The sequence below is a fragment of the Cryptomeria japonica genome, chromosome 9 (assembly GCF_030272615.1).
Source record: "Cryptomeria japonica chromosome 9, Sugi_1.0, whole genome shotgun sequence".
In the NCBI taxonomy this organism is placed as follows: Eukaryota; Viridiplantae; Streptophyta; class Pinopsida; order Cupressales; family Cupressaceae; genus Cryptomeria; species Cryptomeria japonica.
Window position 1 is genome coordinate 94,477,798 of NC_081413.1, and position 144,179 is coordinate 94,621,976.

The 144,179-nt window shown below is 37.0% G+C and overlaps 1 protein-coding gene across 1 annotated transcript; it reads right to left on the reverse strand.

Moving 5' to 3' along the window:
* Positions 1–28,866: 28,866 nt before the first annotated feature.
* Positions 28,867–101,184, reverse strand: LOC131077920 (ADP-ribosylation factor 1). Its single transcript, XM_058015507.2, has 8 exons — positions 100,818–101,184; positions 99,526–99,564; positions 98,717–98,779; positions 67,980–67,998; positions 57,522–57,633; positions 56,302–56,349; positions 29,423–29,553; positions 28,867–29,275 (listed from the first exon to the last, which is right to left on the reverse strand). Exons 1-8 carry the CDS (start codon positions 100,918–100,920, stop codon positions 29,242–29,244), a joined length of 549 nt encoding a protein of 182 aa, XP_057871490.1. The 5' UTR covers positions 100,921–101,184; the 3' UTR covers positions 28,867–29,241.
* Positions 101,185–144,179: the final 42,995 nt, after the last annotated feature.

The window sequence follows — 144,179 nt, forward strand, 5'->3', positions numbered from 1 at the left end:
AAATCAACCAAGTATTTGATAGCTTAACATAATTTTCTTGTCAAAGAAAACGTCACTTTTTGTCTTTGTTTTGCTAAGGAAGGATGCATCCTTGTTGAAGACAGTTTTTGAGTGTTGATGTGGATTGTGTGGTCGATTGGTAAATGGTCATCGTGTGAGTATTTTGTCAATGCTTGTTTTGGTATCTGCATGGATGAGTATGTACAAGGTGTTGCCATGTTTTTGTGTGATTTTCGATGTTTTCTGATGTTTTTGGATTTTGTGAGACATTTTGAATGTTTTTGGATTTTTGCGAGATATTTTTGAATGTTTTTGGATTTTTGATGATTGCTTGAATGAAGAACTCAATGAATCATAAGACAATGTAGAATCCACTTCCATCAATAGGTTAAAGGCATTGCCCCCAGTTTTAGACATGACTATGAAAAAGCGGGATGCAAGATGTATGGAGTACTATCATAATTGCGGAGGAATAACAAGCCATGGTTTTGGATGGATGGATGTATGTATGAAGTAGATGTGATTGCAACAAGTCTGAAAGACAATGGAGCCATAGCCTTTACGAGTGGCACCTGTTTGCCAGGTTTTCACCATCATACTTACCCAAGGTGCCACCAGAGTGGTTGTTCACCGTTTGGATGCATGATTTTTCTTTTTTTGAATGTTTTTGTATTTCTTCAGGACATTTTTCTGAATGTTTTTGGTATTTTCTAGTATGTAGGGGAGCCTGATGCTCTGTACACCTTAGGTATAAAACCATTTTAGGTGCATGTTGTTGATTGGATCAGCAAGTGGTTCTCCTTCTGATGTAGCCAACTGATATGCCCCAGACCCGAACACAGCAGTGACAACATATGGGCCCAGCCAGTTTGATTCAAACTTGCCCTGATGTTCTCTGTTTGGTTGGTTGCAAGGATTCTCTCGTTCACCTACCTCAAATGTACAAGGTCTAACTTGGTGATTGTAGCTTCTGCTCATGCGCTGCTGATAGGCTTTGAGATGATTATACGTAGCTTGTCGCTTCTCATCAAGTAACTCTAAGTCCTGAAGATGGGATACTCTATATGCTTTGTCATCTATCAGATTATGCAAGGAAACCCGTAAGGATGGTATCTTGACCTCAATATGCAAGATAGCTTCTGTACCATAGACCAATGAATAAGGAGTTGCACTGGTAGGGGTTCGAATGCTAGTTCGATATGCCCATAGCGCTGGATTTAGTTGAACATGCCAATCACGGTCAGCATCATTGACTGTCTTCTTTAAGATTCTCAATATGTTTTTATTGGATGCTTCGGCCTGACCATTGCCTTGTGGGTAATAGGGAGTGGAAAAGCGATGTTGGATATGAAATTTTTCACAAAGTTCACGGACATCCTGATTTTTGAAAGGAAGACCGTTATCTGTGATGATGGACATGGGCACACCATACCAGCAGATGATGTAATTAAGGATGAATGAGGCGATCTGCTTGTCAATGACTTGGGTAAGTGGAACAGCTTCGATCCACTTTGTGAAATATTCGGTGGCTGTAATAATGAATTTGTGGCCGTTGGATGAAGAGGGTTGGATTTTACCCACAAGGTCAAGACCCCATTGAAAAAAAGGCCATGGTGTTGTGATTGGTTGTAGTTTCTAGGCTGGTGCATGTATCAAGTCGCCATGAACTTGACATTTCTTGCATTTTCTGACAAAGTAGTAGGAATCTTTTTCCATAGATGGCCAATAGTATCAATTGCGCAGGAGTTTCTTGGCTAGTGACGGACCACTTGAGTGAGTCCCGCAAATTCCTTCATGGACTTCTTCCAAAGCCTTTGTTATCTCACCTTGTTCTAGACATCGAAGGAGAGTACCATCAAGACTGCGTCGGTATAGGGTTTCAGCAATAATGGTATATCGAGCGGTTTGGCGAATGAAGGTTTTTCGTTGGTTATTGGATTGGTTGGGAGGAAGGGTGTGATCACGAAGATATGTGTAAAATTCACCATACCATGGGGATTCAGAACCGACAAGACGACATATCATTTCGGATTCAGGGATATCATAAGCGAGAATCCAAAGCTATTCGACCAAGAACTCGTAGCGTGTTGAATTTTGTGGAAGATCTAAGAGAGATGCGATGGTATCCATAGCATCAGCAGCTCGATTCTGATCTCTTGGTATCTGCTCAAAAGTGATAGTAGTAAATGATGTCTTTAGGTTGTCCACCATTTGCTTATATGGCATGAGTTTATCATCCTTGGTCTGATATTCATCTGTTGCTTGTCGAATGACCAGTTGTGAGTCGCCATATACTTGTAGTTCTTGTAATTTCCATTGTACAGCTAGCCTGAGTCCTGTGATCAAGGCCTCATACTCCGCTATGTTGTTAGTGCATGGAAATGTGAGCCTGTAAGACTTCAGGATGCTATCACCTTGAGGTGTGATAAACAGAATGCCTGCCCCCGAGCCATGCCTAGTGTACGAACCATCAAAGTATAATTTCCATGATTGTGTTGTTGTGATCATGAATATCTCTTCATCTAGAAAATTGGAAATGAGAGGATGATCCCCTATGAGTGGTGCATCGGCCAACTGATCTGCAATAACTTTCCCTTTGATAGCTTTATGGTCTACATACTCGATGTCAAATTCACTTAAAATCATCACCAATTTGGCTAAGCGACCTGTCAATGCTGCGTTGCTAAGTAAATACTTGAGTGGATCAATCTTTGCAATGAGTTGTACCTTGTGTGTTAACAGATAGTGCCTTAGTTTAGTAGCTGCTAAGATTACTGCTAAGAAAGCTCGCTCAATAGGGGTGTAATTGAGTTCATATCCCACCAGTGTGCGAGAGATGTAGTAAACAGCACACTCTTTTCCCTTTGTATTATGTTGTGCTAGTAGTACACCCAATGTTGTACTTGTTGCTGAGATATAGAGTAACAACGATCTACTTGGATCTGGTGGCATCAGCAATGGTGGATTCATGAGATAGTCTTTAAGCGTCTGAAATGCTTGTTGGCATCGGGCATCCCATTGAAAGTGGATGTTCTTGTGTAGCAGGTGTGTAAATGGGTGACACTTATCAGCCAGTTGTGCAATGAATCTTCGGATGGATTGGAGTCGCCCTTGTAATGTCCTTAGCTGACTGATATTCTTTGGTGATGGCATGTCCATGATTGCCTTAACCTTTGCTGGATCGACCTCAATAACTTTGCTTGAGACAATGTATCCTAGAAGTTTCCCAGAGGTTACTCCAAAGACACATTTCTTTGGGTTGAGTCGAACACGGTATTGTTCCAGTCTATCAAAGATTTTATCTAAGATGTGGAGATGCTCTTCTCTGGTGAGTGATTTTGCTAGTAAGTCATCAACATAATCTTCCATCATAGTATGCATCATGTCATGGAAGATGGTGGTCATTGCCCTTTGATAGGTCGCTCCTGCATTCTTGAGACCGAAAGGCATTACATTGCAGCAATATGTGCCCCATGGACAAGTGAAGGTTGTCTTATGTTGATCGTCTGGTGCGATCTTTATTTGATTGTATCCTGAAAAGCCATCCATAAGTGAAAGCATGGCATGTCCTGCTGTCAGATCCACTATGATGTCGATATTTGGAAGGGGGAAGTCATCCTTAGGACAAGCCTTATTCAGATCTCTGAAATCAGTACAAATGTGGATGCCCCCTTTTGGTTGCCGACAGGCACAATATTGGAGATCCATTCTGCATAATCAATTGGTCTAATGAAACCAACATCTAGGAGTTTCTTGAGTTTGGTTTTGACTAGTACTATAATCTGGGGATGCATCTTACGGAGCTTCTGCTTGACAGGTTTGGCTCCTTCTGCGACGGTGAGGTGATGCATGACTAAATCCGGATCAAGCTCAGGCATGTCTGCATATAACCATGCAAAGTTGATCTAACGCTTCTGGAAGAACTCTATAAACTTAGGCTGTTCCTCTGGAGTGAGAAGGGATGCCAGATGTATGAGATGAGAATTTTCAAGAGTCCCTACATTGAATTCTTTGGTTTCCACGATGAGAATCGTTGATCGTTCCTGTTGTGTACTATTAGGGAGAATGTCAAACCCTTCATCCTCAGACGCCTCAGAGAGGTTTTCACCATTGGATACGCTCTTTCTTTTTACTTTTGTTGGATCAAACAGTGCCACAGTGTGGTTTTCACTGGAGGATCCCTGTTTTATTGTTATATTTTTGCAGCTGAAAGGTTTGGCATCCGCCCCGAAGTATGTTGCGCTATTAAGTTCAATGGCGAATCCATCTTTGTGATCCCCGCTTGGTAGGTTATCCCTTAACTCCAAAAAGTCAAGGATGGCCTCATCGTTTTGGAAGAGGTCAAGACATGGGGGATTTGGTTGGTTCCATTCGATGAGTTCAGGGTGGATAATGGGCATTACTTCATCGATTAGGTTAAGTGTGTTAGATGTATCAGTGAGGGTTAAGATGTTATGGTGAAGGTCGTTGATGGTACTCTCCTTGTCAGAATCAGGCGTAGGATGAGACGTAGGGTCTGTGGAAGATGTTTCCAGTTCAGGAACCCAAGTGGTCTTTATCTGTGCTTCTCCATAAATCGAGATGTCTTTGTGTGGCGGAGGTGGGGATGTGTCTTCCTCATCTGAAGTGTTAAGCTATATAGAATCAAATTCCCACTCATGTGAGTCAGTCTCTGAGTCACTTTCTAGCATCGGATTACTATACCATACTGGGATGTCTTTTGAGTTAAATACTGCAGGTGTGATTGGTTGATGTACCTTTGTAGTGATTGGTGTTGCAGGAAGGTTGATGGGGATTAAAGGATCTGGTATGGGGAGTATCGGTAATGTTGACTCAGTTGCTTCTGCTGGAACTATTGGTGCCATAGATGCTGCTGCGAGCTTTGATACAGTTGCTGCTGCTAATGGTGCTGCTGATGGGATTACGAGTGTGTTTGGTGGGATGATTGGCATTGGTGATGGTTGTGTTGGGATTCTTAGCCTCGGTGGGGCAGTGGGGATGGTGCTTGATGCTTCTTTGATAATGAAAGGTGTCCTTTTTGCTGTAGGTGGACAAAATGGTTCGCTGGGTTTTCCTTTGAATTTTAGTTTAGGAAAAATCTCTTTTTCAAAGCCTAGGCCTGTATTACCTTTGGGCTTTAATTCTGGTAGCAGAGGTTCATGTCGTCCTTGTTTGCAATAGCCCAAATCGCTCTGACCATCATATCCCATTCTTTGCATAATGAGGAGGCCTTTGCCATACTGATCTGTATGAAGTTTAACTCGCGGTATATCAGTGGTGATGGGATCTTTATAGATCCAGTCCGCTAAGTCCTCATCTTGGGTTTCATTTTAAGCTTTTCTTGCTTCGGTATAGTGGTGTTTGAACTGGCAAGAGAGGCGGGATTTATATATGATGTGGAGGAAATGGCTTCTCTATTATTAGGAACGGTAATCTCTGGTTGATGGTTGATATTATGATAGTATGCAAAGGGATTTGCATCGCCCAAGATTGTGATCTCTACACCGTTATGTGGGAATTTGATACATTGATGGTAGGTAGATGGAACGGCTTGCATGGCATGTATTCAAGGTCTTCCTAATAATAAATTGTATGGCAGAGAAAGGTCCAAAACCTGACAAATGATATACTTTACCACAAGGCCTACTCGGATTGGTAGTACCACAGCTCCTTTGGATGACTGCTCTACATCATCATAGGCTTTGATTGTGATCTTCTTACGAGGATCCACTGATTCTACCGCATATCCCAATGTTGTGACCAATTGTAGTGTACAAATATTTAGGCCTGCTCCATTATCGATCAAGACTTGCTTGATCCTATGCTGGTTAATAAATCCTTCAATGTGGAGTGAGGCGTTATGAGGTTGCTGGAAGGAAGAGTTGTCACTTTCAAAAAAAGTGAGACAAGGTGATGACTTTAAACTTCCAACCATGGCTTGAAATTGGTCTGTATTCAGATTTGCAGGGATTGACGCCTCTTGGAGTGCTTGATCCAAGATAGTTTTATGAGAGGGCGATAGGCGCAATAGCTCTAAAATGGATATAAGCACAGGGGTTTTGTCTAATTGTTCCACAAGATTGTACTGCTTTGGGATGGAGGTGGTGCCTTGTGGAGCTGCCTTTATGGTGACCTTGCCACGACGTGTAACAACATTGCAAATTGAGTTGGGATTTTGAAGTTTATTGTTGCAACTTGTTCATTGGCATCATACAGATGATTGACAGTGTAATTATACGCAACCTGTGTATAATCAGTGGTATCAGTGCCTCTCCTGGAAGTGGAAGGACCCCTTTGATCTTGTGATGGAAGTGGATTTTTGAACATCAAATGATCATTATTGGTTGTTTTTGGGTCATGTCCTTCAATTTCAATTTCTCCTCGGTCAATAAGATCCTGAATAAGATCTTTCAAGCGGTGACAATTACTTGTCTTGTGTCCCCTCCCTTGATGGAATTCACAGTGTTCAGTATCTCGCCACCATGCTGGTTTGACCTAAGGCTCATAGTTTGATAGCTTAGGTAGAGTGACCAAATTTTGAGAAATGAGTTGTCGCAATACTGTTTCAATGGGTTCCCTTAAGGGAGTGTATGTTCATTTTTGTTTTTGCTGACGAGGTCTTGGTTCATCGTGAGATGTGATGCGACTTTGATTTGAAGGAACATTTGTGTTATTCTGAGGTGGAGGATTCTGTCCTGCAAATCGAACCATAGGTTGTGCATTTTGGATAGTCCGGGCATCCACAACCCCATCATTGACGATATTCTTGTTTTTATTCCAGAAGTTTGGTTTATCGCTATTGAAGTGTGGGCGAGGACCATCTTTTGGTTCATTATAGATTTTGATGAGTCCTTTCCTGATGAGTGCCCTTTCACATTTCAAACCCTTGGTGATCATATCATTAAAAGAGTCTGTGTCTTTGACATCCAGGTGAAATTCCATTTCTTCGTTTAAGTTGGAAATGAATATTTCCACTAGTTCTCGTTCAGGTAACTGAAGAGAACGTCTACTAGACATTTGGCGCCATCATTGCAAGAATACTGAGAATAGTTCACCTGGTTTTTGTTTGGTGTTGCACAGATCAACCATGGTGATGTCGCATTCAATTTTATGAGAGTAATGAGCTAGGAATTTCTGGATGAGTTCCTCAAATGTTCTAATGCCACCTAATAGTCGGGAAAACCATGATGTGGTTGTTCCTCCCAAGCTTTGGGGAAAAAGGCGCATTAGGTAGGTGTCTTCATATACCACTTCGAGGCAAGCGGAATGAAATTCTCTGACATGATCACGAGGATCTCCCTTTCCTCTATATTTTTCAAATTTGGGTGTTTTGAATCCTCGTGGAAAGGGTGGCATATAAAGATTCCTATCAAAAGGATAGGGACATATGTCATTGAGTGAGAATTGGTTAGTCTTGACACCGCGATGAAGTTGTTGGGCGAGATTCTTGACTTGTTGCCGCAACATCTCCATTTCATTTGGAGGAGGAGGTGGTGGGTTACCTCGAGGAATGTTATATCTGATGGGATCTCTACCTCTTTCCTCTTCATGGCGACTTTGTCTTTCTGATGCTTGTCTTAATTGGGCAAGATCAAAGTCAGAGGGGAGTTTGGCTCCTTCTTGAGTGAGTTTTAAGAAGTGAGCATTCGCATTGCTCCTGAGTATTTCATCAAACAGTCTGTTAAAGAGAGGGTTATGCTGAGCCCTTTCTATTGTTGCAGGAGTGGGAGTACTTGGGTTTTCATCATTCGCATTTCCTCCAAGTGCTTCTTGAAATTCATTGAGATTTTCCTCTTCTTCTTCTTCTATTTCTATTTCTTGTTGCCTTGACTGTGATCGGGTTTGAGCCATTTTGTTTATGAGTCTTTGTTGAAGTTGAGTGAAAATGATGATGAGTTTTTGATGAAATGAGAGATTGATGATTGGTGAATTGTGTTACATGTGGATCTCTAGCACTTTTAAGGTAGATGTAACCGAAATTCCTTCTTTGAATTGCTTGTTTGTTTTGATAAGATTTGATGTGATAAGGTGTAGAGAAATCTGAGATGTGTTACAGATTTAACTACCTAGTAATGAGAGGATTCACTCATGAACTAGTTTTAACCTGCGTAGATGTGTTTCTTAGGATGAGCTTATCCTAGATGTAGAAACAATCTAAAAAGTGATGTGAGGTGTTTGATTCAAGCAATATCGAAAAAGAGAACTTAGGACAAGAACCTCCTAATGTTTTGAGAGTTTGGAATGGATTAATGATGAAATGATGATGTATGAGCAAGATGATGGATGAAATGTTTTCAACTTTAATAAAAGCTTTGAGTTACAAATGGGACAAACTCTACCTCTTCCCTTTCAGGTGTTGGAGGTATTTCTCGAGCTATGTTGTAGGTGATACAGACGTTTGGGAAAAAGTTGGGATTAATCTTACCTCCTTGGTTTTTGTGATAACTTAGAGCTCTATATTGCATAAAAGCTCTGCGGTTCAATGATTCTGAATCAAATTCGTTTGTTTTGCCTTGAAGGTAGACACGCATGTGATGCAGAAAGACTCTATGTGAGACAAAGATTTGTCTATTGATATAGAAGAATTTGCTCCTTTTGATCAAAGACTTGGAGCTTAATGGTCTTCTTTTCAAGTTGATATTCTGATGACGCTTCCTCTTTCACAAGATGTGAAGAATGGTCATAAAATTTTGACTCTTTGTTGTTTGTACCTTGTTTTTGATGTTTTTGGTTGTTTTGACAGATGTTTGGTTGGATGAATACTTTGTTTTTGGGAAGTGATTTTCTGATTTTTCTTTGACAAGAAAACAAAGCAAGCACACAAACACAAGAATGTTGCCCCAAAGGCACAAATGAGTATGGGTCTAGATCAACCCAATCCTTGGACTTTTATATAACACTTCCTTTAGGTGTATTTTAAGGTGTATTTCCAAAGCCTGAAGTCGGCTCAATTTGCACTTGGTCTTTAAAACGAACACACTTCAAACACTTTTTATCCCTAAGGTCAAATGGCCAGTTGTGATAAATTTAGCCCACATCTTGATATTTCTTCGACTTTGGTACTACATACCTTATGAATCCCGTTGTGGCAGGTAAGGATGTGATATACTAAGTCTTGCACAAGCATAACAAATAGATGATCCCTATGATGGGGGAGTCACCACTTTTATCAAGCCACAAGTGAATTTTCAAAAAGCTATGTTTCTACTCAAGGAAATATGTATGGTGAGTATCTTGGGAGCAAAACCATCTATGCTCTTGCACTAAATTATATTGCAAATATCCTCAATCAATAGAACAAGTGGGATACTACTTAAAGGTGTTTAGTCATGTTCGATGTTTTTGGACATAAGTTCATTCTGCAGTGACTCACTTAAGAGCCTTGTAACTGGTGGTGGGGCCCATTTGTCCTTTCGGCCAGTTACACTGTAGGAACAGCTATACCCAAGGCTACAGCTTTTGCTCTCACCTGATTTCTATAGCGGCTCGAAGGATTTACAGCACGAGGTCGTGCCCAAGAGTGATGTGTCTCTTGGCAGGCCTCTCTTAAAAAGATAAAAAAAATTTGAGTGTTACTAACACTTTTCTCTTGCACCTAGGACCACGAGAGCCAAGGGAGAGGATAGTGTGTGTTAGAGGTAGGACCACTCAACCGACTTTTTGCACAAGTGTGCCAAGCACGAAAGACACTTGTTCTTTTTAATCCATCATTTCAAAATGTGGTCTAACTATTTGGAGATGTTGCTCCAACAGCCATGGTGTTCATTTTAACTTCAAAGGCAATGTGTTTTGTAATCTAGAATTTGGAAATCCTAGTCAACTTAATGAAAATACACGTTTGCTTGAAGTAAAATTTGTTTGTAAAAAAATCAAAACAAATGGATTGTGTATTTTATGTGCACCAAAATTGGAAGTGTGGATTGTAAATCTCTTTAGTTTGATGCAAGGAAATCAAATTTGCTTGTTGATTTTAAGCACCAAAAGACAAATGATCCTAACTAGAAAGCATGAAAATTTTCTTTGTTTCAAGTTTTTTAATGCACCAAAGGAAAATTTGTGATTTTTAGTGGTAAGTTTTAAACCTGCACAAATAATAAATAGTTAGTAAAATCTATGTCCAAGGGGGGACTTCCACAAGCCTAAGATTTTCAATTTTTCGGTTACAAGGTGAGTTTTACAACATTCTGTTGCAATAGCGCTAGTCTGTGTTTAAACAGAAGTGTTAGTTCACACAGAAGCGCTGAAAGAAGGGTAAAGCCAGAGAGGCAAAAGCGCTAAAAGATTTTCAATAGCACCAAAAGAACAACAAACGCGCCAAAACAAATCCAAAAGCGTTGAAAGTTGGACAATAGCGCTATTGTAAGAACAATAGTGCTAAAAGAGAAAGTGTCGGTAGCGCTAGAACATGTTCAATAGCGCCAAAGCGCAACCTGTGTGACAAATTCAACATTCAAAAATGTTAGTTTTCTAAAAAGATGATATTTTTTTGGTGTTTTGATTCACGTCAGGTTCACCAAATGATGCCCTACAAAATGGACAAGGTTAGTCTAAGATAAACAACACAAAACACACAAGAAACCGTTAGTGATAGTCAATCAAAAACTAATCTAAATAGGCATATCAAGAGAGACACTAAAATCATGATAATATCTCTAACTAATGAAACAAAGATAATGAGACATCTCCAAATGCCTCTTAGCATGCTCTTAGCTCCTTCTCCCTTGTTCCTCTCCTCTCCAAGTTCCAAAATAGTGTAGCTCTCAGCAGCTTTTTGCACTATGGATGCTTATGGAGGATTGAGATTGAAATATTGCTCTAAATGTTAATAAAGAAGCTAATATTAAGCTATTGATACTAAAATGATTGATTTTATCCAAAATAACAAGATATTAGTTAATTATGCTAAAATGCTCTCTTAAAAGGCCTATAGCTTAAATGCATACAAGTTTTCAGGATCTGGATTATGAAGAAATGGGCTCTATTTATAGGGAAAATGGAGCAATGGATGGTTGAGATTGAGCAATCTCAACAAGGGTCAGGATTGAATGACTTCAAATCCATGTGAGGGCTTTCAACCCAATCCCAGGATGACAAGTGTCAATGTGAGATAGGTTGAGAGGAGAGGGCATAAGCATTAAATGCTTGACATGACTTTGGGAGTTAAAGTCAAGGTTAGTTGAATGAATAAACTCTTTATTCAAAGAATAAAGCTTTTATCCAATGGATAAACTCTTGTGCAAATGTGAAATGGAGGAATATGGTCAAAACAATAAATGTTTGGGGAGACAAGTTTGAAATAACCATAAATGGTTATGTAAGAGCCATAAATGGTCATGTAAGAGCCATTAGTGGTCTTGGAAGACTTTGGGGGTTAATTTGTTGAACACACAAAGCATTAAATGCTTTTTAAAGACTTTGGAGTCTTTGAGAAGTGACTCCATTTTGCTTAGGAATGTGACAATAATTAGGGGATGGATTAGGCTAATTAGGAATGGGTTAGAAGAATCTAGAAGGGGATTAGATTTTGCAAGTGGATTTGGTGGGTGAGGGAAAATAGGATTTTGTTTAAAATAAAAATTCATTTATTTTAATAAATGTGTGCAAGTTGCATTTGTAGAAAAATGCAAGTGGGGGGGGGATAATGATTTAAATAAATATTTTATTTAATTTATTTAAAAGAGGAAAAAGGGGATTTAATTAAATAAATAGATTTTATTTATTTAATTGATTTGGAATTTGATTTAATGAATTAATTAAAATAAATTGAATAATTTATTTAATTAATAGAAGAATGTTTGGAGATGAATTAATTAAATATTAATTTAATTAACTGATGGCTAGTGGATTTTTAATCAAATAAATACAAAATATTCATTTAATTAAAATGGACAGATTTGTGTGACTACACAAATCATGACAAAAATTATTTATCGGAAGTACCAGTAGTCAAAAAGCACACTCAAAAAAAGACACAAGGGAACTAGTGAACAAGCGAGACTATCCATGGAGTCACCTTTTGGAAGAGCTTGTCTCACCCTGTTGTTCAGGTAGCTTGGGCTTCTTAACCACTTATTCAATGGAAGTATCATTAGCACTGGAGTGTTGACCATGGCAGGAAAGGAAATGGCATAGTGCTTTTCTTTTAGCAATTGTATCTTGCTTGCATCCAGAGCCTTACGATGTGCTTGAATAGCACTGAGCAGAATCCAAGGATCTTCATTATGTAGAGCTTTAACAAATGAATCAAATATTGCACCGACACTTTCACCTTTCACATCCCACCGAGGAAGAATTCCCAAAATGTAACTAGAACCAGAGCCAAGATCTTGTTGTTGAACACATTTAAGCAACTCTCCTTGCTTGAGGAAACCTCGATTTACAGAGTCCTTGAGGGAATTCCCAAGCTCTAGGTTGTACCGGCACCCTTAGGTTTTGTTGATAGTATGACATACCCAGAACAAGGTTGATGTAAACAAGGCACAAATAACTGCAACCCCCAAATGCAGATAATTGCAAAAAGAATGGGCAGATACACCGAAAACCCAAATACAAAATCAAGAAGAAACTTGAATAGAACACACAAAGCTTTACCCAGGAATGCTAGGAGAGATTTTGAAAAATGGGATGGAGTACCCCATCCAATTCAACCAATGATCATGAACGGCAATGTCTATCCAGCACCTATATTGTATCATTGACCATATTTAATAATTAATTGAAAAATAAACATCTGTTTTATTTTAATTATTAATTAATTAAAAAACATGGTCAATGGTACAATATGGGTGTTGTGTAGACAGAGGTATCACGAACAGTTTACAATTCAACTAGTTGAAAAGTCAAAGTTGAGTCGTACATATCAGACACGTCAAAAGCGGTGTGAGAATAGTATGATACAATTAAAATATTCATTTAAAGTCACTATTAATTCTAAAGAAAACAAAACATTATTTATTTCTAGAAAAAATATACATCCATTAAAAAATTATTTCATCCTTACCACTCTATGTATTAGATCCATTGTACTCTAGCTTTCTACTTTACTCAAATCTTTCATCCACCACCATCTTGAATGCTCACTTGATAAAATCAAACTTCCACCTAACTAGTCAAATTAGAAACAACCAAATCTATGTTCTCACTAACTAGTTCAAAAACCCCTTTCCAAAACTATACACATCTACTTTACCATAATTAGATTAATTTCAAACCAATCTAACACCAACTATTTGTATGTCATTTGATAAAATCAAGAATTAAAAATTGAAATTTAAAAATTCAAACCAAATTTCCTTATAAACACATCTATTACACCTCATAAAAATATTATAATCAATATTTTTTTTAAATTATTGTGATATTCCTAAATAGTCTTTATTTGTAAGTAAGAGTTTTATACAACGTAGACTTTTAAATTAAAAATATTATGTGTTCCATTAATGTTTGTACTATAAATCTGTACGACTATCATGTGGTACGCAACTGAGACTAGTCATGTGTGAAGTTGTGAACAGTGAACCAAAATATAAAAAGAAATGCACGCCCCGTATTTTGGGGATTAATATTTAAATAAATATCAATTATTTAGCCGGCCTTGGTTGACTTTCATAAATATTTAAAAATAATAATTAATGTGAATCGAGCAAAAAAGGCAAAAAAATGAAGATATGAATAATCCAAGTCCAACTAGCCTATATTGAGATATGTTTACGCTACTCTCGGATAGAATTCAAACAGTTAACTTTTGATGGAGTTAAAAAAAAGTTAATTTTTTAATACGTTTTAGGGTTTTCTGGGGCAGTTAACAATCCATATAGATGTCATAACATGTGGGCTTTTCCCCTAAAACCATTTAGACCTTGTACTTAGATTTCATTAAGGTATATTTGTAAAGTTAAAAAACTTTTTTAATTGGACTATAAATTAATTAATTTAGATAATTGAATATAATAAAGAATGATAGATTGGATCAGTGTATTTGTTTTAAATTGGAAAGTAAATAAGAAGATAGGAGTGTTTAGTTTGATTATTAAAAAAAATGAGTTAAATAAATAAGATTTGAAATTTAAGTGGTGTCTAATTTAGAAAGAATGTTGTTTTTTCAAAAGAATATTTTGATATTTATGTTAGATTTGTGTTTTATTAAAGAGATTTAAGATAAATTTATTATTGTGAATTAACACGGTCAAATTCGTAGGTTTAATTAATAATTTTTAAGAAGTTGGTAGTGTATTTAGACATACTTTAAAGGTTATTTGATTCATTACAAGGAAACAAATTCACTAGATCAACCTTTAAAAATTCAGCAAAACAAAAAAAATTTAAAACAAGTGTCATAATATATAGATTTTTTACTACTTTATTACACCAAATCAGAATGTGTTTCTATTGATTGATCTAATCTTATAAAAGTAGTTATTTTGAATGATGTGTTGGATGACCTTGATAATAGTTATTATGAATGTCTTTAAAGACTAGCATCAAATTGCTCCAAACATTTGTTTAGTTGATCAAATGTGAGAGAATGAATGGGATCGATTGGCTATTTTTGAATTTTGAATTTCAAAATTAAAGAGGGCAAAATTTTCATGACTATGAGCTCACCTCTATGACTACAAAAGTGTCCCAATGTGGACAAACACTCAAATCTAAGTGGCTAATGAATAAATGGTAATAGGTGCATAGGTGAATGTGATAACTATGTGAACAAGGCTAATTCATATATGTATGTTTATATAAAATTAGGATAAGGCTAAATGTATAGAGATATGTGTATGAATGGATAAAGATTAAAAAATGAACCCAACTTCCTATAAATCATATCATTTGTCATTATATACATATATTTCAATATATTTTTTTCAAAATAAACATACGAATTTCATCATTATAATATTACATTAAAATAATGAATAAAAATTAAACTTATTTTTAAAATATTATTATTATTTTATTTTATTAATGTTTAGACACAAGAAAAAAAAATGGATAAAAGAATTGCAAGTAAAAACAAAAAAAGGAAGAACATATTCTATAGATAATTTTAAAAGACTTTCATAAAACTCATGAAAATGGAGATGTAAAAGAATATATGATGGACCATGATTTTAATCTACCATATGCACTTGGTCTGTAAAGCTTTTTTATAATAAGTTATTTATCACATTTTTAAACTAAAAAGATAATAATATAAAGTGAATGATCTAAAAACACACCTTCAGAATGACAATGGAGCCAAACCCAAACAAGTATTTATTCTATCTGTAATGCTGAAATATAAGTATAGCCTTTTATTCTATCTGTAAACATGAAAAAACCCATTTACTTCTATTCCTTTAGATAATCTTTTGTTGCCATTGCTTCACACTTCAAACTCTGTAGATGTTTTTAGCCTGTCTGATAAATACAGATAAATCAGAGTTTCCCTTTCCCCACAAGCTTCCAAGTTACCCTCACTCCATTAAAAAATTATTTGAACTACAACAGTAAAATAATGTATTTATGATTTCCATTGCACTCCATCATTTTTATTTTTTTAAATTCATTAGTGGGACATGTGGATGATGCTGTCACCCCATAAGCAGCTTATCATTTTTAGTTGACTCTCAAATTTCTCTCTCTTATACTGTTCAAATGCAATTTGGAGGCCGTACAGAGCTCCTCACCCACCTAGCTAAGCTCTCCTTTTCATATATATATATATATATCCATCTTCTCCATTTCCTGTGCATCCAAAAGCATCTTTCCTCCATTGGAAGAGCAAGATCAAAGGACAATATTTCTTAGAAGATGGCATTATATGTGAAAGGTCTTAAACTTGTTTTCACAGTGATTGCAATCAGTGCTATTCTTCTTCTTCAACAGATTGAGGGTCATGAGGGCCATCACCATGCTCCTGCTTCTGCTCCTGGCCTTTCAAGCCATGGTTAGTAATTGAAATCACCACCACTATAATCCATCTCCCTGCAATCTATCTTTTAATCATGAACATGTTTCACAATTAATGTGTTATGTTTCTGGATTCAACTGTATAGAATTTATTTGCATCAACGGATCATTCTCATTTTAATGATGGATCATGGAGTGTGATCCGAAACGTTGATTCTACAACTCTCTCATTTTAATGATGGATCATTTTCTTTCTACAGCTCTCTCATCTTAATGAGGGATCATGGAGTGTGATCCGTTGATGCAAATAAATTCTACACAATTGAATCCAGAAACATAACACAATAATCATCATTGATTGTAAAAATTTATTGTCACAAAAACTTATGCTTTCTTCTGACTTGTTGCAGCTGTGGGGATTAAGCAGAGCATGACTGGCTATGCTTTTGTACTGGTGGGGATGATCTTTGCTATACTTGTCTAGCCACTCCAAGAATTTTCGTTTTCCTGCTTCTGAAATTTGAAGGTCTTGATGTAGATTTCTATATTGTCAATAATTCATGCATTGGGTGGGATTTGAATGGAAGGCTGCGCTTGTAGAAATGAAAATAAGAGTCATATGGATTTGTTTTGATTATCAGAATATGTTTTGGGTTTGCAGATGAGAAACTGTTATTGGACTGGATTGTTTTTCTTTGATTTCTTCATTAATAATACAATCCAGCTTGTTAAATTATTCTCTCCATATTAATGCTGTTGTGTTTTACATTTACTATTTATTACTTCAAATTTATGTAAGTTTTGGGAAATCATTGAGATTGAGAAAGCAGTCTAAGATGGGCATTATAGAACCTTCTGAAATGGGATTTATAGCCGTCGAAAGGAACAATAGACTACCCTCTTTTGAATTTTTTTTAAATTTAGGAATATATAAAGAATTGTTTTTTAGATCATGGGCAAATGTTGTTGTTTGGAGTTGTGAATTGGAAAAATGATTATTATATATAAATTAAATTTTAGATTAATACAAATGGGTTGAATCAAGTATAAGATACGAATATTTTCAATTGAAAAGAGTAGGGTTAGCAACATTTTAGTTCTTCTAAATAGACTTGAAGTGTTGTTGTATAATATCAGTTTCAACATATGTTTTTTTCAAAGACGTATTCCATCTTTTCAAATTTATGATAATGTCCAAAGTTTATGGTATGGAAACTATGAACATGTTTGTCTATCATCTATTCTAAATTATGTTTGTTTCACTTCAATAATAGTGTGTTAGGTCAAATAGTGAACTTAAGAACACCTTTGAAATCTTAATGTGTTAGGGTTGAAATACTTCACTTCCTTTAGTCTTAGCCAAGATCGTGTGTAATTGTTGTAGACAATGAGCAATGATAAGATAAGTAGATTCAAAATGGATGATGTTTGAGTGCAAGGATGTTCTTGTTCTTAAGATGATCTTTAACTCTTATTAATACTCTAATTTCAAATTGTGTTCTAAGATGTGATGGTGGATCATAGACTACCTTAGGAGTTGTCTTTAATTAGGCATTCCTATGTGTTCAATTCAACATTTTTGGATTCAAGTTGATTAAAAATTGTCACTTTTTGGATTGGCTTTTGCTCAAGGTATGTAAATTTAGGCAAAAATTAAGGTAGATGAGATTGTACCATAGATAGGTTTAAGGCTAGGTTATGTCAACTTATACATGATAACTCTAACATTAGAAATTAAGATGGCATATTTATTGATAGGGTTAAAATTGAGTGTAACACAAGAGTGAAAAGTGTGAAGTGTGCGCTTTTATTTGCTCTATATTTTTCCCTAATGTTTACTATGCATATATATCTACCATTAAACATGCATATACTAAAGTAAAATATAGCAATGAATAAAGTAAAACACATTTACCAGATACAAGTTAGAGAATGGCCCTTCATTTTCTTCATATAAATCTACCATGAAACATTCATGTGCTAAAGTAAAATATAGCAATGAGTAAAGTAAAACACATTTATGAAATACAAGTTGGAGAATGGCCCTTGATTTTCTTCATATTTGTCCATGAGGCTACCTCTACCAAATTGTACACGTGGTCACAAAAAACATTATCTTATCACTCACTAACACGATCATAAATAAATATTGATATCTTTCATTTACATGAGCCAAATTATTATCACAATAGTATCAAAACAACAAAGTGAATGGAACCATGGAGTTATGATTGAGATGGACCCACATGAAACCATGGCAAAATGTTTCAAAAAAAAGGCATCAAATTATTAGGGTTGTCAAGGTATTGCAACTAAGTTGGCCTCCTCAATCTATATAAAGTTTGACATATTTTTAAGGTTTTCAATGAGTTAGAACTAGTGGCATCCCCTCAATCTATACAACACAAATTCATGTAAAATATAAAAAAAGTGATTTCTCCATGTGTAAGGTTGTCAAGGGCTTGCAACCAATGTATCCCACTTATTGTGTATGGAAGATTCAATGAAATTGCAATGCTTGTTATACTTTGCTCCTCTCAAATTATATAATTGCATCATAATAAATATGATTTGAGAGGCGAAACTATAAAAGATAGCCACCATAATAATTTTTGTGTCCTAAGTACATGTAAAGATGTGCATGAAGCACGTGGAAAAAGAGACAATTCCTTGAAGGCTCGAACAACGTTGTATTAGTAGTGGTTTATGGAATAAGGATGCCACCATTAGACAAGATGTTTCTAATAAATAATGGGGTGTTTAGTGAGTTGTAGAGGTCGTTTTAATCAATCTACTATAAAACAAGGCAAAAAGAAAAGAAAATATTTTTAAAGGTTTGAAGTTCTTGAAGCAAGCCATGGGACTAGTGGTATAGGTCGGCTAGGTACGTTCATCTTAAAAAGATCTAATGGAATTTTTACAATATAGACTTACACTTTTTTTTGTGCATAATAGATTCAAAGCTTGATTCTCGGTAAAGAATTGAACACAAGATGGTGCCATGCCATGGATCAAAGGGACAATAAACTAAGCCTTAATTCATACATCTAAGAATTAATGAAAATAGTCACTACAAAGAGAACCATGAAATTTCTAACGGTACTGAGCTCTACCCATCATTTAAGTAGAAAGATTTTATCTATGCCAAGGTAGGAAAATCAAATGATGATAAGTAATGTGTTTTCCAATATATTGACAAGACCTTCCCTCAAAATATAAACTATTATTAATCCTAGGAAAATTAATGGGTAAACTTATGCATCTAGTTGGTACCCAAAATAGACGATCTTTATGGTAAGCATAACAAAGAAAAGGTTGAAGAGTGTATTTAAGATGCAAAGTGACTTACTCCTTCATGTAGCGCAGTGGATGCTAGAGGAGGAATCTATGGTTAATGACCATTAGTATAGAGTAAGCATAGATGTCTCATCCATGTTTTAATAGTGTTAGCTCTTAGAGAAGCTAAAGAATTAATCAAAAAAATGGTCAATACTTTGACTAAGAGCCAATTCCTTGAAGGCTTGGACAACGTTGTATTAGTAGTTGTATATGGAATAAGGATGCCACCATTAGACAAGATGTTTCTAGTAAATAATGGGCTGGTTAGTGGGTAGTATAGGCCGTTTTACTCAATCTACTATAAAACAAGGCAAAAAGAAAAGAAAATATTTTGAAAGGTTTGAAGTTCTTAGAAGCAAGCCATGGGAGTTAGGAATTGGTAAGTAACTATGAAGATTATCTCTTGGAATATTAGGGGACTCAATAATCCCCATAAACATGATATCATTAGGAATATGATAAGGGATAGTAAACCTGATGTTTTCCTAATTCAAGAAACTAAAATGAGTAGAGAAAAAGTTGAATCTCTGAAGTTTTTCAAAAATGGCAATGTCAGTGGTAGTAGCTTAGAAGGTGCCTCAAGAGGCATAGCTACCATCTGGAACCTTAATACTGTCAAAGGTCATGTTCTTATTCTTGAAAATAACTTCTCTTGTATTAAATTTGAGCACTTAAAAGATGGTACCTCTTGGGTCCTCACTAACATTTATGCTCCTAATACTTTGAAAGCTAGAAATTCATTCTGGAAGAAACTTATAGAAGCTAGGGACAGTTTCAGAAATCTTAGCTGGTTGGTCATGGGAGACTTCAATACTCCTTTGACAGAGGAGGAAAAATTTGGAGGAAGCCCTTCTCACATTGATGGACTTTATTAATACTCAGGCTCTCAATGATTTGGAAATACAGGGATGCAATTACACTTGGACTAACAGGAGAACTGGTAATGATCTTATCCAAGTTCGTGTTGATAGGACTCTCATTTATGATGATTAGTACAGTAATTATTTTTGTTCTCTGTCGACCCACATTCAAGCTGGGTCAGATCATTTTCCGATCACTTTCATTGTTGGCTCAATTAATAGAAGGAGACACTTTCCCTTCAGATTTGAAAAAATGTTGACCCTTCATCCAGATATCAAAAGTAATATTCAAAAATGGTGGAATATCCAAGTTGAGGGAACTGCTATGTATAGAGTTGTTAAGAAGCTTAAAAGTGTGAAGGATAACATAAGACCCTAGAATAAATCCAATTTTGGGAATATCTTTGAGGCTAAAGGTAAAGTCCAAAAAGATCTTACAAAAATACATGCCCAAATTCAAAAGGATGGTTTCAGCACTGTGTCCATTGCTGATGAAAATGAGATTCTTAAAAATTACCATGAAATCATTGCTAAAGAGGAAACTTTCTGGAAGCAGAGATCAAGATGCATTTGGCTTAAGGAAGGAGACAGGAACACAAGATTCTTTCATATGTCGATGATCAAGCATAAAGTAGCTAATAGGATAACCAAACTTCTTGTGGATAATGGGGAGTTGGTCAAGGAGGAAGAAATAAGAAATGAAGCCAAAAGGTATTTTCTGGAACTGCTCAAGAGGGATCACAGGTTGGATGTTGAAGCTCAATCTTCTTTCCTTCAAAACATCCCTTGTCTCATTGATGATCAAATGAACGTTTCCCTCTCTTCCATTCCTTCTTCCCTGGAAATCAAAAATGTTGTTTTTTTCTTTTGATGGTAACAAAGCGCCTGGCCCAGATGGTTTCCCTATGTTCTTTTTCCAAGATTTATGGGACATTGTCGAGAAAGATGTCTCCAATAGGGTCAAGGAATTTTTCGGGGCTAGAAAACTATTGAAAGAAATCAATGGTACTTTCATTGCTCTCATCCCCAAAACCCAAGGTGCAGACTCTATGGACAAGTTTAGACCTATCAGTCTTTGCAATTCTTTTTATAAGATTATTTCCAAGGTTCTTACTACCAAAATTTTGTCTGTCTTTCCTATTTTGATAAACCATCAAGAAAATGGTTTTGTCCCTAGAAGACAAATCCTTGACTCTATTATATTTGTCCATGAGAAAATTCATTCTCTTGTTAGAGCTAAGAAGCAGGGTCTCATCCTCAATCTTGATCTCTCCAAGGCCTATGACAGGGTTGACTGGCCTTTCCTTGTGAAGGTTCTTATGGCTTATGGTTTCTCCACTAGAGTTATCGACCTCTTCAGTCAGCTTATCACCTCTGCCTCTTTTGTTGTTCTTGTCAATGGTTCTCCATCCCCCTTTTTTCAAGCTTCCGGAGGTTTAAGGCAAGGGGATCCCATTTCCCTCATGCTCTTCATCATTATGGCAGAATGTTTTGGAAGGTCAATGGAAAAAATGGTTATGCAAGGTTCCTTTAAGGGACTCCAACCTTCCTCTGCTAACCTCATTTGCTCCCACCAACAGTTTGTGGATGATACTATTTATCATGGGAGAATATAGTATCTCTGAAGCTAAAATCCTAAAGAGTACCCTTTGTAAGTTTGCCTCAGCTTCTGGTCACCTTATTAATTGGCTCAAAAGCGAAGTTTTTTTCATCAATACTCTTGCGAAAAGACAACAGAGAATCAGCAGAATCCTAGATTGTAGGATTGTTGATCTTCCTGTGACCTACCTTGGCCTCCCTACGGGCATTGCACCTCCTGATCCTTTTTGGAGCTCTCTAGTTGATAAATTTCATAAAAAAACTAGCTGGTTGGAAAGGAGCCCTTTTAAGTCAGGTTGGAAAGCTCCAACTACTTAAAGCTTCTCTTCAAAGTATTCCGATCTATGCCCTAAGTCTTTTCAGAATTCCAGTCAAGTATGTTGACGCAATTGAGAAAATTCAAAGAAAATTCCTATGGTCTGGAGTTGAAGACAAGAAAAGAATGTCTCTGGTGGCTTGGGATTAGGTTTGTAGACCAAAAAGTAAAGGAGGTTTGGGCCTAAGAAGAATCTGAACCTTAAATGAAGCTCTCTTGTCCAAACAAGTCTAGAGAATGTTCCATTCAGACACTGAATGGTGTAAAATCTGGCGAAGTAATTACTCTCTTTTGTCCTCCTCTCTTTCTTCTTTTATCAATTCAGAAATCAGTATTAATGGGTCCCATATATGGAATCATGCCTCTAAGTGCAAAGAAAGCATTGCTAAAGGAGTGATCTGGAAAGTAGGAAATGGCAGGAAAGTTAAATTATGGGAGGACCCCTGGCTTTTTGATAAACCCTTGACTGAAATCAATGAATGGGCCCTCCATGCTCCCTCCTGTATCAGAACTTTTGGCTCCTTAGTTGCAGAGTATTGGTCTGGTAACAAATGGCAGAACATTGAAAGTATCCACCCTAGCCTTTCTAAGCTCAAGATCCATCTGTCTTCGGTCTAGTTGAATAAAGAGGAAGACTCCCTTATTTGGAAACATGAACCCGATGGTATTTTAACTGTTTTCTCTATGTATTGTGTCATTTCCCCCACCCCTCCTAGTAATCCTTTCTGGTCTAAAACCTAGATTAAGGGTCTGACCCCCAAAATCATTTTTTTCTACTGGACCATCCTTCAAAATAAGATCTTGACCCTAGACAACCTAAAGGGCAGAAGCTTTGCCTTCCCTAATAGATGTGCTATATGTCTTCAGGAGGAAGAGTCTGTGGACCACCTGGCCATCCACTGTTCCTATTCTACCTCATTCTGGGAAAGATTTCTTAAAAAATTTAGCATTGATTGGGTGTTTCCTAACACTATTGGTGAACTATTTTCCTCCTGGAATTTTCATTGGACTAACTCCTTTTTGAGATCTTTGTGGCAGCTATCTCTTCCTCACATCCTATGGGGATTATGGAAAGAAATAAACAATCGTATCTTCAGGGACTTATCCCTCAATCAGGATATTGTGTTCCAGAAAATTCAATGGGCGATTGTGGAAAATATTGGGATCATTGAGGGTCCCTGTTTCTCGAACAACCCCCTAGAATCAAATATTTTAAGCTCATGGAATTTTAAGATTGTTGACAGTTCTGACCCCAACCAAAATAAAAGACTTGAAGCTAGGTGGCAAACCCCCCCTCATGGTTGGTTCAAAGTCAATTTTGATGGTGCTGCAAAAGGTAACCTGGGCCCTGCAGGTTGTGGAGCTATTCTTAGAGATAATAAAGGTATTTGCAAGGAAATGGTTGACGTCCCAATTAGGAGCCAAACAAACCATAAAGCTCAAGCAATGGCAGCTCTCCAAGGTATTCTCCTTGCTAAAAAATGGAATTGCCCCTACTTATGGATTGAAGGGGACTCAAACAATATCATCAAATGTCTTAAGGGGACCTCAAAGCCTTCATGGTCGATCAATAATATCATTAAAGCCGCTAGAGACCTTATCGGCACTTTTTTTAAAATTACATATCCCACATTTACCGTGAGGCCAGTGGCTCTGCTAATTGGGCTGCCAACGCAACGGTTAACAAAGATGAGATGATTACGTGGACGGGAGAACAAGGACTCCTTGAAAATGTCAGACTAATCATTTTTAAGGACCAATATAGAAGCACTCCAAAGATTTTTGATGGACAGAATAATAATGAAAAGGACTAAATGGAGTACTTTGAGTTATTATAATAATGTGAGCCTCATTTATTATAATACTTATTCCATCACTTCCCATGCTTTTTGGGTTAAATTGAAAGTTCCAACAAACTTTCTGGCTAAAACTTTCTGCAAGTTTCAAAATTCGGCTCTAAACAGCAAAAATATGGGTGGTAACAAGCGGCGATACGAACCAAGCAGCTACAAAGAATGGAAACAGAAGGAGGAGGTCTGGAGCATCCTGCAAAAGGGTGGTTTTTCGAAATTCATGGAGAGACTCCACAGACGGGATGGCATGGTTACCAATTTTTTCTGCAAAAACGGAAGAAAGGGTATGCTGAAAATGGGAGACCAAACTGTTGAAATTGATGAAGACCTTATTGCCCAAGCCACGAGCCTCAGAAGGGAAGGATGCAACTTCTACAGAGACAGAAAAGTCAGTAAGGAGGCCATTGACAGATATCCGGAAACCAAGAAGGAGAAAAACGCCCGATGAAGTTAAGTAAAACTTACTACCCCCCTAGGGCTTTTGTTAAACCTTGGCAGGAGGTCCTCTTTGTTTTAATGCGCTACATTACATTAGATGGTAGGTTTACAAAAGTTTATGACTACCATTTCGTCTTGCTGAATCATTTTAGGCATGATGAGAAGGTTAATTTTCCTTATTTTCTGTTTTGCTCGATGAATGTCACTATTAAGGCCTACAAAGAGAACCCTATGGGGGACACTGCCATGCATCAAGGCTTAATGGTCCTTATTTACGACCATCTCAAGGCCAATCAAATAGCCCACCTACAGCCCTCTATAGAGTCTGAGGAGGATGGGTCTGACTTTGTCTTTTCAGTGGATGAGGAGTCTGATAGTGACCCATCGAGTGATTCTGAAAAGAGCTTGGATGTTTCGGATTATGAAACTGGTAAGAAGAGGAAATACATTAAAACAAGAGCTTCTTCCTCTAAGGGTAAAAAACCTAAAGGCAGAATCCTCCAGATTAGCCCTTCATCGGAGGTCTCTGAAGACTCGGAAAAAGAGAACCCTCAAGGTTCGCTGAAAAAAAAAACCAAAGTTCACACCCAGACTAGAAATAAGCACAAGAGGAAGGAGGAGAATGTGAAGGAGTTGGAGGTTTATAAGCAAGAAAAGACCTCAGAAGCCGAACAGAACCTGGAGAAGGTGACCACGGGCGAGGCTCTTAGGGTTGAAGACAACAACTATTCAGGACACCCCAAAAAAGGAACAGGATATCCCTGGTAAGGTTGATCCTCCCCCTAACCCTCCTCCATAGGGTATGCAAGGTTTCATGGATAGTATGAAGTGACTAATAACTGGTTACAAGAAAGCTATGGATGACAACAAAAAACTCAGCAACAGAATTCAGATTTTGGAAACCATCAGCACTGGGGAAGGGAAGACTATGGCTGATTACATTGAGGCCCTGAAAAATACCATTGCAAAAGCTGAAAACATAAGAGACTCCTTCAACCCCAGATTTGAGAAAATAGAGAAAGATCTACTGGAAAGGAAAAATCTTGCTAACGCTAATGATCAAACTATCTCGAGTACCGCCAGTGAAGTCAGCAAAATTGAGGAGTGCCTGAAGAGTATTGTTAAACAGAGTTTAAGCATCCTGAAGATTTCTGCTAGCAACACTAATACCCCCATCAGCAAACTGGACGAAGAGAAGGAGATCCTGAATATTGACCCGGACACTGAAGGCACAGGGGACGCTCAAGGACCCAGAACCCGAACCAGAGGCAAAAAGAAAGAAAAGAAACCTAACAAGGACCTGGAAGATCTCAAAACTGTTGGGGCCACCTATGACCAGTTGGTGAAAAAGGCGGAAGACCTGCTGAAAACTATAGCTGTGTAGTGCTTTCCCTGTTTCTTTGTTGTTTTTATTTTTAGCTGTCTTTTTGGTTTGCTGGTTTTTTTGCCAATCGTTTTGTAAACGGTTTATAAGCTCTGGACTTTTTATTGTCTTATCTTAATCTCCTTTGTTAAAGGTTTCGGAACCTGAAAACCTGTTTTTCTTAATTAATCAGAACATATAAGAAAGACAAAATAATTTCAAAACAACAAGGGTTTTTGTTAGTACTCCCTTGTTTCTACATAAAACTTTGGGTTATTTTAATTGAAAAATTAATCTTACTTTTTAATAATAATGTAATAAACCATAAAAATCAACCCTAATTTTTCAAAGTTAAAATCAAAATATGTTATTTTCTTCAACTTTTGCTTCTACATTTTTTTTATTTTCTAGACAAATATCATCTTTAATATCTACATAATTAAAAAGTATAATAAAAGTATAATATTTAGCACACTTCTAAAAAGTAAAAACAAAATAAAAGAATAACCAAAAATAATGAATGATTGACTTTTTCAAAAAGTAAAATTAAAAATTACATAAGAAAGTAAAACATGTGTATTACCAAAAAATAAAGTAAACAATGTATACCCAAAAAGAAATGAAGTAAACAATGTAGCTACAATAATTATAGCTGTTTATTTATGTAGTAAATAAAATAACTCATGAATAAATGAGTTTTTAGTATACATATATTTAATACTAGTGTAAGTTTAATTTTAATTTCCTAGTAGGTCTCCTCAAACTAACGTGTATATATAATCTATGATGAAAATTGTAGCAAGGCAGTGTAAGATTGTCAGTAAATGATAATTTTGAAAAACAAAATTGATAAATTGCAATATACTAGGACTCAATCAAAGGTGCAATGTTTTATCTAGATTTATATTAAGACTCCAAAATAACACTACATACAATATGTGATGAAAATTGTAGCAAAACAATTCTTTCACACTAATCAACAATTCTTTCACACTAATCAACAATTCTTTAAAGAACAAATTGATAAATCACAATCTACTAAGGCTCTAATTAAAGATAATTGATTTCTCTGAAACACAATCGTAGAGATTGGGGTTTTATGGAACCAAAGGAAATGCAAACAAAGATAACCATGCGTAAAAGTAAATCTTATTTTAAAATGATGAAAAAAATTAAATAAATAGTGAAATAAAATCATTACTAAAACTTCAGCGAGTCATACTCTCACAGTTTTAATAGGTATAATTGAAAATTACTAGATTTACTTGAAATGATTATTTGTATTTTTATTTTGTTGGACATTCATGGTATCCATGTAACTATTCGACGACAAAATCTATCAATGCACGGTTGTTCTATTTCAGTTATTACAATAGAGACCTAACAAAGTTTGCATTGTTTGGTTTGTCCCAGATCCTATGGTACTGGTTCTAATTGCCTGAAGGCTGATATGTTGTACAAGGGCCCAGACCCTTTTAAAACCCACTTTTATCAATATAAAAAACATGTGCATGGTTTGTTTAAGCTTAAAGGGGCTTTTACAAGAACTGTATTATGAGATCTTAAATATTGCTTTTACAAGAACTGTATTATGAGATCTTAAATATTGCTTTTACAAGAACTGTATTATGAGATCTTAAATATTGCAGCTGAGTCACGACTGGTACTTAACATTTTGATTCAGCACCCCTTTCAACTAAGTTTTATCATCTCGATACTCCTCTTATAACCCTATGTAGTAGAAACTTTCTCCCTCAACCGTAATATATGAAACAGAAATTTCCTATCTATTAACCATACGTAACAAATTCGTACCCATTAACCATAACATGTAGAAAATTTTCTATCCATTAATATTTAATTTTGACACTAAGTTGTTTAAAATAATCTGTAGGGACCTGGCTATCATTTAAAATTATGGCTCATCTCATCTGAATTTTTCTTTGCAACTCAATGCAACATGAGAGACAACTACAAAGAAAACATAACCAAAAACAATTAGCCATATCAGATTTACAGGTTCGCAAAAGATATTCACAACATTACGGATTTACAAAGAGCATACTATATAAGCTTGCATCATTTAGAAAAATATAAATTTTACTGGAATATACACAATCATCTGTCAAGAACTTAGAATGGTCGAATTGCATGTCAAATACATTATAATATAGGCACAAGGCACAAATCATTTACATGTAAATTTTATTGGTATTAGATGAATGATTTAGAATGATAAGCAACTGCATAAAGCATCCACAACTGAATCTTAAACGACAGAAAATTGTCACATATTCCGGTATATCCTACCTTTTAATTAAATTTTGCAGTGACTGCAATTTATAGAGTAGTTAAATTAATAGCTTATAGTAGTGATTGGCATTAAAAAGGTGACCTACCCTCAATTTGTTTTTCAGAAAAATGTTGTACTTTTCATGTCGTGCACCTGGATAGAACTGTGTTCAAAGTTCAAACCCCCCTTTTCTTTAGACTTACCTTCTAGACCTCTTGTCATATATATATGTATATGAAGGAAAGTTTAAAAATATGGCTCACATGACTAGAATCTATCTCCTTTCAAGCAGTGACATTAGACTAAATAATGGAAGATCAAGAGTAACCCCTTTGAATTCCATTTTAGATATCACATCCATACTAAGAGACAACAATGGAGTTCATGAATCAAAGCTTTTCCATTTTAGAAATCACATCCATTCTAAGAGCCAACAATGGAGTTCATGAGTCACAGCTTCAAGTTCCACATGAAATGTAAATTTAGGGATTTGAACTTAGGCGTCCACAATGAGAACCCAATGCTTTAACCAAAATTGAGCTCAACCCCTTTTGACTCGTTAAGGACATTTTGATCAACTAGATTGCCCTGACTCTTTAAACATCCCTCTACATTGAATGATACACATATCCCTGGAAAAGGGCCTAGAAGTAGACCCAAACTGTAAGAAGAAAGAGTTTTAAACTCAGGTAATCCAGATAATGACTTGAAATGTTAAAATGTGGAAATCTCAAAGCATTAATTATAGTAGTTTGTTCTTATAAGTCTAGGAAAGCAGTTTAAAGATGACAACCTGCAATTGATTTGTCACCAATCAGTATCTAACGTAAGTTCCATTAAAAATTAAATATTTCTCTTTGAACTTGTCTAAATCCGGACAATGTATTTCCCAACCTATAAAAAGAAAACATAGCTGATGCTACGAAAGACACTTAGCATTATTAAAACCATTTAAATTTTCTCCCAAATGTTGTACTACTAATATTACAGAAATTGCTCCTGATAGCTCAGAATGGAACACAAGAGTACAACATGATCCAATTGAACCAGATATCTGTGTGTTTATTGTGATATAAATTTCTCTTCAGCATCAGGGCACATTGTCAAAATCTTCAACAACAATGATATCATATAACTTCCCTTTGAAACGAAAAATTTTGAATTAAAACTAGAAACTCTCCACCTGGCCAATCCAGTTAATCACTAATGGTGCAACTGCATATAATGCTCATGTCTTGGGACACAAATTTGCACATAATCACTTCCACAATCCAGAAAATTGCTGTTACAAATTATCGGCCCCCTGATTTAAGTGTATCGCTTAACCTATACACAATCATGAAATCAGAACATACAGGGTATCTGGAGCCAACTATTTAATTACACCTAATCATTAATGTAAGCATAGTAACTCTAATTACCAAATTCAAATAATAAATGTGCCAATGTGAGCATAAAGGTGGAGACATTTACCAGTCCAATCCTTCAAATAAACCTTCACCCTTTAATGCAGAAGTCTTAAATATAGCCCACTGACGATTTTTTATTTTGTGCAATTCAAGAGACTCGGTAACTGCAGCTTCATCAAGGGCGCCTGGAAGATCCTGAGTAGAAGAAGGAAAAAGGGGAAACCTTTAAAAAGAAAAAAGAATCTCCATACTCAAGTATGAGAATGGATAGATGAATCTCTATGTTATGATTTTCACATTTGCCCATGGACAAAGGTAAGGTAATATCTTTAAAATAATCAAACAAAAGAATATTTAGTTCATGGTATGAGCTGCAAAACAACATGCCTCCATTGTTTATAAATCAACATTTGTTTCCCACTCATTTGAACGCTAAAAGTATGTTCTTTGCCATCATAGGGGCTTGTTCTTACTTCTTACGATGTGGCATTTCAAAGTAGACAAGGAAACAAAGTGATAATGGCTCAAAATGGTTATTCACAAAAAAAGTCAGTACAAAGAAAAGTCAGTGCAAATTATCAGTCACTGGACAACATTCCTCCATCATTTGAAATTCAACATTTACTTCCTACTCATTTGAATTCTAAAAGCATATTCTTTACAACAAACGAAACTAAAGCATTAGCTTGTCCTTATGAGGTTGCAACCCAAACTAGACAAATGGGCAAGGAATAATAGCTCAAAATATTGGCATGTAACATTGATAGATAATAGACAATGTTTATCCAAATCGAAACAAACCAATTTTGTTATCTCATATAATAGTATCTATCCTTTCTAAGCTCAAACCATTTCTAATTATTCTTTGCCAACTTGTCTTTATACAAGAGAAAGCAATGAAGATTTGTATTTACACAAATGGCAGGTCTCTACAAATTGAGGTAAGAAGATTTGAAAATCATTTGCAGGGTGCTACTGGCTGAACCAGCTCCATTCCTCTCTCATGCCCTTTATCTCTTTCCTCGAATGATAACTAAGAAACCTACAACTAAACTGTTCTTTGAAGCAAGCACAAGGACAGTAGGGGGTTCATGTCTCAGACATTCCTTCGTTGTATCAGCACCATCTTGAAAAAAGAAATTCCTCCAACACTACTAGAACCAAAACTCAAAACTAAGCTCTGATACCAAATAAAGAGAAATACAAAACAATATCCATCCTTAATCCTACGAGAAAAGATGTCATAAATAATCCAATCTATACAAATTCTAGTAGCATTCTGACATGTCAACACAAAAGAAAATGGAAGGAAGAAAAGAACAACCATACAAAAGAGAAACACTGATATACTCTAGAAGAACCCTTCCAGAAAAAGTTTACTTCCAAAGCACTGAAACCATTGTATACTTGGCAACTACATTAGAATATTAGTATAATACTGTACTAATATTGTATGTTTACACTCTTATGTAATAAGTTAGTTAGTAATCTTTAATAAAAAAATTGTAACAGCAATCCTTCGTAAGGATTATAAGTGCCTCCTATTTTTAGACCATAAATATTTTCAATTTATAGCATATGTTCAATAACAGAAACAGGTGCTCTCAACTTGACAAGAGATGCCAATTTCTCTCAATCTCATTTCTTCAGTTTTTACCAACATTGGTATCAAAACCAAATCGTGTTGAGGAAACCCTAGTTAGTCGGTTACAACATCAATCATATAGAGTTCAACAGGAATGTAAGGCGCAAAGCATGATTAGCACAATTAATTCAAGTGGTGGTTTGTCACGACTCACAACATTTGCAAGCACCAGTAAAATCATTAGGGCACAATTATCATTTGCTATCCAGCCAGGAAGATGTTTAAAGAAATTTCATTAAAGCTTTCAAAGGTCACAGTAAAAATATTAGTATGTCCCTTCCTTGAGCATGACCAATCTGTGGACAAGTAGCCTATTTTCTGAGTTTTACCATAGGCTAATTGGTAAGGGAGAACTCCAAAGTTCTTGGAAAGCACAGAATAAGTCTTGCAGAGTTGTTGGCAATGAGCTGAATTCAAAATCGGTATTGGTGAGCCTTATGATGCTTTCAGAATTGATTTCAACTTTTGGGAGCTTTCCAGACTTCTTGGAGAAGTTTGCTATTTTTAGAAAGTCACCCAGTTGACCAAATCATTGTCCCAAGACTTCAGGATCACTTTGTTATGGTTAGAAACTTAGAACTGCATAGTTGTGTTAATTTGATACTTTCTGCAACTTGGGTAAATTATTGAGTTATTAAACAATTATATTTAAATTGTCTAATAGTGAAAATTAAAAAAGACAACTTAGTGTAATTATTTATTAATAAAGTGTTAAGGTGTGCATCGATTGGGACACCTGGGCAAGGGGGTCTGTTTACAGCTTGGATTATAATTTATTTTCAAAAAGAAACTATTTGGAAGAAAAATGAATTATTATTTATTATTAAAGATATTTTTCCTCCAGAGAAGTTATAGAAAAAGAATGAGAGCTCATTTGAAAGGTTAGACATGAATTGATATTTGCTTATATGCTAAGAGAACCTGTGTTCTTCTTCAAATTTCTTAAGGACGAAAAACCTCTTGAAATTACCGGTTTCAGGGACAAAAACCCCTTGGCTAGTTTGGGTAGTTTCAAACAAAGGCCACAGCTACACTTGCAAGTGAAGGTATTTTCTGAGTTTTTTCCAAGATGAAGATTTCTGTTGTGTTTTGAGTTGCAAGGTTTTGATATTGTTTGCCTAATGTTTCAGAGGTTTTTGAATGGTTTTAAAGTGATTTTGGAGGTTCCTTTGGCTGGCCATACCATTTATTTGTCGCAGGCTGTACCACTTATTTTTTTAAGAAATTCCAATATCTTCATGTGATATTCAATTTTGGCAAGTGTAGTGATTGTTTTTCTGCAAACAGTACACTTTCTTCAAGGATTTTAATGCTGTTTCAGTCTGATCTTTACCATATCTGGGTTGTACCATATGCTAATGTGTGCCTTTGAATGAGGCATGATGGTTAGGGAGCAAAATGCAGCGCTTTGCTGCTGTTTTCTGATATTTTTGGTGGCGCCTAGGCTCCCCACATCTCTGTCACTCCTTTATGCAATAATGAAATCAATGTTGGACAAGTTTATGATGGTTTTAGGAGGTTGTACAGCCACTATACCTACACAAAGTCTTGTTACCAGACCTACACATGTCTGAATTTTAATTACCAGTTTGAGATATTCTTCTTCCAGTATGTTCCAGTGAAGTTTGGGTGTGTTTGGGTAATATTGTATTTACTCACCCCATTAAATAAGTGGAAAGTGCTAAATTTGCTTGCCCACTGAATAATTGAAAATTTGTAATTGCACTCTGCTGAGTAAGCAAGAAGTGCTTGTGCTCTATAATTGCACTCCATTAATAAGTGTGAAGCTTGTGTTCTTATTGTACCGTACACTCCACTAAATAATCATGAAGTGTAGCTTCTTTCCTTTCAAGTTGCATAGCACTCCACTAAAGAAGCGAGTTGGCCAGCTTGCTGCCTAGTGCATTTTCTTTCTAGTTGTTGCATTCTAGATACTATGTGGTCATATTCCCTGTATGCTCTCACCTTGCCCATCTAAGGAACTGGGTGATCAGAAAAAAACTTTGGATATTGCATTGTATTTAATTTCCAATTGAAAACAAATTCAAAACATTAGGGGTGATTAGTGCAGTAGTGGTCATATGGGAGAAAATTTCCAGCAAAATTGTGAGGAAATCACCCATTTCCATCTCAGTTTTTGTTCAATGGTACAGCCATGTAGGCAGAGAAAAATACAAAATTGTAGATCTGAATCTCAGGTAAAAAAGAGGCCTCTAGTTGCAAAAAATTTCCATTTAACAATCACAGCTAGGGCATTTTTACCCATTGCAAGGAAACATGAGTATCAATAACTCAAAGTATTTCTCTTCTAAATTTCCCTACAAAGTCTTCTGATTTAAAATCCTTAAAGTATGAAAATTAAAAAGGCTTTGAAAATTTTGCAAATTTTGGAATAATATGTGGAGTTTGCAATCAAAGATTTCTGGATTTGGAGTATTTTTCAGAAGTTTGCAGTAATTGCTCTATGAAATTTGTGAGGTTGGCATTCAAATTTTCTGGGACTACATATTTAAAAAATTTAGGATCAAGGTTAAGAATTTACAGGTTTGAAAACTTTTGGGATTTCATTTTTCTAATACTGAGAAAAGTTTATTTTCTAGGATCATTAGGTAAATGCCCTATATTTAAAATCTAACATTGCCGAAGGCACAGAAACTCATCAGAAATAAAATAATATCTGGATTCACAAGAAACTAGCTATTGTTGAGTATCAAGAATGTCACAAAATTCAACTAGGCACAATTTCTAAACCTATTAATCACCTAGGTCACTTTGACAAATGTCATAGGGAACCGAAGACCTATTGACTCTGAAGTTGTCAGTCTCAAATGATTTAACCTCTAAAGTCTAAAGTGCCACCTCGACGCATACCTTGTGGTATACCTTATCAAGTTTCCAAAAAAAGTAGGGTCGTGTATCTCGAAAACTTATTGTTTTCTATCAAATTGATTAAGGGATCTTTGTCTGAACATCTCTTAAGAATCAAAGATAAATAAAGATCAACCTGTTGCCATCAACAAATCAATCAACAAGGACAACATGGTTGCACTGGCCATTAACAATTTCTTACCTTCTTTTGAGACATTTGTAGTCTTTGAGTCTATAACTGAAACTCAAAACCTAACTTTTTATAGGGTCAGAACAAGAGCAAATGAGTGAAACTTATTCTAAGTGTTCAGAAAGTGCACTTCCTATAAAGCCTCAAGATATAAACCACAATTCTACTCCACTGCACAATCATGATGAAAGGTACAGTGCTTCTATTGCAAAAATGTAGGCATGTTAAAAATGATTGCAAGAAAAGTCAATATGATCTATACCCCAAACAACAGAATGAAGCTAACCTAGTAAATACTACTAAAGAAGGCCATGACGAGGAGTTTGTATTGATGACACTTCCAAACAATGCTAAAAGCGATTGCTATTTCTTTAATTCAAGTGCATCCAAACACTTAAACTATCAAAAGGACTATTATGTCAAGTTTACTACTGAGGATAGTCACAGAGTTTTGGTTTCACATGGTGATGGCAAGTCACGTGCAGTTCAAGGGATAATTGATGTTAGAATTAAACTTCATGACAGACTTTTAATCCTAAATTTTAGGTATGTTATAGATGTAAACAAAAAATTACTCTCTATTGGTCAAATTAGAGAAAATCCTAACATTTAAGTTAAATTTTGTGGAAAAGAGTTCATTATTTGTGATTTAAACTAGAATAAGGTCATTGCTCGAAGTGTTAGGCCAAGTGAGATGTACAAATTTGTTGATCATGTTTTGCATGCTACACCAACGAAACCATGGTCCAATCAAAAATCTAAGGAGGTCATGTATGCTAGTGTTGCGGCACCATTGATAGACGTACATTTCACTTCATGGGGTGTCCCTATGTGTCAACCTTTGTGTGGTTCTTCTCCAACTGTATATTGGGTGGTTGTTCTCCAACTGTGTATCAGCAATGTAGAATTGAAGGTGTCTCCATTCCTACTAAGATTCATCCCATATAGAGTTTGTCTCTATTCAGGACTTTGTCTACACAACATTCATGTCTTATGCATCAAAGGCTGCTGTGATATTTGAAGATGAACATAATGATGACTTCAACAAATTACATGTGACACCTCAAAAGACAAGCAAACCAATTGATAACTCCACAGCAAAGCATGTTCATTATATTATTTTTTATTATCTTCCTCATGCATAATATCATAAAATTTACACATACGGATAGTTCTCCCCGTTTGTACACATCTAGTAATTAATGACTAGACCTCCAAATCCTTATAGTTTAGTCATTGGAAGGGTATTAGAATATCAGTATAATATTAGAATGAAATGTACATTTACACATGTAAGTAATAAGTTAGTTGCTAGTGGTAGTTGGTAGTCTTCAATAAAATTATTGTAATAGCAATCCTCTATAAGGACTGTAATTGTTGTCTATTTTTAGCCTGTAACTACTTTTTATTTTTAGCATATGTGCAATAGATAATGCAATGTTCTCAATCTAAGAAACCACACCAATTTCTCTCAATCTCATTTCTTCAATTTTTAATAACAAACAAAACAAGCACAATAATATATCAGGCGTTGCGCCTTCACATGGAGATCAACACTCCCAATCCATGAAACAACATTAAGGCTATGGCCTTCTTCAGTAGCATTGAGCAACCGTTATTGCATGTCTCCTAGATGGATCCAAGAAAAAATAAGATCCACACATCCCACTCCATGCTTCTTAGGATCTCCTCAAGAAACATCTCAACCCTACAAGCACTTGCACCAAGCTTCACTCACAAAATGAATGTACAATTTATGTCTAATCTCCATACAATTTATAGACCAATAAGTAACAAGAAAGGAATTTTTTCTTGCAATCACTATCCAATCACCAAGCACCAATAATCGACACACCCAAGTACATTTGCAAGGTGGGCACCCAAGATGGCTTGCTACATGTGACCCAATCATTAAATGTACACATTCCTCCAATGCATCTAATAACCATGTGCTCACTAAACCATGACCCTCCAAATAGTAAATGCATTTTCCCCAATGTGCCATGGACACTAAATGCATTTGTAATGTTACACGACTACCGCAAAAAGCATTGAGTTTCGACAAAGTGGGGCACCCAATTTTGTGGACCACAATTTCACAAAATATCAAATATTTCTATGCAAGGTGTACAAAACCTTATCCCAGCATTCTTGCACTTGTTGTCTACATTGCAAGGGTTAAATATAGACAAAAAAAACTTGTTGCAAAGAGAAGTCATCCCTATAGCCCTCATGCAACATTTGAACCCCTTGTGCTTGTGGGCTGCATCAAAACAACTGCAACATCTAGAAACTACACATCCATGTACTTTGTCCACATGTGAAAATCAAGAATCTATGGAATCGCACTAAATTCTACTTCAACCTAATATTCAGTTCTCTACAAGACCCAAATCATTTTTGCATCTCTATTATTGTAACTCGGCCTTTTCCTTTGCATTAGTGAGAATTACCAGTTTTTCCCCCTTCTCGCCTTTGAATATGTTGTGCAAATATCTCTTGCCTTCTTTATATTTTCTATGTTGATATGCTGTGTTAATTATGTTTTTTAAGTGCTGATTATGATATTTCCTTTCCTTTCTGCATACTATCAGATCCTAACCTCCATATCTAACTCTAGAAACTAGTAAAATAAAGAACTGTGTAAGTTGTTCTAGTTGTTTCATTGATGCATTGTGCTCTCCTGGACAGGAAGAAACACATGCTAATCTTGGTGTATCACCTCCCTTTCATGTTCTACATTCCTTCTTACCCTTCCCTCCTGCAAGCTGGTAGAATAGGATTAGAGTAGGGTTTCCAAGTGTTCAGTTGGATCAGCACTTATGCATCTAGACTGGAAAGGAAGCCGGCCTTCTCTAGAAATTCAACCTCATTGGCAAAGGTCTCACACCTTAAAGTTGTTTCCTTTGTGTCATTGGAATGCTGGACCCAGTACAGCAAGGTGCAATTTCATGTGACAACAGTAACACCATCTCAAAGAGAGACAAAATGTAGACACCCAAATTTGACCACATCATTTGGTCAATTTATCTCTATTTCATTAATTATCCATCATTTATATTAATTGAATAATATTCCATTATTTAATTAATATTCCTTATTTTCCTCTAATTTTTCAAAGCCCTAAGGAACTTAATTTATTTAATTATCTACCATACTTATTCTATCTTATCACCTTCTACTACTAAATTAAATAAATATTGTTATTCATTTAACTAACCCTTTTTATCTTATTTTCCTCCAAAATGAATTAAATAGCGTCATTTAATCAACCAACTTTCTCCCTCCACACGTCTAGTCCTCCAACTCTCCCACTTTGTAATGTCCCCACTTTGAAATACAATTTAATTATAAATGATAATAATAAAATTAAAATTAAAATATAAAAGAATATAATTAAATATAATTAAATTTAATTAAGTTAATGAATGGTCAAAGGAATGAAACGAAAAGTTGTGACTCCCTCAAACATGAGATATAAAAAGGAGAAGAAAACCTAATTTGAGGGGGATAATTTGAGAATCAGAAGTGCAGATCTGATTTAAATAAGGAATGCAGATCTGATTATGAAAGGTTGTGTCCCGTTCCAAGGGCAGAAGTAATTAAGAGTTGCACTCTTTCAAAGGGTGCCAATGGTGAAAGGGTGTCTCTTGCCAAAGGGCATCCATAATGAAGAGGTGTGACCTCTCCCTCACATTGAGAGATACAAAGAAAAGGAACCACCAAAAGCATCCAGTGAAGAGACCATCGATCAGATCAGATCAGAACTATTATTTAGTTATAGGAATTGGCAGCTTCCTACAGATATAAAAGTAGAACAATTTCCCCAAGGTAGGGCATCAAAGAAGGAATTGAATCAGATCAGACACCTAAATGTAGAAGAAGGATTTTACAAATCAGAGCAGGCCTATTACATCCAACATATAACTATATTAATACAGCAGATTATAAGCATTCCTTTGAATATCATATCTACTCAAGGTATAATAAACAGACCCTAAAGCAGATCTAAGGAATATTTATGAGCAGATATGTGTGAAGACTATCAGCAGATTATTTCAGACTTCATGAGAAGTTAATTTCAGCCTTTATGAGCAGCAAGATATTGAACAGGGGCAGATCTGATATAATCAAATTCAGGCATGCAGATATTAGTATTACAACTGTGATTTGATGTGAAATAATAATTCTTGTCAATCTCAACTTGGATTTGTGATTTTAGGGCAAAAACTAGGGCATATAGAAAAAGGGAAATTACACACTTGTCCTAATCCCTCTTCTTAATCTAATCATAATCTACCCCCTAATCGTTTGCACACAGTCAATCCTTGATTAAGTGAGGTCAACCCATACCCATCACATCATACACATGGGACCTTGTATATGTGACATGGCCTTCGTACCTTGTCACATGGATCTTGTCCCCTCATGCACTTCAAAGGAATTTTTATTTCCTTTATTCCTCTCATTCCTTCTCCTTTGGAGTGTGAAGACAAACTTGCCTTTGTAACAAAATCTCCTCCCACACTCCAAAATACCAATCTATCTCTCAACTCACTTCATGGTGCCACTTGGCACCATCCCATGAGGTGAGAGATCCTATTCAATCTCCACTCTTGATTTCATGATCTAAGCCTAGCCATCCATCTCATCTCCCCTCAATCTATACATCCGATCCTTAACCATTTTTATCTCTCTCACTCATTTTATGTTGGAGCATCAGTATGCTGCTGAAATTTTTAGTGAGCACACATCCAAATCAACCATCATGGTCAAATCTACTTAATGGGAGATTTGACAGTTTAATTTCATCCACTTCTATGTTGTTCGAGTCTCTCATGCCCAATCTGAATGTTTGCTTGATTTTTGTGTTCGTTTGGTTTAAATATCTAGACCATTCGCATTTGACACAAATTTCACACACACAGTTGTAGCACATAGGCCACAAGGAAGGTGCGAGAAAAATACAAACGCAGTACATATAAGATTCCAAAACCATCAAGAGAAACTAAGTGCCTATAAATCAAGTGCAAGAAAAATAAATGTTGGAGTGGTAGTAGAGACTTCACTAAAGAAAACAGAAATCTTCAAGGACACAGCAAGCCTAAAAACAATCAAAAACAAATAACTGGATATGCAGCAGCAACTCGGAAACAACTCACTTTTCCACTCCAAAGTAAAGGATAAGGTTAGAACAAGAGCAGAAACAAAGTATAAGGTTGAAGGCAACCTAGGGAGACACACTAAAAGAGATGCTAAACTAAGCAACACTTAAAATGACAAGTAGCGGCAAACCAAGAATCACAGAGCATGTATTTGTATCATTTATATATTAAATCCCCTTCCATGAAAACCAAAGAAAGTGATATTTTATCCATGTGCTTTTGCGAGACTAAATGACTCTCAGTAAGGGGAGATATTATCAGAAGTTTATCCACATAATTATTCACCAAGACAAGGCATAATTCCACTCAGGTTTAAGCATGGTGTTGCAAGGTACAACCAAGACAGCGCTAGAACTAAGTGGTCTTCTTAGGAAGATAGAAGATATTACCTAATCTTTTCAATTTGTGTTGTGGAACCACAAGCCTCCTGAAATGGGGAGGTATGAACAGAAGTTTATTAACATAATTTTTTATTAAGTGATTATTCCACTAAGGTATGGCATACTACAACCAAGGAGTAGCTGCATCTTATAAAATTGCTCAATGCTGTTGAAACTTAATATTGATTTGGAGTGAGGCCAGGATCTTAATTTATTGTTTTTTGTGAATGTTTAGGGTATGGGTGGGATCCATAAAGCATTTGGGTTTAGGGTTAGGATTAATGGCCAAAATATTAAAAAAAATTGCTTGGTTTTCTTTTAAAAAAATCATTTTTTAGCTATTTGACGCAGGGGATGGTTGCAAGTTTCTAGTGCATTGGAGGGATGCTGACAAGTCCCCTGAGGATCCCTGAGACATCCTCACATTTCCTGAAGTCTCTAAATCAGGGGAACACCCCAGAAATGTCCCCTATCTACAATGTCATTCCCCTGAACGCAATTGCAGCCACAACAGCAATCATGACAGTACTTCATGTTTAAGACCAACAACTATAAATAAAGGTGGCCGACTTTCTCAAGATTACACAGCAATTTAATGAACAGGGAAGTGATTATATCGACAAGACAACGCTCCCATAAAGTGACTTATGTTAAAACTAAAAACAACGATTAAACCTTGAGGAGACGCAACTTTGTAATAGTATGTTAAGATATGTTAACATTGCATAAGTTAAAGGGTGTGACCTGTCTTTGGGTTATGATCATTAATGAAAAGAGACGACTCTAAAGAAATCATCCCTTTGGAGAAATATAAGATTATTATGGAGAGTTGAATGAGAGGGTATTAAAGAGATCAGAATCGGATATTAATAATAAATTCAGGCATACAACAGTTGATATTTGGTATGGGTTTTCTTGTGATATACATAGCATAGTGGATCTTGATTATGATTGTTCACTTCTAAATAATGCAAATACAATCTAGGAATCTGATATTAATAAATGATTTACTGCCAAACCTTGGACTGACTTACTGCCAAGTTGGGGATAGGAAGGGGCAAGCTGAGGCGAGACTAGTCCTCTAGGGATGTACGCAGTCGCAAGCCACGTGCATCGGGGAACCCGAGCCTCAGAACCAAAGACCAATGCGGAGCAAGCCCACGGCCCAGGCCAACTCCACTACTCGTGCGGGCTATATATATACCATCATGTGAAATTATTTATATGTTTGTTTAAATGATACAATCAACCATGACAGGGGTAGTAAGGGATTACAAGGAGGGGGAAAAACGGTGAGGTCCTCTCCTAAGTATGCCACCTCACATGGTGGTGACCGAATGGTCCCATGAGGCCAAGGGGGCACAAGGAGTGTTACCCTTGGGCTTAGGAGGGAAGGATTCTTAGAACACCCTACTGTAGTCGTCCCGACTTCCCTATCATGATTGACCATGGGACTAAGGAATTCAGATCATAGGGCAGAAGATAAAAGAAGGATGATGCGGGGATCAGCTATGGGAATCCTCAATAGGTACACCACCTCATTGTGGTGACCGAATGGTCCCATGAGGCCAAGAGGGATTGAATATCTGCTCTTGAGCCTATGGTATAGGAACATTCAAGCACCCTAACATACCCTTTATCTTAGCCTCCCTATGTTTGAGATCCATCATTAAGTTATGTTTGACCGAATGTTCCCATGAGGCCAAGAGGGATTGAATATCCACTCTTTAGCCTATGATAGAGGAACAATCAGGCACCCTAACATACCCTTTATCTTAGCCTCCCTATGGTTGAGATCCATCATTAAGTTATGTCTATCTTATAATCAAGTTAATGTTCCTAAACCCTAGGAACAAGATCTATGTTTGCTTACTATTTCTAACAAGGATTTGTTAAATTATGTTTTCAATGATTATCTAATATGTTTGCAGGGCCTCAATTTGGGTGATCTAGGTTGGTACGTAACCCTATTCCATTCCTACTTCCTTGGAAATTTGATTTTAGGGCAAAACTAGGATTTAATAAAAAGGGACATTACATACAAGCAGTGGTGGTGGCACAGCAGGGGGACGTTTCCCACAGTCCCTGTATCCTGGACATGCCCCTGTCCCAAAAATGGCAAGAATTTGGTGGGGAAAGGGGGTAGACACATCCCAGTGGAACACTGCTTGCAACAGAAATTTCCATTATCAATGATCCATTTTTATCCATATCAATTATTTGTTCACCCTATGTGTTATGTACCTCAGCATATGAAATTAATAAATTATGAAGTGATGGAGACGCCAACATGTGGCTAACATCCTCTTAGTTATGTTGGATCATATGGATAACGTGTGTAATCGATTATATAGGGTAATGAGTTGTCCAATGTTGACATTAGAGGTTTACCACTCCATTATTATTAGCGAGGGGTATATTTATAGGAAATGAATGTCATTAGAATAGGAGGAAAGCATATTTGGTTGGAATCTAAAGTTGGGGATATAGCTTGGAGTGGCTTCTTCCCTAAGGAGTATTGTATGGCGTTGCCAGTACATGAGGATTTATTCATTTTGTTGGGTAAGTTGTATTAGAATATTTAATTATATTTTAGTCACCTATATTTAGTTCCTTGTTTAATGGTCATTTAGCTTTTTAGTTAATTAGCTTTTAAGCTTTATTTAGCGTTTAGCTTTTTCTTTTTAGTTAATTAGCTTTTAAGCTTTATTTAACGTTTAGCTTTTTAGTAGTTCACTTTAAACGACTTGTTCTTAATTTAGAACGTGTTGCGACCTTTTCACACATCGCCCCATTGCAAATGGAGACCCCCTACTTTTTAGGCCCTCCTAGTTGTTCGGTTTTGTTTTTTGGGGTCTTTTGGTGGCAGTCCCATCAGTGTCTCTGCTTTGCAAGTGTTCGGGGGTCAAATCGAATAAGTTTGTTTTTCGTTTGGGTGAATTTGATGAAGTCCGGGGCATGTTTTGTCGAATTTAGGGTTTCTAACCTTAGTCCTAGATTTTAGGGGTTTTTGTTAAGGTTTTGGAAAAACTGAATATATAATTGGAATCAAGACCCTTCAAGGAACCTCCTAGTAAAATTTGAGCCAAAACGGAGCAACTTTCTTTTTTAGAAAATTCATATTTTTAGGGATTAACTGAGTCCCAAAATGTCGTCATTTTGCCAAAAATCAAACTTACTATTTTTAGTAATTTCTATTTTTAGTAAGTGCTTTCTTGACCTGTTTTGTCCAAACCCTAACATTTTGAAACACTTACTATTTGGGAAAATCTAATTTGGCAGGTTCATCCTTGAAGACCCTCAAGACTGAACGTTCTTGAAGATCATTTCTGAATCCGGAAGAGTTGGAAGGCAGACAAGTTGGAACTCCTATTCCAGAAGTGGAAAGCATGCAAAATCATCTAAGTCTGGAAATTCACATCAATCCACAAATGTCATCCTGATCAGGAAATGGCCTGAAATTTGACTAAGTCTGAAGATTTAAGAGATCTTCTAAAACCTAGAATTTGCATTATAATTCCTAGAGATCTGAAACCACTCTCAAACATCCTGCCAATATATATGAAATATAACTTAAAGTATAAGCTTAAATGTTATATTTGATATATATATTCTGATAACGAAAGATTCCTCCATGGTCAAAATTCCTTCCTCCTAGCAAAAATCCACCCAAAACATTTGCATGGCGCCAAAGTAAGGTCAAAGTGGAAAATGGAAAATATTGTGAATTCCATGACAAGGTCAAAAATCCGCCCAAGAAGGTCATAGGGTGCCAGAATGAGGTGACCTTGGAATTCATTGAAATGCATTGGATCCTTGGCAAGCACAAAATTCGGCCCTACTCCTTAGGAGGGCGCCAAATAGAGCGAGTCACGGAAGAATGGAAAAGGTTCAAAATTCCTCCTTCAATGAAGAATTGCGCCTATGAGTGTGAGTAATGGAGGTTGCCAAATAGAGGGAGTCAGGGAGGGTGAAGAGATTTGATGAATTCCTCCTCTGAGTCAAAATTCCATCCATTCTAGAGGCAAGATTCCAAGAATCAAAGGCCAAGGATGAAATGATGAATTCCTTCACAAAGTGAATTCCACGCCTAAGTTGGAAAATTAAACAATTTGTCTAAGGCATGAAAATCCAAGGGTCAAGGAGGAATGAAAAGCAGAAATCCCCTTGGGAAATTTTTTTTGAAAAATCTATTTTTAGACACCAAATCTTATTAGAATCTGGAAATTTTTGCAGATTTGGAATCGTGAGAGATTTCTCTCTCTATTGGACTCGGGTCCTAAATTTTTGGGAAATCACTAAAAAAATAGGTGTGAAAAAATTGGTCAAAAGCTCCCTGCGGGCATGATGAATTCAAAGAACACAAAAAATTCCTTCCTCAAGGAACAAATTTCCAAAATTTCTTCTCTAGTTCCAAAATGTGCCCAAGGTTGGAAGCAAGACGTAAAAAAATCAAGGTTCAGGAAGAAAAGTTCAAAATTCAAAAAATTCCTTCCTCAGGGAAGAATTGCGCCCAAGAAGAAGAATTTCCAGGAAAGGTGAAAATTTGGCTAAGTAATGGAAATTCCTTCCTTCAAGACAAAATTCCAGGAAAGTGGAAAAATTGACTAAGTGATGGAAATTCCTTCCTTCATGACAGAATTCCAAGAAATGTGAAAATTTGGCTAAGTGTTGGAAATTTCTTCCTTCAAAACAAAATTCCAGGAAAGGTGAAAAATTGACCAAGTGTTGGAAATTCCTTCCCTCATGACAGAATTCTTGGAAAAGGTGAAAATTTGGCTAAGTAATGGAAATTCCTTCCTTCACGACAAAATTCCAGGAAAAGGTGAAAATTTGGCGCTGTGTTGGAAATTCCTTCCTTCAGCATAGAATTCCAGGAAAGTGGAAAAATTGACTAAGCGTTGGAAATTCCTTCCTTCATGACAAAATTCTTGGAAAAGGTGGAAATTTGGTAAGTGTTGGAAATTCCTTCCTTCGGGACAGAATTCCAAGCAAGGAAGAAATCACACCCAAGAATGAATTGAAGATAAAATTTCTTGGCAAGGAAGGAATCGGGGATGAACTAAACAAGAAATTTCCCTCGAGAAAAATTTTGAAAAACCCATTCTCGGGCATCAAATCACATCCAAAATTCAAAATTTTTACAGATTTGGATTCGTAGAATTCTCTCCCTCCTGGACTTGAAACCCTAATTTGTGGAAAATTCTTATAAAATAGGAGATGGTGAAAATTGATGGAAAACCTTCTCCAAGCAAGGAAAGTTGAAGAGACTTCAAGAAAATTCTTCCTGAATCAAATTTTCTCTCCAGCAATTCTAGATGTGCAGGAGCGGATATACGACGACGAGGTCCACTTGCATGGCGAGGATCGATTGAACGCATGGCAGTATGGTGGCGCATTCATTGTCAGAATATTTGACCAAATAGCGACCCGATCATTGCATGTTGAATTTATGGCAGATTCTTTTTGCATGCAACCGCCGCATGTGGAAATGATGGAGCATTTATGACATAATGGGGTGATTTTTGCATGGATGAATATTCGACGCATGTTGGGCGAATTTGAAAGAGGTGGTGCATTTAATGCACAATGGATGTTATTTTGGCTATTTGGAATTAATTGTATATGGGCTTAATGGGTGTTAAATGCTGATTCCCAGCTTGTTGCATCTTGAGCGAAGAATCTTTTAGGGAAAGCCCTAATTAAGGTTTGCATGTTATCATGGCTTGAGGCCTATATAAAGGGGTGACCCCCCTCATTTGTAACAGGAGGGAGACTTTGTATGAAATTGTTGCGACAAGTTTTTGAGAAAATAATAGTGAAACATTGTTCTCTGATGGTGTCCACTTAAGTTATTTTTTCAAAACTTGCATGGTTTCACCTTCCTCACTTAGAGTAGAATTTTATTTTCTCAGTTGTTAGATAAAATGCTTTGATTTCAATGGAGAATGTAATGGTGTTTGATGAATTTCCATGTTTCATACTTTTTGCATCTTGTTGATTGTAAGTTGTAGTGTAAAGTTAGCCTGAGCCACCAAATTTGTGCTAAGTTCGATTGTGAATAGTCGTTTGGATTGCATTGTGTTGGGTATTCAAATGCACCTTCTCAATATGAAAATCCTTCATCATCCTCAGAAGATTGCACCGGTTCTTGCAGAGTTGTAGTTAAACTTGGCGAAGCAGAGCTTGGTTTATTTGGAATTTGTCCACCAGAGCACTATTCATTGTTATCATTGCCCTTAGGAATAGATTTAGATCCTTCTAAACCCTTTCCCTTTTATTTTCAGTTCATTTTATTAGTTCGTTCAAAGCAGCAACATCGCAGAATTGCCATATCCGATGGAGTTCCAGACACAACAAAGAAGTGAAAGAATGATGCAAACATAAGGCCCCTTAGATTACCAGCAATCACAACAGCCAACTGAGTCACGTCCGTAGCATAAAGGAACCTTGGAGTCGATTGTTTGAACTTCTTGCAATCTTAGCATGCAATCGCACTTTAATCAAAAGAGAGTAAAGTGACCATTAGGCAACTTTATTCTATGTTTGACGTAGTCATAGAAAACACGTCAATAGAACATAGTCCTGTAATCTCTATATATACGCTTGTATATTGTTGAATAGATTATCCGATTATTTGAGCAATAATTTTTCATGGTATCAGAGTGGGTGACGAACTTGAAGAAATTTTCCGTGCCCTTCTACCTGGAAACAATTTTCTAGAAAAAATTTTAAGAGATTTTTTTAATGAAAAAAATCTAGTTGCTGATTCAATTTCACGAGCTAGGGTTTTATAATTTTTTTTCAAAAACGAATTGTTATTGCAGATTTTCATGCAGGTTTTTGAAGGATTTTTGGGCGGAATTGTTTTTTGTTGGGTCGTGGGGGTTTCTGATTCGCGTCTTTAGGGTGGATTTTTTTTGCACTTGTTTTCACTACCGTAGTTTTCGTGGGTTTCTGGCTAGGGTTTTCTCATATTTCTTCTGAAATTTTATGTGGCATCAGAAATCTTTATTTCGCAATTTTTTGGAAGGATTTTTTCCCGAGCACTCTTCTACCCGTGAATTTCTGGAGTTTTTTTTTTGCACGTGCGATATGCAAAACCTGTGATTGTGCAATTTTCGTGATTTCTTGTCTTCATACTGCGCAATGGCGGAGGGTTTGACTCCCACGGTTTTTTAACCTCTGATTCTGTGTGTTTTTCGACGGATTTATCTGTTATTCCGGGCATGATTCACGTTTTTCAATGAATCTGGGCACCATTTTCGATGACTTTGATAGGCCACGGTTTTCAACGCGATTTTGGGTACGATTTTTGTTGGCAACGTGATTTTCGCAACAACTGCTACGCGATTTTTTGGGCAGACATCGAGTTTCTTTTTTCCACGTTTGGACGCAGTGTTTCAATCTCATGTTCAGCAAGAAGGGTTTTTTTGGACGCTACCGGCAGATACGCCTAGTGTTTTCTTCCCGCTGGGGACCAGTTTAGTTTTAAATCTGATTTTTTTTCTGGGCGCTTCTAGAGTTTTTTTTCAGATTTTTTTTCTGATTTTTCTTTTCAGAAAATTCACAGTTTTCTCTGCAGTTTTTTTACTTGAAATCTAGTGCCTTGAATTCTGTGCCAAGGAGTTCAGCGTCCAAATTCTTTGTACCAGCTTCTACTGAAGGTTTATTTTGACTGTTTTTTAACAGAAAAATCAATTTTTTTTTTAATTTGGAATTTGACCTTGTTTTTGTTCATAAGAAAATAGGAGGTATGGCATCATTGATGAATGTCATGTTAGAGAGTAGTCAAAATTTTAACGGCCAAAACTATAATATCTAGAAGCAAAGGATGCTCTCTATTTTTGAATACCGTCGCCTTGATCAGATTGTTTTGGGCAAGGAATCTCATCCTACAACAGCAGGTGATGATCAAGACAAACATGATGTGAAGAATCGAGAGGTTGTCATGCTTATCAAACTCTCAGTCACAGATGATCAACTCCCTCAGGTGTATGAGAACTCTTGAAGGATTTACATGAGACATCCGACAAGAGCCACTCTTTCTTTCTGAAGAATATGTTGTTTTCTCTCATGATGGATGAGAATATTTCTATCCAGGCACATCTTACAAAGATCAAGGAGATCCGTGACCAATTGGAAGCTATTGGTCATACCATGGTCAAAGAGGATATGGTAGTGATCAAGTTAAAAAGCCTTCCCAGATTCTACGAGCATTTCATTGACACGCTCAATATCTCATCTACCAATGTTGATCTAAAGTTTCCTGATCTTTGCACCAAGCTTCTACAACAAGATAGATGGAAGCAGCAGTTTGGTAGTAACAGTGTCAATGCGGAACAAGCATTTACTGCCAGGGACAAGGGCAAAGGTGAGTACACTCAGCAGAAAGGGCAGCGCAACTCTGAGGAGGGGTTCACGCAGCGATTCACAAGTCACTATTGTGGTAGATCTGGGCATATCCAGAAGTTCTGAAGAGGAGGAGTCAGCCTTCTATGCTTTTTGATTTTGTCATTGGATGGGTTTTCTGATTATTCTCCACAAAAAATCATGGGAGGGTTTTGCTTGATTTTTTCCTCAAAAATCAGGGAGTGTTGTTTTACCACGTGATGTCTACTATTTCACCACGTGAGGTTTGTTGTTTTACCACATGATGTCTGGTGTTTTGCCATGTGATGTCTAATTTTATACCATGTGATGTTTGGTGTCTTTCCGCATGATGACTATTGTTTTACCGCGTGATGTTTGGCGTTTTACCGTGTGACGCTTCAGGTTTTTTACCATTTTTTTCCACAAAAAATGATGATTTGTATCTTCAGTTTTAGAGGGTTTGCTGATTTTTCCTCAAAATCATGGTTTCAAGTTTCAGTTTGGTTACCCAACATCAGGTTGGATGGATTCTTGTATTCTTGGTCATTAACATTGTTTAGATCCAAGTAGGGTCTCCACCGCAGCAGAGTGTTCTTTTCGTTTGTGATCAAAAGACCCGCAGTGTCTTCTATAGGGTAGTTAGTAGATAGAATGACCATTAAGGGAGGGTATTAGAATATTTAATTATATTTTAGTCACCTATATTTAGTTCCTTGTTTAATGGTCATTTAGCTTATTTATTAATTAGCTTTTAAGCTTTATTTAGCGTTTAACTTTTTTCTTTTTAGTTAATTAGCTTTTAAGCTTTATTTAGCGTTTAACTTTTTTCTTTTTAGTTAATTAGCTTTTAAGCTTTATTTAGCGTTTCTCTTTTTAGTAGTTCACTTTAAACGACTTGTTCTTAATTTAGAACGTCGTCTTGTAATCTCTATATATACGCTTGTATATTGTTGAATAGATTATCCGATTATTTGAGCAATAATTTTTTATGTTGGATATGTTAATTTTAGTACTTTCAGATTAGAGGAAACTCAAAAAATTAGAATTTGTTTTTAACTAGGTTAACTAGATTTAGTGATTAAAAGATTTAAGCATAGTAAGAACCGAATGCAAAAGAGACAAGACAAAAATTACCTTGGGAAAACCTCCTAGGAGGAAAACCCCAGCCAGAAAAGATCCTCAGATCTGATTATGGTTTTAGATTCAATTGACAATTACACACTTATCTGGAGTATAGAAGTTGCAGTCACAAGGAAGATGGTATAGAAGACTACACAGCTAGTTTGTTGACTATGATTATAATTTACAGTCCTTTACTTGAGTCTTCAATGGAGATCCCTATCTATGATGATAACTTGTGATCACCAATTAGATCTACTGCACATACACGGAGTTCGCTGTGATCATCAATTGGATCTGCTACACATACATGAAGTTCGCTGTGATCTGCACCTACATGAAGTTCGCTGTAATCTGCACCTACATGAAGTTCGTTGTAACCTAATTGATAATCTGCTACCTGTGAATGAGGCTCGCTGTGATCTACTGCTTGTAAAGAAGTTCGCTACACAAGAAGGATATATTTCGCATTTACTTGATGACTGCCTTGAATGCTATTGTGATAGGTATGTGTCTTATTTATAGGAGAGCAAACACTCCTAATCAAGTCGGCTTAATCCTTTTAATTTCTTTAATTCATTTAATTTCTTTTGTGTGAAGAAGATAGGGTCGGCCCTATCAAGGTGTAGCGTGGGGATCTTTTGGAGAGCCGAAAGGTATAGGGCTTGGCCCTATATAATGGAGAAGGAGCTAGCCCCCCCTTAGGCGGATTCCAATGTTGCCCAAGGCAATTGGAATCCGCCAGGCCCTAATTATAAACAACACTCCCTCTTAATTAGGGCAAAGAATCGTAACCATAATCTTCCATCTCGCACACAAGCAAAGTATGGAACTACATAATCATAATCTTCCAGCTTGCACACATGCATAGACTGGATCCACCTTGCATTGCCCACAAAGGGTGGAGAGGATCTTTTCTACCATCTTGCATTGCCCACAGAGGATGGTCAACAATTACACTAATACTATAGTACATTGCCCGCAGAGGATGGTTTAACAATTACACTTCTCCCTGAGAAGTTTTTACAATACCATCTTACATTGCCTGTAGAGGATGGTTACAAATTACACTTCTCCCTGAGAAGTTTACAATACCACCTTACATTGCCCGCAGAGGGTGGTTAACATTTACAATACCATCTTACATTGCCCGCAGAGGATGGTTAATAATTACACTTCTCCCTAAGAAGTTTACAATACCACCTTACATTGCCCGCAGAGGATGGTTAATAATTACACTTCTCCCTGAGAAGTTTACAATACCACCTTACATTGCCCGCAGAGGGTGGTTTGATACAACACAACGTATCACTGAGATTGGGAGTCCCTCTCAATTAGGGTTTCATTTTCCATAATACCAAGTCTGTCCCTGAAGTACGCAAACTTCACTTTGGATAGAGGCTTGGTAAGAATATCTGCAACCTGCTCATCAGTGCTGACATACTTCAGTTGAATAGCTCCTCTTTGCACCATGTCCCGAATGAAATGATAGTGGGTTTCCACATGTTTTGACCTATCATGAAACACTGGATTGATGGACATCTTAATACAACTTTGGTTATCACAGTGAATAACTGTAGGATCCCAAGCCTGACCAAACAGCCCTGCAAGAAGCTTACGAAGCCACACTACTTCTCTAGAAGCTACACTTGCTGCAATATACTCAACTTCAGCAGTACTCAATGCTACTGAGGATTGTTTTCTGCAAGCCCAAGAGATCACTGCAGATCCCAAGCTAAAACAAATGTCGGAGGTGCTTTTCCTGTCTTTGACGCTTCCAGCCCAGTCTGCATCTGAATAACCTTCCAAGGTTATTGGAGTGTTAAGTGGATACTTCAGCCCAAAACCAACTGTGCCTTGCAAACATCTTAGGATGTGCTTGGCCGCAACAAGATGAACATGTTTGGGTATGCTCATAAACTGACTAAGAGCATTCACAGCAAAACATATGTCTGGTCTAGTGTCAACAAGATACATTAGTGAACCAATCAACTATCGGTACTCTGATGGATCTGCAAAACCAGAGTTAGTTGCAGAAACACTTAACTTCTTTAAGTTAGATTCCATAGGAGTAGACATGGGTTTACAGTCCATCATTCTAAATCTTTTCAAAATGTCAATAGCATACTTTCCTTGACTTAGAAAAATTTTGTTAGATCTTTGCCATACTTCTAGGCCTAGAAAATAATGCATTAGACCTAAGTCTTTCATTTCAAATTCTGAAGCTAGTTCTTTCTTGCATCTAACAATAAGTTCATCTTTACCAGTAAGCAATAGGTCATCCACATATAGAACTAGAATTAGCATTTCATCATTGGCTACCATAAAGTATATGTTAGAGTCAGCATCATTTTTACAAAAACCTAGACTTAGCAAGTATTTATCAATTCTTTCATACCAGGCACGAGGAGCTTGTTTAAGGCCATATAGAGTTTTCTTTAACCTACACACATGGGTTAATCTATCCTGAATCTCATAACCCTCTGGTTGCTCAATATAGACCTCTTCCTCAATAACACCATTGAGGAAGGCAGTCTTAACATCCATCTGATGTAGTTTCCAACCCCTAGCAATAGCAATAGCTATTATCGTTCTAATAGAAGTATATCTAGCAACAGGAGCAAATGTTTCTTCATAGTCTATGCCTTCCTTTTGAGAAAAACCACGAGCTACAAATCTAGCCTTATATTTTTCAATACTACCATCAGCATTATGTTTAATTTTAAATAACCATTTAGAGGAAACAACAGATTTACCTTTGGGTCTGGGCACAATATCCCACACATCATTCTTGATGATTGATTGATACTCTTCATCCATAGCAAGCTTCCAAGCATGATGAGTCAAGGCTTCTTCAACATTGCAAGGTTCAATTTCGATGAGATTGCACATCAATGTAACGTAGTTGGAGAAAACTTGAGGTCTCTTAGTTTCACGGAAGGTGCCACTAGGAGCTGCAAATCTTTCAGCTTCTTGAATGGTGTTTCTTACCCAAAGAGGCCTCTTTTTGGTAACGATAATGTCGCTAGGAATATCAGTGGGATTCATGGGCTCTGGTGGATCATGAAGGTCATCTTGAGGAGGAGGATCAACAGGCTCCCTCTGAATCTCAGGGTTAGTTTCAACATTCATATCTTGATTGTCATTAGTTTCATTGATAACACAAGAACCTTTTGATTTCTTAAAAGCAATATCTTCTTCAAATGTAACATCCCTACTTACCTCAACATACCTTTGACCTGGAATGTATATCCTCAATGCCTTGGAGGATTCACTGTAACCGACTAGCGTGCCTTTCTTTCCAAAGAGTTCCAACTTGGTTCACTTTTCTTTGGGCACATGAACATAAACAGGACTTCCGAAAATTCTGAGGTGACTGATGTCTGGTTTGGATCCTGTGAAGGCTTCTTCAGGGGTCATGTTCTTTAGAACATGGTGAGGGCATCTATTCTGGATATATACTGTTGTTTTGGAGGCCTCTGCCCATAGGGAGGTCTGCAAGTCTTGATTGTGAATCATAGCCTTTGCAGCCTCCACAATAGTCCTATTCTTTCTTTCAGCAACACCATTTTGTTGAAGATTGTATGGAACACAAAGCTCCCTCTTATTTCCTGACTCAACACAAAAATCATAAAAGCTACCGGAGATGTACTCACCTCCATTGTCAGATCTTAAACATTTAATTCTTTTACAAGAGGAGTTTTCAATTAATGCTTTAAACTCTTTGAATTTACTTAAGACTTCATCACATTCTTTAGATTTCAAGAAGTAGATCCAAGTTTTCCTAGAAAAATCATCTATGAAGATTACATAATAAAGAAATCCACTAGGAGATGCTATAGACATAGGACCACATAAATCAGAGTGAACAAGTTCTAGTTTGTCTTTAGCTCTATTTTCACTTTTATGAAATGGATTTTTAACATTTTTACCTATGGCACACCCTTTACAAGCATTATCATGGATTTGACTGAGTTTAGGCATACCTTTAACTAACTTTTCAAGGGATGGAAGAGTTTGATAATGCAAGTGTCCAAGTCTTCTATGCCATAACTCACAGGATTCAGGAACCTCATTAATGAGTGCTTGGATAGGGTTAGTAGAGAGCTTATAAAGACTATCATATCTATGACCAATTATGCGAGCAAATTTAAAACTAGATTTCTTAGGCCACGCAAGAACTTTTCCCTCAGAAAATGCAATTTGATAACCTTTCTTCTAGAGCAGAAATGAAATTAGGTTTCTTTTAATTCCAGGAACAAACAAGATATCACTGAGGTGCAAGGAAATACCAGAACCTAAATTTAGAGAAGTAGAGCCAGAACCTCTTACCGAATAACGAGTGTCATCACCAATTACTACGTGAAGGCTGGTATCATTTTCTACCAAGTCTGAAAGGTGATCACAGTAACCTATGATGTGTCTAGAGGCACCATTGTCAATCATCCAAGTATTGCTATCTGAGGGAATACTGCTAGATAGAGTGGAGATGAATAAGAAGTCATCATTTTGTTCTGATATTTCATTTAGGTTGGCTTCACTTTGGTTGAGGTTATACTGACATTCTTTAGCATAGTGACCAAATTTGTCACATCTAAAGCATCGGACACGAGAGGTATCTCTTGTTTTCTTCCAAGGGTGTTGGGAACTAAATGGTCTGAATTCCCTATTTCTTTTTGGATAAGGTTTCTTCCAATTTCCCCCTTTCTTGCATTGAGCTACAAGCATGTGATGATCATCTAAGTGGGAACTTTTGGTTTGCCCTCTTGTGATGAGGCGAGACTCTTCTTGGATACAATCATTTTTAAGGCGATCAAGGGTAGGTAACTCAATCCTGCCACTTATAGTTTGGATAAATGACTCCCATGAGTGAGGTAGACCATTTAGGGCAATCATGACAAAGTCTTTGTCTTCCATGTTATGGCCAATTAAACCTAGCTGATTCTTTAGTTCTGAAATTCTCATAAAGTAGGAAATAACAGAATCTTCTTTTGCCATTTTGATACTAAGTAGTTGTTGTCTTAAAGTAATTGCCCTACTGAGATTGTTAACTTCATATGTAACTTGTAAATGGCTGAACATTTCCCTTGCAGTGGTGAATGAGGCAATAGAGGTGACTAGGTGGTCTTTGACTGAATCAATGAGAATTTTCCTAGCCTTGACAGCATCCTTTTTGAATTGTTTTAGCTCGGTTGCATCCGTAGGTTCAGTTAGCTCTTTTGCTTCTATGAATTGGAAAAGATCTTCTTCCTCTAGAGCCAACTTGATTCGAACTTTCCATGCAGTAAAATTGAGATTCCCATCAAGCCTATCTTCAACTTTCGGCCCCATTGACCTAACCTGCAAATGCTACACCAATCTGAAAATAAAGGAGTACTGAATTCTGAATCTGAAAGTTTGATCTAGCCTATAGCTCTGATACGATGTTAATATTGGTACTTTCAGATTAGAGGAAACTCAGAAAATTAGAATTTGTTTTTAACTAGGTTAATTAGATTTATTGATTTTCAGATTTAAGCATAGTAAAAACTAAATGCAAAAGAGACAAGACAAAAATTACCCTGGGAAAAACCTCCTAGGAGGAAAAACCCAGCCAGAAAAGATCCTCAGATCTGATTATGGTTTTAGATTCAATTGACAATTACACACTTATCTGGAGTATAGAAGTTGCAGTCACAAGGAAGATGGTATAGAAGACTACATAGCTAGTTTGTTGACTGTGATTATAATTTACAGTCCTTTACTTGAGTCTTCAATGGAGATCCCTGTCTATGATGATAACTTGTGATCACCAATTAGATCTGCTGCACATACATGGAGTTCGCTGTGATCATCAATTGGATCTGCTACACATACATGAAGTTCGCTGTGATCTGCACCTACATGAAGTTCGCTGTAATCTGCACCTACATGAAATTCGCTGTAACCTAATTGATAATCTGCTACCTGTGAATGAGGCTCGCTGTGATCTGCTGCTTGTAAAGAAGTTCGCTACACAAGAAGGATATATTTCGCATTTACTTGATGACTGCCTTGAATGCTATTGTGATAGGTATGTGTCTTATTTAGAGGGGAGCAAACACTCCTAATCAAGTCGGCTTAATCCTTTTAATTTCTTTAATTCATTTAATTTCTTTTGTGTGAAGAAGATAGGGTCGGCCCTATCAAGGTGTAGCGTGGGGATCTTTTGGAGAGCCGAAAGGTATAGGGCTTGGCCCTATATAATGGAGAAGGAGCTGGCTCCCCCTTAGGCAGATTCCAATGTTGCCCAAGGCAATTGGAATCCGCCAGGCCCTAATTATAAACAACAAGATACTGGGGCATCCTTGAATCTCTAGTGTTAGGCAATCTCTATTTTATTCTACACATTATCATTACTATCCAACATAATTTCGTTAGATATTTAGATCTTAGCAAGTGGTATCACAGAACTGATTTGGGAAAAGTGGAGAAGTTTTATGGATAGATTGGGAGATCTTCACTAATTTGTTTTCCAAAGGAAAAAAAAATAACATGCTTAAAATTTAGGGAGATTCTTGTGCCATATGAAACAGGTGACAGAGAGCTTTCCAAAAGGTGGTCAGAATAAAGCTTCTAAGAACTATCCAAGCAGAAATGGTCATATAAATTTGACCCCACATATTGGATTTCTGGAAAAAAAATCCAGCATGGAATTAAGACGAAAGCAATCAACCATAGAGGATTTCTTCTCTTAACTAGATTTTGCAATTCAAATAATTCAAATAACATCAGAAAGAATTTTCCAAACCAAGGATAAGGTGTAAATTTGAGCAAATGAACACATCCCCTTTAAATAATTATACTGAATCATACTGATGAGTCCTATGTTAGGATGAGCGGTCTACCCTCCATTATTATTAGTGGAAGGTTTTATATAGGAGGTAATAGTATTTTGATTTGAGTGAATAAATGGAGAGTATTCTATTTGATTGGGATATCAAATTGGAGATATAGAATAGAGCAGCTTCCTCCCTAACGGATGGTGTATCATGTATGGCATTGTCGTAACCTAAACATTTATTTTCTGTATAGTAAATATTAGAACATCTTCGCCTACAAACATAATATTACTATTATTTGGCATATTTCTGTTAGTACATGTGTGGATCCTAACACTGTGCCATTCTCTAGTCATTCTATTCAATAATACCTAAGAAAATCATATAACAATTCTCTTCTCACCTGCTTGTTTGCATAAATGAGTACAGCTGCTCCTTTTAGTTCCTCTTCCTGCCAAAATTTTAATCAGTAGCATGAGATCGAAGAAAAATATTTGTAGAAAAAAGAAAATGTAAATACAAGCAATATGTTTTAAGTTCTCAATTTTTATGAAGAGACATCTAATTTGACAAAAAAATGCTAGTCAGAAAATAACACTTGCACACACAAGGTTCGATTTGAGATTAAGAATATTCAGGTGCTAACACAAAAAGACACAAGCTTACCAGCTCCTTATATCATCACTTAGGAGAAAGGCAAAACCAGCCATGATATTACATTCAATATCTAGCAAATCTGTAGCCTAAACATGACACATAACAACCAGCAAGTTTTACCAACCTTGACAATAATCTGATAAGAGGTAGATCAAAGTTACAAACAATGGTTCATTTTACTAAACTAGAAAAGCTAACAACTTCTTTCATGTGTCTTTTTACAGTATTTACTGTTTCCAGATTTAATTTATCAATCAACCAACCTGATCTAATTGGGTAGCTCTTCCTATAACCAGTTTTTTTCAAGCTTTATGATGCAGAACGTTATTTTTATATATCGGTCATTCTGACACATTTGTGTTAACAATCACATAAGTTCCAGAAAGCTTGAACTCTGTTTTTGTGATACTGTTTTGTTCAGTAAATAAACCCTTCACTAATGTATTTCTTGCTAATAATCCCTCGAGTACATGGATATCATTGTTATGTTTTGTTTACTTGACCTCAATAAACACATTTTTATTTCAGTACTCTTTCCTTCCCGTCAGGAAACCGAAGAACTCATTTTTCATAGGCGTATAATAGAGGAACAAATGATTCATAAAGTAAACCAGAACCTCAGATTCCCATCTTAATCAAAATCTCTCAACATTATCAACAAATTCTGTAAAGGTTTCCATATGCATGTTTTATAATTTATTATATAATAATATATACATGTTGCTGAGATTATCCTAAACCTGCATTTTAGTAAAAACAACAAAACTTTCCAGCTTCCACCATTAACTTCATGTGAATGATTCTCATTGAAATTTTCCCTGCCTCAACATAGAGATAACCATGTTATTATAATTTCATACACTGGCTGTTGAAATTTAAGATCCCCAAATCTTTGGTTTATTTTGAAAAGAATGCTACGCTCATCATTAAATAGGTTTAGAAAAATGTGCTTGTAACCAAACATACCTCCAAAATAGAATGAAATTCTTCCTTCGCTGTGACCAATCTATCAGTATCACTTGAATCAACCACATAGATAACAGCTTGGGTGTTCGGAAAATAACACCGCCAATAGGGCCTACAAAAACAAATGCAGTCAAACAAAAGGATATGCACAAAACCCAATGAGCAATCATAGAGAATGCCATATTAAAAGCAGACTTTACTAAGTAATGCTTCAGTTCAATTACAAATATTAACAAATAGCATGTCAATGATGTACACAAGTCTAAATTATAAAAGTTATACGGTAAGATATTTATCAACATCACTGCTTTATGTTTACATTTGGTAGCTATTTTTTTTTAAAAATAAGTTAAACCTTCTTTCACATTTGCACTCCAAGTAACCTACTCAGAGGAGTTCCTGTCTGAATTGAAGTGCCTACCACCAGTATTGAAAGGCACAGGGCATAAGTTCTTTGCAAACAAATGGTAAGCAACAGGATATATGTCACCTTTCATATAATAGATCCTCAGACTCATTTCAGGCTAACAGTACCCATTTCCAAACGATTCAAAACCAATATTGATCAGGCAGTTATCCGAAGAACAGTTTGTTCTTATACCAAAGACATAACATTTTCATAGAGGTGGTTCTATTGAACTAATTTAGTTAAATGGGATAAGCAAGGTGTGGAACTAGACACATAACAGAGAGAGATATTAAGTTAAAAAAATAGAATACTTCTTTCTTAAGAAAACATGCACTAGATGGCCACCACAACTCTTGCCAATACAATTCATTCCTAAATCCTCATCAAAAAATGTAAACAAAGTCCAAGAACTTTGTCACTGCTTGTGCTGATAATTTTAGCATCTGGAATTACGTGGGCCTCCATAGCAACTTCTAGCAGGCAAGCTGTCAAGTATCTCATGGTTAATAACATGCACACAACATAAACATGGCAAGTAGGATTGGTACTAACCACTAGCAATCTGTGCAATTCTCTCAGCTTGGTTAAGTAATCTCTTGCTGGTTTTGCATCTGTCCTCACAGAATGTGATCCATAAAGGAAAAAAATTATTATGTCTATTTAATTGCTTGACTTCTATTCAAAAATCAGAAGACAACTCGTGACATTCACATAATGGAGATCTATAAAGGTATCCCTACAGGGTGATTGTGACACATGCCTAAATACAATTGCAGAAATTTTCCTTTGACTCTATTAATTCTCTGCTTATCTTCTAATTCTCAAACCTGAAAGGACAAATAATGTCTTCCTGAGAAGCTTGACATAATCCTTTGTACAGTGCACTTTACCTGTGTCTTTTTCCAGCAAATTAGCAAGTTTGTCTCCAATTTTGAAAATATAATTCAACCATGCTTTTGTTCGTCCATTAAGCCACAAAAAACCATTAGCCTTGAAACTGTTGGTGTTATTTTCCGTCCTTAAGCCCTAATGCTATGGTTCTTACCAGGACATAGAGAAGGTGACCAACTTCATCAACCAATAACACACCTATGCTCAGATCACAGATTGGAAAAAAGCCAACAAACAAGACGCTTGTAGACCTCTTCTACATTTTGAACCCTCTCGTCTGAGAGATCTTTTAGGAATAAAACAAATAAAACTCAAATTTCTTTCAACATATGACTGTATTTTAGCGGTGATTGATGTTCATTGTCAAGGGACTGCAACATTCAATTTACAGATCTATTTTCAGGCAGCTAGATCAATGATGCAACACTATAAATGGAGCTTTGGTCAGAAATCCCTTCAAATATACTCAGTGCTAGTTGCTTACAAAATCATTAGCCTAGCAAACTACACTATGCAGCAGTCCTCTAATGCTGTCGACAGTTATAAGATTGCAATAAATTTAGCAGGAATTTGTAACCATGGACTGTGCACAATGGCCAAGGAAATAAACTAAAAGTAAATAAAAGAAAAGGTTTAAAATGATTTTTCTAGATTTATAAGTTGAAATGGGTTTTAGTTTTCTGTGTGGTTATGTTCCTTCTGTTTGTTTTGTTTAGTTAATCTTGTTATTATTTAGCCTGCTATGCTATTGTGTGGGTTGTTGATGCAGGATTTTAACTTTCCAAAGAATAGCAAAGAAATAAGGATTTTGTTTTATAGAGCAAATAAAGAAATTATATGAAGGCAAAGACAAGTCAATATGAATCTCAATTCAAAATGTAGATATCTGAGTATATAACTTATAAGGTTAATGTAGATATCTCTGAGTGTCTGAGGTTATTCCTTATATGAGTATTCCAAATGATTTTTCGATAGCTCAATTAAAGAAATGAAGAAACAGTATATCATTGCAAAATAAATTGGAATTTGACCTTCAATTAATTTTTCTTCCCTAATACTAGTCGGCCCTCTCTTCATCCATTTGCTACCACCAAGGTTTAGTTGTTATTTAATGGCTGCAATTTGTTTTGCTGAGGCAGTGTTATCAGCCGGGGCATTTAAAAGAAGACTTTGAAGATGGAAAGGATATTGGACAGCTTGCCTATAGAACTAGAAAAAAATGAGATAATCAAGACTCATATTATTTTATTTTTTTAAATATAGATGAAGAGGAGTTGTGTGTTGCTAAAAGGAAAGGCAAAAGAAGACATGCAAGCATTCAAAGTTCCCCTACAATTAGCTCTCTTCTGTATACAGGTGGGATGCACCCAGGGGGAAGAAAGACAAATGACCGTATATTCAAGCAAGCAGTTGAAGAAGATTTTCTGAATGGGAAACAAAATCAATTGCAAGTTGCTTTTACATGCTTTGATGGAAGCATTACATAAGAGAATGGAAAAAAGATATTCATAGAAGAGGATTTAAAATTAGCGATTGAAAGTATTGGGCAAGGAAATATAAGTCATAAATTGGAGACCAATTTTTTAAAGACTAATTCCCTATTGAAGAATTTCAAGATAATGAAATTTACTCATATAAAAAGGAAGGGAAATTTGATGGCTGGTTAGGCTACCAACCAAGGAACACATCTTTGTGGCTGCCTTGGTGTATTGAGGAAGGTTTGGGAAGATAGGCTCCCAGATGAGGTCAGTTGACGTTTCAAAATTTGGTTGCATTAGTGGTTCAAAATGTATCTTAAGGAATAATACCTGATAAGGGACCAAGTCAGATGATGAGTTTCATAAAAGGTGGCAATCCAAAAGCTATTATTGAGAAACCTACGTATGTACTGTCTTGATTGATCGAAAGGTTTGGTGGTAAGCTTAATATGGTTGCAGACTTCATTTGGTTTAGACTTGGGCAGCTGTGCTTATTAAAAGTCACAGTAAAGCATTCAAGGAGTTAATAATATAGAGGAATGTAGGTTTCCACGGTGCTATGTTGAATATTGGAGAAGAGGAATAGTGGCAAAATGGAATCCAGCTCAAAGAGGAGCAACATGAAAAGAACGAAAAAACCCAAGTTTTAGGAGAAAACAGATGTAGTTGACCTAAAGAGAGAAGAGATTGTAGTGCACAACATGGCTAGGGTTTCATCAAAGTGTATAGACTAATTTCTAGCAAAGTTGTGAACACTTGTCTGCAGAACTGGATGTTGAAAATATGGGGGGCATTTGTCATGTTCCCTTTTCAGGATTTGATCCTTGGAGAAGACCTCTAGCCTAGCCCCATTTCCGGTAGGCTAAAGGGTAGAGCAAAGAAATAATGATATTTTAAACAAGCCCAATCACTTTATTTTCAAATGGGCAACTTAAATATTAACATAAGGCCTATGACATATGTAATGTTTAAATGTGTTTTTAACATTTTATTCAATATGTATATCAAAATAAATAGAGGACCCAAAGTAGGCACCTACAAAAGAGAGGTCAAGGCTCAAAGCAGGTCATCTGATTTTGTTATTTAATTGTTCTTTCCATTTTGGAGATTGAAGCATTCAAAGATAAGGATCTTTGGTGTTGGAGATGCAGAAAATTAAAACCCTATTGGCTTCCCATAGTTGGATTTGGAGATGTATTCCCTCGTCTCCATTTGGGGTCATTTCAACTTGCCACAGTGTTGGTACAATAATTTCAAGTCATTTTAACTTGCTACAGTGTCACTATGGTGCTCTATTGAATATTTCAGCTTGTGGAGGTAGTTATTTTAACTTGCTACAATGCCACTATGGTGCATTATTGCTAATTACATTGGAAATCATAAATGAAAATCAGATCTGAGGTTTCTATGTTGGTCTTTCCATGTTTATTGCTACTGCCATAATTTATCTAGCAACTCAATAACCAATTCTACTTTCATATTTGGTTAATTGCATTGTATAAGGGTTTCATATAAACATTGGTAAATGATAGTATGTTGTCCATAAGAAATCAGTCATAAATCATCAATCACATTTGATATACGTGACACGTATAATTCAGATCAGTTGTGTTGCATTTGAGGATGTATACCAGTATTATGAGCGTTCGAATTTGTTGTTTGAAAGTGTAAGTTTGATTTAGATGGATTTGAAATATTGCATTATTGCTAATCAGCTAGGATTTGGCATCTACATTGGTCATTCGATTATTGTTTCGGCTTGTATAAGTTTGATAAATCATTGATGGGTTGTCCAATCAGAGGCATTACAGCCTTAGCAAAGGAAATGGATGCAAAGCCTTCAATCCACATTTGAAATACCATTGCAGACTTATTGTTGGATCCTGGGCAGTTAATTGGAAGAACAAATGTTTTCAATGTAGCTCAATCTCTGAGCTACACAAATATGCTTTTCACAGCCTCTAGCTACTTCCCACGACAAGAAGACATTGATGGACTTGTGGAGCAAAGGGAGAATCCACAAAATCCCTTCACACATCCTCACTCAATCCTAGAAATCAAGGTAAGCTAGCTCAGGATCGCAAAAAATTGCTACATTATTAAAATTAAAACTTTCTGCTGCCACAAGGGTTGAAGAGGTGGATTGTTGAATGGTGGTCTCTGAGGAGTCTCAAATAAGAGTTGACCTCAGATAAATGTATAGATTTAATGTGTTGGAAGAGGCCCACATAATTTGCCTCCTTAGTTTCTTCGCACTTGCAGTGTTGGAGTTGTGGTAATTTGCCCTTTCCTGCAAAAGACTACTGAACCATAAACTTGGTATCTAATAAATGGTACTTTTGATAAGCATGGATGGATAAAATCCTTTTTGAGGATCATGTGAACCTCTGTTACAAGAATTAAGCAATTTGATGCTTGTTCTCCAGCTCTTGGGTACCTAACCCAAGGTACCTTTAGCAAAAGATATATATACTAATTAGTAGATATCATATATATTTTTTGCTAAAGGTGTCAAATTTATATTAAGGGTTTTTTTCTGAACACATTCATGCCATTATAATCCAGCCCATTCCTGCCATTGTAGTTACACCTCTCAACATTAATTAATATAAAACTTGAACCTACCAAAAACAAGCTCAACTCCTTCAATGATTGCAACAGCAATCTAAGCCCAGCTCAAGACTCACCAAGTTGACAAATGACACAATCAAAGAGATGGGCAATACAGAGGAGTGATAGGCAGCCCGAAGCCCACTTAATTACATCATTTATCTATGCAAAATCATTATTTCCCATGGAGAGGAATGTAGAGATAAGCCAGTAACACCAAGGTCTTCTAAAGTAAGGTGGTTGAAATAGAAAAAAGGATGGCAAAGACCTTGTTCCTATGACAACTAGCCTTAAAATTCCTTTATACAATTAACCAAGGATATACCCACTGCGGGATTGGGTTTATATTATAAACATGGGTAAAGCCACCCCAAATTTACTTAGTCTTGTTGTAACGTTTCCACACATCGCCCCATTGCAAATGGGGACCCCTACTTTTTTCTGCTTTCTAGGTTAGTTTTTGAGTCTTTTAGCTATTAGATTTTCATTTGAAGAAGTGTAGTTGGTCAAAGAGCCAATCAAGTCAAGTCTCTCTAGCAAGGTCAGTCAGGTTTCAAGGTTTAGGAAGTAAATGGTTCACATCGTTGCTCACTCTAATGGAAATGAAATAAGAAAATTTGGCTAAGGTATGGAAAACAAGCTAGTCGTTCTAGGCCAGAACCGTTTTGCCCTTTGACTTAGAGCATTTATACAGTTGCATGATCAAGCCATTCTAGGCTAGAAAGCTACCCGTTCTAGCTAGAATGCCTTGTCCTTTGACCAAGGACGTTTCATCCTTTGACTGTGATGATCTATGAGTGGAGCAATCTCTCCTGGTAAGCCAAGTTTGCCTTGAGATGAAGAAAGAAGATATCACCTCGAACTCCAAAACAATGCAATTCATTTGATAAAGCAACGGGGAAGGAAGTATGCCCAATACATGCAAGCTACACATACGAATTGGAGAGTCACTTGTGCAATGAAAGTGTGATGGTTGCCACACCAAATTAAACGCCATTATGATGTCTGTACAACCATATTTGATGTGAAATCCAAAACTCAAGGTCGATTTTAAAATATTGATTGAATGACATTTAATGAAGGTTGTCGCATAGATGAAGAGCATTTAAAATTGGTGACCATGATTTGAAGAGATCAATGCAAATCATTTAATTTAATATAGCTAGGCGATTGTATTTAATGTGAATTTTTAAGTTCTAGATGTGGTTATAAAAAATGATTATGACACTTAATGTGTGGCGTCTACATTTATACGATGGCTACAAGGTGCTGGCATTTAAGACTTGGATTTCAAAGCTCAAAGATTTCACAATGCACTGATTGAACCTCATTTAATGTGTGGCATTCACAAATGGATTGCAAAGTATTCAATATGGGTAACGATTTGCAATAAATTCCATTTCCAAGCACCACGATTTCTAAAAGGGTGCTCATATTCAAAAATTGAAATTGATGATTGTGAAATATTAAATAAGTGCAACTAAGATGCCCCATTGTTTAATTACAACGCATTTAATGGAAGATGCCAGGCAGTTTGTGATGAAGTATCAGGTTTTCCAAGCAATTATAAGCTTTGTATTGATCATTTCATTTGATCAATTCAACATTGATATCACCCTTGATAGAACAGTGACTAAATTCTCAATTGTGGTATTAGCGAATCTTCTCCAGCAACAAAGTACAAGTTTGGATTGCACGCACCTAGAAGTGGAGTCATCTTTGGCACGACTTTGATCCAGGAAACATCAGCTACAGCGAATTTGACAGTGAATTGTATTAAGGACCAGCGAATTCCACTCTTGATCAAATACTCCAAAACAAATGCACTCTTTGGCAGTGAAGTCATCCTCAAGATCAGCAATTCTGACCTTAGCCCGATATTGTCATGATTGCTATTGCAGATTATAACCATAAGGGAGGCGATTTTAACACAAGATCACAGTGAATCCACTAAACAAGGCAGCAACAGCATACCTATCAGCATTCAGTGATCTGGCCATTTGCTCAAACGTGAATCCATTTGGAGACAGAAAACTTCATCAAAGGAGCAATCAATTGGCATATCAGTTTGTTTTGAAACAGGTGGCAGATCTGAGATAAGGCGTATTTCATCATTTTTGTACCAAACCAGACCTTATCTATGACTGATTTAGCCTTATTTATTGTCTTCAAAGAGCTTTTGTTTTAAGAACTGTTTAATTTAACACATTTCATATCATCTTTTGAACATTTTAGGGAGTTATCACTAGTTTAGGTGATCATATTTAGCTAAGGGTTAGAGATGCAACCCAGGGCTTTAGGTGATATTAAGAAATTTTGAAAGATTATCATTTTGAGGTTAGGATTCTTAGCCTAGGTGATAGATTTCTACTCGTAAGCAATTATCATTCCGTGAAACTAACTTAGACAACTTTTACAAGTTAAGGATGGCAAGAGCACGACAAACTCTCATTGAGGAAGACATTGCACTTCAAGTCTCTACAATAACAAAACATCCTAGACTAGAACGAGGTCCATCCTAGACGAAGAACAAGTCGTCCAAGGCAATCACAAGGTCCGATGCAAGCAATCAGCATGAGGAGTAATGGAAAAGCAACATCAAGGCAGTTGATAACAATCAACATCAAGCACTCAAGGATAGAAATTTATATAATCTTGAATTTACTTTGAAAATCCAAGAATCATTGCCAATATAGCCAGATGGAAGCTCTAGAATGCAAGTGATCAAAACGAGATAGTTTCAGAAGAGTTAATCAAAGTTAGAAGCTCAACATGAGCAAAGTCATCATCACATCAGGAGCTTGGAAACGTTGAGTATCAAGAGATATGCCTCATTCAACTACAACCTGTGATGAGTTACGAAGATCAAGCAAGTTGAGGTGGCACCCAATCATCATTTATCCAATCACAACATTTCAAGATAAGGCGTCCAGATTCAATAAACCTAACTCATCCAACAAAGAGATAACTACCACATGTGGGCACGAAGTTCGATGTACCTACCATCATCACCTATTGGTCAAATTTTCAAAGGAGGACATGTGTCTCATCAAATGTAATTGTATCATTGGTCAAGCATTAAATGCTTTGCAATGAGTGTAACAAACCCTAATTTGGGTTTCTATCTTTTGATCTTGGCCATTGATTGTGAATTGGTCTAAACCATTAAATTGTAATGAGAGCACTATATAAGGCTCCACTTCTTCATTTGTAAAGGTTAATAGATAGTGAATAAAAAGTCAATAGTTAGTAGTTCAATAGCAAATAGTTAGAGTAGAAAGAGAAGGCAAAGATTGTTGCCAAGATATTGTTGCAAGAAGCATGTAAAATTCATTGAAGATGTGGTGAATTCTATGTGTTGATTCAACAATTTGCATGGTCTCTACTTCTCAATTTGATTTTTATGTTGTTTAGATGAATGGAAGACTGTGTGTATGATCAATGGTGAAATCCGCACATCCATACTACTAACACCTTGCTGATGGTAAAGTGTCTTGAGTAGTCAACTGGATCCATCTTAACCAAGCTTAACTTCGATTATCATTCGTTCATTGACATGCATCAACTTGATGGTGTCTATGCTTGTGGTTACAATTTGAAAATCATAAAGCTATCCTTAGAAGATCGCACTAGCCTTGTGGAGATGTTCATTGTATGTTGAAGCAAGACTTAGTCGAATTTCATCAAAGATTGTCCATTGCTCCGTACTAGCCTTGTGGAGATGTTCATTGTATGTTGAAGCAAGACTTAATTGAATTTCATCAAAGATTGTCCATTGCTCCTACATTCCTAGAAACCCTATCATTTTTTCCTTTTTTTCCAAATCAATTGAAACCCCACTATCCAGCGACATTCAAAGCATTCAAGCATTCAACATAAGTCCACCTTGTGATCCCAGCAATATCACATCATATACAACTGAGTCTATCCAAGAGCACGTCAAGACCTGACATTAGAGAACCTTGGAGTCGTCCCACTTGATCACGCAGCTTAGCATTTGGGGAGTCTTTGTTCAAGAGAGGATAGAATACTTAGTATTTTATTCTATGTCGAATAGTGTGTAAAAACACCATCAACAAGTCTGCATCTTGGTTTCTTTGATGTTCTACTTTATAATAGCTACCCCATCCATATATTCTTTCCAATATTATGTGTGAATATTCATGTGCCCTGAATATATCAGGTTGGTAACTAACAGAGCAGTGGAGGCCTATGGTGGTGTTTGAAGCTTTGGAGAAATGGGTAACCAGCTTGCAAAGAAAGTCATTTATAAAAATTAATCCCTGACAGACTGAAATTGGTACATAGGGAGGTTGCAACACATATACAAACACCAGACTCTAAAAAGTGAATAATAGTGATTAGACAGCCCGAAGAACATTGCTAGCCAGTTTGGCTTAAAGCTTAGTTAAGAACTCGTCGTTTTCATTTGGTATCAATCCATATGGCAACATTGAGGGTCAGTTGAGGCCTTTTGTATTCTATCACAACGAAATAACGAAATCATATTAATGTCCACCAATGGTCGATGTAGGCCAATGGGACTCAAAAGTGTTAAAAGTGTATTTAGTTACATTAGAAAAATGATAGAATCAATAGAACCCTGGGTTCTATAACAAACTAAACAATAAAACAATAGAAAAAAAGCTAGAGGGTGTAAGCCTAAAGCAACTAAAACCCCAAACTTTGTGATCTAAGTTCAAGCACGCAATGCCATTTGAGAGGAGAACCCCTTAATGTAACAAGCAGCTGATGAAAGAAAACTATTACTGATAGCAGCAAGGCCAACAGTTTCCAATATCATAGTAATGTTGCAAAATCTGTTTTCTTAGATGAGCAAAAGAAGGGAAACAGCATCTGGTACATAGCCTACGAAGATCCATGAAAATTGCTTGTAAGTCATCTTTTGCATATGTTATAACCATAGGTATAAATATAATAAATAATATACATCAACTGTAATTGATGAAAAATACAAATACACCAGAACAAGAACATGAAAGATATAAGCATAGCTTTAACAGATATGAAACATAACTAATTAACAAGGAAGATAGAATTGAGAGATACCTGATACTGGTCTGCCCACCTGTCATATTAAAGCAGAGCAATTATGTCAGAAGCATTGTATTTAAAAATGTGCCAAATCTAAATAAATGTTTGAAATATGGTTGAATAAAAACAACATTAAATTTACAAAATTTGTGTATGACAGTTCTTGGATTAAGATGCCATTGAAATCTGCATTTATCAGTGTCTATATGTCAAAAATTAGTTTTGGTAGATACAGAAAACAATGTTAATGCCAAACAATGTGTATTTTGTTGGTCCAATTACAAAATTTATTTACAATATTAGCCAAGTGACAAAGCCCAATAAATTGAAAAAATACTGACAGCTAATCCTAGTTTTTTTTCTTGGAACATACCTTTTATTCACACATTTATGCCATACTATTATAAGAAGGATTCAGAATAACATTTGCACTTCAAATAACACTAGACAAAACTGGAAATAAAAAAATACTTTTGGAAATAAAAAAATACTTTTAAACACCATCTAGGAGATTTTGCAACTATGTTGATGTTCTCAAACACCATAACATGGTCAACCATGACAAAAATAAAAAGATTAATTGAAGTGCTTAAGGAAACCTTATTTTTATCCTTTTCTAGACACAATCAAATAATAATCACCCACACTACAAAAAGGTCTGAGATTATGAGAAACTATACTCCTTGGTATCCAGTAACCTTATATTCCAATTATACTGAGTAGCCAGTAAACAACTTTAGAAATTTTTATGTGAGCAAACTTCTGGAATCGATTGTGTGCAAATCTAGAAATGTGATCTAGTTAGTGGTCCTTAAATGTTCACAAGTAAACTCATTAACTGCTGCATTAACAAAAAAACCTGTTGAGAAAACTCCTCAAAACAAAACCACACCTCTGATGGGGTCTCCTGAATAACAAACCACCATTATATAAACACACTTGAAGATGGAGACCTGTTGACGTGTATTTTGTACACTATCAAACACAGAATAAAATACCTAAAGGTACCTTATCCTCTCTTGAGTAAAGCCTCTGATTGCTGAAGATATCGCGAAAAAGGATCAATCAGGATGACTTCAAGGTTCTTGTATGTAGGGTCTCTACGTGTGGATAAGCTCTTTGTGGTATGATGTGATTTGCTGGAATCACAAGGGGACTTACATTTGATGCCTGAACTTCTTATTTGCTTTGAATATTGCTGGAACACAGGATTTTACTGCCTTAGATTAAAAAAAATGGAAAAAAGATGAGGGCGAAGAGAGGATCTAATCCTAATACTAAGAATGTACGAGCAATGATTGATTTTTGATGAAACTCTAACTAGGTCTTGTTTTGACATCGCAGGACCATCTCCACAAGGCTAGTGCGATCTTCGAAGGGAAACTTTATGATGTTCAAATCATCACTGCAGGCATAGACACCATCAGGTTGATGCATATCAATGAAGAAGCGACAATTGAAGTTAAGCTTAAGCTGAATGATTCCAGTTGACTACACAAGGCAAGTCTGCAATCAACAAACTGCTAGTAGTATGGATATGCGAATTTCACCATCAATCAAGCACATTTCTTCCACTCATCTAATAACATGAAATCAAATATGAGAAGTATAAAGACCATGCAAATTGTCGAATCGACCCATAAATTTCACCATTTCTTCAATGAAGTTACAAGTCTTTTACAACAACCTCTTGGCAACAATCTTTGCCTTCTCTCTCTACTCTACTCTAATTGCTATTCTAATACTTCCAACTATTCCTAACTATATTCTAACTATATGCTAATTGCCTTTACAAAATGAAATGCCAGGGCTTATATAGTGCCCTCAATACAATTCGATGGCTTAGATCAATTCGAGATCAATGGCCAAGATTTTACAATGAAAACTCTAATTAGGGTTTGTTACAACCATTACATAACATTTAATGCTTGACCAATGAAAAAATTGTATTGCTTGGACACATGTCCTCTCTAGAAAAATCGACCAATGGATAGCCGGGGTAGGTACATCGGAGTTTGTGCCACCTTCCATGAGTTAGGTACATTGAATCTGGACATGCTGAGGTGGACCACACTGACTGGAGGAGTGATGACTGGGATGCCACCTCATCTGACACTTGTAGCTTGCTAGATATTCAATTTGATGTCGTTGAGAGGCTATCTTTAATTAACTCTTGTTCTAACTCCTTTTGTCCTTGATGTGCAAGACGATTGATGTACCTTGCCTTGGAATGCTGGATTTGGAAGAGGTCGCCCTTGATGACGTTAGTCCAAAGAAGGCCGTCCTTGTCGATGCTACGCTGGAGGAGGTCGCCCTTGATCTAGCTTGATTTTCCTTGAGAAGATCTCCATTTGATGCCTACACAACATATCAAAATTAGTAATATGTCTTGAAATCTAAAATTTAAACTTTAAAAGGAAGATTCAAGATTTTAATTAGGAAACTTCATGATAAATCTTGAGTTATCATTTCCTAATTTAGGATTTTCAAAGCAAAATTTAAATCTTCAAAAATGGTGCCAAGGTGATTACGCCATACCTCCACTTGGGAATTGACTCTAAAAAGATGCAAAATAAGGAAATTCGCCTAGGCAAAATCGAAATTTGAAGCTTTCAATGTGATCCTCCTCTAGCGAACGCCTTCCTTGTCAATTTCACCACCTTTGGGGGGTCTTCAACGTCTTGATGGCAAATTCGCTCCACTTCAAACCAAGTTCGCACTCCCCTTGAATGGAAATTTCGCACCTTTCCTCAATGAAATTCGCACTTCCCCCTTGTCTTCTCCAAATCGCATGCAAAGGAAGTTTGAATGATGATTTGAAAATGAAATAACTCACCCCTCCTTTATAGGCGCTCACCCTCTCATTTACCTCTAGGCCGACTTTGTAAAAATAAGGCAATTAAAACAAATTTCAAATAAAAATCAAGGCCGACTTTTGTAAAAGAAACAAATAAATACCAAGCGCTCCATTTGATTTTAATTAAATTAATAATCAATTAATTAAATGCCTTTGTTTTTTAAATTAATAAACTCGATTTTAAAAGGCAAAAAATCAATTAATTAATGTCCAAGCGCAATTTTTAAATGCTAATTAATTGAATTTTTTGAATTTGCCGATTTTAGCATTTAAAATAAATTCAAAAAAAAAATGCTTTAGCGCCAAAAAATTGGAGAAGTAGAAAAGTACAAACCTCATCGCCCTGGTCCCTGACTGAGGGACAGGAGCGATCTACCATTTTAGCCTGGAATCTCGTGCTTTTGACGTTCAAAATCTTCATCCTTACGTTGAAATTGGCATTTTCGTTGGGAAATTCAAGCTTGATTGACTTACTTGTGCGAATGAGTGCCTCTTGAGGTGATATCGCCCTGGTCCCTTGGAGAGGGACAGGAGCGATCTTGGTGTTTTCTCCTTGATCTTGCTTGTTCGATCTCCAATCTTCACTATATGGCAAGTAATAACATTGTTTCTTCATTCCACTTTTACTTCACTTGGCATCTACAAGGCATTTTGATGTTTAAATAGATTATCGCCCTGGTCCCTTGGAGAGGGACAGGAGCGATCCTGAAGTTCTAGCCAAAATTTGCTATCTTTCAACCTTTGTTCTTTGTTCATTGCTTCCCAAAAGATGTCCTTGATCTTGTGTATCCTTGCCTTGTCTTGATTTTGAAGGAAAATAAATGATCTTGTGCAAATCGCCCTGGTCCTTGGCTCAAGGACAGGAGCGATATAGGTTCCTTGGCTCAATTAATGACCCTTTGAAGTTTGAAACCTTTGCATACCATCTTCTTAAAACGCCTTAGACCCTGTGCAACCTTGTACAACCTTGACTTGGCGTGAATTTTGAATGAATTAGCAAATATAGTAAATATCGCCCTGGTCCCTGGCTGAGGGACAGGAGCGAATTTCAATGTCCTGGGCTCATGCTTGCTTTCATCAACTTGCCATTGCTTTCATCGTGCAAAATGAAGTCTCTTGATCCCCTTTCAAACATTCAAAATGTGAATAGCAACCCAAATTTGGCCTTATTTGAACACTTTCGCTCTGGTCCCTGACTGAGGGACAGGAGCGAACTGGGACATTTGGTGTAATTCTTTCAATATTGGCGACTTTTGATACTTCGTTCTTCATTGAGACGCTTCAAAACGTCCTTGCCACCTTTCACCTGTCTTGGAGTGGTTTGAACTTGGATGGAAGGCAAGATAACCACTATATCGCCCTGGTCCCTGGCTGAGGGACAGGAGCGAATTTAGACTTGTAGGCTCCATCACACTTTGCCAACTTCCAATTTTATCTTCAACGGTCTTGTAATGCATCCTTTCATTCATTCATGGCTTGGAATTCATTCAAACTTGGCAGGAAATTGACCTAAGGCAAAAATCGCTCTGGTCCCTGACTGAGGGACAGGAGCGCCTAGGCCAATTTGAGTCTCCTATTGATGTCTTGTAATCTTCAATTTGTATTCAACAGGTTCATTTCACCCTCCTTTCTTGCCTCAAACCCAAAACTTGCTTGCTTTTTGCCCAAAACATGCCTCATAAGGAAAATCGCTCTGGTCCCTGAGAGAGGGACGGGAGCTATCACTTAAATTCGCCCTGGTCCCTGGCAAAGGGACAGGAGCGATTTTGTTTCTAGGGTCAATTTTCCTCATGATTGCGCTTTCAAGTTATATTCAACTGATAAAATGTATCTCCTTTGATCTTCTCAATTCGCGAAATCGTTCAAATCTTTCAAGGGCAAGGCAATGTTTGGTTTTGAGCTCCGGTCCTCCACTGAGGGACAGGAGCGATTTTGACTCCTGGGGCATTTCCGTGCTCATGAAATTCTTCAAATTATATTCAATGGAAAGATAATGCCTCCCTTTACCACTTCCACTCAAAAAATCATCTTGATCCTGCAGGGACAGTAAGATTTTTGAAAACGAGCTCCGGTCCTTCACTGAGGGACAGGGGCGATTTTGCTCCTACAGGCCAAAATATCATGATTTCGGGATTTTGATCACTTCACAAGGTAAAAACAAGTCATTTCCAATGCCCGGGATCAAATATCAAAATTTTCAAAATTTGGTCAAAATCACTCAATTGGACAAAATTCGCAATTTCATCATTCACACTCAGACAAATTTAGATTCTTCATTCAAAATTCCAATTGAAAATAGACCAACTCACTTAGCCTCTGGCGAATTCACTTTATTCAAAATTGCATCCTGCGAGAGGAAGCTCAAAAAAAGCTCTCAAGACTGACTGGACTTTGGCCTGAAAACGACAAAACAGAAACCCTAAGGCCTGACCCTAAATCCAGACAACTGACAAACTACCAAAACCCTAAAAAGCAGAGAAAAAGAACAGGCAACACGAGCAAAAAGAGGGGGTCCCCATTTGCAATGGGGCGATGTGTGAAAACGTCACAACAAGACCATATACATAAGAAAACTACAAAGTTAAAAAAAGCACAACTGAAGCCAAACATATGATGCCACAAGACGACAAAGACTGTGGTTATAGGTTTGCTGAAACAGACAAGCTATAAATACTCCTCAACATCCCTCAGTTATCAATATAATAATGTCATTCTCCCACCCATTCTAGAACTATTTTAACATCCACAAAATACATGCTAGACTCTCAGAGTTTGAATTTTAAGCAATTACAATTATAAGTTGGCATACAATATAGCAAAACTGTGGCTGCTATGAACCAGTGTTCCACGAGCGTTGGGGACAGGGGGACGCGGGGACACGTTTTCGGGACAGGGGGACCAAGGGCCAAAATTTGGGGACGGCGTGGGGAAGGCGGCGAGACGGCGGCAGGGGGGTGGCGGGGTGGTGCTCATATAGTTATACATATACATATATTACTTGAAAAACTAGTTTTGAAAAGATGTATGACAGCATAACAATATAAGAATTAGATTTCAAATGAAACTATAGGAAATACCAAGATTAGTAATTGGCTAATTGCTAAATGCTAAATAAAATTTGACAAATGAAATTGTCAAATTGGAGATTTCTATTATATCGAAAAAGGAAAACGTAAATATGAATATTTGATGCCATTGCAAAGTCTATAATAATAAAGATGATTACATGATTCATCATTACAATGAGTAGCCAAATACAAATACGTGTAGCAATAGCATTACAAAAGAGACTAGAGTTAGAGACAAAGTGACAAAACTCAAAATGTAGCTAATGGAGGCGTCTAATCATCTACGAACTCCTCACTGGAACTGTTGGACTCCTGAAGATCAAGGTCCCTCAAGCTCACACCAACTAGCCCTGCATCTGAAGTGGTAGGATCATCCTCATCAATCTGTGAAGGCTCCTCTAGCTCTCCATCTCATCATGCCACTGGACTCTCCTTGTACACAAGTGTCTTGCGGTCCATGAGACGCAAAGCACTGTGTACAGCCACAAGCTTCTCTGCTCTCTTAGAGGTAAGTTTGTTCCTTTTAAGAGAGTGGATGAAGCTATATGTAGACCAGTTCCTCTCAGCAACTGAAGAACTGGAAACCTGGGATAGCAGACGGATGGCTAGAGTGGTGGTCAAAGATTTCGGGTCATGACAATTCCACCACAAAAGTGGGTCCTCTTGTGCCATAGTGTCTATATCCATCTTTGTCGCATCTGAATAACCTCTAAGAGTGGCAAATCTTCCCCACTCAGTGCAAATTGTGTCGGCATCTTTGGAATCAAACATCTTCTCTATGCACCTAAACAAACCCGCCTTCACCTCATCATCCTGAATCGGTGTCACTCTACCCGGTCTAGCCTTGTACCACTTAGGATTCAAGGCAAAGGCAGCCATATGCAAAGGAGTGTTCAACTTGTCCCATCTACGCTGAATGATAGGCCGGATTTGCTCATTGTAGAATGCTAGAGAGGGGTCCTTCACTCGCACAGCAGCCCTCATCTGGTCAAGCATAGAGTCAATGCACTCATACACCTTCTCCAAGGTTAGGTGCATTCCCATCCCCACATCTGATTACCTGGAATACTGGAGAAATGATGGAGACAATGTATTTCGCATCAATCCAAAACACATCACTCTTCACTATCTCCTTCACCCTTCTCCCCTGCTCTGTCTTGGCCTCAGCCCACTTATTCCACTCATTAGTCATAACCATGAGTTGCAATGCCTCTTGCAACTCAATCATTCTCTCCAAGAGAATGAAATAGGATGCATATCTAGTCTCAACTGGTTTCAAGAACTCCTTCACGAAGGTCTTGAAGAGTGCATGTGAAGTGTGGTGGTTGCAGATAAACATCTGCACATCTCTCGCATCGGTGACCGCTCCTCTAATCCAGTCAATCTTCCCCATGTCCTTGAGTGCATTGTTCATGGCATGCACACAACATGGGGTCCACCAAATGTGTCTATAGGCTGCCTCAATGAGTCTCCCTGCTGCTCTACACACATGGGCTGCATCTGTCACTACTTGGACCACATTTTGTGGCCCACCCTCCTCAATAGCCTCCTTGAGGACCTGAAACTGGAAATCAACATCTTTACGATGCCCTGTACAATCAATTGCTTTAAGGAAGTATGGGCCCTCTGCACATGTGACCATGACGTTGATGAGTGGACGATGGCTAATGTCCGTCCACCCATCCATAACTATGCTGCACCCCGATGCCACCCAACATGCCTTCATCTTCTCCATCAAAATATTGATCTTGGAATAGCATTTATCCAAGATCGAGGTCCTCATTTTTGTCTCCCCTGGTGGCACATAAGATGGTCCTCCCTTGGCCACCATAGCCATCATCTCCCTATAATAAGGAGACCGTGTAACATGAAATGGAATGCCATTGGCAAAGAAGAACTTGCCAATGGATTCATCTATCTCATCTCTTAGCTGCACATTAAACATATCAGCAATGGGGTTGCTTTGTGGTGTCTGCAACCTACGTTTCCCAGCCCTGGTGGCAGTAGAAGTGGAAGTGGATGGAGATCCAAACATCATTCCTCCCGTCTACGAAGGATGAGAAGTATGTGGCAGATTTTGGTTGCCCTGAAGTGCTGCCCTAGCAGACAAAGTAGTAGGCATTGAAATATTTGTGTCATCTAAAACCCCCCAAAGTCTATTAAACTCAATTTTGTACTGTATATTTTTAGCTTCCTCCAAAAACTTACAATGTTTCACGCCTTTTCCTCTCCAAAACAGAAAATGTGCATTCACCCTACTAATGCTACCGAACCATTCAATTTCACAAATGTTGCACTTCCACTTCCTTGTTCCCCCACTTGAATGTGATGTGCCTTATACTGATATTCGTGAAGCAAACTGTTTTAAAGGAGACTTAGGATCAAAATGACCCCTGGCATATGGTGCCAACAACTCTGAAGGGCAACTTGTACTAGCCGGTGCACTCGCCATAGAACTAGATTGGGCTCCAAGATCAGCCCCATGGTCACCCCCCTCATTTTCAGGTTCATATTCTGAATCATTCTCACGATGAGAATGGATTTCCATGTCATCTTCACTCATGCCTTGGGAGCTCATTGTGAAATTGACACTGCATTTCACAAAATAAAAATAAAAATAAAATCAGCCTAGTTTAACAATATATTTTTTCCCTATTTGTCTCAAAATGAGATTTGATGTTGAATCTTGAGGGCAAAATGATGAACCTCAAGATTCAACATCAAATCTCATTTTGAGATGAATAGGGAAAAAAAATCCAAAAATGACATAGAACAATGAAAATCAGAAAATAAAACCAAAAAAAAAACAAGAAAAAGTTGAAAAACCCTACCTTGTGCTTGAAAAATCTCTCCAAAATGCTTCTTCCTCTTCTTCTTGCTTCTTCTAGCTCCTATCACGCTTGCAATCACTTTTCTCACCCCTTCAATCAGTCTTCTTCAAGTTTTTCCTCCTCTTCAGCTTGCTGGAAAAAAAATCAGTTTTCCAAAATGAGAGTGAAATCTAAAAAAAGCATGGTTTTGTGTTGTTTTGGGGGAAAGGGTGGGGCCCACGTTCAATTAGGGTTACCCCTTAACCCCCAAAAAAGTCACATTTTTATTTAAAATTGCCTTTTTTAATTGCTTTTGACGTGGGGTGACGGGAGACGTATAGGCGTCTCCCTAGGAGACGCGGAGACGGCTCAGTGGCGATTGGGTGGCGGTGGCGAGACAGCGGGGGACGTCGCGTCCCTGTCCCCCCGTCCCGGAGACGTATCCTCCTAGGAGACGTGGCCAAAAAGGGGGGGGACGTGTCCCCATGGAACACTGCTATGAACTGATATATGTTTCTCTCACAATGTTATACAATTATAACGTCTCTTTTGCAAGATATGACCTGAAGTGTTTGTTATTCATTATCTAAAGTGTTCACATTCATATGACATCATCTTCAATCTTGACGATGGCGCTTTGTTATTTTAAAGGTTCCTTTGAAATTTTTGAAATTAGTTAATCATTAAAACAGCTGCACAAACATTTAAGCATTTTAGGAGTCCCATAAATTCTTTGCAAAGATAATCTTCAGCATGCCAGATCAAAAACTGCTTCTATCTCTTGCTCAGATTTGCATAATAAGATAATGTGTTCAACATGTGCAGGACCAAGATACATCCAAATGTGGCTATATTTTCCACATTTGGATGTATCTTGGTCCTGCATATGTTGAACACATTGAAATAAAATAATATTTGAACTTATAGAACACAAATAAATTGAAAGAATTTTATTAAAATTATTTTATAATATCTTAAACAAACTAAAAGAAGCTTAAGTTTAATGCATTATTAGCTGCAAGCCCAAGCATAGCTTTATAGCAACTATCAATGAAGCCAGAAGAAAAAATTTAACCATCAAGAGGGCTAAATCAAGTAGTATAATGTCCCCTGTTGAGGGAGTACCTGATTTTTGCCCAAAAATAATAAATCCAATAATACAATTTATTTACAATAGTATTCTTTTACTAAATTACACAATAGCAATTGAATTTAGGGAATATAATCAATAAACATCAAACAAAACGATAATGAAGATTCCTATTGTAAACATGCACGCTATAGCTTATTCCTAATAACCAACCATATTAGAAACTTGAGAGGAAAGCACAATAGGGCGCCGCGAGACTGTCCTCCACAACTAAGCCCAAGAGCATCGAACAATCAACCAAGTCAATCCAACTGCTTGGCCCACAAGCAGTCCAACTCAATGGGTGGTCTACTTGATTGAGGGAACCCGTACTCCTAAATCTCCCTATTATGCTTCCTTGCCAATAAAAAAACATAGTATCCTTAATGCATTGAATCCAATTCCTTGCATATTTCAAACACCCAATCATTGTAGGAATTTAATGGGAAGGCCTGGTAGGATGCTCGGAGACTGTCCTCACAATTTAGCCCAAGAGTGTAGAAAGACCAACCAAGTCAATTAGACCCCTCAGCCCACAAGCTAGCCAACTTGGGGTGGGCTGCTTAATTGAAGGACGTGTTGATGGGTGTTTTGTGACCACACCAACACAGAATAAAGTGTCAAAGGACACTATTGATGTGAGTTTCATGCACGATTGAACACAAAATAAAGTATTGAATACTCTATCCTCTCTTGAACAAAGACTTCTCAAATGTTGAACACAAAACGATCACTTGAGATGACTCCAAGGTTTACAAAGTCAGGCCTTGACGTGTTGGATAGCTTCAATGGTTTGATGTGTTTTGTTGCTCCTCCAAAGGGACTTACGTAACTGTTCTAGGAGATGAAACTTCTTAATCACAAGAAAATTTGTTTTTACGAATGATGTTGCAATTTAGCTCTTTCCTCCTACTACAACTAATGATCTTGATAAAAAAAGTGAAAAAGGGTAAGGTTTAGGAATGCTAAACTAACACTAAGAATGCAAGAATGATGGACAACTCCAAGTGAGCTCAACTAAGCTTTGCTTTGACATGTAATGAACATCTTCACAAGGCTAGTGCGATCTTCTAGGGATAGCTGATAATTTTCAAAATCAACTACAAACATGGATACCATCAAGATGAAGCATACCAATGAAGGAGTAATAATTGAAGTAAAACTTGGCTAAAATAAGTGTAGCGTCCTAAAATTGCACCCCTTGCAATTTTCGACTGCATTTGGGTCTTCGCCTTAGTGTTTGTGCCCTTGGCCTGATTGAAGACATGATTATGCTCATACACATCACAAATGCCAAAACTTTGACCTTGCACTTATCCTGCACCTTGATCCTAGCCCCAAAAAAGGGCAGGACTAGGGCGTAGCGCCCTAGTCCTCATTGAGACCAAGGCGCCCTAGTCCCCCTCATTTTGGGCCCTCTTTAAACCCTTTTCCCAATTCAAGTTTGGGCAGGATTCTCCTCTCCGTGTCGGCCTATGTCGAAAAATTAGCCAATTAACCCAACAGCAAGTATATAAAGAGGATTTCCCCTCTCATTTGGATACATACACATATCATGAAAAATTTACCAAGCACAGGGCAATCACAAGAGATCAAGCATTCAAGAGCAATTGAGCATTTTCAATCTTCCTTCAAGCCTTGGAGCAGCAATAAAGTCAAGGATCAAGCATTGAAGTGGAGATCAACATACTATTTCATGAAACCCTAATTCCATGTGGAGGGAAGCAAAACTTGACAAGGAGGTATAATCATTTCATTTTCAGTCATAATTCAGCATCTCCCTCAAAAGGAGAACATTTCCTTTCAGTCATTTCATTTACATTTATCTCAATTTCATAGTTAATTCCAAAACCGGGGTTTGACTAAAGGCAAGCCCCTATTCCCAACCTATTTCCCTTTCTTTCTGTGTGCAAGAAATAGGTGCGTAGCTATACTTCTGGAAATAAGCTTCAAACATAGAGACGGAACAACCCTTTTCGACGCACGGAAAATTCGAAGGACCAAGAGGCAATGCTGCAATCCCTGCTTTTTCGGGCCATTTTCGCAAGGTAGATCCGAATCAGCTTATATTTATTAGATCCAAGTGCACAACTGAATCCCAAACCTGTAGCTCAGTATTTTCTTAGTTTTGTCTTCAATTTCAGCACTTTACCCTAAATCAGCATTTCAACTTACAAAAGAGGGAAAAACACATCATAATCAAGCAATCCACTTAGCATTCAATCCTTATCTGATTTGTGATTGAATCTAGTGGATTCCTCCCCTCTTTTGAATGTAAAGGACATCTTCCATCAAAGCGAAAATTAATTTGGTGATATCTCCTCCTAGGTTGCAAATTGCCAAATCAAATTTTCCCCTTTACAGCGATAACCTTGTCGGGGCTATAGACGTCTGACTGGCAGCAAGGCTCTATCCAGGTTGCTTTTGGAGTATGGACAACTCACGTAGCTAGTCCCACTGGATCCTTTGACTTTACAATAGTCTCGTGAAGGTAATGAATGCAATTGCACACACTTGGATAATCAGTGACTAAGTAACTTGATACAATTCTTGGAATCCATCCTTTCAAATGTGTTTTCTAACTTTTTGCTATGTTATGCAAGGATTAATTGAAGATTTTAAGAGTTGGATTGAGCTTTGTTCTTGAAATGTTCAGGAACATTTCCTCCGTGGAGTCGCCAAATGTTGTGACCTTTTTCACACATCGCCCCATTGCAAACGAGGACCCCCACTTTTTCTGCTTTCCACGTTGGTTAGTTTAGGGTTTTGGCAACATAGTGGGCAATTTTGAAGTTTCCCATGCCCAAGTCTTGGAATTTTGATCATGCTTATTGTCGTTTAGGGTTTTTTTGAAGTTATAGGATCAAGCGCATAAAGTTAAAATTTTCAAATGATCCTAATTTTGTCTAAGTGTAGACCTTTTAAGCGTTAACGTGTTTTTGAACATCCACGTCGGTGATTTTAAAGTGCTACGGTGTTTCGGGACCTTTTGGAGTTGTTTTCTCACTCCTAGGAAGTTATTCAAGTTGATTCTGCACTTTATACTGATAGGTTTCCTTTTGTTTCACTCAAATTTTTGGTGAATTTGCTTAAGTCCATATGAGTTTTATTGAGTTTAGAAGTTTCCTAGTGATTTTGAGTGGAAAAATCATCATTTTTCGAATGAAAATCCATATTCTAAGGGTTAAAAGGTCAAAATTCCACACTTGATTTTCCCCTCATATTCCTGACTACCCATGATTTTCTCCCACTCAAAATCCAGACTGGACATAGATTTCCCTTGGAATCCAGACATGCCTTGTTTTTCCCCCCATTCAGAATCCATACAAGGATCGATTTTCCACCAAGATGATTAATTTTGACTATGTTGGGATTTTTTCCTGATTGCCTTCATTTTTCCACTAGGAGTATGGATAAGGTTGTGGATGACTTTTGTGATGATTCCTGACATGGATCGATTTTCCACCACGACCTTTTGTGACGAGATTTTGTGGATTTTTATGCAGATGTTTATTCCAAACCCTAGGCGAATTTCCACTGAGAGTGACTTTGATGATTTTTGTGTCCGAATGAATGTCCAGACAGGGGTCGATTTTCCCCCAAGAGGATTTTTGTGCCAAGTAATGAAGTTTAAGTTGAAATTTTGATTCTAGACCCAAATCGATTTTCCCCTGGACCCATTTTTGTGCAAGTTGATGAATTTTTGATAGGGATTTTTATCCCTACAAGGGGACGTTTAATGATTTTTAATGATTTTTGTTGGGATTTTTATCCCAAGTTAAATCGATTTTCCCCATTGGTCATTTTGGATCTAAATTTTGAAATATTTTAAATGAAATGAGCCCCAAATTTAATTGTTTTTATGATTTGCAATAAACATTTAATGGTTTTACCTTCTAGAAGCAAATTGATTTTTTTGCGAGGCAAGTATAAGAACAAGTTTTTTATCCCACATTGCTTGTGTGGTGGAAGTTGATGGTGAAAACAAGTTTAAAAGGAGAGATCCCAGCATTATTATATTATTATATTTGCCTAGTGTGTGATTGCAAAGGGCGATTTTTCTTCCAGCAAACGATTTTTGGTGAAGTGTCAAGTTGACACCATTGAGCTGCAAGTCGATTTTCTTGTTATTTTTCCTCCATTCCCAGCCAAGGCGATTTGTTTTGGCTGCCATTTGAGTGCCATTAAAGCTTCATTTTCAGACTTTAGCGATTTTTGTTTTGGCGGATTTTCACCTCCATTTTTGGTGATTCTCTTCACCATTTGTGGCGCCATTATTGGAGGACTGCTGGTAATTGTTTTCAGGTCTGATATTTCGCCATTGTTGAGCTTGTGTTACCTCCATTGTTGGCTGGTAATTAATTTTCAGACTTCAATTTTCATTGTCCAGCCAATCACAACTTAGGCAATTTGCATTTGGAGGTGTTTTTGTGGAGTTTTGGTGCATTTTCAGACCATTTGAACAATGTTGCAAGTCTGAAACTCCATTGTAGGGGGGCTGTCTTCAAAAAAAAATCATCTTCTGCCACCTACCCACATTGGCGATTTTGCTTGAAGCTCATTCCTTTGTCATTTTTTATCATTTTCAGGGATTTTTTTACTACTCTGCAAGGTGCTAGCAAGTCTGAAATAATTAATTTTCAAACTTGTCCTCTGAAAATTTTATTTTTACCAGCCATACTTACATTCCCGGATATGATTGTTTTCATCATTGAAATCGATTTTCATCAAATTTGTGCACATTTGGGTGACTGCAACATGTTTTTAGAAATTAATTTGTGAAGTTGCAGGTTGTCTTCAGATTTGCTAGCAGCCATTGTTGACTTCGGAAGGTGTCTTCAGACATAGTTTTGTGTGAAAACACAACCTTTCACACCTTTCCTTGGTCATTGTTTGATCCGGTATACTCCTTTGCATCATAATTTGAATAAATTTCCTAAGTATAAGGAGGTGTTTTCAGTCTTTGGTCTGAAAATTGTTAATTTCAATGATTTTCATGAGGATTTTATACCCTAACCTTGTCACATTTTGCATTCAATTGTTGAAATCTATTGAGAGTGAAGATTATTTTCCTGATTTCCATACCCAAATTTGTTTAAATCATTAGGAAATCAGAATTTTTGTCAAGAATATTTTCCAAAGTTCTAACTTCTAGCTTCGTACAGGTACAATGTCGAAGTCCAGACTCAAGGAAAGGAGGGAACAACAGAAGATAGTTGAGACTGGATTCTATCCAGAATCCAAGATGTCATCCAGATGGAAGGAGGTTACAGACACGAACATGCATTTCCTGAACATGAGCTAGATGCAACAACGTATGTTCGGAATTGGGAACCAGATTCCTTCCCCAACTTATGTGAACATTATGAAGAGTGGCATTTATCAGGCCGCTAGATTTCCGCAATTCATATAGTGTAGTGAGCTTATCCTGGAGTGTGCACGATGTTAGATCCTCTCTCCCAAATGATCAAGACTCCCAAGGGTGCCATCATTGCCTACCTTGCTGAGGATGTGATTGCTGAGGTGTTTGGAATTCCACGAGGAGCGGACATGAAAGATATAACTAAGGATGAATATGAAGACCAACATAAGAAGAAGATGGATGTGTGCAAGACTGTAGTAAACAAGGAGTGGATGATTGAGCCTAGGACTCATCATTCCAAGTCTCCCAAGACACTCGTGTGCACAGACTTCAAAGATGAATATAGTGATTTAGTATTCCTACTTAACCAAGTGATGGGGATGTCGCAGGGTGCAATATATGATGGATGGATGTTCTATTTCATCCAGGATTGTCTAAAAGGAACATTGATAAATTGGTCTAGAATCATAAGTGACAATCTGGATTTTCCGCTGAGGAATGTGGAGCGGTCCAGATCATTCGCCATGACTTCCTATTTGGTGTACCTGCTTGTGCGATTTGTTACATACAAGGGATTGATATGCAGAGGTGAAGTCAGGAATGGACAAGGACAATTCAGGAGTTATGAGTTCTATCCACAGCTAAACATGTATTGAATTGAAGATTATAAGAGAGTGAATGATGTATTCACAATGTACATAACGTGAATGTTGCAAGGTGGAGTCCACGGGAGGTTGTCCAAGGAGGCAACAGAGTTGATAGAGAAATATGGATCGTGGTATATACAGTTTCCCACTCTCACATACCTTAGGATTCATGGATTTCAATCCAAACCCTACATGCTTCCTAGGTATCCTTCTGACAAAGCGATCTTGTTGTAAGTGGTGAGACAGCTTCTAGAGTTTGATTCTATCCAGAAGGAAAAGCACAAAACGGGCATGTCATTTCCTATTTCAGTTGGGAAGACATTGGAGGTTTGTCAGTTCGCCTTAGCAGCTAGCTCAGTAAGTGAGGAACTTGCATTCTATCGATTTGCAACATACAAGAGAAGAGAAAGCTTTGATCCAAATAAGAAAGTTGGAAGGATCAGGGGAGAAAAGTTCATCCACAAGGTAGACAGAAGATTATTGGGCCAACCTGATGGACAAGCAGGTAGTAAAGAGAAGAATGTGGTCCAAGATGTCAGTGGATTTCATGAGGAAGTGTGGATTTTTCCTCATTCCTAACCAAGTGTTGGATGACAGGGATCATACGCACCCACAATATGAAAATGAAATGAAGAAGGCAATTATATTGCCTAATTGGTCAAAACCAGAAGAAATAAATTTGAATGTATTGATGAGAGAGGTCTTGAGTTTCTCCCGACATGGGTGGATATTCAGATGAACGGATTAGTTGATATGGGTGTTACCTTCACTTATGAAAAGATGACACAGGAAGAATCCGCTTCCAGAGATGATCAGAGGACTATCAATGATATCAGGATTCATGCGGATGAGGAGAGTCAAGCTCCCAAGAGAAGGAAGAACACACCAGGAGAAGTCAAGGCTAGACAGAAGAAGATTGAGGGGGTTAAATAGAAGAAGCAAAAGACTATCATTCCTTCGCCTATCATTCCTTCACCACCCCTTAGTGTCTCATCAATCAAGGAAGTTGAAGTGCCAGAACAAAACAAGGGGCCAAGCAATGTTCAAACACAGTGATTTTACCAGAGAATATTCAGGATTTACATGCCACAGCGACATCTGCTCCACCTAATGAGGATGATGATCAGCCAGGATCCCCTACTGTCCTTTTGGAGGTTAGTTTGGGAAAGAATGTATACGATTTGACCAGGGATAATCCTAATGATGATGATGATGATGATGTTATCTCGGCATTGAGAGGACTTGATCGAGAGATGTGTCTCGATGATGGTATGGAAATGTTTGCTATTCTTGATTGGCTGATGAGGAGTATGAAGAAAAGTAAGAAAATGATAAAGGCACATCCTATTGATGACATTGATGACTACTTAGCTAGAAGCAATAAGGAGAAGGAGCCTAAGAGAGCTGAGATTTTGTCACACATAGCTAGAGATGACTCAGGAATGCGGATTGCGCAGGTGGTTGTTCCTATTGCAGGTGTGACGGCAGACATTGCTACTCCCATGGATTTCCAGATTACTTCAATTGCCCTTGGTTGTACTACAAGAGAGCAGGAATTTCAGGAGGTTGGTGATAACCTCAAGGCTATCAGTGCGAGATTGGATAGAGAAATTGAAGAAAAAGAGAAGTACAAAGAAGAGAATATCAGACTTATAGAGTACATTGCGGGGATAAGGCGTGAGAATCCCACCCTTATTTCCCCTATTGCAATTTATCGTGGACTACATTCGCATTATGAGGCAACGAGAGATACACTCTCGGAGGTGGAGAAATGGATTGAAAATACAAAGAGACAGGCAGATGATTTCCTTACTCAGTTTGTCCAAGCATTTGACAGGACAACAGGGCTCATATTCGGAATACAATATTTGGAGGGAGTTTGGGAAGAATTCCGACCTATTCAGGAGAAGACTATACCACACCTCAGAGCTTTGAAGAAGATTCCTAAGTCCACATTGGTCAGGGAGAATGTTGTGCACAATGGAGATAGATGCGATTTCCATGGCTGGTATTGTTCATTAGCCATGAAGAAATCAACTTACGAGAGCACACAACTGAGTTGTGCAAAGATGGAAGGATCAATTCATGATATTCAATTGAAGATCCTTACTTCAATTGAGGAGTTATTGGGGGTTGATTTCAGTGAGGCCAGTGGTTTACACTTAGCAGAATTAAGACACAAAATGAAATTCATGTATTTCAATCAGTTGGACTCTTTGAAGAAGAGTCAGATAGACGATTTGGTCTCTTTGTTGATTCATGTTCATAATTTGCAGAAGCTTATGCCAGATTGGAAGAACACTTTGGATGCTTTGCTCGGATGCATTGGACGTGATTGATTTACAACAGGATACCTTACCCAGCATTTCCATGGAGGAGTTAGATTCTGTATTGGCTAGATTCTTGGAGTATGCTAGGAGAGAGAGAGAGATACAAGGAGGAATCTTCTAGAAGATTCCCCATTTGATGACTAGGTATCTTTCCATTGGGCCATCTGTTGGTGGCTCCATTTTTTATGTAAACCCTAATTAGGGCAACTCTAGGGTTTTGTTGGCATGATCTTGGCCCTTGATTTAGTTTTAATCTTAGCCATCCATTTTGTATGAGACTATATATACCTTATTGCCTCTCATTTGTAAGAGAGAGATTTTGTAGAATTGTTGGTATATGCTGCAGCTTTTGAATATCATTGTTCGACTTGATGGTGATTTTGTTTTTCAAGTGTTGTTTTGCATTCAAGGTTCTCAATTCCTCCAAGTTAGATTAGAATTTGCTTTCATGTTTGTTAGATTGAATGAAAGAATTGAGTATATTTGTGTGGAATCTATGAATCCATACCACTAGCCTCTTGTTGATTGTAAGTGCGCCTTGCGTGGTCAACTGGAAATTTATGCAAACTTAACTTTGATTATTACATATCCATTGTTATGCATCAACTTAGATGGTCTCAATTCTTGATAGTAATAGTTTGAAAATCTATGAAGTATACCCTAGATGATTGCACTAAGCTCGTGTCAAAATCTATTTGATTTGATGGTGAGACCTTGCCTAGTTTGATTCCACTGAATTTGTTAATCATTTCCTACATTCCTAGGCTTAGCAAAGATTTCCTAAACCCTATTCCCTTTTGCCATTTTTAAGTAAGTCTTGAGTCCAGAACTACATTGCCATATCCTAAGTTATCAGCACACCCATTCCACGCATCCATGATAAATGAAGTTAATTTGAACAATTGTTCAAGTCCCCAAGTGAAAACAGCAATTTACATCGACCATTGAGTTACCCACTCATCAAGACCTGACTGTAGAAACCTTGGAACCATTTTAGTTGATCTTACCCTTAGAATCTGAGGTGATTTTGTTCAAGAGAAGGTAAATTACTTTGGTATTTTATTTTGAATGTTATGTGCATAAAACACACATCAACAATACGCAAGATACTTCACCACCAATGAAATATTAGTAGTATGAACAATGAGACCTCCACTATCAATCATGCACATGAGCCTTTCATTCATCTAAATACTTAAGCAAATTCTATTCTATCTTTTTTTTCGTCTTTTTTATATTAAGTTCTCTCATGAAAGGACGAAGAAACAAGAAAATGCTCCAAAACACAATAATTCACCAACACTTCAATGACTATTATTTCTGGCAGCACCAAAGCAACAATTCTTCAAAACTCTTCTAATCGATCCTTTACAAATGAAATGAGTGCGTCTTATATAATGCTCCAAGATACAATGAATGGCCAAGTTTAAATCGGAATCAAGGGCCAAGATCATACCACCTAAACCCTAATTAGGGTTTATTATAACAAAAACCTAATCTTATTGCAAATTATTTAATATTAGCCAATGGGAATGTGACATCCATTTGGCACAAACTTTGAGGAAAAATCCTCCAAAGAGAAAAATGATGCCACATTGGATCATAACAAAGTATCTTCTAGAAGTTTGTTTCCCTTATCTTTTTCTTTTGTTGCAAATTCAACAAATCTGGACACCATGAATTCAATCTTGATTATTGGAGCAGCAGGTACGTTCTTCAACTGATCTTCCATGAAGCTCACCTCATCTAAGGTAGAGGCAAAGGTTTTCTCCCATTCTGGCCTGAAATCTTTAGTCTTGGTGACAAGTACCATGAATAAGTGTATATCTTCCAGTTGCTTCTCTGAAGGCGATCCGGCTGTCCCAAAGAATGACATTCACTCTCTCAATTAGTTGATCGGCATCTATATGAATTCCTTCATTCATCTCCTTCTCAAGTATGATTTCGGCTTCCTACACAATCTTATCATGTATCGTGTTTATTGCATTGTCCACTTGAGTGCAACCACTATTGATATCCTTGAAGATGACCTTCCTCATTCCGAGCAAGTTACACCATTGCTAGAAATCAAGCGATTGTCCTTCTTTCAACACTCCTCCATTCACCAAAGTCTACTTAGGTAAATTCTTAATTGCTTGCAGTCATGGTATGATCTCTAGTGAAAGTGAAAACATCATAGGTTGCCATGAGGATCTGAGTTCTTTAAAGGACACTTGAGACTTTATCAAATATTCTTACTAGCTCTTTCACAATTGCATCCGCCTTCTTGAAAGACTTATTTATCCAAATCTCCATCAGGTGAGCTGAAGTTCTCATCTTCTCTAAATTATCAACTAAGACTGGAGGAAGCAGGGGTAGAGGCGTGCTTAACGGATCATGTTGCCTTAGTTGTTCCTTGAATTGTTGCAAGTAGTTTCTCAATGCACTCACTTCTTTCTCTAGTTTCTTGTTCTTCTCTACTTCTAGCTTTAACATATCATGGATTGTTTTCATAGTATCATTCAGGTCTTCCATTGCTTGCTCAATGGTGGGAGGACCTAAGTCAATAGTGTCCAAATCATAATCTTCCGTTGTGATCTCATTTTAAAGCTTGTCTACTCTTGGAGTGGCAATTTCTATCACTCGAGATCCTATACTATCCTTTGTTATCTTTGACATCTTAGTGGCCTTCTTCTTTTGAACTATCTCTTGAGCTTTGTTTAGAAAACTATCTAAATCATCTGCAGGCTCTTCTTCTACCGCTATGACTTCCTTTGCCAATCTCTCCTTCAGCCATGCTAGGATAGCAAATCTTTCTTCTCCTATTTGCACCTCCTTGAGTTGTTGATCTTTACCTACCTTGCTATTAGCTTGCTCGTGTAAAACTGAATTCTCTTGTACTTGGGGTTGTTTCCATTTTTCTGTCTCTTCACATCTGCTATTCTGGACTGTAGACTCCATGGATTCATTCATTCCATGGTCTATGCTTCCTCTAGGCGGTTGACTCTCCTTATCAACGGCTTGATTCATCTCTACATCATGTATAGAAGTACTAGTAGAAGGACGGCCTGAATTTGACTCATGCTTCTTGTGTGATGATCCTTCTTTATGACTTTCTTTTCTCTTTGAACCACTTGAATGAACTGACTAGGTGACACTTCCACTCATGCTCGTGCTTTTTGTATCTTCATCGGATGATACTCTCTCCCATCAATTCAAAAGTCAGTTGTGCATTTTGGCTCTTCAACTTTTGAATTTGGATGTCTACCCATTGTCATCTGAATGCTAAGACTGGCTTCATCAAGTCTTTCAAATCGGTAATTTCCACATCAATCCGATTGACCTCTACCTTCTTGTCTTTCTCTTGCTTGTATACTGGCTAGAGGCGTTTTCTGCTATCTTGTGCTTGATTTGGGATGTCAAAAACTTTGCACATCCTAAAGATATCAATTGGTAGCCTTGAGCACATCTTTCTTCTTATCTCTAAATCATCTTGGGCATTCATCCAATAGTCTTCCAACTATAGCGTGTGTTTGTGTCTTCTTCCATTAGCTCTTCTCATGCTACCGTAAGGATCAAATTTCTCTCTAGAGAAGTATGGGATAAAGAAGTGGGATCTCAACTCTTCTAATTTCTTTGCTGCCTGTAGGGATGGACACACTTCCAATGATTGCCTAGCTGAGATGGGAAAAGCAATCCTTGTCTTATGTCTATTCTTTTGCACTTTGTCACATGTGGTCAATTGTCTCACCAACTCAAGCAATATTATCTTATCGGTAGGATAGCACAGTAGCATGTAGGGCGAACAAGAGCATCCTTGAATTCTTATGTATGTGAACTTGGGAAATTGGATATACCAGGCACCGAATTTCTTTACTAACTCTTTTACTCGCAGGGATAGTCTTTGATGTATGCCGCCTTGCAATGTTCTTGTCGAGTGCACGGTGAAAGCATCATTCACCCTCCTGTAATGTGCTTTGCCAAGATAGTGTAGCTGTGTGTAGGATTCGCATGCTCACATCTCTCCAGCTCCCATTCCAACTAGACCTCTATACATTAATCATGCATAATGAGCTTTGGCTAAGTGTGAATATATGAGGTATGAACTCATGTAGAATGTCTTAGTGCACTAAAGCCTTTTCAATTGTATGTCAAGATTATTGCTTATGATTCCCATCCAGTTGATTTTTTCTCTTCCAATTGATACTGTTCCCATGAAATAGAACATGCAACTCTCAAATTGATATGCTTGAGGACTTCCAGTAACTCGGTTGAGTAGAGTGATCAAATCACCAAACTCCTCCTTGAAATCAATTTTGTCAGCCTACTAAGTACCTTTAATAGGTCAAGTTTGCTCTTTGATACCAGTACTTGTTGATGATTATGCTTAGGCATCTGTTAGGATCGTCAGCATAGATTGCTTGCGCTCCTTCTTTGCTTTTGTAGACCATGCCTTTGTGATCCTGGATGTGGAAGGCTTCGCCGATGGCTGTCTCGGAACGGTAAGCAAGTACTCTACCATCAGGTGCCACTACTGGTCTGGTGCTAGCATCATAGTGTTTGACACATTCAACTATCAATTCATTGAATTGAATGGCTGGAAGGAAACCTATTGCAGTTACTATCCTGCTCTCAATCATCTTCTTTAAAAATCTAAATGGCTTGCATGTGTATAAGGGACCTTGGAACTTCTTCATGTCAATTTGACCAAGATTGGTGTCTCCTACATTGCCCAAAAATGCTGTAATCTTTGATTCAGGCATCACTCCTCTTGAATCCTCCTTGATGAGAGTTTGCCTTGAGTCTGTTCCTGCCTTCGGGGCTGCCATATTCTACCTGAAAGAGGCATCTAAGTTAGGGTTTAGATATTAAATTAATGTCTACAATATCTAAAAAAGCATCTAGGTTAGTAATTCCTCCTTAAAAGCTTGTAGAATCATTCAAAACTTGATGAATTACTAAAAACCTGGGCATAAATATAAATCCTAGACTTGTAAAAATCTGAAAATAATCATCTAATCATAATGACTTGTGCATTTAAGCATGCTAGATGATCAAAACATGATAAAAGAAGTGTCCTATGACTGAAAACTCTGAAGAATCTTAAACCTCAACCTGCACCAGCATTATATAAAGGTCTGATTTTAATCAAAAATGATCACGATATTCTGATTCAGACCTGCAAACAAGTTCTAAACAGCCTGGTAGCTTCAAATTTGTCTTCAATTTGACAAAGTTGCCCTTGTGTCAATGAACTTTCACTGTGATAGTGAGGTCAAATACTGATGTTTTCACTGATTATTGATGATGACTTCACTTTGTGACAATGTAGAATCGCTGATCTGCGATAATGAATTTTCTAACTGCTGAAGTTGAATTCGCCTCTCTTAAATGGATGCAACATTGTTGCTTGTAATGATGAATTCGCTGTCCTTGGATGATAATTTACCTGGCAAATGGGGGATTCACCGAGTCTTGGAGGAATTCGCCTTGCTTGAATGGTATCACTGCCACTTGATAGTGTAAGATCGCTGTACATGAAGCATAGAATTGCTGATTGATCAAATGAAATGAACAATCCTATTTTTATAGAGATGAAAGGGTGTGTCTCTTGATCAGTTTAGACTGACTTACTCTTTTTCATTTAATGATTTGCAATTGAAAATTTCAAGACGAAAGGCCTACCTTATAGCCTTAATTCAAATTTGAATTAAAACGTTTACTTCCTAGGTGAGCCCCTCCTTAAGCACAAGCGCTTCAAATATACCTCTCATTGCTGATTTTGATAAGCACAAAAAAGTTCGGACTTTCACTTGGGCACTAACTGGGAAAGTTCGAACTTTGGAGAGGGCACTGACTGAGACACAAAAAGGATCAAACTTTTGCTACCCCACTGATTGGGAAAGTTTGGACTTTTCAGGGGTCATCAACTAAAATAGATCAGAGTTCTTGAGAGGCACTAACTGTGAATGATCGGGTTTCTTGGGGAGCATTGACTGTGCCTTCAAACTTTGATGATCTGCCTTGATCTCTCCCTTATCATACTTAACGCATTGAATTGATCTTCCCTTCACCATTAACATGATCATTAACTTAAACATCTTCTTCTATCCTTGGGCGAAGATCTTACCTGGCATTTTGGCCATCCTCAGTTTAATCCAGGATACATTCATTGAAGACTAAGTGCAGATTTATAACAGGATTTTGGCCATCCTCAGTTTAATCCAGGATACATTCATTGAAGACTTAGTGCAGATGTATAATGGAATTTTGGCCATCCTCTGTTTAATCTAAGATATTGATCACGCTTGGGAAGACACTCATATCTACCAAGACAAGACTATTCCATGCCTAGGAGCATCGATGGAGATTCCTCAAGACACATTGATGGAAGGAGGAGTGATCAGGGGAAAAGAAGCATATGACTTCTCCAAATGGCACTGCACAATGATATCAGGAAAGGAAGCCCTCGAGAAATCAAATGAAGAATCAGCACAGCTAAGGAGGATACTCAAAGAAATTCAGATGGAAATCCTCTGCTCAATGGAGGCATTGTCCATGCTAAAAAATGGGAGATAAGGAGATAACTACAGATAATATTAATTTGAAGAGCAAGGTTAAGGAACACCTTTTTATGGACATGAGTTCTTTCTTCAAAAGTCACTTGGATAACATTTCCTTATTCATCGGTTTCATGAACAAGATTCAAGTACTCAAGCCAATATGGGAGAAGATTCTCAACCAGTGTGAAAAGGATACAACAGCCATGGAGTACATGCATGAGACTACGCCATGTGTCTCCATAGATGAACTCAAGATAGTGACGTCCAGGTTTATTGAATTTGAAAACAAAGAGAGAGAGATAAGAGACACTTACTTCTAGATAAGAGTTGTTTGATGCTTAGTTGCCATCTAATCCTTCTCTGCCACTCCAATGCGCCAGGAAGACCTCCTTGGGTGCAAATTCCAAGAAGAGGAGGAATTTTACAAAAATCCAAAAATCCTTCCCGGGTCTAGAATACGCCCAAGCATGCTAGGAGTCTTGGAAAGTGTGAAAAATGTAAGTGTGGAAAAAATTCTTCCTATCCCTCAAAATGCACCCATGTTTGAATGGAATCTTCAAATAGGTGAAAATGGTGAAAAATCCTAACTTCACTCTCCAAATGCACTCAAGCATTCTAAGGCATGCAAACTCAAAAGTTTGACTAAGCATGGAGAAATTCCCTAAGCAAGAAGGAAATGAAAAAATTTGACTAAGTATGGAGAAATTCCTTCTCCAAGCTCCAAGTGCACCCAACTTCGTGAAGTCATGGAATGTTAGAAATTTGCTAAGGCACAAAAAAATCCTTCCACCTGTCTCATATGCGCCCAAGGTGGATAAATGACATGAGGCATGGAGTTTAATGCTTAAGGTAATATCTTTGATAAAGTATGGCATTTGGCAAGTCAACGGGCAAAAAGGTGGCATCATTACAAGGAAGTTCGAAAAGCGTAAAGGAATTCCAGTTCTAGAGAATGCCAGTTTGAAGACCTCAAGATTCAAGCAAGTACAGATGAGAAGAATTTACAACTATCTTGAATTTCCTCCGGAAGTCCAAAATCCCAGTCAGGAAAGAACAAGGAGGAAGAATTCCAATTCCAGACATTCAAAGTTCCTGGGATCTAGTTCAAGTGTGAAAGACTTCAAGAATGACAGAATTGTCGACAAGGAAAGATATTCTAAGAAGGTGAATTCCCAAACAAGTACATGGAAGGAAGAAAATGATCAAGGAAAGATAATTTCAAAAGAGTTGACCAAAGTTAGAACCTTGGTCCAGATGATGCAATTTGGGAATATACTCCATCACAATCAATCAAAATGGAATATTCTTCTTAATAAGTTACCAAGTCCACATGGCGTCCAACATATTGAGGTGGCACCCATCACCTTCTCCGACCAACAAATGTCTCCCAACTGTCATGACCAGATTCATTGCATTTACCGCCAAGGAAAGGGATAATGGGTGCCCTATTTTGGGCAATGTGGTATTAAATGCTTAGTGGGTGTGATATTCTAAGTGATGGACCATTAAATACATGATGGGTGTGATGCCTTATTAATTGACAAGCCCACTACTTGGCACCACATAGGTCATTTTTGGGTCAAACCCTAATTAGAGTTCCATTTTGTAATCTTGGCCCTTGATTTCAAATCAATCTTGGCCATTCATTTGTGGGAGGAGCTCTATAAAAGGCCATGCCTTCTCATTTGTAATTCATTAGATAGTTAGCTCATTAGAAGTGAAGAGCTCTTGCTCCTTAGAGTAGAAGTAGAGTAGGAGAAGGAGAAGACATTGTAGCATATGACTTGGTGAGATAAAACTTGATTACATTGAAGTTATAGTGGATTCTTGTCTATTTCAACGTGTTGCATGGTGTTCCTTCAATTTCCCAAATTGTTAGAAGTGCATTGATGTTAATGGAGAATGTGACAATGTTTGATGAATTCCAATGGTTCATACTGTTTGTAGTTAGATGATTTCTATTTGTAGTGTAAAGTTAGCCTAAGCCTTTTTTATATGGATGCTTAATAGTTAACATCGATCATTGAATGTACATTGCGCGTTATGATGCTGGTTCCTCACAACTAAGCCCAAGAGGGTGGAACAATCAACCAAGTAAATTTGACCTCTTGGCCCACAAGCTAACCAACTTGGGGTGGGCTACTTAATTGGGAAAAAACCAGTATTGTTGCACCTAACTAACAGATTTATGTAAAGTTTAATACAATAATATTTACATACCAATTACTTTCCTTTATATTATAGACTGTTGTTCTTAATTTCTAATTTACGTTTATTTCTGAATTCTTCTCCAAATCAAACTTGATGATTGAATTTTACTTGATGATTGATAGCATAGACAAAAAACCCGCTAAAAAACCGCCTGACTCACAAGTACTCATGCACCAAACATGACCACAAGTCATCCACAGTAAAACTCGCCAACGACTTGTGAATAAAATCGCAAAAAAATTAGGACAAAAATAATAAAAAATGACCTAAAAGAGGCCCAAAACTTGCCAAAAGGAAAAAAAAAATTGAAAACCCTAATTTTTTAATGTTCTTTTTCACGCAACTGAGGGTTTATCCGACACGCAATTGAGCAATGATGAAGATTAAGTCGCAATAACATTTTTTGCATACATGATATGTAAATTTTATTGGTTTTAATCACAATTTCTCAATTGATAATTTCAATAGTTTTATAAGTGCATAGTTTTTGAGATAATATTGACTTAGTTTATTTGTTTTTAAATATTATACAATTTGATATATTGTAAAAATATCATCCATTTCAATATATATAAAATTTTTAAAGTATTTTGAGATCTAATATTTAAACTGAACTATTTATTTTATATTAAAATATGTTATTGTTTGTTTATAGGTTTTTTTAAATTTTCTTATAAATACAATGATTTAGATGTATAAATTATAAATTATTGATCTTTTTAGTGTAGTGTTAAAGTTTGAAGGCATTCATTTTATAAAATTTATTTTGAAGTCAAATTTATTAATTTTTATGAGATATTTTTAAGGAATATCTATTCTAGTGGATATTTCAACCCAACCTCATTCTATTTTAGGTCTACGATATGTTTTTTGGTCTATGGCACTTACTTATCTCAAACTTTGATTTATATATGATGGAAATCAGTATATGTTATACAAATTCAATGAATATTTGCATTTTTTTAAGAATATTTTAAGAAATTGTATATTTTCAAATGTTCAATAAATTTGCTGAGTTATTGCTGATTTTTTCTCAAGTATCTTGGTGAGCCTTCAGTTTTTTAAAAATTTTGAGACAACAGAGTCATTGCTAAGTCCGAGTTTTTCAACTATGATTGATGGATTGTTGTTGAATGATTGATATTTGTATGAATGATTGATTGATTGAATGAATGAATTCCTTTGATTGTATGATTTGAGGCATTGGTGAGTGATGATTAAGTGATTGTTGATTACATGATTGATGAGTGATGATGTAATGGATGCTGGTTTAATATATTGGTGAATGGTGATTGAATGAATGCTGATTTGATAGAATGATTTGCTGATTGATTGTTTGCTTGATTTGATAATTGATGATTGCTATTGTGGATCCACAAGTGATGACTGATAAGTGATCTGGAGTGATTTCTCCTTTATAGTTTATTGGTGAAAGGGTCACCACCTTTCATAAGAATTGAGTCACCACCCTCCACTGTTGCCTTTTGAAAATAATAAGTTCTTTTCCGAATTTATCTCCCTTGGATGTCTTCCTCAAATGAAACCTTTTTCCTTTCATATTTTCCAATGAGAGGGAGAGGTCACATCTCTTCGTCATGTCTGCCCTTTGGTGAAAGACACAACCTTTCACAACTACCACCCTTTGAAATAGTGCAACCCTTCATAATTTCTGCCCTATGAGAGAGTCACCACCTTTCCCAATTAGCACCCTTTGAAAGAGTACAACCCTTCATAATTTCTGCCCTTTGAAAGAGAAACTTCCTTATTTACTTCCAATTCCTATCTTCTTCCATTAATCCTTCCTTGATTCACACGCTACCTTCTTTCTTCCTTCCTGTTATTTGTCTTCAATTTGATATGAAATAGGAATACTATATAGGATACTATATAGATAGCACATATTATTACTGTGCTATATATATAACGATTCCTTTAATACTCTCATCCCATCTATCGTCCCATTATGGAGGAGAGATAGAGGAAGCCATTTTGGTAGACACACCCCAAGTGGGGCTGGGAGGCCGAATGGCAGATATCATTCTATGCTCCTGGGCTGGATGGAACGGCTCGAGGCAACTTGTATGATCTCCCAAGTGGTGCTCCATAATGACGATGGGTTGTTGGGTAGAACCTTAAAGGAATCCCACATGTATATTATGTAATTTACAATAATGATTAAGATAATGTCCCTAACCCTAGTATGAATGCTCGATTTTATATCTAACATGATTGAGGGGTCTCAATTAGGATCTAATTGGTAAATGTTATCTCTATTCCATTCCTTATTTCACTTGGGATTGTGAATTTTGGGCAAGAACTAGATCATTTGAAAAAGAGGACATTACATGTGGGCCAAGGGGTGTTGAGGATCATAAATCCAATCATGCCCCTGGGCTTGAGGGCCTTCTAAAATATGCCACCCCAAGATGGATGTATGGGAAATCCACCCATGCTCTTGCAATACAAGGACAACCAATACGATTGGCTATAGGAATATGCCTCGATCAAAATAGTAATTATGTACATGCTGTAATTGATTAGATCTTAATAATGAAAATATATTATTTTAAATGTTATTATGGATTCTAACTACTAAATGTCCTAATATGAGTTCCTAGTGATAAATGGCATGTGCGGGCCCTAAATCAGAAATATTCCAAAAAAGGGACCTTGTAGAGTTACAATTGACAATTTTATTCTAAGTTTATATTAATGAAGATAATGCAATTCTCATCTTAAGTTGGAATCACTGTTTCAGAACTAAATTCAGGTAATTTCCAAAAAGAAAATTATGGCAATGTTACAGGAAGATTCCTGGTGGGGGACGTGGGGAGGAGTTTCGGGGACGGGGGACCAAGGGCCTAAATTGGGGGACGGTGAGGGGACAGCGGGGGGGATGGCGGCAGAGCAATGGTGGGGGGAGTGGTAGTAACATAAAAATAGAGGTCAATTCAAATCTTCAAGGCAAAATCTGCAATATAACATCTCTATGAGTGCCCCATGAAAGGCCAGCTAGTTTTCACAAAGTTAAAGGTTGCAATCAGTATGAAATGGCATGTGCCATATAGCAAGCGACCCAGCAGCATCCCCGATGATGGTGGCAGATGTGGTGGAAGTGGTGGTGCTATGGGGGGGCGTTTCCCCCAAGTCCCCAAGTCACGGAAACGTCCCACTACACGGGACACGGGTTTTTTTTTTGGGGGGGGGGGATGTGTCTCCGCGGAACACTGCATTACAGCTATTATCATATATATATATATATACACACATGCATATGAGTGTGTGTGCATTCATACATATATATGTATATGTCATTTTCATGCTTCTCAAAAATTTGAAAGAGCCATCTATAAAAATTAGATATGTTAAAAGTAATTCTTGTTTCTTTGAGTCAAGTGACAGATGCATAATGTAGCTAATAAAATAAGATAAACTAACCATCGCGGGGAAAAGTGTGGACTGTGCAAATTAAATACTAACATAAAAAGAAATGACGACAAAAAGAATTGTTGAAGGAAAAAATTAACAGAGCATCAAAATAATAAAATCTGCATATACAAGTATTGACTGCACTTATGTTGAAATCTAACTCCTTATCAATAACTTTCAACAATGATATTGACACTATCTCAGGTAGAATAATCTGTTTCTTTATATAAAAGCAGATTAAAGTTCTCAGCTGATTACTTTCAAGAAATCCAGTGTTCTCTTATTTCCAATGCCAATTCAGTATGCAATCAAAAACAAATAAACATAAAAAAAATTATTGTATTGAAAATGACCACTCAATATTTACCTAGATCCCACACTTGAAACTTGATGTTGTTATATTGAACTGTTTCAACATTAAATCCAATAGCTGCAACATCCACAAGACAGGTAGCAGTTAGACAATATCATTATGGCAAACGGAAACTGAAATGTCAAAACACTCAACGTTTGCTGACAAAACTAGAATGTCAAAACACCTAACTTTTTCTGACAAGCATTAAGGCATTCTTGCAGTTCTATAACTCTTCGTACAGATCCAATCTTTAAAAATAGGCTCACAATGTGTGTAATTCCAGAATATTGTCAGTCTCTTTCACTAAACATAGAATAGACACAATAAACAGAGAAACAAAAGCAACTTTTTTTGCATAGGTATCATGAGAAAAACATTTACTCTATTCCTGAACAATCACATAGCTTTCTTGCTAACTGCGCATTATCTGACTCAACCTGAGCTTGTACTGTAGATCAGCTTCAGCAAACTGACATTTAGTTCTTTTCATTTCATAGTACATATAATGACAAGTCTTGCAATGAAAGAATCTAGATGAAATTAGAATAAATTTTGCATTTCATATACACATGAAATTGATCGAATACATTTCAAAACTGAATATGACACAGAAGAAATCAGAGACTAATAGATCTAGCTCTTGCATAATACATCAAATTATCTTCAATCAACACAAAAAAATCAAATTTGTAAACCACATGAAATACTAGATCAACTAAAATGTGTCAACTTCTACAAAAATAAAAGTACTGTTTCAATAACCTAGTTCACATTGCAAAAGGGGAAAATCCAGACCCTCATTGAAAATCCAGAGTACTTACTTGGAATAGTAGAAACCACCTCTCCCATCTGCAACCGATCTAAAGCATTAATTAAGGCCACACGGAAATTATTCATTCAAAACTAACCAAAACCCTAAATTCCCCATCCTAACCTAATGCTTTGCAATCCATTATCCCCGACACTACATTTACCTTCATCATTGCAATCAGCTAACACTTCATTCTCTTGAACCTATTGAAACAAAATTTATATTGAGATTTAATCTTTCGCAAAGGTTTGCAGAGCTTGTCGAATGACATAAGCTCAAGTAGTAAAAAAATCGGACCTTTCACAATGGAGCTCTAGGTTTAAATCCCGGAGAAAGTCATAGAAAGCCCTGAAGCTTAAATTATAGAAGCATTACGAATTTCTTAAAAGCTTCATATTTAAACAGCAAAGGATGTAATAAAGTGTTGAAAATTTTAAATTCACCATAGTCTTGATCAGGTATTCAAATTGGTTGAAATAATATATCCAACTGACTGGACATATAACCTGCCTACCATTGAAATTGCCTGACTGCGCATATCACCTGCCTACCGTTGAAATTGAGTACAGTTCCACGTCCGCCTGACTGGGAACCCAACCTAAATTAAAATCATCTAAATTACAGCATCCAACACACCCACACTGATATTGAGATAACGTAAATTACTGTACTCAACCTGCTGAGGTGGGTAATAATGACTGGGTAAAATACTATATCCAACAACACGCATTGCACTACACCTGGTATTGAAATTGGACAAAACACCACATCCCACACGCTGGGCACCCAAACTATATTGAAATCGGGTACAATAACAAATCCAGGTAGATGAACACCTAACCTAATATAAAATTGAGTAAATTACTATATCCAACTTGCTAAGTTGGGTAATATTCAAATAGAGCAGACTATCACATTCAAATTTCAGAACTTGCCCAGCGAAATAGGTGCAAGTCACTGGTTAATTTGACAAAGGAGATACCCATGGATCAGATGCATCTAAGCTGAACATTACTTCTACAATCAATGCTATTACACCTAATCAAAACTTATCTGCGTATTGAAATTAGGTCAAATACACATCTGGATGCAGCATATCCAACGCACTAAACTGGGGCAAGTTCCAGTCAAACTTGACGAAAGAATGCCTCTCGGCTGCATAGAAGCTTAAACTGGAAAGGGAAATTTTCCTTAAATCAAATATTCAATCTAAAATTAGAAAAACAAGACGAAAATTATTAGGAATGCTTACAATGATGAAATTGTAGATCGATTTAGAAACAATTCTATTTTAAAGGATACAGAGAATGGTGGTCTTCCCGGCATTGTCCAGGCCGAGCACTAAAATGCGAGCTTCCTTGTCTCCAAAAAGCGAGGAAAACAGCCTGGAAAAAAGCAATCCCATCCTTTAAATCCTCAAATGCATCGACAGCTCCTCCAGATCGGACGATTAATAACGTCTCTATAGCACAAAAAGTCCTTCAATTGCGCAATCCAAGCCTGTAAATACACCGATTTATTTTCCCATTTGTAAACATTTCGTCCGCGGTTCGAAACCCCGCAGAGTAAGTCGCGTAGTATAACGTTGCCTTTTGTTGAGGGCGAGAAAGAAATGCTGTGTGGTTTCCAGTTATTCCGCCTCTCTTACCACCTGGGAGTATTTTGATGGGAAAATTGACGGTGGATTCGATCTAGAATTGGCGTCGATTGACTAAATCCGTCGATTATCTCTTCTGGTAAACGCATTTTAAGCGGGGAAAAGAGCACGGTCACATCGAGAATTTATGCTGATGTGTCAAAGTTATTGTTCCTTAGCAAATGAGAAGATCTCTACAAAAATGTGTGAGAACGATAAAATTAGGAAAAAAAAAATCTTAAATTAGTTTTATAGGGGTTGAGAACGAGGAGAAGAAGAAAAAGAAGAAATTTTAACGTCTATGAGATATCTTTATGTTTCAATAACTTTTGCACATTCAACCTTTCAATTATTAACTTTTAAAAAAATCAAAAAATAAATAACTAAAAGTTCATTAATAAATTACACATGTATCAATAGCCGCTCATTTTTTAACTTTTTTGGATCATAATTGGCTCATTTGTGCACCTTTATTAGTACCCATAATACATGACTACTAAGGCATTTGTGCGTAAGTATTGATAATTTTAAGTGCACAGTTATTGGGGTATCTTTAAGCAAGTATCGGGCGACACTTTGAAAAGTGTACTTTTTGACCCTTGCATGCCTAATGGGTCCCATAGCATGCATCATTACTACCCAAAAGCCAAAACAATAGCTATAAGCAATTAAGTTGCATGCAGAGAACAACAAAAAAAATCGTCAAAATCTGATGTACCATTTAGAATCTATGGGTGCATGAAGTTAGTTATAACTGCTACTGATATGCTTCCCCTATATTAAAATATAATTGAATTAATAGAAGCATTGTAGTAATTGTGATGGTGAAAAATTATGGTTTCCACCATTAGATGTAAAAACCGTTAATTTTAGACTTAGGCACCACTACATTAAAGAGGGGTGAACCCAATATATCTAGCCTCAAATCAGCAAGGATATGGCTGAGAATTATATTGGAATCATTGGATTAGGAAATTGATACCCTCTTTTAAGTTGAATTGTTGAAATGTTGAAATTAGGGTGAATGTGTTGGAATTGAAGTAATCATGCGCAAACAATGAGGTATAGTCATTGGATTGAGCCACGAACTTGGATCTGAGTAATGTAAGAGTATTCAAACCTGTTCCTAGAAGGAGCTCCTGATTTATCGGGACCAGAATGCCCATCGCTTTGGTCCTTCGCACTTTTCGTTGTCTAAAGGGGAACCTGTTCATCTCTATAAATCAAGCCAATTTTGAAGATCACAGCTTCATACTTGTTCCTACGCACACTAGAGAAGGGAAATAGGTTGGGAATAGGGGTTTTCCTAAGTCAAACCTCAGTTTAGGAATTAACCTTGAATGAAATATTGCAAATACTGAAATAAATAATGGAAAGGTATACCTCAAATCTACAATTATTGATGATGATGTTTTGCTTCTTGGATGTAATCACATATGTTGTATGAAATGGCATGAACATGACAAAACCTTAATCACAAACACATGCTTGCATATGAATGATGTAATTTTGCTCTGCAGTGGATGAATGAAGAATATACAGCCTTGAAGATCTCTAAAAATGCTTGATGATGAATGCTTCACAGATGCAAGACTGTTGGATTGATTTCTTGGAGTCTTAGAATGCTTGGATGAAATTAGGTTGATCAAATGTCTTTATATAGGAGATTCTAGGTCACTTTACCGATTAGGCCAACCTCCAACGATCATGTTGAGCCACCAATTTTATTTCTTGTCGGAGAGATAGGGCCCAACTTATATTTCAAAATAGGGCCTAACCAAGGGGGACTAGGGCATTGGGCGCTCTAGTCCTAGGATCCTCCTCAATTAGGGACCTCAATAAGCCTCAGGGAGAAGGGTATCCCTCTAGGAAATAAGCTAGCAAGTGCACATGGCATGAAAAATGGAGTTAAGGCACTGAACAGACCTAGATAGGAGATGAGGGGGAGACACGCTAAAGTAGGGGCACAAACATGAGGTGTAAATTGCCCCGGTGATAATTTACGATGCTACAGTAATAAATATAGTTGAGCGTGAAATAGTGGCAAATTATAATTGAAACAAATAAAAAGAAATTATCATGTTGCTATAATAAAAGTACATTTGATAAGCACACCAAAACATATTAATCATGTGAGAGACTATAAACATAGAGAAGTTGCTAAAGGCATAGAGTATGAAACTATCATTTGAAATTTGCAATTGGTCACTTGGTGCAGATGCCTTTGTGACGAGTCAACATGATTATTGTTGTTTGGATGTTCTTTATGCAATAGGATTTGGTTAATTAACTAGATCCTTGTTACAGGGAGTTAAGTAAAGGGAGACTAGGTTTGTCTATAGTCAATGAGAGCAAAAATTTGAGAAAAGTGATTATCATGTTTAGCCTTTAAAACTTGAAGTTATTTTTTATGTGAGTGACTTGAGTGATGAGACCCTAGAGAGAAATGATATTATCCTTAACAAATCTAGGAAGATGAGTCATCTACAAGGAGAAAACAACAAGGAACTTATGAAACTCGAGCTCAGTGGGCAAGAAAAATGTAACAAACATAGCCAAGCATCAAAGTTTCAAAAAAAAAAATCAAATGAATGGTTGGTGGTAGGGCTCGAAAATAATGTTAAGAGACTCAATGATACCAAATAGTTTATGCTTTCAATTCCATCTATGAAGGAAAAATATAAACGAAAGAGGAAGAAAAAGAAACCGCGAGTAGCAAGCATGTAGGCAAGGGCAAAAGACATGTTTGACAATCTTGTATTTGTTGGAAAATAGGAAAGGTGGGCAATTTGTGAAACGAATTGATAATGTTGGATCATTAGGATTATGATTGGAGGTCACTGATCAAGATGAGTATGAAGGTTTGTAATGTTCTTAATAATTGGGAGTGAAGAAAAATTGGTGTCAAGCAAGTGATGATGCAAGGGGTGGTTTAAAACACCCTTAAAGGATTCAAACTAGAATGTTGATGCCAAAGTGTTGAGAAATACTCTAATTAATATATACCCCCTTTTGAGGGGAAGGTGAATGTGTGGAAAATGCAAATAACAAATGAATATATTGAAGATGGAAAGTGGGATTTACTAGTCTATACATGCAAACTATGAATCAAACCCATTTACAACACACCATCACATTAAGGTGAATTAAATGTCAATAGGCCCAACTTCAAACATATTGAAAGAGTGGTGCAAAGCTATTATACCTATTTCACCTTATTTATGTTGAATTTGTTGCAATTGGATAAGATAGAACAAGAACCAGGGCCAATAATGCAAAATTAAGAGAGAGCGACATGAACAAAGAGTTTCATAATAGACATGCAAACACTAGGTATAGATTTCAAAATGGGAAGCAAAGAGGAACCTATATCTAAAATTTGAGCTCAGAATTGTTGGACTATGGTGTTAGGCAACCTAGTCCTGAAGGTGTTACCTTCAAATATTGGAAACAATTTTGAGATTCGAATGTCACTCAAATTCTCCTCCTGAAATTTCATCGAAAAATTGTTGGACACTCCTCGTTGATTGCCAGTGTCCAAGGTTTTTGGTTCTTCAAAATCTAGTCCAATTCATCTCAATCTATATTTTCTAGATCTATATTCCTTCTCCTCACAACCTATCACCTACACACACAAGAGAGGAAAAATGTTTTTGGGTTGATGGGGATTTGCCTAGGTCAAGCTCGGGTATGATGCATAAAATAGAAAAGAGAGCTTACCCTTGTACGACAAAGGCTAGATCTAAAAATGAATGTTGAATTGAAATGTGATACCCTCTTTATGAATCTCCTTTTCCTTGAAGTCTTCATAAAAATTTTGATGTTGTCATGTAGGAATTCATGGTTGTCTCCTTAAAAACTTGATCACGGATGCCATCTTGAATGTTTGCAATTTGAATACTTGACCTCTCCTTCAGTACTCTAGTGATGCTTGATTGCTTGATCAATTGCAATTGAATTGGGAACTTGTGGAGAGATGTTTCAAATGAGGGGATAAGACTTGATTTTATACCTATCCTCATGAAACATATTGAAAATTACAAAGAAAGTTGACATCAAAAATCAATTCTAACTCAATATTTTTCAACTGTTAGAGTTGTTATCACTGATTAAAAATGGGTTTTTCTTTTCCCATAATTGGCTATGGTTTTTTGAAATTTTGAGTAAGGCGCATTTTCAATTGCTTCAGCTCTGTGTAGGGTCTTGAGGGTTTAGGGTTTTTGATTTTAAATCGCATAATGTCTGTTTAAAACCCTCTGGTTTCTATTCTTTCATTACTTTATCCACTTAAGTAATGGGTCATGGGATCGTAGGAAGTGTCCCCCCTTGTCATTTGCCTAGGCGATCATGTTAATTAATCGCAAAACATTTATGTCTTATGTGTATTCCTCCTAAAGTTGTCGGGCCCGGCTTTCGCTATTTCGCTAGGCGAAGTTGCGCGTAGTTTAAAACCAGTGAAGTTGTGAAAATGACATGGCATGCCAACTAGGTGGTCTAGCTGGTCGATGAGGGTGAGTAAAATGGTGGCACGCGGCATAAGCTACAACAATCAACAAGTCAGGATTAAAGGTTAAAAGGCGGGTCCCAGAGGTGAGTCACGTCACGGGTTAGGAGATGACATGGCAAATACAGGTGTCAAGAATTAATTGGAGCCCAGTGCTTTTTCTCAGCAAATAAAAAAGCGACATGTCAGCTCTGAAGATGATTGTACGCCAGGTGTTCAAAGTGAGTCAGAGGGCCCACCCCTCCTGAAGCCTATTCGGATGGTTAAAAGCCGATCAACTAAAAAATGATCTGACGACCCGCGCTATTTCGCAAGGGTAAGATGCTCATGCTTTATACCTTGCGAAATAGCGAAAGTGAACGAGAACCATCCATGTGTCGTGATGGATGGCAACGTGTCCAGGGACACGTGGTCTTAGAAGAAAGTTGTGGGCCTGCCAAGGTGGAACTGGCGGTATAAGAGAAAGACACGCGACCAGCGTTGAGTCGAAGGCGAAAGGCATTTCAAGGCCAGTGGTTGAGTGCCACGTGGTAGCACATAGCCAATAGAGAAGCGGGACCCAACGCGGAGCCAAAGCTGTTAGTTAGTATAACGGTCGATCAAGTTTCTTTTGATCGGATGGTCGGCGCTCTTTTGCAGGACCAAGCTGCCCGATAGTTATGCTTCGCGAAGTTGCGAAAGAGCGAAAAGAAAGACTTGCAGGAACGTTGTGACCCGTTGGAGCGAAAAATACGAATTCTCCTATGAATTCAATTTTGAAGGGACAGCCGAAGCATGCAGAATCAATGTTGTAGTTAAGACCCTGGGTACAATATATGATTTCCCATCAACCGGGTGAAGATATCTTTTAAAGAATTTTTGCAGAGGAGTGGATGCAGAGCTATCTTCTTCAGGTATAGAGAAAGTCAATTCAGTTGTAGAGAAAATTCCTTCAAGTTAAGAACAGGTTTTCTCGTACTCTTATGTAGCAATTCCTGTGTGGTGTGTTTCTAGAAAAGATATTGATTCATCACAGAAGTATTTAGGAGCGGTATTCATTTCTTACGTTTTTTTTAAATGGCTCCTAAAAGAGAATTTTCTGGCAAAGTCAATTATTCAGAAAGAAGTGTCTGTGATGATTTTCTTGAACAGTTGACGTTGTCAACTAATCAGGCATCGAAGGCAAAAGAATTAGTGCCTAGAGCTCCCCGTTTAAAGATAGGAGAAGGACTGTATGACAAGGGTAACTAGTTGAGAGACCCACAGGTTGGATTGTCTGGGTTGGGGTTATTTAAGATTGGATTTGGAATGAGAAATTCTCTAGCCCCGCAAAACAGTATTTGGGAATTAGATGTTGGGAAATTGGTAGTCCCAAGGGTATTTATGGACATAGATTTGTTGACCCAAATTGCACTCAACTATGATCCAGTCACAAGAAGCATTCGGGATATAAATGGAAAAACCCTTATTGAGATTAATGCTGAAGAATTCAAGAATGCTTTTGGGCTTAATGAGTTCACCAATTTTCTAGAGCCCATAAATTTCAAGTCACTAGCTCAAATTTATAGTGCATAGAGGAATCATCTCAGGAATGGGCCACTCAAGGAATTTTTTGTAAAGATAGGTGGGTTGGCAGTTGTAGGACCCAACACAGAAGAGCCCTTTTCATTGAGTATGTTCACCCTTAGGGCCAAGGGAATGTATTGGGCACTTTGCCAAATTTTGGGAGAAGATGCTGAAGCAAATATGCCAAATCACTACTTGTTAATGATTGCTCAGATTTTGAATCCTTCTCTTGCAATTACATTTGATTATGCTTCTTTCATTGTTGATGCTATCCATGGAGGGTTAACAGGAATAAAGAATGGAAAGGTGGATAGGCCTTTCAGATGGTACTCGCTCCTGATGCATCTATTTCTTTTCAAAGGTGGTGATTACTTTGCCAGTGGATTAGACCTTGTCAAGGAGAAAGAAGGAGAAAAGATGCTAGTACAACTATGGAGTACTGTGTTGTCATGGGATAGGGAGGATGTCAGTTTCTTGAAGTTTAACAAATACTTTGCATCCAAGATCAGGACTCTCCTCTGCTCGGAGAACCCAAGAATCCCCAAGGTTCTTTTGGAATTCATAAGACCAAAAGAATTTGCAGAGAACATAAAAATTGTTCACAATTGGGGTGACATTTATTTGTATCCAGTCTTGACAGTTTTCAGAGTGTTTGGTTTTAGAGGCACCCCATTCTTGCTACCTTACCAGGTCCCTCTCAAAGTAGGAATTGCAGAGATCCTTAGACAAATTGGTGGTGTATAAGAGGCAGAGCTGACAGGCAAGGGTAAAGGGACTATTTTCCCTACAGTTACCAGAGCCCACCAATTTGTAATAACAAAAGGGGGTTGGAATTGCTTTGAGGATTTTCTCAAGCCTTATCATTTGTCTACTGCAGTATCCAGGTGTGTTGATCCAGAAGACTTCTTCAATGGCATGTTTAGAAAGAGAGCAACATGCAGAGGTAGGCCCCATCAATTTAAGTTTCCTGAAGACCTCATCAGAAATGAGTTTGATCTAGATGAGCAGGCACTGAGGAAAGAGAAATGGGTGGCTTATAAGAAAGCCTTGGATTTCGTGCATCAGTTTGATGCCAGCTATGAGCCATTGTCTAGATTTTTCCCTTTGGAGGAGAAAATAAAGTTTTTAATTGTTTGCTTTGAAGATGTGATGCAGACCCTGAAGGAGAAGAGGGAAGTTGTAATCAAAAGCAACCCTGAAAAGGCGAGAGTGATCCTAAGTAGGTCAGCTTCTAGCAAAGCAATCCCTCCTGGTGATTATACACTGCATAAGAAATCTAGTTATAGTGTGCTGATGCCTACAACAGGGGAGCCCTCTACCTCTAAAGGAAAGAGGAAGATACAAGATGTCATTGACATCTAAGAGAGCCCAAAGAAGCAAAGGGTAGGGAAAGAAGTACAATCGGATGCACCTTTGTATTCCCCATCCCAATCCCCTATCCACATAGGAGATGAGCAAGCAGCAGCTGAGTAACTCCTACAGTTAGGCAGTATAGGGGAAATTGCCTACACTTATGATGAAGTGGAAGAAGGAATGCCAGAAGAACCCCTTGCTGCTGAAATGGACATTACCACCACTGAACTCAAAGGCTAGGAGTGGGATCCTGAGATAAAGCAGACAAGTAATGCCTTCTTGGCTGACAACAATTTTGTCACGTCAAAAGCATTTATGCAGTTTATATGGAAACAAAACATAGATAAATATAATGCTAGATGTGAAAAGAGAAAAGGTGAGCAGCCTAATAAAGATCCAGCCCTGGTAGAAGAGGAAATAAAGCAAGAGATGATGGAAGAGTTCAAAACCATCGCCCCTGAGCAAGGGAGAGATATGGTGGCACAAGTTGGAGTGCTTATTTTACCCGAGTGGGATATAGCAGATGCCCTGGTACTAGATGTAGTGAGGAAGGAAACCAAACCCATGGAGGGAATTACTTTCAGTAAGGATAATGTTGCACTCGTCATGTGGTCTCTCAAGAGAAATGAGAGTAAGAAGAGCAAAGATACCCCAGGGTCAAGTTACCTTGGTGGGATGATGGTGAAGAGAGTGCAGAGTACAGGGGTAGTGGAAGCTGCTAGCACTGTGCTAGAGACTGCAAAATTTAGTGTTGCAGTAGCAGAAAAGGAAGCCAAAGAGAAAGAGATCCTCCAAGTCAAGTTGGAAACAATTTTGAAGGCCTATAACAGTGCTAAGGAGGAGGTAAGATGTAAGGATAGCATCATTGCTAAGCTGCAGAGCCAGTTGACTGGACAATACCATCAAGGTGAGTCTTCAACACTGATGATCTCCTCTTCTCCTGTAAGACCTCCACCTACTAGCCCTATCGTTGAGTTTCCACCATCTCCAGCACCCTCCAGCTCTCAAATGGTTGAGATCACTCCTCAAGAATTAGAAAATTTAAAACAGGCTCAGGCCTTATATGCAAAGAAGTATGAGGAGAGAGTAAGGGCTACAATTTCCAGTTTTGCAGATACGATGAATGCCTCATTGCTCTACAACAATGTAGGTAAAATTTTGGATATATGGAATGAGCTCAGGGGAGACAAGACCATTTTGACACCTATTTTTGACAAATGGAGGCCTAGGGAGCAAGATTTAGAGTTTATGTGTGTATCTTGTGATGAAGCAATTCTAATATCACTAAAGATTTAGTACAATTAGCAGTAGGGGTGGATAATGTTGATAGGAAAGTTAATTTGTGCAAAAAGGAATATGCTGATCAAGTTTTTGAGTTACTCCCAGGAGTTTTTGCTAGCCTAGATCAACTGAAGGACAAACAAATGTGGCTTAAGGAGGTAGAAGCCAAGCTGTCAGCAAGAATTAAGGGAATTATTGATCTAGATGATGCTTCTTTCTTTGTTTTGACAATACAAGAGATAGAGAAAATTAAGTCACGTTATGGTTTTCTCAATTTAGAAGTCAACAAAATGAGAAACTCTTGGAAAAGGTTGACCAAGGCTAAGGAGAAAGTGATTAATTTCTCATGGCCAACAAAAGATGTGTATGATGAGTGGACCACAAAATATGCCACCCATGATTCGGAACAGTTGGAGAGTGCCCCTGAAAAGGTAGAAGAAGTTACAACCAAACAACCTGTTGAAGAAACTGCAGAGGCCGAAAAGAGCTTGTAACTATTTTTCTGAAAAGCTTGTAACCTTCTTTGTTTTGAAAGAAATGATTGTAACAAACTCTCCTCGAAAAGTCTGAAGCTTTGTGCATCCATGTTGTTATAAATGGATACCAGGACTAGAGGAAAGAGGATCGCAAAGAATTGTAAGAAAACGCTGCTGAAATTCATAGCTGAGATTTTCTAAGTGTACTAGAGAAAATTCCAAAGTTTTTGTAATACTTCTTTGAATAATAATATCAATATGCAGACCATCGGCTTTCGAGTGAACTTTGCGTTATCTTCAAGTATTCCTGCAATTTGTTTATTGCTTTCATTCTGAATAATCCAGGGTTATTTTGTTTGAATGGGGTTGCAAGGCAATTTTCAGTAGATGTGTTCGCTAGCTTTTCTCTTTAGGAGGGAAATTAAAGATGCGGGGATCATTCCTACCAGTGAATTCTTTGTAGGGAACTTTGAATCTTGATGATCATGGTTTAATTTGATATGCATAAATTCTTATAAGTGTTAGGCACATATAAGGATTAATAGAAGTCGAGCCAATGGGATGTGTGAAGGTATTTTGTTTTGGGGAGTATTGTCTGACTTTTAGATGACTCTGTGACCTTGGATATGGCACTGGTATTGATTGAAGTTGTCTATTACATGTTTTGTTGGTCACAATATTGAATATGAGTATAATTTGCATTCTTTTGCTTCAGTTGGTTTCAAGGTGATTAAATCCACTAGTTTTCTGGACTGGTTTGTTGTGAGTTTATGTTTGAAAGTGTGAATTTAGTTCACAAAGGTATACCCACCTGGACTCTGAGCAAGTCCGAAGTGTAGAAGGTTTAACTAAACCTTGTCATATGTTGTCTTGAGAATTTCCTTATCTTTGATATCTCATCTGCACCGAGTTCAATCATATTATGTTAAGGATGTTAAAGAGAATCAGATTTTGAAGACAACAAGAGTGTTCAAAAGTGGGCCCTTTTGGTCTAGACCATAGCACAATGGTCCAGTCCATCCGGGCTGAATCAAAGTCTAGGAAGTAGAGAAAATAATGAGGATTATAAATTTGGTACTGGTGTGAGCAGAATCAAGCATAATCAAGACATAAAAGGCTAAAACGCCAAAGTGGGACCTAAGTGAGTATGAAATTGTATGAGGATACAATTTATGACACTACATTTAGCCTCCACTTTAATGGGAGTATTAACCTATGCTTGTGCTCTTGATGAAGTACATAATGGCATTGAAATACTTTCATCAAGATATTATAGAGACAAGAAACATTGAGCTCCCAAGGACTCGGGATCTTATCAATCTAATATCAAGGTAAAAGGAGCAACACATGAAGAGAAGAGAGAGAAGAAAATACATGACTTCTTGGTCTAGTAAGAAATTGCTTATTATGAGTCATGTTGGCACAAAGAAATAAAAGATCAACTACAAAATGGGTGTTGCAACGTGCACCAAGCACAAAGATTAAAAAAAAAAGCCTCAACTTGCAAAGTAATCTAAACAAAGATTGACTACAAAATGGGTGTTGCAATGTGCACCAAACATGTCAAGGTGTGTGATTAAAGTGTATAAACCAAACCTCGATGATGTGTTTACAAAGTGTATCAAAGAGCAAAGTGTACATATGCCCCCACCTTAAAGCAATTGTGTACGTCTTATCGAGATAATTTACTTTAAGGTAGCATACATACATCCAAAAGACAAGCATGTTGCAATAATGAAATGTGCTCAAGCATGAGAAAATCAAAGGCAATGGTTCACAAGACACAAAAGAGAGAGTTCATACAAATCCATTAACTAGGGTTAATATGCATGTCAAATAAATCATGTATATCAAGTATGATTATATTGAATTGACCTCATCCCCAAAAGGTAGTGGAACTACAAGCATAATGGAAGAATAGCACATAAGATGAACAACAAAAGTATTTTTGGGTTAACATGGAAGAGACCAAAAATATAGATCTCAATGTTTTGCATCATCCCCAATTAGACAACACAAAATCACATTTACAGCAATAGCACATTTACGACATAACATGGATATGACAAATAGAGGAATGTCACAACAAGTTTGGTCCCTTCACAACCTTGTGCCAATATATCAACAAGGGTCATCCAAAGAGAGCTTGATATAACAAAAGACACATCAAGCATCACATCACGGGGGAAACACATCACATGTAAACAAATGCACAAAAGAATATGTTAAAGTTGTGAAATACAACCTCACAAAACCCAGTGAACACCTGTATGCAAATAACTTGTCACAACAATGGAAGATTCACACAAAACACAAAGATTCCTTTGAAAAACCTGAGCAAGAATATGCAATAATAATAACCAGATAATGAATTACAAAAGGGATCAATCCTTATATTAGGAGATCAAACCTAAAATAAAAAACCCTAAAAGCAATTAATAAGTAATAATAAATTAATTATTAGTATTCCTAAGTTTAGCTTCCTAAATTTAGCTTAAGTGAAATAGAGAAAAGGTGACTTTATTATTAAATAAATATGGTTTAATTATTTAAGTAAACTAATACCTTTTACTTTGACATCCCCCCCTTAAGATGAAGTTAGGGAGAAGCCAAAAAAACCTAAGGACTAGATGCTAGAAAGCTAAAAAATGGGTCCCGACAATAAGGCCCGATGAAGTACCCAAGTACAATTAAATCTCCGTAAAAAGGGGGAAAAGGAGAAAACCTAGTGGTAAAAATCTCCTCTCCTAAAAGAGATGAAAGCATGCTAAAAAATGAAGGAAGGAAGGCCTCATAAAGACTCCCCAATGACAACTTCCTTCAACTCGAGCATAGAGCGCAACTAAAGATAGCACGACGATGTCAAAGGTTTAGTGAAGATGTCACCAACCTTCTCCTCTGTAGGAATGTACTCCAAGGTGAGTGAAGCATCCTAAATCAACTTCCTAATGAAGTGCATGTGGATATCAATGTGCTTTGTTTGTTGATGCTCCACTGGATTGCGGGAAATGTGTATAACACTTTAATTGTTGCACCAAAGAAGTGTGGGACTATCAGGAGAAAAATTGAACTCTGTCAATAACTGTCGAAGCCATAAAATCTCTTGGCTGGCTAACACAGTTGCTCGATACTCAACCTCTGTAGATGATAATGCAATAGCAGATTGCTTCTTGCAAGACCATGTGATAGGACCAAAACCAAGACAGAAAACAAAGCCAAAATTAGACTTTCAATCATTGGCATCACCAACCCAATCTGAGTGAGTGAAGCTAACTATGTGAGGAGCTCTTGAAGTGTAGTGAATGCCATACTATGAAGTGGCCTGAATGTACCTCAAAATGCGTTTGGCAGCTTCCCAATGGCTCTCATGTGGATCATGGGAGAACCTAGAGACAAGTCTAATGGTAAAGGAAAGATTAGGACGTGAATGCGTCAGGTACAACAAACTACCAACCAACTGCCTGTATAATGTAGAATCTATTGAAGGAGTAGAGAAAGTGGAAGACAGAACAACACCTAACTGAAATGGTGTGGGGGCAGGCTTGCAATCAAGCATGCCAAATCTATGGAGCATGTCAAGAGCATACTTCTGTTGATATATGTAAATCCCATCTGAAGACTGAACAACCCGTAGACCAAGAAAATAGTACAAAAGACCAAGATTTGTCATCTCAAACTGCTCCATCAAAGCTCTCTGAACACTCTAAATCGTAGAGGATGAGCTACCTATAATAATGAGATCATCAACATATAGCACTAGAATCAAAAGATCACCCTCTAGACGTTGAATGTAAACTGTGGGATTAGAATGACAATGAGTGAAGTGAGAGGAGAGCAAAAAAGAGTCCATCTTCTCGTACCAAGCCCGAGGGGCTTGTTTGAGACCATATAATGAATGCCCAAGTCTGCAAACTAAAGAAGTGTCCTACACAAACCCCTAAGGCTACTCCATATAGATCTCCTCATGTAAGTCTACATGCAAGAAATCGCTCTTCACATCCATTTGAAAAACTAGCCATCCCTGTGAAGCTGCAAGGGATAGTACAAAGCGAATAGAATTCATCTTGACAACATGAGAAAAGGTCTCGGAGTAATCAATACCCTCAACTTGAGAAAAATCCTTTGCAACAAGACATGCTTTGTACTTATTTATCGAACCATCTACAACATACTTGGTACGGTACACCCACTTGCACCGAACCAACTTTCTTCCCTTAGGAAGAGAACAAAGATCCCAAGTATGATTCTTCATCAAAGAATAATACTCCTCATCCATAGCCCTATCCCACTTAGGCTTACCTGTCGCCTTTGAAAACCTCTTAGGATCATTTGAAATGGCATGACTCAAGAGACTACCACCCGAAGTATGCGACCATGTACGACGGGTATCTAAAGGGTCACCTGCCATAGATCCAGCTACCTCTACAGTAAAGCGGGCCCACTTGGGCAAATGTTGTGGATATGGTGGTGGTGGGAGTGGTGGATCAACATCTGCATCATCATCAAGAGATAAACAATCCTCAAGAGATGAGGAGGGAGGAGTAGGTAGTGAGGGAAAAGCTGGTGAAGGAGAATTTGTCAGAGTAAAGTGCTCATCAAACTGGACATCTTGTCGAAATAAGACCTCTCTAGAATCAGGATCAAACAACCTGTATGCCTTCACATCCTCGTAGTGGCCAACAAAAATGAGTGGTCAGCTCTTCCTCTCCATGGATTTCCTCTGAGCATTAGGAATAAATGCCTAAGCCTCACAACCAAATACTCAAAATGTAGAAACATCGGGATTGACATGGGTCCAAGCCTCCTCAGGAGTCATATGTCGTAATGCCTTATGAGGCATTTGATTGTGAATATAAGTGGCATAATTGACTACCTCAGCCCAAAAAGAAGAATCCATAGACCGCGACTATATCATATAATTGGCCATCTCCCGTAAAGTCTTGTTCTTTCTCTCAGCAACATCATTCTGCTGAGGGGTATAGGGAACTGTAAACTGATGCTGCAAACCATGCTCAGTGAAAAAATCTACGAAGGCCTGATTCACATACTCCCCGCGTTATCTATGTGTATCTACCTGATAAAAAGTCCAGATTGCTTCTCCACAAATGTCTTAAAGATTCGAAATGAATCAAAGACATCAAACGTGTACTTAAGAAAGTACACCCATGTACATCTAGAGAAGTCATCAATTAATGTGAGCACATATCTAGCCCCTGAAAAAGGAGTTGGAAATGACATGAGGTCACTATGTACCAACTCTAAGGGTGCTATAGTATGTGGAGACCCACTGATAGGAAAATAATCCTGGTGATGTTTGCCAAGTACTCAACCTCGACAAACACCATCAATACAAGAAATCTGTGGAAGCCCAATCACTAGTGCCTGTGTACTTATCTATTGTAGATATTTGTAATTGGCATGGCCAAAATGTTCATGCCAAAGTTTGCTCACTGTGTCTGCATGTTCTATAAGAGATGAACATGTACCAAGTGTCATGTAAAAGCCATCAAATCTGTATAAGAGAAATGCAGGATCAACACTCCCAATAACCACAACCAAATTAGGATCGTGAAGGTCTTGAATAACCACATCATATGGTGAGAACTCAACTATCTTACCAGTGTCTGAGTGGCATTTTTGATAGATGGAAAGGAGGTTTGTCAAAATATTAGGAACAACAAGGACTTCCTAAAGACAACCACCATCCAATGGAACAGGACCTGAACCCATAATGGAAAGCTATATAGAGTCATAAACTGCAATTTGTGAAGTGCCAGAATGGGCAAGTGCGGTGACAAACTCCTGAGTGTGTGTCATATGGTGAGAAGCACCAGAATTTAGGATCCAAGTGGATCTTGAAGGCGATTCTCGTGCAGAAAGAGCATGACCTTTCCTTGTGGGTGGGGAAGGTGTCTGAGGTGAGGTGAGGTGATGTTGTTGCATGGCCTCCTCTAAAGCCTCTAACCGTTTACAACACCTGGAAAGTGGATGTCCTTCCTTGCCATAGAAATAGCAAGGATCACCTGATTTCTTCTTAGTCTTGGAGGAAGACTCACCGGACTTATAAGAATTACCCTGCTTAGGGTTGGATTATGGTTTAGAAGTAGACTTCAGTGGAGGCCTGGAGGAAATCTCACTGCCTACTGAATCTGTCTTCGGCTTTTGTTTCTGCTTCTTCTTTTGCTTCCCCTTAGATGGTTGAGCTACCAATGTGTGGTTCTTAGAACCATGGAGAGTATCCAACTGTGTGAGGTGGGACTGCTCTTGTGTCAACCTATCACATAATACCTCAAATGAAGGTATGGTAAATTGTGTGCCCAAAGCATCCATGGTGGAATAGAAGGTAGAAGAGAATATCTGAAAGAAACCTCAAAGTCGAGATAGAATCAGGAATATACACTTGGTGTTTGTCTTGGTCTTACCACAAACCTGTAATAATGATCGCAGTGATTTAAATTTCATCAAGAAATCCTCAATAGATGGAAAAGAATTAGGTGCCAAGGTGGTCAATTCTACCTCAATCTGAAGTGCCCTGAACTGATTAATGGTGCCAAAGAGATCATGAAACTTAGTCCATATAGCTCGAGGAGTTAGGCAACCCTCCATGTGAAAAAGAAGACTATCTATAACATGTAAGGATATCAAACCCATGGCCTCATCCATTCTGCTCCAATGTTGTAAAACCTTAAAGGGTCTTGTCAAGAGAGGTTGAACCTCATCCAAACAGGACCATAACCCCTTAGACATGAGAAGTCTTGTCATATGTCCTTTCTAGGTATGATAATTGTGTGGTGTAAGATGATCACATGAAGAAGTATCTGCCATGATGTTTATGATTTTGAAATGTGTTTATAGAGAGAGGATTCTAATTTTTGATATGATAATACAGAAAGCAATAAAGATACACCCCCCCACAACACAAAAACCAAACCTAAGTACAATTTTGAAAGCTGGAAAGCTGAAAAAGCAAAAATAACTTCTGCAAAAATTTCTAAGTACTTGATGAATTTTTTGATAAAATAAGTTGCAGATCTGGATAGAGCATTCCAACACCTTTCCAACGCCTATTCATTTGCAAAAAACGGAGTTCGTATGCAAAATATATGCCCTCAGAAGTGCCAAAAATAAGTTTTGACTTTGACTAGAAATAAATGTAGAAAAACTGCAAAATCAAGAAAAAATACCTCCAAAAATGGATCCATCTCGGAAAGAGCTTTTTGACGATATATGGTTTGTTGAAAAACACCTCTGTTTGTTCCCAATATCGCAAAAAAAACCCAATAGGCTTAAAAAGGCTTAAAAAAGGAGAGTAGGTGGCCCATTGGTGGTGCTCAGGCGGTGGCCAGGCTGAGGTGGTAGCAGAGTGGTGCTAGGTAGTGAAGCTGTGTTGGGCAGTGGGCGGTCAGTGGACGGTAGAGCGGTCGGCGGGCGATGAGCGGCTAACGATGTTTAAAAACTACTGTCGAGTGGTTAACCGCTACCGGTAGCAGTTTTTAAACCATCGACAGTTTAAGAAAACTATCAACATTTTAATCAATGCCGTTAAAAAAAATTAATTCTTTTTTTAACGGATTTTTTAAGAATTTCGTATGGTATGGCCTGTACGGCCAAAAAATTAAAAAAAATTGCCTTTAAGATCCCTGCACCAAAATATATCGAATTATATATCAAAATTTGTGGAATCGGCCTACAGAAGTCAACCATGATGTTATTTTTTCCCCCAAATTGCTCCAAAAAATAGTTGCCCCCTAGATCACAAAAAGGATGAATTTTCAAAGCCCCACAGATTTGGCCTCGTGAAATAAAAATTGACAAACAAAAGGTCAATCTTGACTATTTGACACGTGTCAGATTCAATGGTGAGGTCCAAATCAACCCAAATTGCACAAAAGACCTACTATAGGTAGAATCTCCCAATCTGAAGAACAGGAAAGCCTCGGGTCTAATGTTTTGATACCATGTTAAAGTTGTGAAATACAACCTCACAAAACCCAGTGAACACCTGTATGCATATATCCTACCACAACAATGGAAGATTCACACAAAACACAAAGATTGCTTTGAAAACCTTGAGCAAGAATATGCAATAATAATAATCAGATAATGAATTACAAAAGGGATTTACAAAAGGAAATCAAACCTAAAATGAAAAACCCTAAAAGCAATTAATAATTAATAATAAATTAATTATTAATATTCGTAAGTTTAGCTTCCTAAATTTAGCTTAAGTGAAATAGAGAAAAGGTGACAATTATTAAATCAATGTGATTTAATTAATTAAGTAAACTAATACCTTTTACTCTAACAGAATCCACTGCAAAAATGAAGCTAGTCTAACAAATCATCACCCTCCCAATTTAGAAATGGTGGACAAGAAGCAAGAGGAGTTGCAATAAGCACAATAGATGGAGCTATTGCAAGTTCCATACAAGGGTTGTACACTAATGATGAATCACTTTGATTGTCACTAGTTGCTAGCATTAAAGCTTTTGCAAATCTTGAAGATGGCTCATGATTAATCTTAATAACCCCATACATATCATTAGAATAATTAGTATCCACATTAATAGCATCAACATCACCATCCAAATTAATCACAATAGGATATCTAATGCACGAAGGAGATGAAGAATAATCATTTTGCATAGATAATTTTAATTTTTGATGTGGTTGATTCAGACAAAGCTCCTCCCTAGGGTCACGTGAAGGTTGGGAAAATGGGATCGTCAATATTTGACGGCTTAGTGGAGGAAACACTTTGGGAAGCAAGCTCATGAGCCTTGGCATGACATATTTGTTAGTGTTCTCTCACACTACAATTTCTCTTATTATGACTCAAAGCTTGGGAAGGTTGGGGATCAATCAACATGGCTTCTTTTCTTCCTTTGTAGAAGGAGGAACTAAAGAAACTAAAGAGGGGGAAAGATTTGGAGTGAAGATACAATGGTCAAATATAATAAAATATATAATAAACACATAAAAACATCTAAGAAACCATTATACCTTTGTAATCTTCTCCTTCTCTTTCGGATTGAGCCTTTGAGGAAGCCAAAGTTGCACCCCTTTCTCGGCTTGATTGGCTTGGCTCTCTTGTTAGATATGGATGGCTCTCCAAGCTTGTGCACAATGATATGGGATGATGGAATGGGATGGATTGAACTGGCTAGATGATGGATGAATGCCAATTTGACTATAGTTTGGGTATTTGGTGGATATTATAGATTCAAATTGACAACATAAGCTTGAGTGGTTTGGAGATGTCAAATGAAGGAGTGGAGCCTCCAATTTATAGGAGAAAAGGGGAGGAAATAAAGGGCTAGGATTGATCCAAGATGGAGGGTCAAGATTGCATGTGAGCCCACACATGGCCCAAGAGGAGATGGCAAGACAAGTGTGGAGTCCAAGTGTCACGAACCCTATTTTTCCATAATTATTTAATTAGGAAATTAATGTTTATTTTTCAAATGAAATTGAAATGAAATGAAAATAGAACTGTTAATGAAATAAGAAAAGATATCGAATGTACTGATATGATTTATATACAATTGAATGATCAATAATAATTTTTATTGTAAATTGGGATCGTCATTGCTAATAAGCGATTGAGTGTAAAGTGAATGCAGCAACAGGTGAACAATGATGAAGATGAGAACATGGTTCAGGTAGAGTTGTCTTAGCTCTTGTATTTCGTTAGGATAGATGGAATCTCTCACACACCACATTAGGATTTATATTTGCATCTTGAAAGATGGATGATTTAAATGACCTTATTTGAGTGTTTGTTCAAATTGAAATGATAAATTTAGTATGAGTAGTAGATTGAATTGAATTTAAGTTGCATGAGTAATGGTGAAATATTATGCTTTATTGTTAAAAGAGAAAAAATGTGTAGATGATTCAAAAATGAATATCGACCCTAGGTTATATGTTCTTTATAGATATGTATAAATGTATGAAAATTATACTAATAAGTTTACTTTTGTAAATTGGTCAAAATGTATATGTATATGAGAAATCGATTTAATCATATACATGTATATCTATATAGTTATAAATATCCAATTATCGTGAAATTTGACTTCGTCAAAATTTTTGTATATACATATACGTAATAATTTGAGATTAAAAATACATAAGCATTATATGTATGTAATGCATGAAATATGTACGCATTATATGTTTCTAATAATAATTTGATCATATACTTGTAAATATGTATGTAATTATTGTATATGTATTTATGAAATTAAATTATGTAATGAAAATCCGATATATATATTTAATTAAAGAAAGGGTTTATTAAAGAATTTATTAAACAAAGTTTAATGTTTAATATATATATTAATGAAAAGTCATTAAATATATATATATATTATAAAAAAACTAAAAATTACATAACACATGGTAGTGGCGGGTTAGGTTTTAAGAAAGTTAAATAATAATGAGAGTGGTCAATAGTAATATCAACCACCCCCCTTAATTAAAGGGAGGGGTCGGTATTACCACCGACCACCCCTCCTCCCTTTTAAATATGCTGCAAACCATGACCACTCCTATTAAAGGATACTCCACGTGCAGATAGAATATGGTAGTAGGCATAGTTTAAGGGGTTTATTTCAGTCTTAGTCAACTTTGGTTTCACATCGACCACATTGCAAGCATAAACCATGATGGCTATTACACGTGAGGTGGCATGAATTAATAAAAGACATGGGTTATCATCCCACGTAAACACCTTGATTGACATGTATAAGTTAGTTTAATTTAACTTTGCATGTTTTAAGGAAATTGTTTTTAGTAAGTCGACTTAGTCTTGGAGTTAAAAGCCACATGGATAATCTATAAATATGGACTTAACAACTTTAGTGGTGTGGTGTCATGAAATGGATAATGGATAACTTTACATGGTGAACACATAGGTGTTCAAATACGGTTAGGACTATTATGATCATGAGTGGTGTCACTTAGAATCAATCCACCTCTAGTAGAGATAGCCCAAAAGTAGGAAAGAGGGTAGACGACTACACTATATATAGACCATTGAGTTGGAAGAGAAGGGAGAGATATGCAACCAAGGATTAGAGAATGGAATGAAGAAGAGAAAAGTAGTGAGATTTAGATTTGTTTACAATCAAGTTGTAAGAGATCGACCACGATCATCTCAAATTTAGAATAGCCTTATAGAGAAATGTATTATGAGGTACATATGATTAAATAACTATGAAGATGCATGGAAAATGCTAAAGAGTGATAGGAATTGTATCATAGGTTGCTTTAGATATTCTCTAAAGGATGATCTAGTTTTAGACTTATGCAATATTCTAATGGAAGAGATAGAATCGTGAAAGGAATCATTGTTAATTGTTCAAAAATTACGTTCATGTAAATATAGATACAATAGTGAAATACTTTCTTAAGTTGTTGATAAACTTAGTGAAACTCTCATAGATCACCCAATCCTCTAGAAATAAAGGAAGAGGATAGAGAGAGAAACTTTGAGATTGAACCACGAAGAAGATGAAATAATAGGATAATGACTTATTAAATAATGAAGTTATTTTGATATCACAAGGAAAGACTTACACTTGGAATTTTGCATGAAAAGTAAAGATGGTTATTGAGTGTCTCATTTAAAAAGCCTTATAGATAGGCGTTTATGAACTTGTATCATATTAGATTGTCGATATGGTAAATTAGTGAAGTCGGTGTGTTAAGTTTTAAATCATGAAAAGTCACATATTAGTATTAAACTAAATATGATGTTTTGAGAAAAGTGGTAAATAAACCACGACACTTGGAAAGATAGAGAGAGTTTAGATGAGATAAACTTAGAATTCTAAACCATAAGAAATGGAATGCATGTTAGTGATTATACTATGTCTTGATAATTGAATAAAAGAATGTGTACTCATTTTATTCAATTTATATGTAAGATACATACATGTGTTACACCTTCTTAATATTTTAATCTTGTCTTTAAAATTGCTTGAAAAATAGAAGGAAAAGAATGTTTTCTTTTAAATGTATATTTGATTATCCATAAAATATTGTTTCCTGTCAGATAGGATTGGTTTTAACAAAATATTGGTTTTTCTCTATTTGTATTCAATGAAAGATTATCTTCCTTAAACATTATATTTATATCTTATGAGATATAGGAAGCTAGAATTGAAAAGGTGAAAGATTGTCTTCTATATATATTTATTCTAGATTTATGTGAACAAAGCTAGATAGGCTTGTGTTTGTGGAAAGTTACCTTCTAGGATGGGTGCTGAATGTGGATTATAGAGAGAATAGTTGCTTTTCCAACTATCTATTTTTGTTGTGCATGGCATTATACTCGGCCGAGTAATCAAATTGAATAAACCATTGAAATAGATGGAATTCTTTTATTTTATCCTCTCTACCATATCCTTGAATGATAATGAATGCTTGTTTTTTAATAGAAGTAGAAAATTGAAAATGCATGTATCATCTAGGCATGCACCAGATTCCATCTTGCCATTTGAATTCTTTTGCTAAGCAATTCATGCAGGGTCGGGTATTCTTGATTGACCAAGAATTCTGAGGAAGCGTAAGCTTCAAGGTTGGGTGGAAAAAGCACCTAAATCTTGTTCTCATCTTCATGCTAAAGATTGCATTGGCGATAGCTTGGGTTGCAGATCAACGGACGCATCTCACCCTTTACTTTGTATTATTTTGTTATTGAACTTACGACAACTTGAAATGCGTAAGTATTGTATGATCGAAATACTACTTTTATCGATTTATTGAATAAAGAATATTTATCTTTTATAGAAATTTCATGTGTATTGCAATCTAAATGGAATGATCAAATGAAGCTATGGATGGAAAAATGGAATGAAATAGATTTATTAACTGATTTATGAGTTTATTTAAGAATAAAGAGTATTTCGGCTATTATTCGAAGTTAGCTCAATTTAGGTCTTTACATTTTGGTATCAAAGCCCAGTTTATAACTCTAGGGCCTATGTGTCTGCTTCATGAATGAAGTCATGTGCTTCACAAACTTGCTATTGGATATTTAACGCATGAAACTTGCAAATAAAGGAGCATAGAGCCTTTAACAAGGTAAATTAATGAAAACAACCTAGGAGAAGGAGGATGGTTGATTAAGGATGAAATATTTCCCTCCTACTATGAAATGAATTCAGGGCATTCAAGATGAGAATTATAAGGTCAAGGAATGCAGTTGTCTACTTTTAGGATGAAAGAGGAAAGGAATCAACTTCTAAAACCAAGAGAAAAGAAATAGCTAAGCAAGCTGAGTAGGGTAACAGAAATCTCACCTACCTTTCCATTGGGAGACAAGAATAGTTGGACTATTCTATTGAGGAGATAGATGAATAATATCTATATGAGTATCTCCCTACTAAGTCAACTATATTAGTCAGATAATTTGAAAGGATGTACCCATTTGATTCCATGAGAAGAAATATAAATTTGGGTGATATCATTTATGGACAATCAATAAGTAAAGTTGCTTTTTGTGAAATCAACATGGTGTCCAGATAGATGGAGAAAGAGTATCTCCTAGAATGAGATACTTAATGGACACATTCATCGGAAGATAGTTATTGAGTAAGAGTTGGGTGCTTATATAGTAAGTTGTGGTTGAGATTTAATTGATAAATGATGGTTGTTATTAGAACCTATATGCTTGAGATGTTTGACTGATAATTATTCTAACTTATCTCTTGTGAAAGATATTATTCTATGTCTATAGTGTATGAGGTAGGTACTATATGGATAAGAATTATGGATGATATGAAGAAATCTACATAGGACTCTGTATTCTAGTTGTGTCCTTATCCTTAAACATGAAATTGTAGGTACTATGTTTTATACTCTCTCTCACACACTCTCGAAAAGATACCCCAAGGTGTTGTAATACTCCTTCATATGTGATTAGTTCTAGTCACTCAGTACATTTGACATGTATTCAATTTGATGCTTTATTTGGTTTATTGATGAATTATATGATCATTGATTTTTGGATTAATTTTGACTTCTTGACTTGATTATATTTTCTGTTTCATTATCTAAATGGATGAGCTACCAATTTTCTATTTTGTGACCCTTGGTCACACTTGACCTAATGTTTCATTATGTGCATTTTATAATTTACTGTTGAAATTGATCACTTAACCTTTATGGTGGCTTATCTAATGTTTAAGATTTTCATTGTCTTTTGGTTGCATATTGCATTTTGTCCTTATCATGACCATAGTGAACCCCTAATAGTATGTCCAAGAGAGTAAGAGCAGAGAGTGTACCAAACATAGGTGTTGTGTCAGTTAGGGCAATAATACTATGTAATTGTGCAATTTTAGTTTGAGAAAATTTAATGTGTGGAATAAGAGAATAGAACTTGCAAAGGAAAATAAATTTTATATACATATTTAGTAGATAGACAAATTCAAATTAGTTCATCAATTATATGAGATCTTACTTCCTTAGTTTTTATCTTTGAGATCATGTGACCATGAGAGATGTCTTTTGTTAAAATAGGTTTTCGAATCTTAAACATTCAAGAATATATGGTCTTTGGCATAAAAACACATTTGAGATAATTGAGTATAAGGTTGTGCTAGTAGTTGTATAACATATGTTATGATGTTAGGAAATTTTCTATCATCATGGTTGCCTTGTCATTTGTCGATTAAGAGCATACATAGAAATTTGGAAATCTTATGGATGATAGAAGTTTGAGGTATGAAATAGATTGAGTTGGTTGGAATAGTTGGAAATAAAAGGAAGTCAAATGATGGGTTCTCATAGATCAAGGAAATTTTATCTACCATAAGATCAACTTGAGATAACAATTATTACAAAATCACTTGGAAGAAAAACATTATTGAAGTTTTGAATGTAGATATTTTGGATCATAGAATTGATAGATTTGAGAAAATAACTTGAGGGTAATTAAGAACGTCAATGAAGGATGTACTCACTTAGAGATAGAAACTTGAGGAAGTAAATATTGTATCATATTTAGAACATTTGGAAATATCTAGTTAATCTAGAGATTGTTGATAAAGATGGGACGAAACCAAGAACTTTGGAAAACATAGTTGAGTATGTGGTATAGTGTTTAGCGAGTGAAAGTTGAGCAAGATCATATAATAGGACTTTTATATCAAACCTAAGTATAGTTGGTTGAAAATAAATATGAAATTTATTCAAGAATTGCTTTTGAGTAAGAGCAATCATGATATTATAGTTGGATAGTGTCAACGGCTTGACAGAGATTGCATATTTTGTACTTGGATATATATAAAGATGAATCATTAAATTTTGTGAAGACATTTACTCATTCAACTTAGCAATTGCATAGAGTTTCAAAAATAGAAATATAAAATAGGAATGTTTGGATGACATTTTGGAATTGGACAATATTGAATATATTTTTGGGAACTAAATTAAATCGGCATGACATCTTTATGTAGATGACCGAATGGAAAAAAAAATAGAAAGAGTTAATCAGGTCGTGGAAAATTCATTTTCATGTATCTCATGAATTAGAAATAAGAATGGAAGAAATATTTGCCTTTGGATTGAGTTGGCATACAACAAAATCTTTTCATATGTTTTTGAGGAATGATACCCATTATGATGCTTATGACATAAATGACAAACATTTGTCAGTTGGGATAGAATAAAGATAGGATCATCATTGGTTCTAATATGCTTAAAAGAAACGAATGAGCAAATGAAATTGATCAAGAATATATTGGAAGAGATAGTCGATAGACAAGAAAAATCTATGATAATAGAAACAAGATTCTCAGATAATTATTACTAAAGAAGAAATTCTTTTGAGAGAAGCCTCATAAGAGCTTTATTTTATTGAGGAAATCATCAAAGTTGGTACCAAGATATGTGGGACCCTTCGATGTGCTGGAAGTATGAATCCAGATGCTTATGGATATAGGATCCAGGAATGATGCTAGTGGAGCACATCCAAATTCTTGATCGAAGTAGCCTTAAGACTACTTAGTAGAGATTTCACTCAGTATTGGATCTAGTGGACCAATATTCTGATGATAGTGTTATTTGGGAGGATGATGCGATGATTGACTATCATATTCATCCTTTATTTTCTTAGAGTAGTATTTGCTTGATGCATGAAATACTTGAATACTCTGATTTTGACTTGCATGTTGTAAATTTGGATAGTATAGATGATACTATTATTGCTATATTTGATTGAGATCATAATGAATGGTTAATGTTTATGATATTGAGAAAGTATGTGCTTAGTGATAGAATAATAAGACATCAAGACGATGTCTCTTTTAAGAGGGGAAGGATGTCACGAACCCTATTTTTCCATAATTATTTAATTAGGAAAATAATGTTTATTTCTCAAATGAAATTGAAATGAAATGAAATAGAACTCTTAATGAAATAAGAAAAGATATCGAATGTACTAATATGATTTATATACAATTGAATGATCAGTAATAATTTTTATTGTAAATTGGGATCGTCATAGCTAATGAGTGATTGAGTGCAAATTGAATGCAGGAGCAGGTGAACAATGATGAAGACGAGAACATGGTTCAGGTAGAGTTGTCTTAGCTCTTGTATGTCATTAGGATAGATGGAATCTCTCACACACCACATTAGGATTTATATTTGCATCTTGAAAGATGGATGATTTAAATGACCTTATTTGAGTGTTTGTTCAAATTGAAATGATAAATTTAGTATGAGTAGTAGATTGAATTGAATTTAAGTTGCATGAGTAATGGTGAAATATTATGCTTTATTGTTAAAAGAGAAAAAATGTGTAGATGATTCGAAAATGAATATCGACCCTAGGTTATATGTTCTTTTTAGATATGTATAAATGTATGAAAATTGTACTAATAAGTTTACTTTTGTAAATTGGTCAAAATGTATATGTATATGAGAAATTGACTTAATCATATACATGTATATCTATATAGTTATAAATATCCAATTATCGTGAAATTTGACTTCGTCAAGAATTTTGTTTATACATATATGTAATTATTTGAGATTAAAAATATATACGCATTATATATATATATGTGTGTGTGTGTGTGTGTGTGTGTGAATTCTAATAATAATTTGATCATATACTTGTAAATATGTATGTAATTATTGTATATGTATTTATGAAATTAAATTATGTAATGAAAATACGATATATATATTTAATTAAAGAAAGGGTTTATTAAAGAATTTATTAAATAAAGTTTAATGTTTAATATATATATTAATGAAAAGTCATTAAATATATATATAAAATATAAATAAATTATAAAAAAACTAAAAATTACGTAACACATGGTAGTGGAGGGTTAAGTTTTAAGAAAGTTAAATAATAATGAGGGTGGTCGATAGTAATATCGACCACCCCCCTTAATTAAAGGGAGGGGTCGGTATTACCACCGACCACCCCTCCTCCCTTTTAAATATGCTGCAAACCATGACCACTCCTATTAAAGGACACTCCACCTGTAGATAGAATACGGTAGTAGGCGTAGTTTAAGGGGTTTATTTCAGTCATAGTCAACTTTGGTTTCACATCGACCATGTTGCAAGCATAAACCATGATGGCTATTACACATGAGGTGGCATGAATTAATAAAAGACATGGGTTATCATCCCACGTAAACACCTTGATCGACATGTATAAGTTAGTTTAATTTAACTTTGCATGTTTTAAGGAAATCATTTTTAGTAAGTTGACTTAGTCTTGGAGTTAAAAGCCACATGGATAATCTATAAGTATGGACTTAACAACTTTAGTGGTGTGGTGTCATGAAATGGATAATGGATAACTTTACATGGTGAACACATAGGTGTTCAAATACGATTAGGACTATTATGATCATGAGTGGTGTCACTTAGAATCAATCCACCTCTAGTAGAGATAGCCCGAAAATAGGAAAGAGGGTAGACGACTACACTATATATAGACCATTGAGTTGGAAGAGAAGGGAGAGAGATGCAACCAAGGATTAGAGAATGGAATGAAGAAGAGAAAAGTAGTGAGATTTAGATTTGTTTACAAGCAAGTCGTAAGAGATCGACCATGATCATCTCAGATTTAGAGTCGAATTTCAAAGTAAAGTTTAGAAATAAAAGAGATAGAAAAGAGTGATAGGAAGGATGGAGTTAGTAGAAGAATTGACAGATGGAGATCAACAAAGAGTTTGTGAACCATCTTGAAAGAGAGTGGGCAAATATGAAGAGGGAAGCAAGTCCATCACCTCAAGCCAGTAACAAGAGCATAAGGAGGTAGGATCTACCTTAATTCTTTGGTCATTATGCAAGGATAGTGAGTGATTCATGAAGTTATATATAATTATTTATTAGAATAAAGTTTGATTGAGACAAGCCATGATTAGAACAAAATTGTGTGAACTCTCTTTTGAATAGCCTTATAGAGAAATGTATTATGAGGTACATATGATTAAATAACTATGAAGATGCATGGAAAATGCTAAAGAGTGATAGGAATTGTATCATAGGTTGCTTTAGATATTCTCTAAAGGATGATCTAGTTTTAGACCTGTGCAATATTCTAATGGAAGATATAGAATAGTGAAAGGAATCATTGTTAATTGTTCAAAAATTACGTTCATGTAAATATAGATACAATAGTGAAATACTTTCTTAAGTTGTTGATAAACTTAGTGAAACTCTCATAGATCACCCAATCCTCTAGAAATAAAGGAAGAGGATAGAGAGAGAAACTTTGAGATTGAACCACGAAGAAGATGAAATAATAGGATAACGACTTATTAAATAATGAAGTTATTTTGATATCACAAGGAAAGACTTACACTTGGAATTTTGCATGAAAAGTAAAGATGGTTATCAAGTGTCTCATTTAAAAAGCCTTAGGACACCGACACCGGCACAGAAGAAAGGAAGTATACCGGCACAGAGGCTGACAGGATTTTGTTTTATTATATTTTGTTTATTATTGAAAAACTTTGTAAGCCAACTTGGCAAATTGTAAAATGAATCTTATATATAAAATAGATCATTGTAGACATAAAAATAAGGAGACAATAAGTATAAGGAAAATATTAGGCAGACCTATTGTGCGAAATATAGGTTAAGGGGTATATGTAAAGAACAGAGCAGGAACTGGTACTGAATCTGGCATTGAAGATGCCATTGTAAAGCAGTACAAGTTATTGGATTTGTATAATCCTCATTGTAAGTCAGTGAGACTTCCCATTGAGCAGTGAGCTCTAGGCAGTTGGCCTTCCTACATGTGCAGGCCCCTATTGTAAGTAATATTCTCTTATTGGCCAGTGAATGAATATTGTGGGTCACAAATACCACCGAGGTTTTTCCCACATCGGGTGTCCTCATTAAAATCTTGTGTTATGGTGTGCTTTTCATGTGGATGTTCTTGATTCTGTTTATTGCATTATTTCTTGCATACCGGTACACTGTTATATTATGTTCTGCATGTTTTAAGTTAAGAAATTCTATTCACCAGTCAAATACTGATTCACCCCCCCTCTCAGTATCTGTGGGATTCCTAACAATTGGTATCAGAGCTTGGTCCTCTATTTTCAGAAGCCTAACAGCTTGAGGAAGATCTTGACACCGGTAAAGATGGAAAATCTAATGAAGCAACTTGAAGGAGCTCTTACAGACTATGATGCAGAGAAATTGAAAAATATCAAACTAGAAGATGATTTAAGGGTAGTTCAGGATATCATTTAGGCACTTCAAGAAAATTTTACTGTTGCAACAAATAAGAGAAGAGAACTTTGTGAAAAATTGCAAAATGAGAATGATGAAAAGGAATCACTTAATGATATGATAAGCAAGTTGAAACAAGAGATCATGACAACAAAGAATGAGATGCAGGATATGACTATGATATTTTGCAAAGAGATTGAGGATAGGAAGAAGAATGAAGAAGAATTAACCAGAAGACTAAGTGATGCAGCAAATGAGAACACAAGACTTAGCTATGAAAATGACATGTTGAAGACAGATCTGATGCATACTCAGAATGACTCAAATGAACTGATGAGACAAAAGGAAGTCGTAGAAAGAGAACTAGAAACTGCAAATCAACATAAAGAAAAACTCAAGAAAAGCTCAGAGGAACTTGGCACCTTGCTGAAGAATCAAAAACCTAAAGGTGACACTTCTGGAATTGGCTTTGAAATTGGTGAAAGCTCCGGTACTGCAAATACTCAAGATCACAACAAACCAGTAAGACAACCTAATGCTTATAAATTCAATGGAAAATGGTTTAACTGTAATAAGTATGGTCATAGAGCAAATGAATGTAGATCTAGAAAATATCAGAATATCAACACACCCACCGGCCAATGTTCTAAATGCAACAAAGTTGGTCACAACTCTAAAAACTGCAGAATGAATGTGAGATGTTATGTTTGTGGAAGATTTGGACATTTATATAATCAATGCAGAACACAAACTGGCATAGGTTATGGAAAAGCTATTCAGAAGAATAATGTAACTTGTTATGCATGTAACAAAATTGGGCATATTGCTAAATTCTGTAGAAGTAAAGGAACACCGGTAGACAACAAAAGTTCTATCTTGAAAGGTAAAGAAAAAGTTGAAGAGGTTAAGCAAGAATTCTCAAAACAATGGATTAGAAAAGTTGATCTAGATATTGGGAATACTCCTCCACTGGTAGAACAAACCAATGCTTCACCGGCAGGACAGAGTGATGCTTCACCGGAAGGACAGAGCAGTGCTCCACCGGCAGGAAGTTCTTCATCCAATTGAAGAAAATTTCTTTGAGGGTTTGGCAATCTAATGACACATGTATTATTATTCCCTCGGTTAGAGATAAGAAGTTGAAAATTACTTATTACCGGCAAACAATGTTAAGTGAATACTTAACCAGCATGCAATTAATGTGGTAGATGGCGAATAGACACTATAAAATTAAGGTTTTGGCTCCATTTCATTTCACTGAGATTTCAAATTTACGAAGAGCGCAAAGATTCTGAGCTAAGGCATTTCGAGCAAGAAGGAAGAACACTCCAAGCAATCATCCATCCTAAAGGCAGTAAAAGGTATTTAATCATGGCATCCACCTCTGTAGTTGAATATATAGCAAACTCTACTATTGTTGAAGTGATAAAAAGACCTAGGCCCGTATTTCAATTAGTTCCTGAGATAGCAAAGAAAGATGATACCTAAGGTGCTTTTTCTCAAATTCCTAAGGGAGTTGTTTATGTTGAAGACCCCAGAATGTACATCCATTGCAACATTGAGGAACTAGGAGATGAAGAAATTAAAACCATGTTTAAAACTATGATATGTGATAAAACCAACAATGTAAAAGATGAACACAAAATCATTGAGACCCTAGGATTTACAGAGATCCTTAGCATTCTCAAATTTCCCAAGGATGTGATTAGGATAGTCTTAAGCAGGGTACATGGTGAATTTTTCTGGTTGGATGCAGTCCACAAAATCACCAAGGAAGTTGTGAAAGTTGTCACAGGGTTACCGACCACCGGTAAAAGACCAGATAAAACCAAGAAAGTTTCCAATGACCTAGTTATAAACCTAACTGGTGCAACATTCGACAAGAGGTCCCTAAGAGTTAATGATGTAACAAACATTAATGTGAGATTCATCAGCATGATATTAGGGTATAAAGCTACTCATGCAAATAGACTCAATTTAGTTTCAAGTTTATGCATTAAGAGTGCTTATGATATGATCACAGATAATGCAAAAATTGATGTATGTGAGTGGTTAAAATATAAATTAATTGACAACCTTGGAAAGATCAAGAAGGACAAGAAAGGAACTTTCAGGTTTGGAAATCTGTTAGTATGTCTAACGCTACATATAACAAAATAGGTTCCTGTTATAGGCTACAAAGAACTTGGATATGATATACCGGTAGGCAAACAATTAACAAAACTATTCAATAACATGGGAAAAGACAAGGAAAACAATATTCATGACTTCTTTCAAGCATTAAAGGCCAAAATGAAGAAAAGAATAAGGTTATCACGAAAGATTGTTGACAAATACAAAGATGAAATATTCTTTGTAATCAAGAAAGATGGAATCTGGATGGAAGCAGTCATCCCTAGAACAATCTGGGTAACAAAGATGGGTTATGAGACTGATGATCACATAGTTGAAACTTATGCTAAAGCACTTCTGGAAGCACCAAATGAACCTAAGGAAGAAGTATTTGGTAGTGCTGAAACCATAGAAAGTCAAATACAATCTAAGAAGAGAGTGAAAAAGGTTGAAGCAGTTGTGAGAAAAGGTTCTAGACAGGCAAAAGCCATCAAAGAAGATGTATTGAAGAAAACCGGTATAATAGAGGATGAGTTAGCAGCTCCACAACCTGAAACTCACCTATCACCGGTAGGTACTTCTTCGGAAGGAGACATACCTGCAACTTTCAAAAGAGTTGTAAGAAAAAAAGATCCCTCACCGACAACCACACCTTCACCCAGGAGGACAAGGCAAAAACAACAAGCAGTGAGATCTCCGGTAAGAAAGGCCACACTAAAGAAGAAATTGACACCCAAGAAGAAGAAGAGGACAAACAAAGACTTGGCCCCTCTTGATATACTGCTGAATGAAATCACAGAGGAAGGAAACTTGAAGAACATAGAGAAAATATATGACACCTTAACAATTGATGAAAAAGAGCAAGTTGAAAATAGTGTTATATTGCACATGGATATGTATAAGAAGTTTTTAATGGAAGTAGTCAATGAAGTTCCAAATGAACTATTCAAAAGACTAGAAGCAAGAAGACAAGCAGTAATAGAACTGGATAAGAAAATAAAAATTGAAAAGCTACTAGCTGTATATCCGGTAAACTCTCCCAAAGAAATTGATGACCTAATCGCTCAAGCCAACAGGACAGTATTTTCTACTGCACACCAACACATTGCTTTAATGGTTGGAAGAGTAAATGAGGTGACTGAAGAAATTGAAGATGGATGGGACATATTCCTAGTTGAGAAAGAAAAACAAGAAGAATACAGGAACCCCAAACCCATAAAAGTTTATCAGAAAGATAGAGACAAGGGGAAAGGAAAAGTTGGTGGACCACCTAGTATCAAGGCTAGAGACAACTTACCTCCACCTCCTTTAATTACTCCACCGGTAAAAACAACAACTACAGATGATCAACTGGCAGCTGAGAGTATGGATGTAGAGGATAATAATTCTAATCCTGAAGTCTTATATACTGTGGATGTTGATACTCAGAAGATCAACATAGTGGTAGACAAAGATACAACTGATAAGACTAATATGGCTAGTGAGCCTCCGGTAGCTAAGGAAACCGATAACACACAGGAGAAACCGACAGAAGATAAAGAGCAAAAGGTAGAGACTCAGACATAGAGTGAGACAACACAATAAATAGAGGAACAAACAGAGCAAAAGGCTCTGGAACAGCAACAACAACAGCAACAGGAACATGTACATAAGGAAACAGTGCCACCGGTAACTAGTGAAGAAGAAAAACCATTGCTTAAAGAAATGTAGACACAAACAGACCTACCAGAGGTCAATACAAGCTTGGTTACTTCCACCGGTACTCAGATTGTTGATTCATCATCAGGATACAAATCAACTAATGTGACTGAGGTACTATTAGATTCAATCAAGAAAATAACCGACTGCAACTCACAAGCTTACAAAGCAATTGATGATACCATACCAATTTTGAAGGTAATTGCTCCTAACTGTAATATAGATAACAAAGATTCTTTAGGACAACTTGATACACTGTGTAAATATATCACAGAAAACATTGAGAAAATAAAGGAAGAGTCATTGAAGGATAAGGTAGAAATTGAAAAACAAAAATTCTTTGATGAGCAAATAAAGAAGTGTAACAGAGATTTTGACACACTTCTACCGGAATTATGTAATTTGTTGAAAGAGTACAAAAATCTGTACAAAGATACCTATAAAACAAACTTTTTGATTGTAGATATAGACAAGAAAATGAACAAGGTACAGGATGAGATCAATAAACTTGCAGATAGTTTTGTCAACTCACTTGATACACTATCAGTTTTTGAGGAGAAGATAACAAATTTTGAGGAAGAACTACTTAAATTGGAAAGAGAGAAAGAAAGAATAGTAAATAAGGCAAAGCATTTGAGATCAAAGCTAAGTCCAAGATTGGACTATCTAGCATCTCTACGAAAGGAAGTATCTGAGGCATTAATACAAGGAAAGAAAACACCGGCAGAGCATTTGCAGCATCTCACCGATACAGTGAAGAGAACAGAGACAACAATAAAGGATAGCAAAAAGTTTATGGATAGTATAAACTTGATTTTGGGAAATCTTTTTCAAATTGTAACCACCTAGTTACAAGGTTGAAACTACAAACTCTATGACATCTTGACAACCTTTGTCATTGATGCCAAAGGGGGAGTAGTAGGATGAGAAAATTCAATATCACAGGAATCATATGCTCAGGGGGAGCACACACATTTTTGGTAACATTTTTGGACTACACATTTTTGGATCATTTTTGAAATTTCTCATGAGTGTTGCCATCAATGCCAAAGGGGGAGATTTTTGGCATATAAACACTCCAATGAGACATTGTATGTGATTGAAGGTCTTGTCATTGATGACAACCTTGCAATCCTATGGCACCGACAAGGACATTATACTGGCATCAGCAGATCACACTCTACACTCGCACTCAGGACACTGACACCGGCATAGAAGAAAGGAAGTATACCGACACAGAGGCCGACAGGATTTTGTTTTATTATATTTTGTTTATTATTGAAAAACTTTGTAAGCCGACTTGGCAAATTGTAAAATGACTCTTATATATAAAAGAGATCATTGTAGACATAAAAATAAGGAGACAATAAGTATAAGGAAAATATTAGGCAGACCTATTGTGCGAAATATAGGTTAAGGGGTATATGTAAAGAACAGAGCAGGAACCGGTATTGAATCTGGCATTGAAGATGCTATTGTAAAGTAGTACAAGTTATTGGATTTGTATAATCCTCATTGTAAGTCAGTGAGACTTCCCATCGAGCAGTGAGCTCTAGGCAGTTGGCCTTCCTGCATGTGCAGGCCCCTATTGTAAGTAATATTCTCTTATTGGCCAGTGAGTGAATATTGTGGGTCACAAATACCACCGAGGTTTTTCCCACACCGGGTTTCCTCGTTAAAATCTTGTGTTATGGTGTGCTTTTCATGTGGATGTTCTTGATTCTGTTTATTGCATTATTTCTTGCATACCGGTACACTGTTATATTATGTTCTGCATGTTTTAAGTAAAGAAATTCTATTCACTAGTCAGATACTGATTCACTCCCCCTCTTAGTATCTGTGGGATTCCTAACAATTAGATTGTCGATATGATAAATTAGTGAAGTCGGTGTGTTAAGTTTTAAATCATGAAAAGTCACATATTAGTATTAAACTAAATATGATGTTTTGAGAAAAGTGGTAAATAAACCACGACACTTGGAAAGATAGAGAGAGTTTAGATGAGATAAACTTAGAATTCTAAACCATAAGAAATGGAACGCATGTTAATGATTATACTATGTCTTGATAATTGAATAAAAGAATGTGTACTCATTTTATTCAATTTATATGTAAGATACATACATGTGTTACACCTTCTTAATATTTTAATCTTGTTTTAAAATTGCTTGAAAGATAGAAGGAAAATTATTTTTTCTTTTAAATGTATATTTGATTATCCATAAAATATTGTTTCTTGTCAGATAGGATTGGTTTTAACAAAATATTGGTTTTTCTCTATTTTTATTCAACGAAAGATTATCTTCCTTAAACATTATATTAATATCTTATGAGATATAGGAAGCTAGAATTGAAAAGGTGAAAGATTGTCTTCTATATATATTTATTCTAGATTTATGTGAACAAAGCTAGATAGGCTTGTGTTTGTGGAAAGTTACCTTCCAGGACGGGTGCCAAATGTGGATTATAGAGAGAATAGTTGCTTTTCCAACTATCTATTTTTGTTGTGCATGGCATTCTACTCGGCCGAGTAATCAAATTGAATAAACCATTGAAATAGATGGAATTATTTTATTTTATCCTCTCTACCATATCCTTGAATGATAATGAATGCTTGTTTCTTAATAGAAGTAGAAAATTGAAAATGCATGTATCATCTAGGCATGCACCAGATTCCATCTTGTCTTTCGAATTCTTTTGCTAAGCAATTTGTGTAGGGTCGGGTATTCTTGATTGACCAAGAATTCCGGGGAAGCGTAAGCTTCAAAGTTGGGCGGAAAAAGTGCCTGAATCTTGTTCTCGTCTTCATGCTAAAGATTGCATTGGCGATAGCTTGGGTTGTAGATCAACGAACGCATCTCACCCTTTACTTTGTATTATTTTGTTATTGAACTTACGACAACTTGAAATGCGTAAGTATTGTATGATCGAAATACTACTTTTATCGATTTATTGAATAAAGAATATTTATATTTTATAGAAATTCATGTGTATTACGATCTAAATGGAATGATCAAATGAAGCTATGGATGGAAAAATGGAATGAAATAGATTTATTAACTGATTTATGAGTTTATTTAAGAATAAAGAGTATTTCGGCTATTATTTGAAGTTAGCTCGATTTACGTCTTTACACCAAGAGATATGCTTGAAAGGAATTTCTTGTCTCCACACTCCTCAAGGTTCATTGGGAAGGCTTCCCAATGCACCTAGGGAAGATAAAAGGAATAAAATATTCCTTGAGTGATGAGAATAAGGAATTAAAAATTCCTTAAAAGAATACTCATAGGGATTAGAGGAATATAAAGGAATTAAAAATTCCTTGGGTGAAGGGATACCTAGAGGAATGTGAGATTTAAGGAAGGTGGGTGAGTGAGGAGACAAGGAGTTGACTTTGTGGCTAATCATGAGGATTGGCCACTAGCAACTCATTAGGAGAGGGATTAGAAGAATGATTAGGTGGGATTAGGACAAATGAGATTTGTAGGAGGATTTGACTAGGAGGGAGAATGAGTGGAGGGAATTAAAAATTAGAAGAATACTGATAAGTGAGATTAGGGGTGCCTCTAGAAGAATTCATTAGGTTAATGATGGATTAGGAAAAGGTGATTTCTAAGAATTAATTAATTAAGATTAATTAATTAAAGGGGGGATTTGTAAAGAATTTATTTTAGGGATTTTTAGAAGAATAAAGGTAGATTTATTTTATTAAATAAATCAATCACTAGACTATAGTGATAATATTAATTATATTTAATTAATATTGAGAAGGAATAAGGATTGGCATATGCGAGAAAATTAAATAAATAAATTAAAATAATTAATTTAAGTGTCTACATTTTTTCCCCTCTTTTACACAATGACAAATTTGGCGATGGGTAAAAGATAGAAGAAAAAGGATGCCCCAGTGCAAAGCACGGGTGGTGTATGCCCCCTCAAGAATTTTTTCGGATTTTTTTTAAAAAATTGACAGAAATTTATCGAAAAGAAGAAGGAAGGAGAAGGGGTGACAAGTGAACGAGAAGAAAGATAGAGGGGATTGAGAAAATAGAAGAGGAGATAGAAGGAGGGAGAATACAAAGGGAGTGGGCCGACAAGGGGGTCCATATAAGCCACACAGTGCCCAATGAAGGGTCATTATCACACATAAGCATTGGAGCATTTTAGGTCCTGGAAGAAGAGAAGGAGAGATGGATCGCATTCCGACATGTGAGCATCGTGCCAAGAGGGTTTGTTGGTATGACAGACCTCAGGGCTATGGACCATCAATATGTATGACTAGCCCTCTTTGTGATTTTGTAGATTTAGGCTAGAATTAGGGCTTAGATTAAGCGTATAAGTCTGGTGAGGCGGACATGCTGATTGTCGTTTCAGTGTGCGCGTCTCTAGGGTAGTGCGAGCACTAGCGGTTAGCACAAGCACTCATGGGTCAAAGGGGAGAACAAGGAGTTCTGGGGTGAGCACTCGTGTTTGGCACGGGTGCTCACGCTAGGGACAGTTAGGGTTAGGTTTAGGGTTGGGAAAGGGCAGTGTGACATGAGTGTTCATGCTAGGGAAAGTTAGGGTTAGGTCGGGGAGGGAGAAAGGGTAGCGTGGCGGGGGCACTCACGCTAGGGTAGATTAGGATTAAGTCGGGGATAGAGAAAGGGTAGCGCGATGTAGGCGATCGCACTGATTAGGTCTACGGACCCAAAATCGAAGTCGGTTAGTGCATCCGACTGTGGCGTAGTGAGAGCACCATGGGTTTGGTGCGAGCGCTAAGTAAATCAACATGTGCGCCAAGGGAGAAGAAAATGGGAGATTTGGTATGGGAGATGTCTTGGGGGGGCATCATAAATGCATCAAGAATAGGATATGGCCAAGAATATGAGATAACAAAGTGGTTTGCTTGGGTGCAAATGGATTTGAGACCATTGGCGTCGAGGGAGCACTAGCCGACGACCATGAGACTATATCAATAGTTGCAATCAGATGAGATGGAGATCCTAGCTATTGTGGGATTGCATTTCATTAGTTGGTGGCCGAGGATTTGAGCTCACACTGTGATGATGACAACCTTAGTAGAGAGATGGGATAGTAGGTATAACACCTTCCACCTACCTACCCACGAGGTGACAGTGACTTTACTAGATGTATGGAGGATCTTGAAGATCCCCATTCGCAGTGTGATCCCAGAGTACCGGTTAGATGCAATAGATTTCTACCTCCGAGAGGTTTGTGAGTATGAGGCACTGTCGATGCTGGACAGGAGCAGGATGCATTTGGGTAGGGTGATGGGTATCCAAGACATTCCTCGTCTAGTACTCGTGATATGCGGGTTTCTAAGCGGACAAATCATGCATGATCTTGAAGGACATGGGTTTCCCATTGGATGGAGCAAATGCATTTATTACATGATTCATGATTGTGCATAGTATGCTTGGGGAGCCGCGATGTTGGCTTAGTTGTACCATGATATGCATCTTTTAGTATACCAGGATTATGCCAGCCTATTTGTGGAGGTGACTCTTCTTCACATATGGGCTTGGGAACATATTGCAGTTACACAACCATTAGGTGTACATGATAGGCAGGCTCGACGATCATATATAGACAGGTAAAAGGGCCTCTTACATTATACACAGATAGGATCGATATGGTTTCGGCGCTGCATTTTTTATGAGCTTTTGCAACTCACATGGCGATCATTTTTTGATAGTGAGATATAGAGAGGGGAGTGGCAGCTACACTGGGCCAGAGTGGAGATGTGGCTATTTGGTAGGTCTATACATTATGGAGTATTATGCCCCTTTCAAAGTGGCTAGCTAGTTTGGCTTTGTGTAGGATATAGTGGGGGACATACTGCTATATCCTCGAATGACATGAGAGGTGAGATTTTGGGGCCCAACAGTGAGTCCATTAGAGGGGAGGACCAGCTTCCAGACAACATCATACCTGGTTTGGGATGAGCGGTTCAGGGCAAGAGAGGATCCAGGGACCACGGGAGGATAAAGGAGCTAGTGGGAGGGATATTTTCCAGTGAGCCTTACCATCCTTGGAGTTTTGGACGATGATGAGCTGCAACTGATAGTAGATGAGGTAGTCAGTGGAGAGGATGATGCACCTATTGACAAGGTTGTGGTGGGAGCAGGGAGGGGTGCTGGCAAACAACTGAGGGGGGTTAGGGTGGTATAAAGGAGAGAGCCTAGGGTGGGACAAAGACATGCAAGAGCACTAGTGGTAGGGGAGGCAATCGAGGGAGGGGATGGTGTGGTAGAGGAGGTCATACCTATGGACATTCCAGAGGCACAAATACAGGGTGCAGGGCCAGGGGTTGGGGAAGGAGTGTCACAGGCTAATTTTGACAGACTCTAGCAGCAGAGAGATGCCACCCAGGTGAGGCTACACTCGCTCGAGGATGAGCTATAGATTGAGAGAGCTAGGGGACAAAGCTTGGAGGTAGAGGCTGAGTGGTTGCGATGGGAGGTGGAAGATTTGATAGAGAGCCTCCAGACAATGAGGTCAGAGGTGGATGATCTGAGGATGGATAGGGAGGAGTCAGAGCGGATGCTGGAGGAGGCTAGGTCAAGGACCGCCATTGGCACATTACATGATTCTCTTCAACTACAAGATAAGGAGTTGGAGGGGCTACGAGCGAGGGCGCACAGGGCAGAGGTAGATGCCACACATCTCCAGGGGGAGAGGGATGCAACACATAAAATGTTGGTCCTCGTAGGGATTGGATGGATGTATTCTGATATGATGCAGCAAAGAGAGAGGGCAGAGAGGGAGGGTCGGGAGGAAGCCTATTATAAGGGGTTATACCACGAAGCATCGAACAACCTTGTACCCTGAGAGTGTGTGATCTCACAGGACACACAACCAGCAGCCCACACAGAGCTAGCAGATGGGTGGATCGATAGGTTTTAGGCCACCTAGAGCAGGGGGAGCAGGAGGATCCAGGGGAGGAGGTGATGAGGAGAGGGCTGGGGAGATAGGTGGAGAGAAATAGCTCCATTTTGGCTTATGTGTTATGTTTTGACCCTTCAGTGTGAAAATTATATTATGATAGACATATTCATTTTTTGAGCTTATATATATGATTTTTGGTGACGGTGATACATGCATCTTATTATGATGGACTCTATTTATTATTTTATGATGTGATGCATGGATGATGATTATGGATGTATTGCACTGACATATTTGTGATGCAAGATGGATGCTTATATGTCAATGCTTATGATGCATTACTGACATGTTCATGGATGTAGGATGGATGCATGTGCATGTGTGTATGATATGTTGTGGATGTAGGAAGAGTGATTATGTGGGTGCACATGTTTCTGAGATTTTTTTATGTGTATATATGTTGTATATGAGGATGTTTAATGGATGTGATGATCTGAGAAAATAAATATTCAATGTAATAATAAATGTGCATGCAAATAATTAGTGATAAATGATTATTAGTCTAAATGAGTAATAAATGCAATCTAAATGAGGAATGAATGATAAATGTAATGCCACCTACACAGATAATGCAATGAAAATGATTAACATTATGGAAATAATGTGATCTAAATGAATGATGAAATGAATGAATAATGTAATGTAAATGCAAGATGGACGACGAATGTAATCTAAGCGAATGATTGTAATATAAATGGATAATACCATCTAATATGAAAGAATAATGTAACCTAAATGATGTATGCAAGATGGATGTAGGATGCCATACAATCTAAATGTAATCTAAGTGGTTAATGCTTGTGGAAATGATTAATCAATAATGTAATCTAAGTGAATAGTGTAATGAAATGAATGGATAATGTAACCTAAATGAATAGATAATGCAATCTAGATGAATAATGAAATGAATGATGCCATAGAAGTGGATAATGAAATGAATGGATAATGCAATGTAAATGAGTATTGGAAAATGTTTTTGTGAATATGCCTGTAATAATACAATGATCGTAGATAAAAAGAAAAAAGAAAAAGAAGAATAGGAGGGAAAAATTGAAGACTCCACGGGGTTATTAGATGGGGAGAGTTGTGCACAAAAGATGTGGAGAGCCAACCTAGTTTAATATTGCCCTAGGTAACCTGCACCATTGATTATAGGAACTAGGATGCCATGAGAAACCCAAGGCGTGGACTAACTCACAATCGAGCGGGAATTCCTTACACACAACTATGTAAGTGTTAAAGAACACTGGTACAAAGTTGTGGGTACGTGCAAGGAAACCCTCAAACACATCGGTACCTCTTGTACATGACAAATTAAGTGTTGATAAACACTAGTACTAGGTTGTCAGTTCATACAAGAGAGATCCAAAACACGCCATGCCATGAAAATATGGCCTAGTATGCACCTATTGTAAACATACCTGGATATGGAAGATCTAGGCAGTCGTAGATAGATGCTGTCATAGGACAAAAGATGCAAGTCAAAATGAAAATCCAAGAAATAAAACAAGTCACCCATACATGACCAACTGATGTCTATTGCCAAAAGTAGGATTAGGATGGAAGATTAAACTGTTGGGTGAGGGAAGGATTCATCCCTAGGGCAAAGGATGGGGTGGATTGGGATTGACTAGACAATTGACCAGATGAGCATGAGGACCAACCTGTGGATGTAGGACTAACATCAAGACTTGATGAAGCTCACATAGAGGAACAAGCTCAGGAAACATGAGATAAAAGCTTAGGTGGATGGGATAAAGCTCAGTTTGATGGGACAATCCTTATTCATGATTTGGGCAAAGACTCATCATCATACGAGTGATTATTCTGCCAAAAGCGTGGTTGGGAGTGTTATGACTATTAGATGGGCAGGCAGTGAAGGAGTTTGATTTGATAGATGATGGATCCAGATTATTTACTTTGGCGCCTGCATGTAGGTTTTCACCAAGGTACTTTCCTATAGCGCCACAAAGTGGTTTTCACTAATGGACGAATTGATTTTTTTTTAACTTTTTTTGATTTTATTTTTTATTTTTTTATTTTTATTTTTTGCATTTTTCTTGATTTTTTATTTTGATTTTTTTGACAATTGATGACCTTTTGAGGACTAGGCATAGAATCTATTTAGGTGCATGATGTTCATTGGATCATCCAAAGGATCTCCTTCAGGAGTAGCCAACTGACATGCCCCTAATCCATACTTTGTTGTGATCACATATGGTCCAAGCCAATTAGGCTCAAACTTGCCTTTCTTCTCTCTTTCTTGAAGGTTTCTCTAATTTTCCATGAGGACAAGATCACCAATTTCAAATTCCCAGTTTCTAACCTTCTTGTGGTAAGTCAAGCGTAGGCGATTCTGATATACCCGGATATGGTTTAAGGCCTTGCGGCGCCTTTCATCCAATAGTTCTAGCTCTTATAGTCTGGTAACTTTGTATTCCTCATCTGGGAGGATATCCTACAATGACACCCTTAGGGAGGGGATCTCAATCTCAAGAGGGAGGATGAATTTAGAGCCAAAGACAAGGGAATATGGGGTGGCACCTGTGGGTGTGCGGATGGAGGTGCAGTAAGCCCATAGAGCAGGGTGGAGTTGGAGGTGCCAATCACGACCAACTTTATTGACTGTCTTTTTGAGGATTTTGATTAGGGTTTTGTTAGAAGCCTCAACTTGACCATTACCTTGTGGTTAATAGAGAGTGGAGAAGTAGTGTTGGAATTCAAATTTCTAACATAGCTCTTTAACATCTTGATTTTTGAATGGTCTGCCATTATCTGTAATGATAACTTTGGGGATTCCATATCGACAAATCAAGTAGTTCAGAATAAATTTAGAGATCTTCTTACTAGTGGTGAAGGTAAGAGGGATGGCCTCCACCCACTTGGTGAAATATTCGGTGGTGTTGATAATAAATTTATGACCGTTGGAAGATGTAGGGTGGATTTTCCCAATGAGATCGATCCCCCATTGTGAGAAGGGCTAGGGTGTAATGAATGACTGCAATTCTTGTGATGGAGTGTGGATCTTGTCGCCATGTTTTGGGCAAGGGATATGTTTCTTCACATAATTATATGCATCTATTTCTATTGTAGGCCAGTAATATCCCATTCGTAAGAGCGTTTTAGCTAAAGTGAGCCCACTTGAGTGTGCCCCACAAATACCTTCGTGCACTTCACATAGTGCCCATTCAGCCTCTTGTTTTTCTAAATACCTTAGGAGGGAACCATTGAAATGCCTTCTGAACAAGGTGTCTCCAAGGATAGTGTAATGAGCACATCGAAGGATGAAGGTTTGTTGTTGGGTTTTGGTGAGGTGTGGGGGAATGGTGTTGTCTCTTAGGTAAGTGGAGGTCTCTTAATACCAGGGGGATTCAGGACCAATG

Excerpts from the sequence above, each read along its gene's own strand:
- LOC131077920 (XM_058015507.2), bottom strand. The coding sequence starts at position 100,920 with ATGGGATTGCTTTTTTCCAGGCTGTTTTCCTCGCTTTTTGGAGACAAG. Across the intron at positions 99,565-100,817 it reads CGGGAAGACCACCATTCTCT|ATCGGTTGCAGATGGGAGAG; the intron begins GTATCCTTTAAA and ends TTAATGCTTTAG. Across the intron at positions 29,276-29,422 it reads TTATTTGAAGGATTGGACTG|GTTAAGCGATACACTTAAAT; the intron begins GTAAATGTCTCC and ends GATTGTGTATAG.